The sequence below is a fragment of the Syngnathus acus genome, chromosome 3 (genome assembly GCF_901709675.1).
Source record: "Syngnathus acus chromosome 3, fSynAcu1.2, whole genome shotgun sequence".
Taxonomy (NCBI): Eukaryota; Metazoa; Chordata; class Actinopteri; order Syngnathiformes; family Syngnathidae; genus Syngnathus; species Syngnathus acus.
In genome coordinates this window covers 15372955-15474133 of record NC_051089.1, presented here as the reverse complement: position 1 = coordinate 15474133, position 101179 = coordinate 15372955, and the positions used below count along the sequence as shown (strand labels likewise).

Below are 101179 nucleotides of genomic sequence, written 5' to 3'. Positions count from 1 at the left end.
CTAGGATTGCAAACCACTATTATAAACTGTACTGGCAATGTTTTGCGTATCATGTTAACATCATCATATGGAAGAAGTTAACCAATCTAAAACCTGTTTAACGAACAAAAATGAAAAGAAGCACTCTTGAAACACCCTCTATACTTTAATGATGACTAAATAGAGGTCATAAAAGTGCTGCTGGTGTACCTCAGGGCTGGACTCTCGATTCCGGCCTTCTTGGGTCCTACATCTTCCCGCATTCCAAAAAGCATACAAGTTTACAGTTTAATGGAAGCGTAAATGACTCATAGGTGTAAATGTCATTGTGAATTATGTCTAAATTTAAAACCTCAACCAGACTAGGGTGTCCCACATTTCTCACCCAAGTCATCGAGCTGAGGTTTAGCACGAGGATAAAAATAATGAATAGGAAATAGAATAAAATAGAAATAAATAAAAACATAATGTCAACTATTGATACAAAATAAAATTTTAAAACACCTTACATGCATTAAACACTTAACGCTAGCTCCTTTTGGGAAATCTTACAATATGTGAGGACATCTCATGTTATGTCATACATGATGGTAAAATCGTTTGAGCTTTAGGGCTTTTATTTTATTTTATAAAAATATTCGCTAGTGCTTACAAGAATTGTAGACTCTTTAGATTTTGATTCCATGTAATCTGCTTCAGAACTAAAAGGCAACATCTTACATACACTTGAGACTGTGTCTTTGATTGAGTGAGGCTGGCCAGGCCACTGGTTTTAATGTGCCACTCTCTGACTCATGGTGTTGCCTACAGTGGGGGAGGCAAAGTCAGGAGGCAGAGTGAGTGAGAGAGGGAAAGAACACCAAGATCTTTGAGACCAAGAGTGAGATGCAGTGTTTTCTCCCCCTACTGACTGAAAGGTTGTGTGGTCTTGTCACAGCACATACAGTACACTGGACTAGTTCGTATCATGAATATGTTTCTAAGTCCAGTTTTAGTTTGTGTTGGTGTTGAGTTACAATGAATCTTATGGACCTGTTACTTCCATCGTCAAGCTGCTTCCATTGTACAGGACCTTCTACGGTCCCAATGCTGTCAAAAATGGAGTCAAAATAGTTTTCTTTATCTATGCTAATTTGACAAGTCTGATTTGTGGGCTTAATGATACAGTGCCCCCCCCATGAGTGAAAATACAACTGATGCTATTACTGTTTTTATGGGCACTCGAGTTTTTGTCTCACTTCAGTGCTAATAATTCCCACGCTGCTCACCTCGTCATCAGCCAGGCTCACATTAATGAAAATCCTACAATAGAATGCGACGGTTGAGAAGTGGCTGAAACGGAACTTCCGTCTTTAAACAGGCTGTTTATGCTGCATATCAGATATTTGGATGATTATGGTATCCATTTCATTAATTGTTTTTCTGTGCATTTTCTTAATATTTTTTTATATTTCTGTTATGACAAATATTGTATTGTGAAATGATAAATGTGTTGATCAATCCATTATGCAGTCAAAACTGAACCCACACTGCAGTTTTACAGATTAAATACATGTATGCACCAATGGTCTGTCACTGTGCAACTTAAAGTAGAGGACACACGCCTTAATTTGGTGCAGAAAAGCATTCATTCCTTTATAAGGAAATTGAAAAGAAAGGTTCACTCATGAGTGCAAGCAAATCTACTTTACTTCATTAACACGTGTGACAATGCATGTGACAAAATCGCACACGCACACTCGCATGCTACTGTGGTCGTATGTGTTTTGATTCTAACATGAAAAGGCACTTCCACACCCATATATTTGCCTTCTAAAAATAAAGTCTTGACGTCAAACATCCGTTATTTCAGTTGGTCAGATAACATTTGCCCCTCCCTGCCTCAAACGCACTCAATAACTGTAGCGTGAAAAAATTAGAACCATCCAAATGTTTCTCAGTAAACAAGTGCCATACATGGAGTAATATATGAATGTGTTCTAACTTTATTTTCCAATGATGTAGCCAGTCACTGAATGAAGCATACATTCTCCCCCTAAAGAGAAAACTCTGAATAGACACCCAAGATTTTTGCATATAACCCTTTATTCGTCTGTTTTGCAGCATGTATCTGCATCATTTCTGTTGCTATGGACTGAATCACATTTCTTCCAGAGTCGCATACTGTACATGAAAGCATAAAGATGTACATGATTGCCATTGAGTTACTCATTAAAGCCCAAAGTGAAGAAACACGTTTCAGATTATTGCCCTGATAAGTATTCACAGCGCATAAAATTCTCCGCAGTCAGGCTTAGATATGAGTCATAGTCTAGAGTGGTAGGAGGGCACATTAACAGACTGACTTTTTATTCCCGCTCTGCTGAAAACAAATATCTCCGACAACTTGATGAATTACTGAGGAACAATAATTAGGCAGTGACTAATGAAAGAAAATATTGCATAATGTGTATACAGTAAATATGGTCAGACAGTTAATATTTTATCGACCGTGACAACAATAACAGTATATGCTTTAAAAATCGATACAGGAATATATCGTTGGGGGCCTCTTTACGATACATGTATCGATTATGGAAGCGTCAGAATCGATACTTCACATTCATTCGTAAGGTTTCCTAATAATAAGTCCCTGCTGTGCAGTGTGCACACATTTTGACTAGTAATTGCACTGGCAGGTAAACTGGAAGCGCTGCTAACAGTAGAATACTTTTGCAATCAAGCATAGTCAAAATATCACTAGGGAATATGCACATATGACTATTGTCTGCAAAATGTTTGCAAAGTAATGTAAAATATCAGGATACGGATCTCCTTCAAGGCCATGTATTGGGATTTACGTGCGGTCAGTCACGCACAAGCTTTCACAACACCCGCAACAAAACCAACAAGTTGAACGTGACTTAATTCACTCTCACTCTGCATTGTAGCCAATTAAATCCAAGTCAGTTATTGCAATTGCAAAATATTATCCAGTGGCCATCCGCAGGCACCCTAAATCTGAGTTTGTTTGTTTTTGTTTTTGCCATGGGTTACGGAGTGAGAGAGAGGTTTCATAATTTGTAATAATAAAGATTCAAACCTCATTAGCTTGATAATTTACCATTCACATCCACTAAATTTACGAGCAATACTGACACCTACTTCTGGGTTAACATTCACATTCGATCTGAACGTCGTGTTTTTTTTTCCTCTCCTTTATTAATACTACTATGAATACTTATAGATAGAATATTAAGATGAAAACAAATAAGGTAAATGCAAAAAAAACAAAAAAAAACAAACGTAAAACGTAGTGTATTGGCAGATTACACAGGCAAGACAAAGGGGCTGTGTATTTTCAGTTTCTGTCAGAAACATTCTGAATGGGGCGGCTCGGTGGAGCACTGGTTAGCACGTCTGCCTCACAGTTAGGAGGGTGTGGGTTCGATTCCACCTCCGTCCCTCCCTGTGTGGAGTTTGCATGTTCTCCCCATGCCCGCGTGGGTTTTCTCCGGGCACTCCGGTTTCCTCCCACATCCCAAAAACATGCTTGGTAGGCCAATTGGGCACTCCAAATTGCCCCGAGGTGTGAGTGCGAGTTCGGATGGTTGTTCGTCTCTGTGTGCCCTGCGATCGGCTGGTAACCGGTTCAGATGACTGCTGGGCACATGCAGCACGCCCGCGACCCCCGTGGGGACAAAGCGGTAGAGAAAATGGATGGATGGATGGATGGATGGATGGATGGATGGATGGATGGATGGATGGATGGATGGATGGATGGATGGATGGATGGATGGATGGATGGATGGATGGATGGATGGATGGATGGATGGATGGATGGACATTCTGAATGTACGCATGTACACGAGAGACAAAGCGGAAACGGAAACCCCTATGTTTGACAGACTTCCAAGTAAGTGTACTGAAACGGTCCGTTGGACAGACTGAGAGGTTAGATGGCAAAATATGTTGTTAATGGTATTCAAATTAATGAACCTACCAAATTCATTCGAGACAGAATATTACATTTTTACTGCATAAAGAAGCTAAATCAGTCCACTATCCCTTTAAACTCAGTTTCTCCCACAAAGATTTCTCTGAGTTGAGATGTATCACTTCAACACACCTTCGCCGGTAGTCAGGGCTTCACTATTGATTTTTTTTTAATAATGTCATATTGTCCACATAGTCATACAATAGCTTTCTGATGTTGCACAATTATTTCTTCTCCTTGTAAGTTTGCATGCGCACACACTTACCTGTAGAAAGCAAAGTAAGATGAACCATGGTATTTGGTCATAACGTCAGGACTTTTTTAGAAACATCTGAGGCACTGTATATTTTTCCTGTAAAATTTTTGGAAGTCCAAACAAAATGACTTTAGAAGTATTACTTATCCTTATCCTATTAAAGTGTCACAATAGAATCCAGCCAAGGCCAGTAAGGCTGCATAGGCACGAGCGGTGTCCACCGTGCAATGGCTCTCAGTTGAACTGAGGGGCCACTGATTCCCCCAAAATTGCCACCATAACTCGTGTTCCACAGGCACTTTTTGGGACATGACTCCTTGCAGTGCTCACATCCATAAAGCAAGGCCAGGAACAGCAGGACTCGAAAGCGTTGGATTTTCATCAGTGATACCCGGAATGCCAAACACCGCAGTTTTATTACTCCCCATGTTTGGCTTAGACGTCTGTTGACTTAAGAGCACAGTTGCCAGAACCCAACCATTGACCTAAATATATCTGACAATCGTAAATGTTCAAAAGGTCAATATTTACGATCAAACGTCCTCGTGTGTGGTCAACACCAACGATGGCAGAGCAACGAACTGTGATTGTTACGAGAAACAGGAGCGACCTGAAACTTGTGCTGTTGCCAGACTTCATAAATTGAGAAGCAACTGCCCGAGTTAAATGTTTGTAAAGTGCATCCCCAAAGTCATTAACCACAATAAAAATGACCAGCAGAAGAATTTTTAACCGCATTGTCATGAACAGATAAGCGGCGATTATTGCTTTGTCTTCTTCTAATCTTTCATGTTATGTATTTCCTGCCTCTCACGCATCAATCTGAGTGTCTTTTGGAGAACAAAAAATTCAAATAAGATATCACGAGTGGAAACATTGCGTTGTCTCCGTCGGCTATTCTCCTTTGTTGTTATTACTATCTTGGCTCTGTGCTTAACGTATATCGGCGGCACTGGTTGGAGATGATGTGTACGTGCGAAAAACGAATTAAAGTTCCAACTTGAACAAAAAATAAAAAGGCAACAGCAATTGTGCATCTACAATGACCTCATTAATTGTATTGATTTAATCCATCGATATAACCTATAAAATGATTGAAAATTGTGTCTGTGTGGCTGGTTCTCTAAATAAGTTCTCATCGATGTAGCAGACACATCGTTACGACCCTAGGGTACGTTAGGACTCAACGACAGTACTATTTTTTTGTTGTTGTTGTATGTATGACTAAATGGCCCTCAATTTTATCACTGAGCACAGTGACAGTTATAAAATAGAGGCTGTAAATAGAACTTCACATTCCATGGAGGGACTCCCAATGATAAAAGTCCAGATATTTTAGGAATGAAACATTGCTTCCGTTTACACAACAAAGCCAGGACTGGGCTGCATATAGTCATCCTTTGTTAAGTCTGCTGCATTTTTGACGACATACAAAAATGTAAATATTGAAATTCATCCCAATCCGCTGAGGGACTAAATACAGAGTCCAGCTCGTGGATGTTAGTTTACATATTTGACATCTGAGAAACATTTTGTGAATGAGTTTAACATAAATATCTTACACCAGCTGGTTGAAGGAAAGCGCAGAAGGAGAATTTAGCAAACCCAAATAAAGAAGTCCAGCAGAGTGCTTTCGGTAAATCTTCAATCTGTAAGAGACATTTGACCTTTTTGGGGAAGAAGTGGTCACTGGTAAGAGTTAGGTAAACCCAGACAGCAGCAGCATGAGCAATTGTTTATAGGATGTTGTGTAGTGTTTACTAAGCTCACACATAACTCTTCAGTCATGATTTGCTGAAGGCAAAATAACTTGCACATTGATTTTAAAGGAGCCATATCATGAATCAACTTTTGGAGCTTTTACGCATGTTAAAATGTTAATCCCAAAAGAAAAACATCTCCAAAGTGGTGTTTTCCTCCAGTCACTTGTTTTGGAGCATTCCCGTTCATTCCTCCCCTCTAAGCATCTGATTGAAGCAAACAAATAGATCCTCACATTGTGATGTCACAATGTGAGTAGCCACCCCCGTACCGCCCGTGCAGACTTAATAAATGCAACACAAGTTTCTCAGAGCAAGTGTCCCTGCAACTATACGGCCGTTCTGATTTTGGTTGTTTACCCATACGCCCTGCCATGTGTTCAAGTGCTAGTCATTGCTATTTGGTGCATTATATGAGTTCTTTTCAGATGTCCTACTTTGTAAGCGGTCATTGAATGCACCTCAAGTCTACCAACAAATGTGTGAGTACAGTTTTAATGAACCATGTGTCTTACTTTTGGTTTCGAGAAATAGCCACCAAAATAACTCATATTTCAGAAGAAATTTCAATGCCAAATGTAATATATAAGCATATATATGCCTACAATTAACTGTGGAAAGCATAAAAAAACATGATACAGTGCCTTTAATATGATTGACAGAATCATCAGTTGAGACGCTCCCACACGCCTGGGACACCGTCATCTAACGCCAGCAGGGGGGACGGAGGGCAGTCTTGAACGGATCGGGGAGCCTTAATTTGAAGGTTTTTTCCCGACCCGGTGAGCTGCTTTAGACACGTCACACAAGAATGTGGAACAGCTCTGACGAAGGCTAAAGTGACACCTGAAATTGTCAGCAAGGTAAGAGAAACCTTGTCTGGAACAAATAAACTTCAAACCTATTTTAAAAAAGAAGACAAGATGAATGCTTTACGCAAACGTGTCATTATTACTGCACTTTCTACTTTAGCATTGGGTGTTACACATATCACCTAAATTGTTGAATTAACAATAATGGCATATTTTCAAGGCAGCAGTGCCTTGGAATTGAAATACAAGTTACCAGACTTTTTTTCTTTAGGTATAAGGCGTTGCGCAGCCAGTTTTTTTTTTTCATCGACGTTGAAGCAGAATTTCAAGATGCAAGTACTACACTAAGCCCTCGTTTATCGCGGATAATTGGTTCCAAAAACCACCCGTGATAAGTGAAATCCGCAAAGTGCGGTCACCAACAAGAAGTACCGGGCAGGCTAACGAGTTGGCGGAAAGATGCTAATTTGGGATCATGCTAACACGCGAAAACGGACTTCTAAAGGAATGTAAACGAACATTTGGAGCAATACTACATTGTCCTAAAGGTTAGACATGTTTCCTCAATTTAGAAGTTTTATTTCGACTTCCTTGCTGGCATGTCAGTTTTCTGCTGCCATCTATGGTGTTTCGGGTCATTTTGGACTACATGTTTTCCTTGTTTTTTTTCAGGGATGCCGCTTGCAGATTTGCCTGTGTAAATCTGTAGGTTCCACGCATAGCTTGTTTTAGCATCACAGGCTGCCATATTTGCCTGGCTTGGTGGGCATGTATTGCCGGAATGGGCATTTTCCTCGGAAAGGGAGAAAACGTTCATCCACTGTCACCCTGGGTTGAACATCAGTGGAAGGAGTTGCACCCATCTCTCCCAAACATCCCTGATGGGAGCAAGCTTGTCAGATTTTGCTCTGGTGTCTCGATTGTCAAATCTGAGGACTCTTGAGATCATGTGAAAGGTCTGAAGAGACATTGTTGCCCGGAAAATATTTCTGCCCGTTGATTTATCCCAGAGACTCTCAGTTGCCTCATTGCTGTATCTGTAAACTCCAGCAAGGAGTAGAACACCATAGTAGGCATCCAGGAACGTCTCATCAATGTCTTTCCACGTGTTGCCATAGACTTTTTTCCCCTCAAGGTTTGTCGTAGCAATTATGACTTTTTTTAGTGACAATGGCAAAAAAAGATCAAAGCACGTCTTGATGTCACTTACGCTTGTCACAGCAAACCTCGTGACCCCTGGGGTCATTTTGATGATGTTTGCAGCAGCTGTCCTTCCATGCACATCAGGAGGAACAAAAATGACCCGAATACCACAAAAGTAACTTTTTTCACCAGAGCACTTTATAATTTAGTAAAAAAAAATATATATATATATTTTGTTTAAATGGAAGTCCCTGACAAAGTCAAAAAGTTTCAACGCAAAAAACAAATGTATGAAGTACTTTATGCATGCTAAAACTCAAAACGTGCAGTAATGACCCTAACAAGCGAACAAGGTATGTTTTTTTAATTTGAAAAAAAAAATCCGCGATGTAGTGAAGCCGCGATAAACGAAACGCGAAATAGCGAGGATCACTGTACATCAGCAGTATATTCAAGTCAAATAAACAACAACAAACAGCAATTTGGAAGAGGGTGAATAATTCTTCGGATAAAAGAGGTTTCAAACTGTTTTATGTCACAACCATAATCGTATCGTCAACGTAAACATAACCACTGTGCATCATTAGCCATAATTGTTGGGCCTAGAGATTTGGAGCTGTGAATAAAACAAGGTCCTTGTAGCTAGCACATGAGCAGACGTAATATGTCTTAATGCTTGGAACTTCACAGGTGCACGAGGCCTCATTAAGTCCCTGAATGCCTCAGGCTTTCCAATGTTCTCACCTACTCACCGCCGACCTATGACTCACCAACCCCTTTAGACTAAAGCATTATTAAATTACTTTAAACACAAAGCCTCACGTCGGAAGGTTGAATGCTGTTTGTCATTCCATTCGTTTCTTGTAACTGAAGTAGACTTGGAACATGTCTGTCTGGCCGGCCAAATACTTTACATACTTCACATTTCTCCTGCATGATGCATGAAAAGACAACGTCACTGTTAAGTGAGATTTGCCAGCCTGGTTGCAATCTTGGCGGATATCCCCCTATGACAGAAAACAGTGGGTTTTTTTTTTGCACACTGGAGCAGTGACTCCATTCAGATTCGTAACTATGGAACAAGGCTTACATCCTTAATGTGTTGGAGGAATGAAATTGGATTACCGTATTTTCCGCACTATAAGGCGCACCTGAAAACCTCCAATTTTCTCAAAACGCCTTATAATCAGGTGCGCCTTATATATGGACCAATATTGAGCCACTACAGCAGGCGTGTCCAAAGTCCGGCCCGCGGGCCAAATGTATATATCTTATATATGGGCAAAGTTTTAAAATGGGCCATTCATTGAAGGTGCGCCTTATAATCCGGTGCGCCTTATATATGGACAACATTTTAAAATGGGCCATTCATTGAAGGTGCGCTTTATAATCCGGTGTGCCTTATAGTGCGGAAAATACGATATTTCTTTATGCAGTCCAGGTACATTTACCTCAGGTATGGTTCAGTGTCGTTTATTGTACACTTAATGACCTCCATGGTACATTGTAATCAGTGATTCCTTTTTCAATTGTTCATTTAAAAATCAAATTGAAATGTCATACCTGTGAGTGTTCTTTAAACAAAAACGAATCACTGGGTTAGGAGGAATGAAGACGACTGATTTACTGTTACAGAGCTGAGTCTGATGAAACAAGGGAAATAGAGATTTGCAAGTCACTTTGGTTTCGTCAGTTTCCAGAGGTTTTCATCTCAACCACACTCACTGCACTTACTTATATCCAAGCCTCACCTCAGCTGATGACTCATCTCCCTGCCTTATTAGCGCGAGCAGCACTCGCTCTCCTTTGTTGGACTAGAGGATTGCTGTGTGCGCTGCACACACCTTATAATGAAATGGAGCTGTGAAAGATATAGAGGGCAGCAGATTGATTGTAAACTGCCTTAACGTATCTATCAATGTGGCGTGTTAACAAAATGGGTTTAAATTGTTCTCATGAAAAGGAGTTGAGTTAGCAGTGAAAGAGTTTCGATTAGAGATTAAAATCAATATGTGGGAAATAGCAATATTATTGTCTATCAGTTGGGTAAAATATGGTCTGGCACAATGGTCATAATTCTGCCACGAGTGTATTGTCAGTAGTTAGTGCTATTTTATGACTCACGTCGATCACCACATAATCTTGACACTATGCAAACACAAAGGTAAAACTTGAATTTGTTCTGGGAATAGATGAAATGAATAGAAAGGTAATCAAGCCCCAAAACACTAACACTCCAATTTGTGACCAGACAAAAGTTTTGTACACCTTTGTAAAATATCAAATTCATAACGTAATTTTAAATCAACAAACTATAAGCTGAAAGTCCCAAACTGCAGTGAGTACATTCTTGTGTTGATCCGTACCTTTAAGGGGTGTGGCCTAGCAAGTGACGCCGCAGCCGTAAGGTGTTTTTATTTAGTATTTGTGCGTTTTTGTGTTGTTCCTTTCAATAAAGTGCTGAAAGGGCATCAGAGACTGAAGCTATCCTTTATTATTATTTTGTAAAATAATTAACCAAAAGTCCCAAGTCAGAGCACTTCATATCCCCAGTGGAATGCCGTCATACGCTGCTTGCATTGAATCTTTTTTCTTCAGAAATAATTGAGTAGTATTAAGTCATCCTCAATAGTCATCAATACTCAAGAGTCATTTCATATTAGGGTGAGAGGTGCGCTACACAGTGGACTGATCACAAGCCAATCACAAACCTGACGCGTACAGACAAACATTGCTTACATAGAACAAACATAAGTGCAGCAAAACATTTTGTCAGAACGACTTTTACATCATCTTCCACTCCTCCCAGCTCTTGCACAAAAATCTTTCCGGAACATACCTGTCGCCAGAGGTTGACAAAAAGACATTTTGCGAAATTTGATTAACAAGGTCCCGAAAGGAATAGTTGGTTGAGTTATGTGTGAAGAACTGCACCCAATGACCTCACCACCACTAAATGCGTGGGATGAACTAGAACAGGAATTGTAACCCCCCCCCACACTCCCACCCTCAACTTTAATCTATATGAAGTAATAATCATTTAGAGCTTCCCTGCCCTCTAGTGTCCCAAAGTGGATTAAAGTTCGTTGTCATGCTCAAAGCCTCTCTTGCTCTGTTGTAACGTTCCACGAGGACACTTTTCTAAATAGACATACAGTTGTTTGCTGAGGCCCTGTTTACTGTATTGTAGGTCCATCGCCACTTGCGTGTGGAGTCAAGCCAGTATGTTAACATGTGCTTTTTCTCTGCTCCTTTATGATTTAATCAGCAAGTGTTGGCAGGAACCTAATGGTCAGGCCAGAGATGAGTCAGCCAGGCTGCAGTTTGGTGAGCTGAGGTGAGAATAAGTTTTAGCTTGTAGGAAGGCAGACCTGTGGCCAAATCCCAAACATTGAGGTGGGAGGATGAGAGATTCCATTGTGAGCAACAGTATTTTGGAAAATTGCTTTTTTCTTTCCTTTCCCAAGAGCCATAAAGTTAAAGAATGCTTGGAATGCAAAAGTGCTCCTACCTCCAGAAACACACCATTAATTGTCCTCTTTGAAATGTTTAACATTAGGAAAGCCACTGACCTTTTAAATGAGCAATTTTGTTCCATATAAAGACAAATCCAGAACTACCAATGCATTTCTCTAATCAGGAATTCTGGGTCTGACTTTAATCTTGCCTGCATGATATTACAGCAAAATGCATGTAAATTTGTTTCAGCCTACATAACCATGACATGCACACATCCTATCAACCTGAGTGATGGTGTAACACTAACTCTTGCATTCCTTCCGCTTCGTCCAAATACAATCTTGACAGGAACGTTTTCCATGTCTGTGTTTAGTCTTTGCCCACATACTTTTATTTTCAAATAGGCCACAAAAGGTCATCTAAATTATAAACTCATTTAATAGCTGACTGTAGACTGCAGTGTGCCTCCTGTCTGGTGACATTGACTGGTGATGCGCCACAGAACAACAAAGCTATTTTCATCCATTGACATGCCAAATTTAGTTTGAATGATCCAGATCTTGTGTCTAATTGATAGTTAATAGCCCTCGTTTTTTATTATTTGCTGGAGCCATCATGCATCAGGTACTTTTTTCTCAAGGTCCTGTAGTCCAAGTGATCCAGTTTTAATGCTTAATGAATGAAAATGTCCAACTCATGGTGGCACACTGGTTAGCACGTCCGCCTCACATTTCAGAGGTGCAGGGTTTGATTCCGGTTTCGACCTTCTTGCGTGGAGTTTGCATGTTCTCCCCGTGCCTGCGTGGGTTTTCTCTGTACTATGAGTGAACTGTGCTCTGTGAGCTGCGGCCGAGAGACATAGAGATGTTGTGCCGAGAATATATCATTTTTTTTGTATTGGAAAAAATATCAAATTACTATGACGCTAAAGTATGGAACTGGACCAAATGATGACTTTTGTGTATTATTGCTTCCCCGATATCATAATAATAATAATAATAATAATAATGATAATTTTGGGTGTAACAATATCACGTCTATTTGAAACATGTATAGGCTAACATCTGAACCTGAAATTATTCATACCATTTATACCATTTATCATTCATACCAATTATTCAGGGGTATGGATAATTTCAGACTATACTATATATTTGATATGAACATAAGTACCTATCTATTTAGGCATTGCCAGAATGTTACTTTGTAATGAGAAATCTGACACAGTACATATATTTCCCATACAATCCCATGAAAGTGTGAATATAGTTGAAAAAAGTGAGATCTAATTAAGTATTTCAAGTATTTCAAGATGGTGAAATGTTATCATGACATGGACGGCTAGCAAGATGACAACTGAAGAAAAAGATGATGACACATGAGGCACATGTTGAATGATGGACAGAAGTACAAGGAAATTAGGGTGAGAGGAAATGTTGTGCATGTGTGAAGCAACCATACATGATATGACCGTTAAGGAAAGATGTGATATTGACCATTCCCAATGTTCTTTTACTTTGTAACAGCCTTTAAAACAGACTTCACAGTGGGTTGTTTGTTTGTTCGTTGCTCAACAGTAGCTCTTTTGTAAACCGGTGCCTCTGTTCACAGCCATTACAGTGTAAACAGTGCACATCAGCGATGTGTCCTGAAATACCTTTCCCCCCTTCTATTTCTGAAAAAAAGTCATTCTGGCCCAAAAACTAGATTCCTTGATGAAATCAATTTATTGTCCGGCTCTTGCTTTTATGTTCCCTTCAGTGCTTATAGACATTACAGAGAGACGTATACATGTTTAAAGGGAGAGGGAGGAAGTACAAACAATCATGTAGTCCCATCCCCTTGTTTTCGATATATTATACGTAAAAAATATGCCATGTATACCGCCCCTTGTTATGTCCAAATAACTAAATTTTAGTTTCATCAGTCCACAGCACCTTATTTCAAAATGAAGCTGACTTGTCCAAATGTGCTTTAGCATAGTTGAACGATGCACAGTGTCAACATCTGCATGGAGATCATGTTGTAGGTCTTTGGAGATGCTCTGTGGGTTGACTTTGACTGTTCTCACTATCCTTCGCCTCTGCTTATTTGAGATTTTCCTTGGCTTGCCACTCCGGGCCTTAACTAGAACTGTGCCTGTGGTCTTCCATTTTCTCACTATGTTCCTCACAGTGCAAACTGACAGCTGAAATCTCTGAGCTTCCCCGAAACTATGACATTGAACAATCTTTGTTTTCAGGTCATTTCTCAGTTGTTTTGAGGCTCCCATGTTGCCACTCTTCCGAGAAGATGCAAATAGGAGAACAACTTGCAACTGGCCACCTTAAATACCTGTAACTGGAGATGTTTTGTAAAGAAGAATGGTCAAAATACCTTCAACCAGAATCCAGACTCTCATTGGAAGCTATAGGAAGCGTTTAGAGGCTGTTATTTCTGCAAAAGGAGGATTTTTCTGTTGGGGTGCCCAAATTTATGCACCTACCTACTTCAAGTAATGATTGCACACTTTCTGTAAATCCTATAAACTTCATTTCACTTCTCAAATATCACTATTTTTGTCTGCTATATGATATATTTAACTGAAATTGCTTACAACAATGAACAACCAATGATTTATAAAGGAAACTCTTGAAAATTATCAGGGGTTCCCAAACTTTTGCATACGACTGTATATAATATATATGATAATCAACCGTGTATATATGTAATTTTTATATATTTTTTAACAAGTTTTTTTTAACTTCACAACTAGAGATTCATACTTTTTTCAATGTATTATAGTTATTCCATGAATTAATACCTATAACAGTGACACTCTTGAACAAGAAGAAACTTGAACTCCTCCATTTGGTGCAGAATGATCAGGATCTCATCCCTGACCTAGAGAGGGCATTCCACCATTTTATGACTGACGATCACGGTCTCCAATTTGGAGTTGCTGATTTTCATCCCAACTGCTTCCCATTAAAAAAAAAAAGGTAAAATGTCTGGTATGTCAGGAAGAAGGTATGTTTCCAGACAGTCTATTACACAATGTTAGTGCTCCTTCAATGTTCATCCCAATGTCTCATCATACACTTACTTCTCTTGCTCTGTTTCTTTGCCTCATGATTCCTTTATTAAGAGCATCTCATTAAACACACAAGTGCCTCAAGGTCTTTAGGAAAGCCTTGCTTAATTCTACTGGCAGAAATATGTGCACTGGAGACACCCGGTGATGCGATTCAACTCTCTGATGTCTCTCAGTGAGGACATTGGCTTAGAAATTATTAATTGTTTTTTCACAAGACTTGTAGGAAAGAAATACTAGAAGCCATGATCAACTGTCCTTCTTCTTCACTGGTGGGGCACGTTTATTATAGATTTAAAATTTTGATTGAGTGGGAACACAATTTCTCATTTTAGCGCTATAGTAGTGTATTGTTGTGTATACAAGTGCATTCATTGTCGGCAGGGCCTGCTCATATTTTCTTTAATCTTTAGTCTTTAATTATTTTTCACAGAAGTTTGTAAGTGAATCATGAGAAAAAAAAATTGATTCCCACAAAAACACCTGTCCAAGAATTAAGGTCATGTTGAAGTTCTGCCATTGTAACTTTTAATTCATAGGTATGCTTTAAATGTTGTGCTGTTTTTTTTTTTTATCAGAATGCCGCGTTTAGACTTGTAGGGGCACATAAAACATATTACGAGAACATTTTTGACTTGACTTCATCGTTAATAAGAAGTCATGTATGCCTTATTGATTATTTCTGGATTCTTGTTTCATTTTTTTGCTGCATACCGTACTTTACTAATTACTACTTTATCATAATGCGTAACTTGGTTGCAGGGACTGTTTGGTGAAGACAGGAGGCAAGAATTATTTGTCAACCATAAATCATAGTACGTATACTCTATTTCCTAGAAATTTAAGCGAAATCCAGGATTATTATTTACTATGTCGCAGTCCCTTTGGAACATTGTTTTAGACCATGGGTGTCAAACTCTGGCCTGCGGGCCAAATTTGGCCTGCAGTGTAATTTAGGCAGACAAATTCTGCATCGACTTTGTCCATCCACCCATTTTCTGTACCGCTTTGTCCCCACGGGGGTCGCGGGCGTACTGGAGCCTATCCCAGCCGTCATCGGGCAGTAGGCGGGGGACACCCTGAACTGGTTGCCAGCCAATCGCAGGACACACAGAGACAAACAACCATCCGCACTTGCACTCACACCTAGGGGCAATTTGGAGTGCTCAATCGGCCTACCAAGCATGTTTTTGGGATGTGGGAGGAAACCGGAGTGCCCGGAGAAAACCCACGCAGACACGGGAAGAACATGCAAACTCCACACAGGGAGTGCCGGAGATGGAATCGAACCCGCACCCTCCTAACTGTGAGGCGGACGTGCTAGCCAGTGCCCCACCGAGCCGCCCGCATCGACTTTGTGTCAATCCTAAAATTACAAATTGTCTTCACTAATAGAGATGTCGCTAGCAAGTTCTATTACCATTCATCATTTTAAAAAATTGAACAGCTTTTACTAGTCTCTGATTAGTCATTCATCAGTTTGTTGTGTAGACGTTCAAACCTTATTCATAATGGCTCTCCAAAGGAAACTATGACTATGTTGCGGCCCGCGATAAAAAGGACTTTGACACCCCTGGTTTAGACTATGTGGCTTTTAGGCTTTAATTTCCAACTTGAAGGCTTTGGGGGAGGTGGTGGGTGGGGGTATCCTTTTAGCTTCACCTGGTCACAGTCAATCCGTTCCTCCCCAGGAATTGTGTGTCTCTAATTCACGCTTTTCTGCTATCTATTCAGTGGCCAGGTTTTGCTCCGTTCTTTGTCGTCCTGCTCTTTACTTTTCCTCTGTCTTGTATTTTATTTTTTCCCCATGTCTGACTAATGTACACCTTGGTCCTCCCATCGTTTGCAATCCCTGACAGACTATGGGTTGATGTGTAACTTGGAAAGGTCACGGCAGCCCCGGCTGGCTCATTCCTGATGAATATCTTTGCTGTTTCAGTTCAGTGTGAAGTCAACCATGTCTGTTAGTGAATTCATGGCAATTATTTATGACTTTCTAATTTAACAACGTGAACATTGTGAAAGACAAATAAAAATAGCAAAGTCTTACGCCAGACTAAAGCATGTTTAAAATTTTATGATGTGTTCCATAAAAATGCTCTCTTGGTACTCGTGCAGAAACAGTTTTACCAACTGACCTTGCTCACCTCAAGATCCAAATAGTTGTCTGGGACATTTACAATGCCTCTTATAGATCAGTACAAGATTCATTCCAGCTCACAGATCGACACCATATTCAAAATGGAGAAGCTTGACAAAATACCACAGTCAACATTACTAACACATTCTGCTAAATGTCTTAGCTATACTACCTTCAGCGGCGCTCCCTTCAACATCCATCGCTGTGCGCTGTACTCCCTTGTTAATTGGTCCTCTCTTCGCTCATGCAGACAAATTCACTGGTTCATGTTAACCTATAAAACACTCATTGGCAAAACTGGACCCTATCTTTGCTCTCTGCTCACCGTGCTTACCACCACCTGCAATCTCCATTCCAACAGTTTTATTAACCTATCCCACAAAGCAGATGGCTGAACAGCAGGGCACCACTGCCTTCATGATAAAAACCATAATGTGTCTTTGAAAAGAGGGAGTTTGGTCGCTGATGTACTAGAGAGATTGTCTACCTGTCTTTAAATCTGTGCCGATGATGAGCAAGGCCAATTATCTACATCTCGGTTTTATCAGTGTTAAGAAATTGAAAGACATCCATTGTTTAATCTCAGGCACGCCTCTACATTACACTACACAGATTTGTTATTTCCAACAGCATATATAATTGGGTATCGTCTGCATAACAATGAAAACAAGTTATATTTACATATAATGTGGAAGCAAGTAGATAGTGAACAATATAGGTCCAAGTACCCATACCAGCGGGACACCACATGCACTCAGAATTCAGATTGCCAAGATTACCTGAACTAAACCAGGACAGTGCTACGCCCAATATACCAACGCACGTTTCAAGGCGATATAATAATATTTTGTGATCGACAATGTCAAAAGCTGCACTAAGATCGAGTACGTAGAACTGATGAAGTCCATAGCTAGGAGAAGATCATTAGTCAATTTAGCAAGGGTTGTCTCAGTAGTGTGGTCAGCTCTGGAACCTGACTGAAAAGTTAAAATCGATTGTTAGCCCCTGTATAATCATTAAGATGTTGCGCGATGACTTTTTCAAGAATTTTTGCACTCAACGAGAAATTTGAAACCGGCCTGTAATTACTGAGACGCTCAAGGTTTGGTTGCTTAAGTAGTGGTTGAATAATAGCCGTCACAGACCGAGAGGAGAGTGATATATTACTTTTGGGTGGAAGGTCCGAGTTTGCCAGGAAGTGGTTCGTGCAAGCAAGTTGTCTGTTTTGCCGCACTGAACAGTTGTGTCGGGCTTTCAAGTGATACTTTATTTAAAATAGGAGAGAGCCTTACGTATAATATGAACATCAGTATTCATAGGTTTTGACAAGGTTCGCTGAATGTGGGGGCTGTCAGAGGTCAGCTGCTTTTGCGTAAGCTTTGCCACAATATGTATCAAATAAGTATTTAGGAGTTGTTTTTACTGAGACTGAGAATTCTAGAGAAATAATTAGATTTAGCTAACACAAGCACTGCTTTGTATTTCAGCAGGCTGTTGTACCATGCATGGCGAAAGACCTCAAGTTTATTTGCATTTACGCTCAAGCTTCCTACATAATTGTTTAAGTGTGTGAGTTTCATCTTTAAACCACGGAGTAAGTCTCTTAGGATGAGTTTCATGTCTTAAAGGCGCTTCGGAGTCGAGGGCGTTTAACAGAGCAGCATCGAAATCATTTGTGAGATTGTCAAGAAGGAATGGAAGTAGTTGCCAGAGGCAGTAACTCAGAGTGCAGTAGTGGTTCAGGCACTTATATTACAACTGCCAAAGCTTTGATTGGGGTCTTACGGATGACAATTACTTCAAATTTTATGAAGAAGTGGTCAGACCTAACATGGGAATACATTAGAGATTGCTAAACCTCGCGATAGAAATAAAGCTAAATTATTAGCGTTTATGTGTTACTTTCATTTATTTTCTCTGTGAAACCAAATGTAACAATTATTCTTTGAAATGCCACACCCAGTGGTTCCAACGGAAGATTCATATAATTATTACAGCCACCCATAATTAGTGTATTATCTTGTGTAAATTCTGAAAATTCACACCAAAAGCCAGAATAAGCGCCAGGTGGACGGTAAATGACATCACGGCACGATAAGAAGTTTTAAAGACGTTATTTGAGCGAGGACTATGTCTGAGATCAGATTCGGAAATAATGGCAACTCTTTCAACCACATTGAAGATCAATACTGCAAAGAGCCGTCTTTGTGGTAAACACTGTGTTGTGTAATAAAGAGTCCTAGTCTTTTCAATGCCAAAGGCAAACACTGATTGGCATGGTTAAGTCCTTCATATAATTTTAAAAATATGCAAATTAATACAAATTGTTCTGCAAGTGAGTTTCTGTTGGTTGGCAGCTCTGTAATTGGTGGTTCATGATTAAGGGGCGGCATGGCTCAGGTGGTGGAGTGGCTGTCTCCCTACCCGAAAGTTGTGGTTTTGATTCTCAGCCCTTGTGACCATTATGAAGTGTTCTTGAGCAAGATACTGAACCCCAAGTTGCTCCTGCTGCTTCATCTGTCGATAAATGAGAAGACGGTGTTAAAGCGCCTTGATTTGTAAATTTGAAAAGATCGATTTCTTCCAGCTTTTTTGATCAAATTTGACAAACCGCACCTAATTTGTCTGATTGTGTTGAAATTTGAAAAGTGGTCAGACTCGGCCAATTTTGTTTGCTGAAAGTTTGAAATCGTGACCTGTGAAACTAGGCTCGAAGGAGTCAGAATCCCTAATCAGCCAAGAAGTTGCATACAGTGCAAGGCTTTGTTCACTCAATCAGTCCAACAGTTTGAACTGAGGATGACTGATGCACAGCAATGGCTTAGCTGTTACTGAATCGGTTGATTGATTTATTGATAGTAACATGTTTTGGTGGTTGTGCCCACGCGTTGGGAGGGTGTAGTGACTCATATCTTGTTGACATGGAGACCAAAATAGCAGCCAAATGGAAGAGGACATTCAGTTTACCCCTGAGACTTTACACGATGGTAAAGAAAATGGGGAGAGAAAGACAGACTGAGAGGAACGACACAAAGAGAACCAATTGGAGAGGAGAGCTTAGAAAACTATGACGGTTTGTGTTACATGAGCCGGCAGTGAATCATGACAACTGATAGAAAATCGGTTTTTTGTTCCTTCTTTTCTTCCTATAAGAGTGTGTTAACTCTTCAAGGTCAGAAAATGAAATAGAACTATTTAGAAATAAGAAAGACCTACCTTATGCAGTACATGTCAAGGTCATTAGACACTGGCAGCGATGCACCAATGACATTACATATACTCTCAAAATGTCACGCAATGTGTAGAAATGAACACTACATTGTCCAAAATGCTGCAACTGCAGTGTGTACACTTCTACAGATTTTTTTTTCCGATTTCACAGTTATGTTGATTCTTCTTCTTTTTTTTTTTTTTTTTAGTTGTTCAAAACAACGTTTCTACACATGCAAATCAGTTTAGTTTTCTTGTAAGCCCCTCTATTGGAAATGTAGTTTCAGAATCAGCAGCTATGGATAAGTTGAAATTCTCCACTAAAAAAATTATCCGACAGCATGGAGTCTAAGACAGTGTGTGGCTCCAGCACACTTAAATGATTCATTATGTTTTGGAACTTTTTGCGCACAGTTCCACACTGCATACAAATAAATAGCGCCCATGGAGTAACCATATTAACGTACCATATTTTTTTGGTCATTAAGAGCACCGCATTATTAGGCACAATATCAATGAAGGATCTATTTTTGTATATTTGCATGCATAAGGCATGCCGGAGTATAATATTTGTGAAGTTTTTTTAACTTTTAATTTTTATTGTACTTTAGGTTTATTTGATAGATTTATCACTTCTATGCTATTTTTGCTGTACAAGGGTTGCTATGGGCGCAGACGAGGAGGTGCTCACCTGACAATAAAAAAAGTCACTTGTCAATCTGGTGACCATTGTTTGTGTTATTACTTGGGCTGCGAAATGCTACCTTGGTTGACAGTTCAAAAGTTGTAAACAAGTAATTCCACTCATCGGATAAGCCAACTTTCTCGCTCGCCATTATCCAAGCCTTGTCCTTTTTTACTTGGTCACTGCCAGGAAGCTGGGGGTGTTGTTTACCTCCTGGGCCCAAGGACTCCACTGAAATTATGCCGTTCTGTAACATTGGAAGAAACTCTAAGCTCACATTTGCATTATCATACACACAAGTGACATTTGTTTCCATATATTTAGTGGTAAAACACCTTTTTTGCCCACTGAGGTATATTCACATATAAATATATAGTTCGACATTACAAATATTTAGTAAACTTCCAACTTAAAGTTATAGTCTGATAAGTAAACTCATTTGCATATAGACCTTTTGGCGCCTTCCATGGAGGGAAGCCATAGGGTTGCATGCCCCACCAGTTTATCGGTTTCTGGCTGGAAATGAAGGTAATTGCACCTTAGACCATTTGCCTCAGGGGGAACAGAGTCTACAGAGACATTTGCACTTAGTGAATTTGCATATTCACGATGTGCCCTTAAAGAGAGGGACACACGAAGAATGTTTGCACGGTCACAGAGACGTGCGGAGAGAGACTTCTTGACATCAGCATGTGAGCAGGAATAAAATCTTTCTCTAACCAAGAACGGCTGCATCAGAGAAGTCTTTTTCCATCACCACCCGCTATGCCTGGTGGTGACTCCGGAGGGCCTTTATAGTAAATACAGTAATCCCTCGTTTATCACGGATAATTAGTTCCAGAAACCACCCGCGATAAGTGAAATCCGCGAAGTACGGTCACCAACAAGAAGTACTGGGCAGGCTAACGAGTTAGCGGAAAGATGTTAATTCGTGATTGTGCTAACGCGCATAAACGGACTTCTAAAGGAATGTAAACGAACATTTGAAGCAATACTACATTGTCCTAAAGGTTAGACACGTTTCCTCAATTTAGAAGTTTTATTTTGACTTTTAAATGTTTTTTTAATTTGGAAAAAAAATCTGCGATGTGGTGAAGCCGCGATAAACGAAACGCGAAGTAGCGAGGGATCACTGTACACCACGCCACAAATCAACAGAGATGTCAAATCAAGGTCCAGAAACTTGGAACCCTGCCACAATTTGGCTTTAGCCAGAGGTGGATCTTATCAACCGCCAGGTAAACAAGCTAGGTCCCAGAAGCTTGTTTACCTGCTGGTTTGGTTGTTTAGATGCATATAGGTCGGTGGTTTTACCATTTTTGCCAAACAGAGCAGACGCAGAACAGCTCAACACAACAGTGATTGCATCCAACCATTTTCAACGCCGGTCATCTTGTTCAGGCTCAGGCCGGGTGCAGAAGCCTATCCCAGCTGACATGGGGCGAAAGGCAGACCACATTCTGAACTGATGGCTAGCCAGTTGCAGGGCACACAGAGATGAACAACCAGCCACACCAAGACCAATTGACTTGAGAACAATCATTAAGTCCTGGGGGAACTCAACTACCTCCTGCTTGCCAAGGCTGAAGAAAGAAGTGCCATCAGAATCACGACTGAATGATGTCGCAGCAGTGAGACCAATTGGCTGATTAATGCAGCGGTATCAGTTATCCTAGATATGTTTGGCTTTGATACAAAAAAAACAGAAAGAGCATGGGCCACTTCCATGGAAGAGAAGGCCAGAGGCAAAATTAAGAGCGGTCCAGATTGAAGTTAGCCTCCGATCAGAGCAAAAGTGTGAAGCTTGACAAAAAACTGCCCAAGAAGTACTGCAAAATGTCCCCAGATGCGACACTTGTGGCTGCCAAGAAAAGACTCACAGCTTTGGCTATTTGACTGAAGAGGTACACAAGAGAGGTAGAGGTTAGAAGCTGGAAGCCTCAGGCAACAGAAGCCCAGTCAGAAGAAGGAGCTGGATGGACTGTCATCAAAAGATAAGCCGCTGCATGGTCTGTACTATCACCGTCATATTAAAGAAGTGGCTGACATTGAGAAAACATACCAGCCTAAACGTGTTTTGCCTGCGCAAAGAAGCCCCAGAGCATATTACACAAGCAAGGATGGTGACGGGCAATGTATAGATATCCAGGTAGTAGGAATGCACCGGATTATTTGTACCAAATATGGATTGGAGATCAGAGAATCAAGATGGCAGACACCTCCAAAGGTGGTTGAGAACAGCTAGGCTAAGATCCTGTGGGACTTCCACATCCAAAATGATAAACTGGTGATCGTTAACCAGCCTGACTTGGTGGTGGTGGATAAACATCTGAAGACTGCAGTCGTGATAGATGGAGCAATCCCGAATGATAGTAACATCCGCAGGAAGGATTACGAAACGCTGAAGAAATGAACGAGGAACAAGGGAAAATGTGTATTGTAAAGGCAGTGGTACCACTAGTGATTGGATTAAGAAATTAAATCCCCATTATGCCAAAGGTTACCTATAATTTGCTCCTAGTGTGGACCTGGCAGCGTCTTGCATGGCAACAGCCTCCCATTGGTGTATGAATGTGTGTGTGAATGGGTGAATGTGAGGCATTGTAAAGCACTTTGGGCACCATGTGTGGTAAATAAAGCGTTATATACATGCAGTCCATTTACCATTTATAATCATATACATTCCTACAATTAACTGTGGAAATCTTAAAGTAGCATGATACAGCTTCTTTAAAATTATAACTCACCCTATGCTTAAAGATTCTCTCTACAAGTTTACTTTACCAGCTACAGTTTGTTTGCAAATCCTAATCACTAATGTGTAATATATTACATTTTGGAATTAACTTGCCCAACACTGTCATCACGAACTCCCGAGGTTTCAACATTGTCCAGTGTAGAAAGTATTTTTGAGATAAAATGTACTCCAAAGGCAGATGGTCTCAGTCAGGCACTTGATGTTCATCGAGAAGACATCAGACATGTCGCCGAATAGTAAGAAAGAACAAGGGGCACTCTGCTGATGGATTCACCAATACAAGAATATAGCTTGAGGGCACAATATCACAATGTGCATTTATACAGGCAGAAAGGATGAATGGCAGGGCCAAAGGAGAGTCATGCAAGACCGTACTGACTAATTTGTGACTCAAATTTCTGATCTTTTGTCTGAAGGCAATTGAAATGCATAGCATCTTCTGTGTCTTGAGGACATTATTGCTAACCATACTTGTAATTTAAATACACGGAATAATCTTTCCTCGTTTCCTGCTCGTGCGTCATCGCTGTAAGTGACTTTTAACAAGCACAGTAGCTTTTAGCTTTAGGAATGGGATGAAATTCGTCCTCTATTGCTACCAAGGAATTAAAATATATCCATGAGCAATCTTTAATATTATAAAGTTAGCCGACGGCCTTCATAGTTTCAATTTCTGGGTCACCATGTTCACAAGCATTATGAGTCAGTACAACCCGATCTATTTTCTATTAAGTTCTGTTTAGTTTTGAACCAGAGGCTCTCATTTTGGAGATATGAAATTGCTCTAAATGACACCTATGAGCAATAACAGCATATCGAGACTGAATTCCAACGTGGCGTCCATTTTATGTCCTCAAAGGCTCTTTTACTAGCTCAATATCACAGCATTATCCAAAAGGTTATATTCATTCATTCACTCATTCAGTCATCTTTCAGACCGGTTATCCTCATGAGGGTATGCTGGAATCTATCCCAGTAATACAAAAGAAAAATGCAATATATTTTTATTGTAGTCATTTCACTAGAGATGCAGAAGCGGAAGAAAGACTGATTTTGAAACCAAGCTTTTTTAAAGGCAGAATGGATCAGTCGGCAGTTCCTGTGGTGGGAGTGCAGATACTATAGTCCTACCAAAGTATGACAAGATAACTCCAGAAATGAAAAAAAACGGTGTTATTGACGTGTGATCTCAAAAGCAATTACACATGATGCTGGGGCGGCAATATGAAAAAAAAATAAAAAAAACACATACGCAGAGTGTGCACCAATACATTATTTTGTGGTAAGATAATGATAAGCACACACATTAATTTGTGTCCATTAAAAATAATAATCACCTGTAGCTAAAGAATAGTTTGGCTTATATAACTCACAAAGCAGTGTTCCATTTTCATACAATCTTCTCCAAGAGTGGGTCTAATCATGGTACATTTCCCTTGAGGACTGTGAAATAGTCACAACCCCCTTGAGGATTTGTCAACTGCTCATTTTGGATGCAAGTGTTTTTGTCTGCCACTTGGCTGATTTATGTTTAGGTTTTAGCATGTCTTTCTATTTGAATAATGACAGTCTATAATGGACTACTTCATTCTCGAACTCATGAGCTCTAATATTAGCTAATACTCAATGGAAGATTACTTCGTCACAAGAATTTTAAATGTGATGGAAATTGCCTGGTGAGGACTATATTGTAGTTCATAAGAGAGATTTTAAAAGTTGATTTAATGTTTAATTACGCTGCACTTGGGAACAGGAGCAAAAGGCAAATACAGTACTCAAGGTAGATTTAAGCCGAATGAGCATGACAGAAGGAAAGAGTGTGAAGCACTGAGAAACTCTAACCACTGTGGGGTAGTGTTTCCCTTCATACAAATCCAGCTACATCTGCAACTGTGCCAAGGAACTGCAATACAAAAACTAATAATTAAAGAGGCAATTTCTACATGAATCGCGTATTACAGTGCAGTATACCTGTTTGCATTCGTTCAACCTGCTTGCTGGCATTCTACCTTTCAGAACGTCCATTAATAAAAATGATGTTTTTTTATTGGTTCATACTAACCATATTACCTGTCATAAATCTAAAGGTAGCGATCATACCAACCGATTATTTATTTTAATTTTATTTTTTTCTTCTATTTTGTCCTTAAAGTGCAGACACCAAAGACCATATTAGAGTCACATGTACTTTATAAGTACAGCAGCTGGTACTAAGTTTCGTCGAAAATTATACTCCTTATACTTTGTGCAAGTGCTCTGTCATAGAAATACCATTATATTTATTAAATACAAATTGGTCACTAAAATTAAGCTTCAACAAATGTCTACTAAATTAATTTCATGGCAGTAAATGAACAAAAGCTTTGGTGTTCACCATATCTATGATTTTGCTCGTTCTCCCTGCACCTATGTGGGTTGTCTCCGGGTGCTCAGCTCTCCTCCCATATTCTCAAAACATGGTTCCAAGGTTAATTGAAGACTTTCAATTGTCCTTTAATGTGAATGGTTGTTCTATATAAGTTGGCGACCAGTTCAGTGTGTCCCTTGCCACTTGCCCAGGTCAGCTGGGATAGGCTCAAGTTCATCTCCATCCGTCTATCGGTCCGTCCGTCCATCCTTCCTTCCATCCATCCATCCATCATCCATCCATCCATCCATCCATCCATCCATCCATCCATCCATGAACCGCTTATCATCACAAGGGTCGCGGATGTGCTGGAGCCTATCCCAGCGGCCTTTGGGTAATAGGCGGGGTACACTCTGAACATTCTCTCTCTCTCTCTCTCTCTCTCTCTCTCTCTCTCTCTCTCTCTCTCTCTCTCTCTCTCTCTCTCTCTCTCTCTCTCTCTCTCTCTCGCTCTCTTTCTCTCTCTCGCTCTTATGTGGTCTTTGACCAGCTCCATGTGTAAAGAGACCTGAGATAACTTATTTTATTTGCTGCTATATTGAATCGGAGTGAATTGAATTATTGAAGGGCGGTACGGTGGTTGACTGGTGCACCTCACAGTGCAAAGGTTGCGGGTTCTATTCTGGCTCCGGGCTCCCCGTGTGGAGTTTGCATGTTTTCTCGGAGCCTGCATGGGTTTCCTCCAGGTGCCTCGGTTTCCTCCCACAATTCGGAAAAAAATGAATGGTAGGCCATGATAGGTGTTAGTGTGATTGTCTACGTTTATGTGCCTTGCGATTGGCTGTCAGAAAGTGCATTTCCTTCATGTCCATAATTCTGTTTACTTGACTCTTTGGGATAAATCGGAATTTCATGTTCTCAAAATGTTCTTTCTTGTTGTTTCTGGACAGATGAAGTTAGATCGAGAACGTGCTACTTCCAACCAACTGAAAGCAGTAAGAATTGAGAGCCCTCAGCACTTCCAAGATTCTATTCTTAAAGCATTACGAGATCCAGTGCTGCCTCAAGGCCCTTCAAGGCTGATCACTCAATTCAACTTCCATGCTTGTTGTCACAGATTATTCTTTCCGGTTAATGTGCAGAAAGAAATTATAATATAAGCAGGCAACCTTTGGAAAAGTAGTGCTATTGGCTCAGAGAGAAGTATAAGCCATTTATTTTCCGGACAGATTGCATAGCTAGACCTGCCAAGAAGCTTGTAAGGTTATTTGTCAATGTTTTTCTCACATTTCAACCTCATACAGAGCAGACTTTGAGAACCTCAAGTCAGTTACACCTTCTCCCTGCTTCTCAAAAGAAGACAAATATTTGACTGATTCAGCATGCCTTGGTATTTGTTTTGGGCAATCTTTTGGTATGGTCAAAAGAATGTAAACATAGCTATTTTAGATAAATCAGTTGACGCCACAGACTGGTGTAAAGTGACAAATACTATGCATTCATATTTTAATAAGTTCTTCTTTTGTACAGGTTTGTATATATTGAGGCTGTTCCTTTTCAAATTTGACCCATGCCAACTAAAATGGATGTTTTCGAGTCACTAGTGTGTTAGATCCAAGGAACATTTGGATTGTGCCGCGGATCTGCAAATTATGTAACTGTATATGCCATAAGTGTTTGTGCGGGTTTTTTTGGACAATGATAACAAATTTCAAGAGAGAGCTTGAAGCTGTCTCTGTTTCCAACACATTTGCACAGGCTCCTGTAGAAACACGCAACTGTTAGTTGAAGATTCATGTGGGGGGGCGGATACAGTAGAAGTAGAAGACACACGGTCACCATTACATGCCAGGAAAGAAAATCAAAATGCATGCCTTCCTTCTTTATCAATGCATGATTCATTTGATTAAACTTGACTTGAGTGGCGACGCACATACTTTGTGATGCAAATAGACATCATTTCATTTACATTTCCCCGTCAATCAGGCATTTTTATGTCACTCACCACAAGAATGAAGCAGTCGCGTTTTTTGCACGCATGCGTTTACATAGCCTTCATAAACCGAATACTGCCAATATTCGAATTTTAAAAGGCTCATTGACTGCATGTGGACATAGTTAATATTTGGGTTAGAAAAGGGGTAACCCTGAGGTTTTACTTGGATTTTGAAAAAACACTCTTAAAACTCCTGGGCTATAAACAAAAGAATTTGGGTTGGTCAAATTGATCCAACTTCCCAGGTCAGTCCAATTTTTAACCCAGCAGTTTTAGACCCTTATAACCGATAAAAACCCGAACCCTTAACTCACAGGTGTCAAACTCAAGGCCCGGGGGCCAGATACGGCCCGCCACATCATTTTATGTGGCCTGCGAAGACAAATCGTGCATCAAATCCGTGTGTCATTACTAGAATTGCAAATTGTCTTCACTTTTAATAATATCTCTTCTTTAAAATATTTGACTCATCTGATTTTAAAACGAGTTATTTGTCAGTTTGTTTTGTAGCTTTTACTGTATATAATATGAGGTGCTCATACATTTATTTGGGTTGACAGTCATAACGGCCCTCCGAAAGAAGCTATGACTACAATGTGAAAAAAAATGAGTTTGACTTAACTTATTCACGTCAAAAAATTCAGATCAATCACCAAAATGAATATGGACATATGCACTTATTCCCACTTCAGCCTCTGAAACTGTTACAAGAACAGCCCAAATATTTTGTATTTGAGACTTATTTTCAAGACTGTCCACCTGATGTGGCATATGTTGTGAGTGTTTTCTAATAATGTACTTGCACGGGCATTGAAGGAGCGTGCAAGCATTGCTCGTGCAAGAACACAGGGCAGCTTTCAGTGTGACACAAGCAAGCAGGCAGGCAGGCAGGGAGGCAGGCAGGCAAGTAGGCGGACAGACAGACAGTCAGGCAGGCCCCAGTGCTCCAGGTTGTCCGGCAGGGTGCCTGCAGAGCTTCACGCGTGCTGTTGATATCAGGATTCAGGAGCGTGAGGAAGCTGATCGGCGGGCGAGCGGTGCAAAGCAAAGCAAACCAAAGCAGGGCGGCAAATGATTGTTTGCACCGCGAAACGAAAGCTTCCAGAATCACTTGAGCGAGGCTTTTACCATTTGACACGAACAAGCTGCCGCTGGCTTTGTGGTTATTTAATGGGGCGGTAAGGTAGGCTCGACCGCGGCTGTCGCCAGCACTACAACTTTATCTTCACCGACTAATGCGACGCACAGGCAGTGTGTAATTGTCTTTCGGCAAGGCATATCGCACGTCTTCGAGGACCATGTTGTTTTTTTTGACTGTACCTACCCATTGAACGTGCGTTTTTTTTTTTTTTTTTTTTTACTACCAAGTGCGCGGACGCTTAACTTCGATCAGGCTTCCTCTCCCTATGCTGAACTACCACATGAGGGGTCGACGTCGATAAGACTACAAAGCCCCCCCCCCCTCTCTAATATTATTATTACTAATATTTTTGCATCAAAGTCACCTGAACCTACGTGGGGGAAATGCCTTTGGGTTTGCTCTGGATTTGTTTGTGGTGCTTTCTGCGTCCCGGAGCCACCGGCCAAGGACAGTCGACTCCGGCCGTTTGCTCCCCCTCATGCAGCTGCGATGAAGATAGAGGTGCTGACTGCTCCGGGAGAGGACTGACCACCGTCCCGTCCGGCCTCAGTGCCTTCACCTACTACCTGTAAGCTTTCTCCCAAATCCACACATGCATTCATGCCGCGTATGGTTGACACCGCGATCAACAACCGTGGGCAACATTTTGGATAAAGTGGACAGAAACCAGTGATGTGTTTTTGTGGTTGCGTATTGATTTCTTTCATGGTTCACTGTGTCAAGTTGGTGAACTGGCAACTTTATATTGCATAACTACAGACTCATTTTACAATAATTGTGCTTAGGGATGGTTTGTAAGGAATATTACCATTTAAAATTGATTATCCAAATTAATGATGCTAATAGTGTTAGTTATTTAACATATTAATGTGATTTACATCTACTAGAAATGCACTGTGACACACTGAGCGATGCTGCTAATATTTTGATGACTTTATTAGCTGTCAGATTGGCAAAACAGGTCCCACAGTTAAATGCGGTCCAGTCCATGCTGTAGTAACGGTATAAATAACCATTTGGTTATTGAGAAGCTTTCTCATTACTTTATTCTTCCTAGCAAATAAAATGTAATTAATCCTTTTTTTTATTGTGGTATTTGCAGTAATAATTGGAACTATTTGGTTCAATGTAATTGTTTGATGACCTAGATTCAGCAAATGCAGTGTTCAGCAATGCCTTGTTTCAATTTGTTATATGTGCATTTAATTACTAAAATTCAAGTTTGTTTATAACTTGAAAAACAATTAACAAATTAAACAACTGGCAGGTATGTTTTACTTAACACCGGAGCTGCTGTTCATGATTGCTCCAGGAAGGAAGTATTCTAGTTTATTTCACAACGTCTTGGTGTTATTCATTAACTTGTTTAACTACTTTGTTACGTGCATCAAGAAGACATTGCTGCATTAGAAACGTAACTAGTAAATCCTAGAATGCTGGCGCATTCATTTGATGCAATCGTTTGTATTTATGTTTCAATAATAATACAAATATCATAATAATAATTACAGTACTTAAGTACTTAATGAATACAGTAAGAAAAGCAACTTTCGTTCCTCTTAAGCGCAATCAACACTAATTGAAGTCGCCATTGTTAGGAATGTTTTCGGGAAAGTAAACAGAGGAAGTCATATACTAATCCATCAAGACATGATGTCACCCAAGGCTTACCTTTAGAGTTTAAGTTCTTCTCAACAGGTTTTTGCTTTTTGAAAACGCTCCTATTCAGTCTTGCATTGCAATCTTAACCAGAAGTAGAGTTTTCACATAATATCACAGTGTTCGCAAGCACTCCGCTGTTTGTTTTGTCTTGCTGATGTTGTTTGCATGATTATATGAACTTCTTATGTGCATACTCATAGCTATTTCACACCACTTTGGTAGATTTAACACTAAGCTACTTAAATATGCAGTAGAAACTCTTAGTCCACTGTGAAAGGTTGTTTGTCTCTTCTTGCTGTCTTTCTTCATTTGTTCTCCTAGTGTCTTGAACTTTAGTTGTCCTCTACCACTCCCTCTGCCTTTTGTAAGTGGAGTGCTGGGGTTTTTGGATCGTGATGGATTAGTGAGATGTATTGCAGCTGCAAGATCTCATTCTCTCTGGGTTAATGCCTCCATCAATTATTTGCTCATACGTGATGGCTCTGTTGTGTATTTTTTTGTCATCTCTGATTCTGCTGATATAATTTTCTTGTCTTGGGGCCTATTCACACTTGAAGCTTTTTGTCTTTGTTAAAGTTTTGCCTTCGCTCGCATTGTCAGCATTTGACAGATTCAAGCAATTCAATTCAGGGAGATACCCAATGTGTCAAATGATCTGCTCAACAATATGCATAAAGAGTGCATACATATAAGTTTGTGTCTGCATCGGTTTTGTGGCTGTGGTTACACCATCATTCAAAGTTACGCTGTTGTCCACCATGAGCCCATATAACTAAAAGTCTGCATTCAGCTCTCACAGTTTGAATTTCTTCTCTATCCAAGAGATTGGCAGTTTATTTAGCTGATTTCACAATGTGTAACTTAGAATTCAACTCTGTAAATGATTAACTTGTACTGCAGCTTGATGTGAGCACGAATGGAATCTGTCATATGGAGTAGGATCATAAATAGTTAGCTTTAACGATTTGGATTATTTTTTTCAATAAATCTCCACACCAGCACAATGGCTCAGTAAATAAGAATGGTTTTGGTTGTTTCCCTTGAGTAGCCCTGTAACTCATTCCTGAAAGATTCTCAGCACATAGACCAATGCAAATGTGGTTTTCATTCCTTCCATTTGCCAGATATGCTCCACCTAAATTTTGAATAATTCTGAATATCATCATATTTTGCAGCTGTGCTTAAGGAACTAATATAGAGTCAAACAATGAAACATTTGGGCACTCTGCAGGAAGAGTCCGACAACAAATACTTCTGTTGTTGCATAAAAATGTTACAATTACAGCACAGTTACAGTATAATGCGGGTGTATTACTTTTTCAATTAATATCCAGTTTTTTAATGTTGATTGATGCCAGTAAATTTGAATGAAAAAAGAAACTGCACTTGTCACGTTCTTTTGGAATAATATTTATTTTGGTTCTTTTTTTACTGAACCCATATTTATATCGTCATACTTATCGAGATATTTGGCAAAGCAAAAATATCGATATATATTTTCTTTTGCGTATCGCACAGCTCTATTTCCAGGCGAAAATAAGTAGAAGTGTGATTATCAATGCAATCTGATGGTGACGTTGTTTATCTTGACTAATCATTGTTGCCGTTCTGACATAGCCTCTTACACTGTTGACCGTCTGTAAATTAGAGACGCCCATCCAAGTCAGCTATTTTGCTATCTTGTAGTTGTCTGTTAAAATGGCCAATACAGGATGGGACTTCAAGTTGAAAAATTTGCTGGCTTCCATCATATCAGGTGTAGCAGGCCATGACCCAGGTGAAGTCAAGTCAGACAGACGTCACCACTCATCTAATTATGTTCGTGCAGTGATTGTCAACCACATCCGCATCACATTAGTTGCGGCAAGAGATTGTCAGATGTGCCGCGGGAAATGATCCAATTTTCCTTGACGGGTACAATGATTAAATACTGCAGACCTGTCTAAGAAAGTAGGTGTAATGTATGTTTGTTTTCTGACATGTTTGGGTGCTGGTGTGTATGGATGTTCTGATCTCTTTTTTATTTTTTTGCATCAGTCCGTGTCTTTGGTTTTAAGTATCTGTTTTGGGGTTAGGGGGTAAAGCACAGGTGTCAAACTCAAGGCCCGGGGGCCATATACGGCCCGCCACATCATTTTATGTGGCCCGTGAAGACAAATTGTGCATCAAATTCGTGTCATTAATAGAATAGCAAATTGTCTTCACTTTTAATAATATCTTTTATTTCTAAATATTTGACCAGTTTTTACTCGCCTGATTTGAAAACGAGTTATTTGTCAGTTTGTTTTGTAGCTTTTACTGTATTTAATATGAGGTGCTCATACATTTATTTGGGTTGACTGTCATAATGGCCGAAAGAAGTTATGACGACAATGCGGCCCGTGAAAAAAATGAGTTTGACACCCCTGGGGTAAAGGGTGTTTCCCAAGCACCCACAATAAAGTCTTAACGTACAAAGAGAGCAATACTGTAAAGATTTGATAAATATATGGTGTTTCCATTTTGTGTCTAGTCTTGTATATTCCAAAATAATCCCCCCCGGTTTATTTTAATGCAGAGCGCCAAGTTGGGAACAAATGTGACGTCACGTCCCTTACGCCCGCCACTTGCTATTGAGTTCATATGCCAGATCACATGCCTATGGATGGAGATTTGTCTTTTCTCATGCTTTTCTGATTGTGAGGTGACCCCCAATAAGCCAGAGGAGGAAAACATACAATATGGCTACGCCAAGGGTGTTTCGACAAACAAGTTTGGTGAGCTATTATAGGTTGCTTTAATACAACCGGTGCAACCAAAGATGCATTCAGATAGTTTTTCTTGATAAACGATCATAGTATCTTTTCTTCTGAGCACCACAGGTACACATTAATAGAGTAATTGAGTAATGATGGAGCCACGTGAACTGCAATATCTCCTCTTTTGGATGCATGTGACATGGACTGCATTGCACCACCCAGTGCGTCTGTGTTTGACACCCCCACCACGCCACCCCGCGCAGTAGTGACGGGATATAAGGGCGTTTTAAAAATATTTTGAAGATAATAATGATTAGAATTCATTCAATGAACTCTACAATGAGTCAGAGGGATTGTCCCACTTAGGTCATATTTATGAATGAAATCCAATGACGTCTTTGTACATACTACATCTGCAGAGCGCTAAATCTGCTTCTAATTCAAATAAATCAAACTGTCGTTAGACCACTCCTCCTTTTCCCCAGTCTTAAATTGAGTCTACTTTTTGTTATCTACAGCAGATGTTTTTGTTGTGTGCATGTGTGTTTGTGTGAAATTTTGAAATTTTCAATGTTCATTTTCAAAACAGGAAGAAACAGAAAGGCGAGACTCACTCCTATACTCCCAACCAATTGAATGGCGGCACGGAGTGCGCAGACATTTTTATAATAAGCTCCAGTATTTTGTACACTGGTAATTTTGAAATTTTAAATATCGCCATAGAAAGCTCTAAAGCACAATGTATATGTACAGTATATAGTTCACATGGCTGTGTCTGCCAACTCTTACTGACGCGGAAGTAAATTTCTTTTGTGTGCTGTCTCGCTGCATATGTGTGACACCTCGCTCCCTCCCTCACGCTCCTCGCTCACTCCTCAAGATGATTGTCATTGACTGGGTTGATTTAGCCATCAACGTCAAATTTGAAAGGAGCAATGTGGGTGCTTGGACTGACCTTTATCCATGTAACATGGTAAGGGTACGTGACGGATATCGTCCTTGTTTCCATTTTTGATACGATAACAATGTATTGTACTGCCGTACAGTGAGCCATGTTAATAAACCTTTAGTTTCCCAGAGTAGTAATTAATATGAACCAAGGATGTACCCAAATTTTACAATACATATAGCGTGTGCTAAAAACTTACAACTTAGCTAAAGTCTCTTTAATTCTAAAAACAAAGTTTATCATAAATAGTGACACTTGAAGTGAAGATTTTTGACAGCACACATGCTGAATACTTGAATGAGAGCTGCAGTCAATCTGTCAATCGGTCTAACTGTTGTGGCCCGGCTTTGAGGGCGGCCTGCTTCGGTCAGCCGCCGAAGGACTTGTACGGCAAAGAATGGTGACGATGAGCTGTGCCTTTTAATATTAATTTGAATTTAGTACTAATCGCTGAGTTCTATGGACACTCTTTCATCCCAGACGAGACCTTCATACATTGCTGTGTGTTCTGGCAGGCGCCTTAGGTGACGGAGGAAACGTAGCTGACCCAAGCTATGGCTAAGATAATCGATAGCCGCTCAAACCTCCACTGATGAGCCTCTCTCTCCCTTCACCGCCATATTCAGAATCACACAAAACAGGTGATCTGGAACTATAACCAACTGTGTTCGGGAATGTTGCGTTTGATTAATCACGGAAACCTGGCGACACGCTCAAATTCAAACCCGATGCGTCAGTGCAATAAGAAACAAAGGCTTCAGCACAGCGAAAAGTTTCACCACCAGATTATTATGTCGGATATGAGTAGGCAGCTCAAGACAACTTCATTGCACGCTCATAGTGAGAATAAGTGGTTGAGACCAGTGGTCCCCGGGCCGCGGACCAGTACCGGTCTGTGGATCATTTGGCACTGGGCCGCACGAGAAAGAATCAGTAACTTGCATTATTACCGTTTTATTTATCCAAGTGTGGATGATCTTTTATTTTGAAAAATGGACAGGATTCTCTCCCACACCTTGGTGACGTGAACATAACATTACTCATGTTATGTTGTTGGCATGATGTTATGAGGATGCTGCTAGTAAAGTTGCATGGGATTCACGTTTATTATTATTATAGTTTACTGTGGCGTTGGCATACAAAATTCCCCCATGGAAGTAAGGGTTGAAGGGTGTGTTGGGAACATGGTGTTCATGTGGTAACGCACTTCCGTTGTTGTTCTTCCTATTCCTCGTTTTACGAGTAGTATGTTCAGTAAAGTCTTTTGCGACACACCTGCTGCACCTGCTTTCCTTTCGGCACCACAGTATCATTGTTTTTATGCCGGTCGTATCGTTTATTTTGTTGTATTTACCCGCCTCACCATAAAAGCTGTGTGAAAGTGAAAATATTGTCTGACGATATTCCTGTCCTTGGTGCTAAAAAGGTTGGGGGTCGCTGGATTAGACAATGGATAGGTAGCAAATACGTACCGTGACACTGAATGCACTGTGCCCTACTGTAATAATAGTAATTACTACTTGCCTGAATGCTAAGTCAGTGAGTGATTTATTCTTTGACACAATAATTTTAACACTGTGCGACTGGCTGGCGACCAGTTCAGGGTGCAGTCTGAGTTTCGTCCGATGTGAGCTCCCATTGGCTCCAGCAACTCCAATGACCCTGAACAGGATAAGAGGTGTTGAAAAAGCAATATTAACACGAGTGGGGGTGATAACAAAATGCAACCACCTTTACTCATAGGTACTTTTGCATCAAAGCTTTTGGGATTGTTGATCACCTCACTGTCTGAAGTGGCAGGAGTTCAGAAAGTAGCCAAACATACTTTTTCATTGACCACTGTTTTGTCATTCTCTAATCCCGCTACCCTCATAGGAAGCGGAATACAAATGTTTCTCAAATTAGGTCTGCTAATTGTTTCAGCTTTTTGCCTTCCTCTCGACATGAAGAAACAGCACATGGGACTGATATTTAGCAATACCAGATTGTATAATCATTTAGTAGGCTTGTCATCATTAATCACAGCTGCATTTTGAGTGTCCTCTTCAATCTATGTTAGCAGGGGCAGACCGAGGACCTTGATGAGTAAAGCAGCCATAAAATGGGGGAGGGAGGAAGCAGGATAGTCATGCAGCTCTCTCATACGCTGCTTTGTTTGTGTGTGATTACAACAATCTGTAAGATTAAGTCGCTGAACATTCTACAATTTGCTTAGGAATGTGTCTGGACGATTACAAGTGGTGGCAGATCCACAGTACCGATTGCACTGCCTGAGTGGGGAAAAGCAATAACAATCAGGCTGTTGTCTATAAAGTAACTGGATCACTCGGTAAATGTGGACACTGGACAGGACATGGAACGTAGGGAGCCTGAGCGTTCTGGCATGGATACGCCATGTAATGCTGCCGTGAGTGTTGCTGGAAATGCAGAGGAAGGGCAATATGATCCTTGTTGTATTTGAGGGGCCCGCACAGGTCCTAAAGAGATCTGGCAATGAAATTCAAGATGACCAATTTTAGAGTTAGAATTTAGGTGAGGTGCAGGCTGCTGCTTTATTTCTAAATTTTGGATTTTTTTTTTCGGGCTGCATAATTCATGTTATGTTTGGTGACTTTTCATTCAAATAATCATTTTTGCTCTCTCAGTAGTCTGCACCAGTCAATGTGAAATATGGCACTTTGTTGTTCTGTCTTTTGCATTGAGTGCATGCGATGCACATGACCTGATATTAGCGTTTGTGGGGAAGCAAATCAAGGCCTGAGTGCATATTTGTCATGCTGCCACATGCTTATCTTGAAGGTGGATTGAAAAGTGTAGCTGCCTGGGGCTGAAGTATAGTTAATTTTTTTTTCAACAGCTTTTAAGCTTTTGATGATTTCCTTCATCAAAAATGAAAACTAGAATACTCAAATAGTCAAGAGTTTTTTTTGTGATGGCAGAAATGATCGACTCTCCTGCGTTCTAAATGATTACCTATATAATGTTTGTGTTCATCGTCTTAAGTTTATGTTTACGCTTCTGTTTTGCCTGAAGTCGACCACACATTTCCTACGAGTGCCAGTGCGCAGTTGTGAAATCCTGAGCTTTCGCTTGCCTGCAGTTAGACTGAAATACATTTCTCTTTTCCGTGGCTGTGTGAAGGATGAATGCGCGATGAGATGACGAATCTAATTGTGTGTAAGAAAATATAATAATGTTGAAAGTAAACCGTTAATTTTGGTTTTGTACGATTTATAGAGTCAAGGAGAATTCAGCTGGTACAAGCTTCAATTGCGACATCGCCTCCCCTGCTAGTGACCTTAAAATCACCTTCTTTTAACATGTACTTTTAACACTGATGAGCCATGTCATTTTGTGTCAACAGTCATCACAAATATGAGATAAAATTGCAAACTGATATTGTTTTCATTTTTTCTCCACAGAGATCTGAGCATGAATAACATCACTGAGCTTCCAGCAAATGTTTTCAAGAACTTTCCTTATCTGGAAGAGCTGTGAGTGCATGCATTCTTTTCTTTCATTAGTGCTATATTGACACAGTACAATGTTGACATGAGGGTTGGGCCTTATGGTATGGACCTGTTTTTTTGAGTTAACACTGCAACATGGTGCAGCAGGCCTATAATGTGTTCCTTGCTAAGGTTAAAAATGAATTAACGAATGAATTTATGAATGAATGAGTGAGTGAGTGAATGGCAATAAATAAATCAATGAATGCAAGTTCAAAATATACACGTGACATCACAGTGCAAAGATAAGCAGGTAAAACACAATTAAAAAGATTAGGTGAGGGCTTGAATCCATAATAGTCATGTTCTCCTTTGTGGATTCTTGGGCGTTTTTAAGTGTCAAACATCTAATCTCTGTTTGTTAAATGCTTCTTGTTCTGGCTCGGTGCTGGAGGAAGTTGGCGATAATATCAGTCGACCTGATATCAGGTATCATGTTGCCCAAAGGATGCTAAATGACTCGTACGTAAATGAACTCATGTGATTCCAACTCCGCTTGGACTTTCCGTCTATGCTTTTTTAACTTTTGGATCTTTCAGTATTTAGAGTCCTCACCCTCTGTTTTCTTCCACCACTTCAATCTGCTTTTTCAAAAGTCAATTTACTTTTCATCATGCTGTCTAGAGGAATGCACGGTTAGTAGACTTGAAACAATTCCTTGCCCTGTTACGCTTTTATTTTGAAGTTGTTCCCTAGCAGCGCCCAACCCTTTTTTTGCCTGTGTCACCAGCATAGTTTGTGGTTGTTATGTTGACTGACATATATATCCATCCATCCATCCATCTTCTACCGCTTATCCGGGGTCAGGTCACGAGGTCAGCAGCTTTAGGAGGGCCAGACTTCCCTCTCTCCAGCCACTTTGTCCAGCTCATCCCTGGGGATCCCAAGACACTCTCAGGCCAGCCGAGAAACATAGTCTCTCCAGCTCGTCCTGGGTCGTCTCTATGCCCGAGCCACCTCACCTGGCTCCTCTCAACGGGGAGGAGCAGCGGCTCGACTCAGAGTCCCTCACGGATGACCGAGCTTCTCACCCTATCTCTAAGGGAGAGCCTGGACACCCTGCGGAGGGAACTCATTTTAGCCGCTTTTATTCGGTCATGACCCATAGCTCGTGAGTCGTAACCATAGGTTAGAAGTAGGTAGAAGCAAGAGGGTAGAAGCGTCGATCGACCGGTAAATCTCTTCACCACGACGGACATGTACAGAGTCCGCATCACAGCAGACCGCACCGATCCGCCTGTCGATCTCACGCTCCATCCTGCCCTCGCTCGTGAACAAAACCCCAAGACACTTGAACCACTCCACTTGAGGCAGGATCTCAACTCTGACTCAGGGCATTCCTCCCTTTTCCCACCAAGGACCATGGTCTCAGATTTGGTGGTGCTGACCGCTTCACACTTGGCTGCGAACCGCTCCAGTCAAAGTCCAACCCTTGCTGGAAACGAATCTGACTTACTGCCAAAAATGTGGACCAAACTCTAGCATCGATGATACATATATACAATTTGTATAATTGGGTAATTTTCTATAGGTTAACAGAAAAGGTTAGAGCAGCTCAATCCCATTATTAGGCTTTCGTAATTTACGGTCAAGTTCTCCGAAACCACATACCTGGTTTTGGCCTGATTTCTAGAATAAACACAAACAATACAAATTATATTTTGCACGTGATGTAATTTGCAGTTTCATTCATTAAAGCTTCTGCATTCTGCAAGATTTTGAGTTTCTAATCGCTACTGCCACCTGCGGCCTAGAAGTGAAATTGCACACTCCTTTGTTTGCGTGCATTGCCTTCATTTTTTTACCCCTCCTCGCTTGGAGAAACTGTGGGTTTTTGGGGGCAAGCTAGATGGCAGTCTCTTCTCAGCAGATGTAGAATCCATTACAGCAAAATAATACCGTTTGGTCACGGCGCAGTAAGGCAACAAGCTACCATGAGAGCACGCATGACGTCACTTCTGCAAAAACAGTGCAGAAAACTCAAACCCAATTCCAGTTTGAACATTTTTCCAGAGGGTTGCAAGAATACCCATCGTGAACAGCAAAAGTGTTAATCTGCTTGTACTGTCCTCGCTAAGACGCATGTTAGCTTTGTCCAAGCTAGACAGCGAACTAACTCTTAACTGATGACGCAAGGCGTCCTTCGGTCGTTGTGTAGCTTTATTTGGATATCTTGCTACCAATAACAGAGTGAAACTAGAAAAGACAAAACAAGTGTCAGTTCCATTTACATGAAAACAAGAAAATATAGCACGAAACATACAAAGAGTTGCCTCTGTTGGAGTTTCTTTCGAATTTTTCTCGGTGGGCATGTAATAATGTGGTCTCTAGCTTCTCCTTCCTCAACTACACAACTCCCTCCCCTCGCGCACATCAAATGAGGCACAGACACTTCCTGATTTACATCTCTTCTACCAAAATAAAGCATCATTTACAAAATAAGAGTGTGAACAGTGAACAAATTACGGACGACTTGCCTGAAAGGCAGAACACTGCTATTTTAGGATGTGTGAGTCAGAAATGGTCAAATGAAAAGGCTGGTGTAAAGATATTTCGGGGCAAGATTTTATGGTGTGCAGGTTTAAGTACGTTATCAATTATTTCACCTCATCAATTCTGCTTTGCCGTAAACCTTGAAAAAAAAGCGTAGTTCTTGAAACTAAGGCTGAGTGAGCACTGATACCAGGTATCATCGTCAGTTGCAGTTCCAATTATTCCACAGGCCTAGAGCGCCCTCATGCGGTTTAAAATGAAAATAACATGTGAAGTGATAAATGACTAGTAAGTAAGTAATGTGTTAATGATCAAGTAATAATGTGTTAATACTTTCACATTTAAGTCGCTCCTGATTATAAGTCACCCCCCCGACCAAACTATGAAAAAAACTGCGATTTTAAGTCCGGAAAATACGGTAGTACCATTGTATAACACTCAGCAATGTCTAGGAAAAGATCTTATTCTGACAATTCTCTCCTCTGGGACCTGAAAGGCATGTGGTTGTCTAACTTAACACACTCGTCCTTGATTCTCCGGCTCACACACCCAGCAGCTCTTGTTTCAGGGTTTTAGTCTGGTCAGACTCATATTGCAGGGTGATAAATCTGTCGCTAATCTCTCAGGCCCGATGGTATACTTGGACTGGGTGTCCCAGTCAACCTTGTCCATGCACAAACACTTTCTGAACAACTTCTCTTGGCAACAAGAAAGGGAGGTGTCCCAACACACTTTTATGGGTACACTGCGGATTATAAGAAAATATGATAAAATAAATAATCCCTTCCAGAGAAATAAATGGCTATGTTCACCTACGAGCCCGCTCTCATAGGCGATAAGCACTTGTGTCCGTTTCAAAACCAATTGAAATACTCTTGGTGGGAGGACCAGAAAGCAATTTGGGGAGGGGATATGTGCAAGTAGTTCTAATCTTGTTTGGGTGACAGACAAAGTGACAACAGGCCATGACAGATGTGTCTTTGACACCCCTGGCCCCATTTCAGTGTGAGAGCTTGAGCCTCATTTGAGGTGCTAACATAGAGAACTTTTCAGTCTAAGGCCTCACTGTTTTTTTTTTCTTTCTCAAACAGACACTGCATGTGGCTACATTTGAACTGTTTTAAATGTTATTTCATATTAATGAAAATTTCTACTTATTTTTGTCTTGTTAGGAGACTTGCGGGCAATGACTTATCCTTTATCCACCCCGAAGCCCTGTCTGGACTACATCAGCTCAAAGTCCTGTAAGCATGCACTCTCCTTGCTACCACCACTGTCAACACTCTCATGTAGATACAAACACACACACTGTGACAGTGTGAAGTTTTCCACCCACGGAGTGGGGGGAAAGCAAATATTAAATAAGTTGTGTTGCAACTTTGTGGCTCTGTTGGTTAGTTTTGTATATACCCAAACATACTAATTCAGTCTTACTTGAAACGGACAAAATGTTCTTTTCTATCCCTGGCACACCAACTGTTTTTGTTAACAAATCTTGTGTAAACAGTGTAGTTTACTTTCAAAAGCTTACACTTTGAAAGGTACCCAATATTATATACACCTTTGCACAAAGTCCTCTGGGTATGCTAATGAGCTCTTTGCTCAAGACCCTAAAGTAATGAACCTGTGCTCAAAGTACAGGGCAATATATAATACATAAAAACAAATGATCACAACTACATGGTAGTGCAGTGCGATATGGACAAAATGATTAATTTTGTATTCCGTTACTATATGTTCCAATATACTAGGATATTTAAAATAAAAATAGAATAGGAAACAACAGGCTGAATGCTACGGTATTCTAACGTTACATAAACACATAAACAAGGAACTGAGAACTTGCCTTACGTAACATATTAAGAGTTATTCAAATAGCTATAGCATAAATAACATGCTGACAAGTGTATTGAGCCATCCGTGTCACTCCAAATCATCAAATCCAACGAAATCTTCATCCTCTGTGTCACTTATAAACAACTTCGGAAGTAGAAGATACGGCGCTTCCTCTCCCACGTCGCTTACATCAGACTCATCGTCAGTTGCAGTTCCACAGGCCTAGAGCGCCCTCTTGCGGAAGTGTGAAAATAACATGTGAAATGATATCGTGTGTTAATAATTTCACACATAAATCACTCCTGAGTATAAGTCGCAGCCCCTGCCAAACTAGGAAAAAATCCTGCGACTTATAGTCCAGAAAATAAGGTAATGTGAAATTTTTTTAGACATCTTGCGTCTATTTCTGTCTGCTAGTTTTTGAGCAAGTTTATAAAATATCACATTGAGTTAAGTTATTATACTTGTCTACAAATTGAAGAGCGCCTACACAGCTTACCAACGCGGTTTAAATTGTTCAATTTTTGTATTGTATCTGATGAACCAACTGGTTTAATTGTAAAACCACAGATATCCTTTTTGTCTTTAGGATGCTCCAGAATAATCAACTTAAGACAGTGCCTAGCGCTGCCTTGAAGAGTCTTCATTTCCTCCAGTCTCTGTGAGTTACTAAAATCTCTTTACTTGCATGCACACGCAAAGACAGTAGGGACAGTAGGGATCAGTTGAATGTATTAATTAAAGTAAATGTTCTAATAGATGTTAGTAGTTAGTCAGTCAGTCAGTCAGTCAGTTAGTTAGTTAGTTAGTTAGTTATCTATCCCGTTGTCCAGTGTTTCCCGTCTTCCTTTCGTCTCTTCACTGTGTCTCTTGCTGAAGTTATATGCTCTTGTGGAGCCAGGACTCACTTTGTATGAAGCCCCAGAGAGCTAAATGTCAATCAAGACTGTTTTTCCTTCCAGCTCAGACACTTGAGGAATTTTGAGGGAGGGCGAGACACACAGTGAGCGGGAGGATAATGGCAGAAAATGATTCGATGATTGTGTTAAAACACGTACATATTCTGGACAGATTTGCAAATGTCAAAATCCAAATTTGACCAAAACCACTGGGCTTCTCTGAGAAATCAGAATCTAAGCACAATACAACCACTAAAAAGAACTTCTGTTCACAAATGTAAGTAAATATTTCAAATTTCACATCCAAATAAAAATACAAAATCATTTTTTTAGCACTGGCATGAACCTTACATTTGGGTGGTCTAATAAACATGTGAAGCACGATACCAATATAAGATTCCAGGAATATTTCTAATGTATATTTATAATGGTTGTGTTTAATGAAAAACTGAATGGATGTTTCTTGTTTCTACCTATGCCATATATATATAGTTTAAGCTTCTGTTGGTCAAAATCAGCCCCTCAAGTATATTATTTTGTTGTATTCCTGTCTTTGTTTTTTCCCCCCGTCTCCTTTAGCCGACTGGATGCAAACCATATTACTACAGTTCCAGATGACAGTTTTGAGGATCTTCAGCAACTGCGGCATCTATGGTTGGACGACAACAACCTTACAGAGGTCCCAGTTGGTTCTCTTCAGCACCAGGCAAACCTACAAGCGCTAACATTGGCCCTCAACCGCATCTCGTACATACCGAACAACGCCTTTGCAAACCTCACCAGTCTAGTTGTCCTGTAAGTTTTATAATGCTACTGTTGTAATTGTCATGTTAAATTAAGGTACAAACAAAACGCATTTCAGGTTTTGACCATCATCATTTTACCTTCCCTGGGTTAAAGTATCACAATATTCTTTTCACTCATCCTCTATGCCGTTTGAAGCTGTACAGTCTTTCCTTGGACAGCCAAAATATCATGAACTATTTACTTTCAAATCTCACAAAAAGAAAACTGACAAAAATAATCAGCACTTTACACAACAGTCTAATTTATTTATTCAAAAATTCCAATGAAGGAATTCACAGTTAAATTATTTTAACCTGATGGAAATAGTAAGTTCTATATTAGAATCATCACAACTCTAAAGAGGACAAGCAGTATACAAACTGTATTATTGTAACGTGACACAGAACACTTAAGGAATCTTTTTTTTTTTTTTTTTTTTTTTTAAATTGTCCAAAGCAGAGTAAGGGAACTTTCCAGTCCTTATATGATAACAGAGATAGAACTGGATCAACCTGCTTGTTGTCTTTGTGAAACATTAGGGACACAGAGTGACTAAGAACACTTTCTGCTTTACTTAAATAACCCGCGACAGGTAAACGATGCAAGCCCGTGTTATGATGAAAAACAATATGACAACAAAGTTTGTATTGTAGTATTTTATTTTCATAACTTTGAGTTGAAAGCCAGCCTATTCAAATATAGTGATGCTCTTATAATGATGATTTTAAAAAATGTATGCCTACTTGTCTCAGTCACACTCGATCATTGGTGTCAAACTCAAGGCCCGAGGGCCAGATACGGCCCGCCACATCATTTTATGTGGGCTGCGAAGACAAATTTCGCATCGACTTTGTGTCATTACTAAAATAAAAGAAATTGTCTTCACTTTTTAAAAATATAAATATTGCTAGCAATTTTTATGACCATTCATCTTTTGAAACAATTTGAACAGTTTTGACTAGTCTCTGATTTCAAAACTGGTTATTCATCAGTTTGCCGTGTAGCCTATACTGTAAATAGTATTAGGCGTTGACAGTCATAATGATCCTTCGAGGGAAATTATGACTACAATGTGGCCCGCAACAAAAATGAGTTTGACACCCCTGCACATTCCGGTTGACCACCCTGTATTTAAATAAACTGAACAATAAACGACAGTGGGTGCAAAACCACAAAGGGAAGTCAAATAAACCACAAAGGGAAATCAAATAAACCTGGCTGGCAAAGCACATTAGTCCCATGTATTGCACGTCAAGGTTCTTTTGGGAGAGTCAACCTTTGTTGTTGTTTGTTTATTTCAGTCATCTTCACAACAACAGAATTACAGAGATTGGCAACAATTGCTTCACTGGTCTTGTGAACCTGGAAACACTGTAAGTTATGAGTTAATGGGCATGTGAGTGAATGGATGGCGTGTATACGTATGTATGTGTATGCGTGTGTTAACAACACCTCCCACTCCCACCCTTGCTCTGGTCCTCCAGACATCATTGTCTCCACTTCCTCCTGTAATTGCTGAGGATAAATAGAGCAAAGTACACGATTCTTATCAAAACTACCCTCCCACTGTTTGCCGCTTCCTGCCACACAGCCATAAAAATCCTTTAATGGGCAGAGTCCTTTACTGATTAACAAAGGAGTCACAGTGATTCTTTTGTGTGTCTACTGGCGTTAACTACTACATTTTCCTACATATCAATGCATCACCAAATTTTCTCTTGGGCTCGAATCAGCCTATATTCAATCTAATACATTTGCTTTATTGCGTGATTTGCTGATAATGGTCAGCAATGTATTTTACACGAGATTTGCCATCACAAAGCTTACGAATACTCACTGTACTGTACTGTTATACATTTGGGTGCTTTGGCAAATTGCAAATGTTTTAATCATCTTTTACCAACGGTTCAAGGGATGGTGGCTTGTGAACAAGTTGTATTTCTATATACAGTAATCCCTCGTTTATCGCGGATAATTGGTTCCAAAAACCACCCGCGATAAGTGAAATCCGCGAAGTACGGTCACCAACAAGAAGTACCGGGCAGGCTAACGAGTTAGCGGAAAGATGCTAATTCGCGATCGTGCTAACACGCGAAAACAGACTTCTAAAGGAATGTAAACGAACATTTGGAGCAATACTACATTGTCCTAAAGGTTAGTTAATTTGAAAAAAAAATCCGCGGTGTAGTGAAGCCGCGATAAACGAAACGCGAAGTAGCGAGGGATCACTAATGTGTTTCGGCTTATAGCTCAAGATTCTGTCGGTACAAAATGCTGGCAAACCGTGTGCTGACCTACATGTTTTCTCATTGAAGGGATCTCAACTTCAACAACCTGATTGTATTTCCCGAAGCAATAGATGACCTGCCCAAACTGAAAGAACTGTAAGTTTATCGCCTTTTTTTTTTTGTATTATCGCTCAAATTTGTGGTCATCTGATAACCTTACAGGTATTGTCAGACGTACCTCCAAACTCTGCTAAGTCCAATGTTTCTTTCACTGTATAGATGCTACCTTACTTATAAAAACTGAAACATACTAAAACACGTTAGGTAGAATTTCTGAATTATCCAGTTACAGCGTTTCTCCACAATCCACGGCAGGGAGCCGTGAAGTCATTTTTGCCAAATCTGCACCGCACCGTTCCCACGGCGTAAGTGTGGTTACGCGGATCCGCTTATGCTCTAGCAGTTCTTTTTAAAATTCCTTGGTGACTTTTTGTGATACAATTAGCCCATCTATCTGAGCTAATTACAGGTGTCGTACAAGTAATGATCGTGGCAGTGCTAAGAACTGGCGTGCTATCTCAAACAAAGGAAACAAAGGTTGCCATAATTGGGAAATTCGATTTGGTTGAAACAATGCCACCTTCCCGCAACACACCACAAAAGACACTTTCCTGATGGCGACTTTGTCTTTGGGGCGATGTGAAGAAAAAGTGTCTGTGGTTTTGGGCAGAGATGAAAGCCGGTAATAGTGGACACCACTTTTTGCTCCCTTCTCAACACGTCGTCCATCATGAATTAGTCAATGGCTACCTTTTTCTTCTTGTTTGTCGTACAGACAAAAACGCTGGGTTGAAACTTTGATTCACTATTACGTTGAATACCACAAGCTGTTTTAATGTCCTCCTCACTGAGGGCAACAATTTTTGACTTGCCTTGTCTTATTTACCTGACGGTGCCTGTATACTTTTTTTGCATTCTACATCTCTCAACACGTCCAATGGGCTTTTTCTTACAGAGGGTTCCATAGCAACGATATTGCTTCCATACCTGAAAGAGCTTTTCAGAACAACCCCCTGCTGAGAACCATGTAAGATCAAACACACGCACCCCGGTCCACCCCTTAAAAGACAAATCACACTATTTAGTTTTTGCATACACTGTCCAAAGGACGAAACCATTCATGTGAAAGAAACGGTTGTCCGTCGTTGCAGACATTTCTATGACAACCCGCTGTCCTTTGTGGGTGCTACAGCTTTCCAGAATTTGTCTGATCTCCACTCACTGTAAGTCACATATCTTCCTGACAAAGCTCAGTTTAATGTTAATGTGTGTAAAGGTTTTGTATGCGATATTGTGTATATGCAGCATGCAATTGATTGTTTCGGTACGATTTTCCTTGCTGTCCCATGCTTTGGTCTCATTATTTCTTACTACATTGTATATTTTCTTATGGCGTGTTTCCCAGGATGCTGCGTGGGGCCGGCATGATGCATGACTTCCCAATCCTCACGTGGACAAACAACATCGAGAGCCTGTGAGGGAACCTGAATGAATAATCACTGTGTGCGTCTCAGCGGTGGCTGATGAGGTTTTTGTATTCCCAGGACACTGTCAGGGACCAAGATATCTTCTGTCCCTGCTGATCTGTGTGACGATCTCAAGCTGCTAAGGACACTGTAAGGAACTTTCCCTTTCGGCTCCTTGTGTGTTGACTTGTCTATGTCGTCACGCCTTCGTTTCGGATGTTCCCACTGAGCTAATTAGCCGTCTATGTTCCCCTCTTTAGAGATTTGTCCTACAATGAGATTAAGGAGTTACCATCCTTTCAGGGTTGTGTCCAACTGCAGGAGATGTGAGTTTTGATATGTATAAGATGGCTGGGGCTTGGAGATGTCCTTAACATGACAAATGTCTTCATATCTTGTTTGAACGATGCAAGTCTTAATGCCGTTTTGTTTTCAATCAACAGAAGCCTTCAGCACAACCAAATTGAGCAAATAGGAAGGGAACATTTTCAAGGACTTACTGTTCTCCGTTTACTGTAAGTCACTGCAGTCTTTCTCTTGCTCTTTCCCTCTCGACACAGTTGGATCCATGAATTGTTGTATACCTTCATAGTTTTGGTTCATTGTTCTGGTTTTCCACAGAGACCTGAGTAGAAATAAAATCCAATTCATCCACGCTGATGCTTTTCTCACCCTTGCTGCTCTCACTAACCTGTAAGTATGAATGATTACTTGACCAGGGGTGAATATCCGCATGAGCGCATGAGCACTGGAAATTGAATATTGCGCTCCAGTTCATGTCCGTGACCGCGCTTTTGCACATTAAGAATAGTTCAGACCATCCTCAATTCAAAGTCAGCCACCATATCCATGTATCCTGTCAATTATTTTGTTTTAGGACAATAAGGTGCCATTTTGTAGCCCTGTTGTAATCGGGAAATAAAAAAATGACAAAAAGTTTATTTAGTGATGATAAAATGGCATATCTACATACAGATGCGCTGTTCATCCATGAGGTCGGTGGGTCGAGAATAAAAAATCAGCACCTCTTGTGCTCATTTGAGAATCATGCCAACATTTGTATGTGCTTCTCAGGTCATAACACCCAGACTGCAATTCTGTTTTAGCGAGAATAATATTAAATGTGCATTCCCTGCAGAGATCTGAGTATGAACTATCTGACTACGCTTCCGACGACTGGACTGAGCGCCCTCAGTCAACTGAAACTCTCAGGGAACCCACAGATGAAAAATGTGCTGACTGTGAACCAGTTACCCAAACTCAGGTGAGGTAACACTGAAGAATAAATGTGTCACTCAACTTGTTGTATTTACCACAGTAGCTTAAAAGTAAGGCAATTCGAAAAACCTATTGTTGTTTTCACCAAGTTGGTGAGAAATAGTTGTTCAAAAGGCCAAATATTATTTGCAAAGCAAATATTTCCCTGACCAAAAACCGTGTATGCTTGTAGATCCATTTCCGTTCCTTATGCCTACCAATGTTGCGCATTTGTCGGATGTGACTCGGTGACACGTTCTTGTGAGGAAAGTGACGTCAAGCGATCAGCAGGTGAGAATGCTGCAGTCAGTCACACCCTTCCCCTTCAAAATGTGTCGTGTAAACTGAAGATTTCCAATTCTATCTCGATGTAATCCACTCCACTTTACTTAATGATGTTGCTTTGAGCTCTAAATATGGCAAGTCTCCTCCCTAACATTTGTTACTTATCTTTCAGGCGAAGAGGAGGTGGAACGAATTTCAATGCTTATGCATTGCTCTCCCTCGCCAGGCAAGCCAGTTAGCCCCCACCCCCCACACACACACACCTTTGCCCTCAGTGTACCAGTGTTTAACTTGGTGTTTTGATTGCCATTTTCTTTTCTCTTTCTGTGTTTAGGTGCCTTTAAGCCTTGTCAGCATCTTCTCGGCAACTGGATGATTCGCCTGACTGTCTGGTTCATCTGCCTGGTCTCGCTGTTTTTTAACAGTCTAGTACTGGTTGCCACCTTCTCTCCCACCCACTGCAACCTGGGACACTCCCACTGGTGGGCTCCATCCATCCCGCCAGCCAGACTGTTGATGGGGCTTCTCGCCTTGGCAAACCTGCTCACGGGCCTGTATGTGGGCGTGTTGACTGTGCTGGACGCTGCTACTTGGGGATCCTTCGCCGAGTTCGGCGTGTGGTGGGAAATGGGACCTGGCTGCCAGTTTGCGGGCATTCTTGCAGTCTTCTCGTCAGAGTGGGCGGTTTTGTTGCTCTTACTGGCAGCAGTGGAGCGCAGCGTGGCCGTGCGGGATATTCTCAGCAAAGTGATGTCACCCAGGAGGAGCGGCCTCGGCCGAAGAGGATGCTGGAGACGAGAGCGACGCTTCGGCCTGGCCGCGGGGCTGTTAGCGCTGGTTGCCGCCGCTGCCGCTTGCCTGCCACTTGTGAGGTTCAGCCAGCAGTCCGCCTCTCCTCTCTGCCTGCCCTTCGCCGGGGCCGAGAGTCCGGCCCTGAGTGTCACAGTTATCCTGGTGCTGCTGAATGCACTGGCTTACCTGTTCACGGCAGCTGTATACACTCAGCTGTACTGCCATCTCGGAAGGGTGGAGCTGGTTGACCCGGAGCAGACGGGTGCCCTCCGCCATGTAGCTTGGCTCATCTTCACCAACTGCATCTTTTTTTGCCCCGTGGCTGCGTTCTCCTTCGCCCCCCTCCTAACGGGGTCCACCGCCGGAGGCCCCGAGATCGCCAAGTCCGTCACTCTCATTTTCTTCCCTCTGCCAGCGTGCCTCAACCCAGTTCTCTATGTTTTCTTTAGCCCGGCTTTCAGGGAGGACTGGCTGAGGTTACGCAGCTGTGGACAATTGAACAGGGAGACAAAACAAACGGGAGGCGAAAATCACAGAGACGATGGAGGCGAAGACTCCGAGCTCACGGGTGGCGGCTCCTCCGCTCAATTCAACTTTGACTGTGGCGTTTACTCTCAACTTTGCGGGGAGATGGTTGTGTGTGAAGAGTGTGAGGCAAAGCTGCATGCCAAGACCTGCTCTTCCTGCTCGTCCTCCACCGTCTGCAGACACTTGGTGAAGTCTCACAGCTGTCCCACCCTCTTGACAGGCGTAAGCACATGCCAGCGCGCTGAGGGTTTCTGGCCGGAGAGCGGTACGCCGTCCGCTCAGTCCGAGTATGCAGACGAGGAGGACTCGTTTGTATCTGACAGCTCAGACCAAGTTCAGGCATGCGGCAGAGCCTGCTTCTGCCAGAGCAGAGGCCTCCCTCTAGTACACTACTCATACAGCATACCTCGAGTCAAAGACTAAGGCGCATCTGTCTGCGCAAAGATCTACGTGACATTAGTTCACCAGGGGACAAAAACATTTGCCTTGGTCAAAGATCACAGCAAGCACTTAGGTCTGTTTTCAGTGTGTGAACAGACGCAAGCACTCATTTAAAGGGAACTCTGAATTTGGTGTATGTGGAAGAAAGAACTCTCAAAAGCTGGCCGATGGACATTGAGGAAGACATCTCGCCACCTGTGCCTGCTTCTTGTGTTTGACGAGGCTACTTTGTGCGCTCCTGAGCTTTTGAATTATTCTCAACCCTGTCAAATGTTAAAGCGCCTCTGCAGCCAATGATCATTTAATACTGTCATCTTATTTTATTTTATTTTTTACATAAGTGTAGCCAACAGGTTAGTGAATGTGTAAGTCTGGTGGTCTCCACCTCAAAGGTGAAATTGACGGAACTGTGTGATAATGGTTTGAGAGGTTGTCAGTCTCCTCTTAACGCTTGCTTGTATTAAGTCACCAAGACTAAGAATGTGATTAAGTAGCAGATATCACTGTTTTGAGCAACAGCTCTCCGCTTGCTTGTTTTGAGTGCTGAACTTATTTATTGTTTGAGCGGCAGCAATGTTTGGATGGAGGTTGTGTCATTTGTTGGAACGGTAACCTTGTTCAGTAACTAATAACCAGCTTTTGTCAGGTTCTTGCAAATAGTGTATTTTTAAAATACATTACCGGTACATGTAAATAAGGTCTTGTTTGCTCATCGGACACTTCCAAATGCCGTGTCCGTACTGAAGACCCTTGGTCGTCATGCCATAGATTATAATCAAACGCCATTCGTACTGATGTTTTCAAGATAAGAACAGGTTGCTTTAATGCGGGATCTTTCATTGCTTTGCTGACCAATGGGCACTTTTGTTTTGAAACTAGTCGGCATTAGCAAGACCGTTTTAGTGAAGTTAAATGTAATTGCGTTGCACGAATTGCAACCGGTCCCTGTTTAAATGCTTCCATCACACTGAGGAACATCTAATTAGATAATCCCTTAATTGAACAATAATTATAGTCCACATTTCTAACACATTAAATAACATATTTGTTTGGGGCGTGCAGAGTCTAAAATTAACACAGATAATATATTGTCAGATAAGGCTCTTCAAATCTACTCCAGTGTATCAGCAACATCATTATACTGCGGGACGTTATCTTTTTTCCCCCCAATCTGTCTTGTCTCTTACTGTACCGAACGACATTTCTCTAGTGTTCTGCATATTATTCTCATTGCCAAGCATCTTCAAATGTGACTGTGTGAGAGGGCAAAGTGGGTTCCACCCTTGGAGCATGTATCGACAAGTGCTCAGGAATGTAGCCAATGGAACGTTGTCTTCACCATCAAGACAATCTTGTGTCCTTGAGTGGATGTTTTTATTTTTTTGGGTACACGTCAGCATTGTCTAGAATGCCTTTGTTGTCTGTCGCACTTACCAAAATGTCCTTTGATTGTCTCCTATCCCAACTGGTGATAATCTACAGGTCTTTTTGTAGTTAAGTTGATGTTTATTAAGAATCTAGGTGTTAATGTCTATTTTGTAGCTATCTATAAATTATTTGAACAAATCGAAGACTGGGATGCTACTCTAGGAAGCTACCTCCACGGTTGTAGTTAGCAGCAGTACTTTACAAACAACCCCCTCTCTTTTTTTTCTTTTCTGTTCATTTTGTTGGCATCCCTGGCTTTATGTTGACCCATTTGTGCGAGCATAATGTCAAGTACTATTTGTGGGAGGAATCTATGCTGTATACTGTGATTTTTATTTTTTTTAACCAAACTATACAGTAAGAATTAGTTTTATAGATACATGTTCTGATGTTATTTTCTTGGTTCATTTCTTGTTCTTTTCATGAGATCTTCCCAGGCTGTATTGTTTAATCTGCTCATGTAGAAAAAAAATGTGAATAAATCTGTGAAAACTAAACAAATGTTTCTTAATGGTTGTTGCACCTCAATCAAGGAGAAGTCACAAATGTTCCGTTCAAGCAGTTTTATAGTGCATCTTGAATATGTGATTCGTCTGGTTCGGTTCAGTGGAAGTCTGGAAGCAGACTTGCATTTGCAAGTTGCAAGTTATAATTTATTATTTTCATTATTATTCAAGTTGCAAGTTATAATTTATTATTGCAAGTTGCAAGTTATAATTTATTATTTTTATCATTATTCAAGTTGCAAGTTATAATTTATTATTTCAAAGGCCGATTGGAACCGTGGCCCTGCGATGGCAAAGTCAATTATTTACTGAGACAATTTAATCACTTCACCACTACTCGAGTATGTAAACTTGGCGTGAGGTACTTTTAGCAAGTTAGAGCCTGTGACATTGAAAATGAAGAGTTTCATAAAGACAATTTATTTTATGGCTATTCAAAACATGGTACAGTATGTACTTTGATGTTGTTAAATCAATTGTATTGTCTATCGAAAAGCATGTGCATCGACTGGGTATTATTCTACATACAACTTGAACAGAGTTAAGTGATGGTAAAAGCAGTATGAAACTTTGAACAGATGAAATAATAGCAACTACTGTAGACAAGTATCAGAATCCGTAGGACCAATAGTTCCTCTGCAACACACGCATGGTTGTGGTGTTGGTTCTCATATGCTTTTTTTTTAAGAACACTATAGGCTACTACCGTAATTTTCGGACTATAAGTCGCACCGGAGTATAAGTCGCACCAGCCATAAAATGCCCAAAAAAGTGAAAAAAAACCATATATATGTATATAAATCGCTCCTGAGTATAAGTCGCCCCCCCACCCAAACTATGAAAAAAACCGCGACTTATAGTCCGAAAATTACGGTATTTTTAACCGATCAGGGCAAATAGCTCCAAAGTGCTTCACATAGCGGAATCCAACAGTTAAACGCTACTTTTAATGTGATTTCAAGTGATTTTATTTGGGTTGCAGAGGATTTGTCTTTTTTTAACCAAGTTATCATGTATCAGTAGAAAAAGATGACTTGCTTTTATTTATGTCATCAAGTTAAATATTTCTTTAAAACCATCAGCTCCGTTTAGCCTATCAAAGTTAACAGCTGCTTGCAGAACTCATCAAATCAAGTTTAAACATGTATTTAAGAGGCAGATCCAGTCATTCAGTTGTGAAGTCCTTGGCAAGGCAAGACTATAAAGAGAAGCAGTGTTGCCATTTGTCATGTTTTGCACCATAATTTTAAGAATGCAGGAAATAGTTATGAAGAAATGTGTCGTAAGACTCATTAGGACAGCACAACCCCTCTCTGTTAGAAACAAACCACCATGTGTTTACACTTTCTCTCACACATGTGCTCTGCGGTTAAAAAGACATGTCAGCTATTTTAGACACACACACATACTATGTCCCATTGGTGTACACATGAGACACATGCCTCACACCTTTTGGCTTTAGCGAAGCTATGCTGCAATAAAACCTGAGCCAACAGCAACTCAAATATCCCTTCCTGTGCATGTCTGAAAATTAACAGCACACTTCTTGCACTTTCTATAAATCACGACAAATAGCAACAAGACAGCTCAGTAACGTGCAAGGGGGAAATGTGTGATTGACAGACAAAAAATACTTTTATTGTTATATAGTTTGACATGTACTGTACATCTTTGGGATATACCACATGGGTGTGAGTTGATTGCAAAGGAAATTGCAACCAAGGTGGAAAGCTTCACATGTCCAAAAAAAGGTGACCACTCAGTGAGAGTAGTTTGGCAAACAATGAACTGTGCCAGCTTACTTCTTTTCTTCTTTTGCAATTTGAGCTGCAAGGAAGGCAAATAAAATACACAGCTATTAACACTCTAGATGTCAAATCACAAAAGTGGTAACATAATAGTAGTCCTACTCGAGGATATCAATATTAAAACATAGATTCTTGGAAATAACAATAATATAAATAAATATATACGTACATGCATGCATACATACATACGTACGTATATATACATACATACGTACATACATGCATGCATACATACGTACATACATAAAAAGGCTGGCCTTGTAAAGCAGCCGTTAAATAATCCCTCCCAATAAGAGCTAGAAGCACAATCGGCTTCCCCTTGCTTATAAATGATGGTACGAGTAAAATTATATTTAATAGCTTATAGTCATAGACCTTTTACTATGTACCGTATTTTCCAGACTATAAGTCGCCGTTTTTTTCATAGTTTGGCCGGGGGTGCGACTTATGCTCAGGAGCGATTTATGTGTGAAATTATTAACACATTATTATATTTCACATGTTATTTTCACACTAAACGCACTCTGGCCTGTGGAATAATTGGAACTGCGACTGACGATGAGTCTGACGTAAGCGACGTAGAAGAGGAAGCGCTGCATCTTCTACTTCCGGAGTTAGCGTAGTTGTTTAAAGTTGACAGAGAATAAACATTTCATTGGATTGAGTGATTTGAAGTGACACGGATGGTTTGGTAAACCTGTTAGCATGTTATTTATTCTATTGTTATTTAAATAACTTTATGTTTTGTCAACATACTAGGCACGTTCTCAGTTGGTTATGTGTCATCTTATTTTAGCATACCGTACAATTATTATAATCTGTTGTTGCCTCTATTCTATTTTTATTTTAAATTGTCTTTCAAGATGGCATGTCTGTTCTTGGTGTTGGATTTTATCAAATAAATTTCCCCTTAAAATGCGACTTGTACTCCAGTGCGACTTATATATGTATTTTTCGTCTTTATTATGCGTTTTATGGCTGGTGTGACTTGTACTCCGGAACAACTCATAGTCTGGAAAATATGGTACGTGTTTATGTATATAAATGAGAACGGCAAGCTGAGCATTTATACATTATCCGTGATATTCATCTTACGGTCCATGTACAGTATCGGTACGCTCTTTATTCACTAGTAAGAGGAATTTTTTAGTGAGGCAAAACTGACCACTCGTTAAAAACTGGGACATAAAATTCTACTCTGTAATGCTTCACTAGTATTATTGCCTAGAGTGAATCACTAAAAGTTTTTAAATGTCTTTAGAATAATAAATGAAAAAGGCTAATAAATTGTCATTGAAAGGGTTTTCATCTGTATACTTACGGCGAACCTCCAGCTTACACTCCACAATGTCTTCCCCGCTAGCATTGACTGCTTTGCACATATACGCCCCTCCATCGAATGGACAAGGCTTTCGAATTTCCAAGGTCAGCACTCCGTGCTTACTGAGCATCCTGTATTTGGCTTCATTTGTGATGTCCATCTTGTTTTTGTACCAGGTCACTTTTGGCTAACAACAAGAAAACATATCAGAAGATATTTCTATTACTATGTCTTATTATGCATTATTTCACAATTCAAAACAGTTCCCATGTGTTTAAAAAAGTCTCTGATATTCTTTAGTCAAAATACATAAAAGATAAAATATTAAATTTTAATATTACTGTATGTGTACAGTGGGCTTTTTGTTACAATGCTGATTCAGAGGTGGAGTTTTGTGTTGCAACTAGGGGAGTGCCTGCTACTACTACTAACGGTCATGAGAGTCTAAAGACAGAAAAATTCATTAGTGGCGGTAACCCTTCATCACCAGCAGCCAGACGACTTTTATCAGTCAGTGTGTAGATTCAATGCAGCAGACACAAACGTTGCAGCAGACACTGTATATAAGCAATGGAATTTCCCATTTATACACACGTGAGATTTTACAAATTCCCAATTTAAAATGTTAATCTGATCCCTAATAATCTTGCTTTAGCATAAATCACTAAATCCATGTTGCAACCCCAATTTGGTCTTTTCTTATTTTTCTTTTTTTTTTAATTTCATTTTGCCTTTACTGCCAACAGCAACACAATGAAATCAACTTATTAGATTGTTAAACCATTGGCTCATTCACAACGGAATTCATAAATCTCCTTAGGGCAGTGCAACTCACTGACCTTGGGGATGCCGCTGACGGAGCAGCTAAGAGTGGCATTGTACCCTGCTATGACCGAACGGTTCACTAATGGGTGCGTGAACTTAGGAGCCTGTGAGAAGTCAAGATCCTTGTAGGTGGCAGGCTTCCACTCCATCCCTACAGAATTAGTTTGAGTTTAGTGCAGGTTACATTTTGGCACAGTCTCTTTTACATTGGTGATGATCTCAATCAAAGCAATAACTCAGTGTCCTTGCATCTTTACGGTCCAACCTACCGGTTTTCTGGATGTAGATGCTGTCTTTTGTGTTGCAGGCATCTGGGCTATGACCCACCATGTTGATGGCAAAGACTCGAAAGACATATTCATTACCCATGATGAGTTCGGAAACAACACAGCTGGTTCTGCGGTACTGATCGAAAACTGTGAACCACTCCTTCAAAGTTGTTGAAAAAAAAAAAATGTTTTCATTAAAAGTGCTCAAACAGTTTAATAATTGTGTACAATATGTACCGTATTTTCCAGACTATAAGGCGCACCGGAATATAAGGCGCACCTTCAATGAATGGCCCATTTTAAAACTTTGTCCTTATAAAAAGCGCACCGGACCATTTTATCTTTTTTATTTCAACTTCAGACGCAACAAATTACTTTATGATCACAAAATAATGATCCATAGTCTTTTTGATTCATGATTCGTAGTCTTCAGCGGGCCACTTATGATTGATTTCATGACACAATGCTTCGGGCCAGTTTAAATTTAGGAATTTGGTCCATATATAAGGCGCACCGGACTATAAGGCGCACTGTCGGCTTTTGAGAAAATTTTAGGTTTTTAGATGCGCCTTATAGTCCGGAAAATACGGTAATTTAGTTAGGCTATCTTTACAGCTGAACCAACTGCAATTTCTGGATAAATCACGTGTGAATGGTGCAATTCTGAATGGCGGAATCATGGAACGGCTTTTAATGATATGTAATGATATTTAAAGATATGGAATGATGTAGAATGATATTGTTGAAAATTGTATCTATTTTTTGCCATGTAGCCACATCATGAATGATGCCCTTGACTTGACCTTCCGCAATACTAACCATGGTCTTTTTGTCAGCTTTCTGAATGCAGTAACCAGCTATTTCGCAGTTTCCATCGTCTCTAGGGGGCTTCCAGTCGAGGGCGACATTGAAGCCCCAGACATCCAAAACCTTCAGGGCCTCAGGAGGTCCTGGGACATCTACAAATAAAATGTCAAACATATTGAAGATGTTATTGTACTCTGGACCGTAAAGTCTTGGACTCTATCTGGTGGTATTGCTCACCAACTATTTGCAGCATGACTTTGGCCTTGTCTTCCACGTTCTCTATCTGCACGTGGAGATCATACTGCCCCGAATGATTCCTTTCAGACTTGCGGATGAATAGGATCGTGTCGGTGTCACTATTTCTTATGCTGACGTGTGCAGAGTTTAGCGGCTGCCCATCTTTACTCCATGTAACCTTAGGCCTGGGTTTACCCTGCGTGATGTGAAAAAACCCATCATCGATGACCTGCACACATCTCTTTATGTGCTGCTTTTAATTTTCTTTATCACCTCAAAAGTTCAAACTTAACAGAAAGTAGCACACAAGTTACAGTATGCATGAATCAAGCCTATTGCACCTGAAATGGAATCACAAGGTTGACAGTGTCTCCAACTTTCTTGATCAGAGTCTGACGGAGATTTCGAGGAAGCCAAATTTTAGGCCGTTCTATTCAAGAAATACACGTGAATTACAAATCATGACTAGAACACAGTATTTTCATTTTCCATGATTTCTCTCCCTCTTCACTTACGCATGATCTCTCTGATGGTAACGGGTTGAGCTAGGATGGCGGCTGCACTTGGGCCGGCCATGTTGTACGCCCTCACACGAAACTGCAGCTTGTCTCCCGTAGTAAGCTCTCTGATTGTCAGTGAGGTCCTCTCGGTCAAACCCTGAATGGCTGGTATCCACTCATCTGCTGTACTCAGAAAACACAAACTATATTGACACTCACCCAAAATGAAAATTAAAGCCAGGGGGGTTGATTCTGTTTGAGTACAATCATGGAATTCGTGAAAAATCATCAATTAGAAAGTGTGTTTTGATTCACAGATTGTTCTACGAGCTTTCTTTCCACATTGAATACAGTACCCCTGTAAAATAGAACTGCTGAACAGCACCAACACAAACACCCTTGTTGAAAAGGCATTTGTCGGTTTAGCTCCAGCACTTACTGCCCTCCTTGCAGTACTCGACCCCATAGCCCTCCAGGTCAGCTGAGCCGATCCTTTCAGGCGCTCGCCACTTGAGTGTGATGGAGGTGTCACTAATGTCGTCCACGCACAGTCCAATGGGCTCACTTGTCGGGGCTGAAAGGGGCACATAGGGCAGCTTGAAGGGCTCTATTGCCAGTTTGAACATTACAGTGATCATATTAGAGTGAATTAATCAATGGAGAGTACAACCTAATGAGTAGTTTACTGCCAGTGAGACGTGGTTGGAAATAATCCATGACCTCCTAACAGGTACCATTTGCTATCTTGCCAATTGTATACCACGGCGGCATAAAGAGATCAAGTCAACAATAGAAAGGTTTGAATCACAACAGGATATAGTTGAGGAATTAATGTTGGGAATTATGGGAAGATAGATAGATCGTAGGTAGGTAGGTAGGTAGGTAGGTAGGTAGGTAGGTAGGTAGGTAGGTAGGTAGGTAGGTAGGTAGATGATAGGTAGATAGATGGTAGGTAGATGATAGGTAGATAGATGGTAGGTAGATGATAGGTAGATAGATGGTAGATAGATGGATAACCTCCCATATATACATAGATTGTCAAGATCTGTCACAGTTCGTTTCCCTGTTTTAATGTTGTCATAGTTTCGGTTTGTGTGTCTGTGTGCTCACCCCTCCCCTCCTGTGCCCTGATCAGTCTGATCACCCTCACTTGCATCTCGTTAGCTTTCTTGTATTTAAGTCCTGTCTGCCCCTCACCCCCCTGTCGGATTGTTTGCGTCTCGTGTCTTCTTGTTTCTCTAGTTGCTTGTCCTCGTCTTGTTTTGTCTTTCTGTTCAGTTATTCTTGTCCCTAGTCGAGCATCTATAGTCTGTCTTTTGAGTTCGTTCAATAAACCCTGGTCCAATCTGCATTTGGTCGCCCAGCTCCATTCACTTCATGACATAGATAACCATATGAAGGTAACAATGATTCTGCTTAATTAAAAAAGATGAATTATAAAAGTCCGTGGAAGAATTTCTTTCGCTACCATGATCTTTTTTCTAGTGTGGGCAGACAGCTTGACATGTACATTTTATTTATCACATGTTAACAGCAATTTTAACTGGAAGGTGTTAAATTCAAATCATGGTCTGGTCACTGCTAAGGCCAAGACAAGCTTACAATAGAAAATATGATCCAGAAGCTGTGCGAGAAATGATGGGAATGCTTTCCAACAGTCAAAGGTTACAAAGTCACAGAAACCGGAAATGTCTACAGTTTAATTATGTGAGAGCAAGTAGACAAACATCCAAACCTTAACGCTAGCAAAATGTGTACCTCTGCGCAAAGGAATGAATAGTGACGTCTTTGATTACACCAGCATGAGGCCAGAAAGCTGAGAAGGAATCTTTATTGTCTCTCATTGTGTGACAGTACTTGCTTGCTCTGTCCTCTTTATTTAACCTGTGTTCACCTTTTCTTACAGATAAAATGTCTGCTCTGGAACTACGGCCCCAACGCAAGTATCAGTAAGTTTGTGAAATCCTTACCTCACTCAACAATTTCAAATGAAACTTCATGAAGTCAAAGGAAACTATAAATCACTTAACGTGGTCACACTGCGGAAATGACAGACTAAAACTTTACAATGACTTGCAAATCCTTTTCGGTCTATTGTAAATAATATATATTTAATGGTCTGTACTGTTGAGCAACTGAAGTTGTACATCAATGAAGAAAAGGAAAGAATTCCACCTACAAAGCTTCTACAATTTATGTTCTCAGTTCCCAAATGTTGTTAAAAGTAATAAAAAAAATAAAATTCCCAGCTTTTTGGGAATGTCATGCTAACATGGAATTCAAAAGGAAGTATCATTATGAGTTTATAATAGCATAACCGAGCATTTAAACTGCAGAGTTGAAATGTAAACTCCGCCTATGATGGTCAGAGCTTATACTTAAAATTCATTTTTTTTTCCCCACAGTTTTCTCATAATTTTGACAGCATCTAATTGACAGGTTCAGTTTTGTACATGCACATACCCTTAAATAAATCAGCATCCAAAGTTTTTGACTCACCAACAGGTACAAAAGGTTGTGAGGCCGGACTGTGACGAGACATGCCAATGCCATTGACAGCGTAGACTCGCATTTCATATTCCACTCCTTCAATCATCCTTTTTGCCTCGTAGGTTGTTTCAGTGTATGGGTCAAAGTTCAATCTCATCCACCGATAGCTCTTCTTTTTCTTTCGCTCCAATACGTATCCTGAGTAATACAAAGAACATCTTGTTTTGATTTGGGATCCATTCCTGATCACTGTTTTAATAAGGCTTGTCATTTTTAGCAGATTTTAAAAAAAGGCATTTCATTCTTCTTTCTTTACCAATAACCGGCTGTCCTCCATCAAAGAGAGGAGGATCCCACTGGACAACACAGGAGTCTTCTCCCACGCTGAGAATTTTGGGAGCTTGAGGAGGATCTGGAACATCTAATGGAAAAAAAGACATTTTTACATCTCTAATATTCAGTAACTGGCAAAAGTCCAATCAGAATTTCTGATCTGACTCCTCCTATTGATGTTTGCAATGTTGAACGGTGCTTGCTCATGTTCTTACCAACAACCTTCACATTGATATCTGCAGTATCTTCCCCAGCAGGGTTACGAACCACAACTGAATAGATTCCTTCATCCTGTCTCTCAGCCCCTTCAATAGTGAAAATACAATGGCCTTTGGTGGTTTCCACATGGACTCGGCCATCTCCCTCAGTGATGACCTACATTATGGAAACAGGATTTGGTGTATTTGGAGCAGATGATGACCAATGGATATGATTACCTTCCCTCCTTTGGTCCAAACAACAGTGGGAGCAGGGTCTCCAGTGATAGGGACATCCAGGCGAAGTTTATTGCCAGTCACCACTACGATGGTAGACTCAGCTGTGTGGCCTCTACAGTCCAGGTGGATCTTAGGAGGGTCTTATGAACACAAACATTTACACATTGTACCAGACAGTAAGTTCATGTAAGAAATGGACATGACTGAAATGTTGCGAGTCTGACAGGGGGGTGGGGCTCCTGATTGAGGCCCATTGTCCGTACTTAGCGTGAAATGTGGGAGGCACTTCCGGTTTAACAAAAACAAAAAACAAAAAAAATCAGCCAGCGATGACAAGTTACAGTCATGTCTAACTACATTCCGAACTCTGTCGTTTCAGACGAGAGAAATGTAAAAAATTCCTTCCTCGTCTGGCACAGCCAGTAATGTTCTTGTCCCAGATTCAACTTCTTCTGCTTGTTAGTAAAACCGACAGTGGCGCAATAAGCTCCCAATTCAATGATCGCTTGGAAAAGGGGGTGGAGAGAATCACTCAAATACACCGCTCCGCCAAGTGAAATCATTGTAACCAATGAGAGCATTTGACCAGAAGTCTCTTATCGGCGGTTCCTCCCACATTTGTTCCTACAGGACAGACCTCAGGAATAAGGTGGATCATTTCTGCTAAGTCCAAAATAAAGGCTATTATTTCACTCCTAAGTGAAAATCAATTTAGAACTTGGCAAAAGGGATTAATTCGATAGTTCAACAATGTTCATGAATATATTTTTCAGTGATGTGGAGTGGAAGTTAATGACACTGAGAAGTGTCTCATCATTTTGTTATGGTAATAAATGGTAATAAAAATATTGTATATCTCATTAGCTAGTGCAAATAGGTTAATATAATTACCTTGACGGGGCACAAAGTCAATCTTCACCTCTGGAAAAGGACAAAACATATCATATGAGCTAGTGATAGAACATGGAAGATTCTGGGGGTTAATTAGTTGTGACAGATTAGCAGTTTCAACCAAATAAAAGGGATCAATCGTACCCATGAAATTGAGTTTTGCTGAGAGGTTGAAAGCGTAGCCATCTGGTTCAAATGTGTAGTCTGCCTCATCCTCAGGTTTGACATTGTCAATTGTCAATTTGTGAATCCTGAATGGGTCAAAGGTTGAGCCCTCCTGGCAATACATTTGGCAAACGATACAAGAACGGTAGTAACGTTACCTGCCAATATGTGTGATGTTTACTCTGGCATCTGGCTTGACTTCCACTCCATTCTTGTACCAAGTTCCCCTCACGTTCTCATCCGACACCTCACACTTGAATACCGCCTGATCCTTCGCCTTCACTGTGAGGTCAGCGATGCTCTGGTAGACCTCCAGCTCTTTCTCTAAACAGTAAAAAAAACCACCCTATGTATGAACATAATAGAGAGCCTGAGAGCCTTCAGCAAGGTGGAAACAAACGAGACAACCACAATAAATAACAATACAATAAATTTGCATATCTGTCTGTGCCTGGCTTAAATTCAACAAAATCGCATCTAGTCTATGTTCTGTCACCAGATTGTCAGGCGTGTGACAACTTCAGTCCATGGAACGTGGCGCAATGCAGTCTACCAAATTTACAAATACAGAAAACTCGACTTCCCCCCCCTCCACAAAAATTAAGATGCGCTAGATTTTTTGCTGAGCGCCTAATTGAGTTTCCACACGCTTCAAACTAATGGAGCAAGGTTGTTAACAAAAAACACTTAAATATCCAAAACAAAAATCGGAAAAAAAAAACATTTGCAGAAATTATAAAAATATTGTTTTTTGAATACTCAGTAAAATTACATAATTCACAAAAATTACAGAATTCATAAAACTAACAAAAACTAACTACCATAATAGTGAAAAGATCCTTGTCTTCTTCTTTTCTTCTTGTCTTTCTTGTCTTTGTCAATTAGTGTTAATCATGAGACTTGGAACTGAGACATGGAATTATTGTTATTGCTGTACACAAGACAGGAAAGTCCAAAGGTTGTTTGGAGATTTAGTTTACAGTACTTTATTATTCAATTGTGACCTTTTTGTTATCTTGCTAATGCCAAAAGAAAATATAAAAAAAATCAAGCTTTATCTAGAACATAGTCATATTTAATATTAACATTAATACAACAACAACTACTGCTACCACTACTACTACTACTACTATTAGTACTAGTACTAGTAGTAGTACTAGTACTACTAGTACTAATAGTAGTACACCTGAAAATAAAAACTGTAAATCATGTGTTTGTACGGTTTCATTTTAAGGGGTGCATTTGAAAAGGTATTTTCCAAAATGTCATAAATTTATTTGATCCAATGCATTTATTTACACCTCTCTCTAAATTCCCTCTTCCCTAAGAACAGAATGGTAGATATAATGGAACAGCAATACTTGTGGATGTGATTTTTTTTTTTTTAAAGGTTCACTACTGCTGTAGTTCTCAAGGACTCAAGACTACTTTTTAAGGGTTTTGGTTTCTTTTTGCAATCCAATGAATTTTTACTTGGCCTTGGATAGGGCATACTCTGGATTTTTGAGCAAAATTGTATGAGACCAGCCAGTACAACTGTGACCAGTAAGAAACACAGAATGCTTGCACACACAGAGTAGATGAAGACAGGAAAAAATGTTGACAAACTCCTCAGTAAAATTAAGTTTGGTTTCCAAAACCTTAAGCAGTTCATTTGCCAAGTGGAATGTAAGCGGAAACACTCTGCAACATGAAAATTTTGCGGCGCACTTCTGATAAAAATCATTGGCTGAACATCTAACTTTTATTGCCACTCTGAGGGGAAGCCTAAAGACAAGTAACTGTCAAAAGCTCTATAACACTATAAACAATGAAGATGTCAGTCAAGCCCTAAGGCATCACTTGGGAGGTTCATATGCAATGGAAATGTTATTCATTCCACCAGTAAATCAAGACTGAATAAATTGGGTTAATCTAATTGGGTTAGTAAAAAAACGTTAGGGACACTAGCAACACAGTTAGGGTAATGTTCAAGAAAGAGTCTTTAAAAGCAGTCAATTCAAAGTGACATTGGATTTTTTCATCAAAAAAAAAAAAGAAGATTCTGTACATGTATGGACTATGGAGTGAAGATGACGTGTTTCTATAAGTCGAGTTATTCGTCGATACAGGAACGTTTGAAAACCTTTAGATAAGACTTTATTCTGAAAGTCATTTTTAATACTGTGAAAGGCAACCAAGGTGATTCCAAACGAAGCCATAGATATTCTACGAAGATGTATTGTCACAGATTAATATGCAAATAACACTCACCCTGCACCATGAGCTCAGCCACAGACTCGCCGCCATTAGTTTTGACCTTGTAATGGCCGCAGTCTTCTTTTGTGGCCTCATTTATGATCAGAATATGCTTGCAGCCATCTTTCTTGAAGCGATACTTGAATGATTCATCTCGAGTTAGTTCCACACCGTCCTTCTCCCTGTTGGATATGCAGTGCCTCCATCAGCATTACAAGGTTGGATTGAAGTGAGTGTAGTATTTTGTTATCGTTCAGCATACACACAAACGAGTTCCATAAAAATATCTTTAGAAAGATAATGTTCCGTTTGGATTGATACATTTTAGTGCTGCAACTTTTCATTAAAACAATTATACTTGGTTTCCTCTTTGATCAATAGAAAGACGATTATGAATACAAATGTGAAATTTGATTTTGATTTAATTGGGATTTTTTTTATGCCTTGGGGTCCGCCCTCTAAGTAGTGCAATTCACTTAAAAATGAATTATATTACTGTACAGTAGTTTCCTCCTGTATCGAACTTAAAGGATTCATACCTGTTACTAATATTTTCCCCCTCACTATTAAATTGCGCATCTGTATTGGATGCATCAACACATTAGAGAAAAAAAATTGGAATGAAAAGAAAGTCCAACCATTTCACATTTGCGCCCTCCTCCGAGACCTCACACTGTAACTCCACTCGTTCACCCTTCATGACCATCTGATCCTCTAGGTTCTTCGCAATCACAACAGGAGGCTCTGGAGCAAACAGGTCAAAATGTTTAGAACCCAAGTGAATCCACCCCCAATATCAAGCATGCTTAATGGCCCATCAAATACACACAGACCTTTAACAAAAAGCTCTGTGGTGCATTTCTCCTCTCCCACTACACAGCAGTAGGCCGCATCGTCAGCCAATGAGCAGTGGTTGATGGTGAGGTAGCGCATGTTTCCCACACTCTCAAAAATGTACCTGTACAAATAGCAACAACGTTTTATTCTACAACAATGTACGCTAGATTAAATATACAATAGTCTACCATACTTACTTGCTGGTGATGTGGAAGAATGACAAGCAAAGAGAGAAATTCACATACAAGAGTTAATCAATTTTCCAAAAATGATGTTGCATTGATGAAATGTTTACACATTCACACCTTCCAGTTAGATGTATTTCTTGTCCATTCTTCAGCCATTTGACATCAACATCTGGATTAGCTACCTCAATTGCTAATTTTATTTTATGTCCCTTTGTCACTTGGTAGGCGGGATCTAGCTTCTTCAGGAAAGCTGCATACAGACATGTTGCCTTTTGTTAGATTGGACCATTTGAAGTACAGTTTCATGTTGACTTTGCACCAACCTGCACTTTTTTTCTCCTCCTTCTTCATCTTCTTTAGTCTTTTGAGCATGCCCCTCAAATCAGTGATGCCATGCTGAAAAGCAATCTTTTCATATTCTGAGGCAGGAGCATGGCTGAGAATATCCCAAATATCCACATCAGGCTCTGTGCTCATCTGCACGGCTCTGAGAAAGGAAAATCATTTTCAATACACGTTCCACACGAGTACATGAAGAAATCCTGTTGTGCCAATCTTATTTTTAACAGGACAGAATAATCTTTGGAAAATGTGCAGCCTTCAGTGAATTATAAAACAAACAAACAAATAAATAACACTGCTCAACAGGAAATATGTATATTTTTGACGTTGATTTAAAAAAACAAAAGTCCACTTTCTTTCGAGCAGATTGTTTTTTGTTGCATTTAATTTGACCTATGAGAGCTTGCGCAACGCGGATTCTTACCATGCGTTGTAATCTATAGCTGCCATTTAAAAAGATTCCACCTGTTGCTCAAACTGTTGATAAATAAATATGACTAAATGCAGGTTATTAATATTATCCATCCATTTTCTGAACTGCTTCTTCTCATGAGGCTCACGGGCATACTGGAGCCTATCCCAGCTGACTTTAGGGAGTACGCCCTAACCCTGAACTGATTGTCAATTGAAGGGCAGAAAGAGACCAACAACCATCCGCACTCACACCTACAGACAATTTGGAGTGCTCAATCAGCCTACCATGCAGGCTTTTGGAATGTGGGAGGAAACAGGAGGAAAGCCACACAGGCACAGGGATAACATGCAAACTCCACACAGGAAGCAGTTAAAATTGAGTCTAACCCAACATACTTACACCCTGGACTGACTGCCAGTCAATCACAAGGCATGGAGACAAACAAGCATTCTTGCTCATTTTCCCAGGAAAGGACTATGAGTCTTCAATTAATCTACCATGCGAGTTTTCGGAATGTGGGAGGAAGCCGGAATAGCTTGGAAAGCCCATCTGTGCAAGCTACTTTTACTTTACTTTTACTTTATTAATAATAATAATAAAAAGAATGAGAGTAAAGGTATGAATAGCTCTGGCCTTGGAAAATATTGCCAAATGCACAAAATAACAAAAAGAAAACCATTTAAAAATAAGGCGTTTCACTCAAGTCATCCAACCCAGTCAATTATTACATTTTGTTTTTTTTATTTACATTTTTTTCATAATAAAGTTTTGAAATCAGGATTTTCCTGACACTCATTGTGCCAGCAGTTCCTTACCGATTTTTTAAGAAACTGCTGCTGATTCAGAGGTAGAGCCCAAGCAGCAAAACAAACCAGATAGGTTAAAACATACGTAGCATGTCAAAAACAATTTAAACAGAATTAATCAGCATTTTAGGAAAAAAAAGAAAGGAGCCTAAAATGTAACAATCAAATGAACCAAAAAACGAGTATTTTATTAGTATTAGTGGCTATTAGATTCCAACGTATTATTATTATTGAGAACGTCAAGGGGAATAAATTGTTACAGTGGTGGAATGCGTTGGGTCACGCAACTAAAATGGCCTTAACAGTGAGATGAAGAGGTGAGTGATGTCAACCATCGATCAGCCTTGTTAATCAGTGAGTTCATGCATTGCATGCAGCTGCATGGCAAATTATTTTTGGATGCTGACAGTGTGATTTTGGCATGGCAACGATTTTGCTTACTCTCTTTAGATGTAAAATGGTCCAGAATGACAGAGAAAATAGCATTGATTAAAAGAATATGTAATTTTCTAACTGTCTTTATGAATATTTTCGACTCTTACCTCTTCTTTAACAATGTGCTGAAGTCCAGTTCTCCCGAGTCTTCTTTTCCTTCAGTGCTACTGCACACATGTGAGTCACATTCATACAGGATATGTATGAACTACAATACGAACCCTTCACCATGCTGAATGTACAGTCGTATGTGAAAGTTCGGGCACCCCTGATCATTTTCAAGATTTTCCTTTATAAATCATTGGTTGTTCGGATCAGCGATTTCAGTTAAATATATCATATAGCAGAGAAAAACAGTGATATTTGAGAAGTGAAATGAAGTTTATAGGATTTACAGAAAGTGTGCTATCATTACCTAAACAAAAGTAGGTAGGTGCATAAATTTGGGACCCCAACAGAAAAATGACATCAATATTTAGTAGATCCTCCTTTTGCAGAAATAACAGCCTTTAAACACTTCCTATAGCTTCCAATGAGAATCTGGATTCTGGTTGAAGGTATTTTTGACCATTCTTCTTGACAAAATATCTCCAGTTCAGACAGGTTTGATGGTTTCTGAGCATGGACAGCCTGCATTAAATCAAAATACCTTTAACCAGAATCCAAACTCTCATTGGAAACTATAGGAAGTGTTTAGAAGCTATTATTTCTGCAAAAGGAAGATTTTTCTGTTGGGGTGCCCGAATTTATGCACCTACCTACTTCAAGTAATGATTGCACACTTTCTGTAAATCCTATAAACTTCATTTCACTTCTCAAATATCACTGTGTTTGTCTGCTATATGATATATTTAAATGAAATTGCTTATCCGAACAACCAATAATTTATAAAGGAAAATCGTGAAAATGATCAGGGGTGCCCAAACTTTAGCATACAACTGTATATACCAAAATCATGTTAAGCCAGCAATCTACCTTGCACCAATATAGAGATATGGTCATAGCAGGCATAAATTTAGCAAAACCTTCTGCCACTAAAATGTCACTTCATCAGATATGTCTCCAGGGACACTCCTTTGCTGCACCGGAATGTTTGTCTTAGTGCAGACATGTCTGCCAAATTGGAAAATGCGCAGTGAGCCACGTGCTTGTACGCAAATCAGCACATACTGGCATTTACGCCGCCGCCTCAGATGGCTGTCTCCAAAAAAAGAGCCCTGGACTCAGTCTTAAACTGAAAAGTAAAAGTTGCGGTCACTTCTTTTTGGAGTTACGACTATCGAGTCCATGAGTTGATCTTCTCATGTTGGACCAAAGGCAAACATTCTTTTATGCAACAAGAAGCCTCATGATGCATCCAACAGAGCACTCCTGCACTTAAATAAGGAGCATGAAATATAAAACAAGAAGAACCAGTATTGTGCATGCCTCCTTTCTAAAAGGTGAGTGCCTGGTTTGTGCGGTGCAGTTACAACACTCCTTAACTGTGCTTCCTCTATGTGCTAAACCAGTGAAGGAACTCGGATACTGAAAAGCCCATGTGTCTTAACACATCCAGCACTTTCAGTAGGGCCAAAGCTCCTGTTAAAGCTCACTCTGTTGGATCGCTGTTTGTGCAGCTGTCACTGCTGTTTTTGACTGAGACCCAGAAGCAGATCAACGAGAGCTTGTCTCGTAATAAAGTGTAATACAATGGTGGATGGCCGAGCCAGCAAGGCCTTCTCTGCTGGCCTAAGCACTATCAGATGCACTGACTTGCTAATCACAAACAATCAATTTTGTTTCATAATTGCTCCATAAAATTGCATTATTTTATTCTAATAGTCTAGACCAGGGTTTTCAAACTTATTTTTGTCGCGGGCCGCATCATAGTCATAGTTTCCTTCGGAGGGCCATTGAAATCCAAATATGTGTGGATGTCTCATATTATATATAGTGTAGACTGCACAACAAACTGGTAACTAGATGAATAACTAGTTTTCAAAACAGAGACTAAAAAATATGAATGATAATAAAAATTGCTAGCAATATCACTATTTTTTACAAGCGAAAACAATTTGTAATTTTAGCATTGACATGAATTTGATGCACAATTTGTCTTTGCGGGCCACATAAAATGATGTGGCGGGCCGTATCTAGCCCCGGGGCCTTGAGTTTGACACCTGTGGTCTAGACAATTGTCTTCTTTCCTCACCATTTCTTTTCACTGCAATGCTTGTGTTTTAATGACTAAATATTATGATTTGGAGTGCAATGGTCGCCTTCTACCTTCTCAGTGAGCTCTCACAACTTCTGAGTTCCGTCAAAATTTAGCAGTTTTCACATTGCACGATTCACAATGCTGCTTCTGTTTCATTTGAAAGGAGAAATGAAAGTGACCACTTTGTTGAAGAAGTTCTTCAATGTTGGCCCTTGTTTCTCTTCCATAGAGCGCTCCGTAAAGTGTGACGTTGTGCCTCAATGGATGCAACATTAAACCTTTACTACCTTGTTGATGTTCCACTTCTCTTCATTGCGGCGTCACTCCTAATAGGTTAGTATTTCCACAGTTATTCCACACATAATGACCGTCCAGTTTGTCCTGTGATTGCTATCACATAGGTTGTAGTACAATGTGTTCTGGCATAGAGGTATGATGCAAAGATATCAACCAGACTGCCAAAATATGTTGTATTGGGACGTAATGGGACATAATCAGGGGTCAAGGAGGAAACGCTCTCAGTTTGGGAAGGCTAAATGATAGTGAAAGGGAAATAAATCTTCAAATTTGCTTCATGAAGCAGTTGAATTTTTTGGCATTGGGTGGAAAGCTTAAATCAAGAGGAGTAAAAACAAAAATCCAACAACTGGTTCATGAAGCAAATATAAAGCTTCATTTTCCCATCACTAGTAAATGTAAAATATAAATGGAGGAGTCACATAAACATATCAACCAGTGCTCAATCATCTTTAGAACGTTGAAGAATGTTGTCAGGATACGAGAGGTAACAAATCCCAGGCTTGAACAGCAAGGGCATACAAACACCACACAGAAAAAATTCCAACGGAAAGGCGTTAACTTAAAAAGTAAGGCAACTTACGTGCGTCGAAAAGCTGCTCTTATGTCAAAACCTTCGGTAGTACAAGCCTCTGGTATGTAGAAAAGGAAAGTAAAATATAGTTCAACACCAAAATTGTGTGTGTGTGTGTGGGAGGGGGGGGGGTGATTGATAATTAAAAAAACACGAGGAGAAGATAACTAGTAGAATATAACAATTTTGATTCACTTACCATGTACAGTGAGTTGAAAATTACAACTGTCAAACTTGTCTCTGGACAAAACTTCACATCTGTAAGCTCCTGCAAAGTTAGCCTTGGCTTCCATGATGTGCATCTCAAATGTGTAAACCTGTTTGAGGGTTGATTCAGAACTATGGTGAGCATTCTTTTCTGGTCCTTCATGTACGAAACAGCGTAAGCATAAAGGCATTTACTATTTGCAATTCTATATTTTCATCAGCTTTTGCTTTTTAAAACATATGAATAAAATTTGCCTTATCAAAAAAAGTGAACAGTGTGAGTTAGTCTACTTTGGTGTTACGGTCATAGAACTCCTTCAGCTGCAGGTGTTTTCCAGATTTACTGGCCAGGTCCATCCACTTCCCTTTAAACCATTTGATGGTTGGTTTCTTCAGCAGCGATTCAGCATTGACTTTAGCCACAAATGTGATGTGTCCACCTAAAACGGGGAGCAGAATATATATATACTAGACAGGTAGGATCGATATCTATCTATCTATCTATCTATCTATCTATCTATCTATCTATCTATCTATCTATCTATCTATCTATCTATCTATCTATCTATCTATCTATCTATCTATCTATCTATCTATCTATCTATCTATCTGTATGTATTGAGAACCCCCATTCCAAATCACACAAACAGGAACTGTACAAGTACCGTATTTTCCGGACTACAAGGCGCACCTAAAAACCTAAAATTTTCTCAATAGCCGACAGTGTGCCTTATAGTCTGGTGCGCCTTATATATGGACCAAATTCCTAAATTTAAACTGGCCCGAAGCATTGTGTCATGAAATCAATCATAAGTGGCCCGCTGAAGACTATGAATCATGAATCAAAAAGACTATGGATTATTATTTTGTGATTATAAAGTAATTTGTTGCATCTGAAGTTGAAATAAAAAGGATAAAATGGAGAATGATTTGATTTGGATTAAAAATCTGACATGATGCATTAATAGTGCGCCTTATAGTCCGGTGCGCCTTATATAAGGACGGAGTTTTAAATGGGCCATTCATTGAAGGTGCGCCTTATAGTCCGGTGCGCCTTATAGTCCGGAAAATACGGTATGTACTTGATCAGAATAGGATAATATGTTGTGTTGCCCATTCAAAATATGACAAAGGGGAAATTCTTGATGTATTCTCACTGTATTTTAATATTTTGGATCAGAACTTTATCACTACATTAGTATGTACATATGCACTCCCACAGTTTTGAGTTATATGGAGACCACAGTAGTGATCCTTCTTAGATAGAACCATTAGCGATTAAACATTTGAGTCACAAAATGCTCACCGACAGTGACCTCTCCACTTTTGGGTTTCTCTGTGAAGAGGCCAGTGAGGTCCTGTCTGGTGTCTGGAGGCTGTCCATCTATAGTACATAATCCAGTGATAGACAATAGTCAGATAGTTATTCATTGACTAAAATGAGAATGAATTGATTGTCAATAAATGTGATGTTCCAAGTTACAATGGAAAGACAAATGACAACTACTCAAGTTCCGCCATAAACGGATACTATGTATCTTTAAAATAGCTCTCATCATCAAAATAGCATCAATCAATATGTGCAAATTTCACAATATAATTGTAATATAATTGTAATCAATAGGGGTGTAACGATTCATCGATACACATCGATTCATCGATATAAGGCTCTACGATTTATTGGCATCGATGCTAAACGTAAACATCGATTTATATCGCCGTGTTTGACCTCGGACATTAGACGCGACTTTATTTTGAAATCCAGTTCATTGTTGCTTGCTTCCTCTTTCCGGGAGCAGTGAGCGGCGTGTTGTGTTGTGAGCAGAGCAGGCACGTGAAAGGGGAGTCGACAACTAGTACGCGGCTCCTGGGCTGGTGCTATGGCTAGTGTCCAAAAAGATGAGGAAATTGGCTCCCCTTTAGGCTTCAAGTCATTCTTTGGAAGCACTTTGGATTCCAAAGAAAAGATGACTCAACGGACAAGACACGTGCAGTTTGTAAATCCTGCCATGCGGTGATCAAATATTCAGGGAGCACAAATCTCGCCGCACAATCTAAAGAAAAAACACGACATCAAAGTTCAGTGTTAAAATAAGCACTTTGTATACTACAATACTCTTGTAATTTCCTAAATAAAGAGTTTGCAGTACCTTGTTGATTTTGCGTATGAATTGTTATAAATCAGGATATTGTTCTATATTTTTTATTTAAAAAATATATATATATGTATCGATCGTAGAGCACTATATCGTGATGTATCGTGAATGAATCACAGCAGGGTTTAAGATATCGGCAAATATCGTATCGTGGTTCTTTGTATCGATATGATATCGTATCGTGACAAAACCCGCGATTTACACCCCTAGTAATCAACCATGTCTCGCCACCAAGCACACATTTCCATAAAAATCTGGAAGCACTTTAACCAGGAGTGGTACTGTTGGCTCACCCTCTGATGGAGGGGCATCATGTGTTGGGGCAGTGGCCTCATCTTCTGTTGGTGCGGCCGCAGGTGTAGCGTTCTGCTGCTTTTGTGTTACACTCGACTCTTCCGATGGAGTAACAGGAGCCTCAGCTGGAGTTTCTGTGTTGGTGTTACCATAGAAACGAGCGCATATCAGACACATTGTAGACTTACTGGCCACTTCATTATATTTCAGGTACTTCTTTTACTGACCCTCTTCTGGCAAAATAAGATACAAACCGTTTGATAGGATGCAATAAAACAATACACACGTCAGAACATTTATTCCCTCGTCGTGCTTTTTCTTTGGGCGGTCTACTACTGCTGTAACCAGCCCTAATCTTTGTTGTGACTGTTTATACCACCTGTTGAGGAATATTGGTTTGTACTGTTGTATATTCTGTGTCCTTTCTATCCCCGAGTCCAAATACTGCTGCCAAAATAGAGGAATCGATTGTGTTGCAATGACTGTTAGATAATGATAAAAATAATAATAGATCGGTTTTATATAGTGCTTTTCTTAGTACTCTAAGCCGCTTACATTTCATTGAATAAGGAATGATGGAAGTCCTGTGAAAAGAGAGGGTTGGGAAAATTGTGCAAAAAGGAATTTAGATCCCACTAAAGCAAGACAGCCTTGAGTTGCACGACCCTCAGTGGGGGCAAAATGTCAGCACATTTCATGTGTGTGGCCGTCATGAAAACCAGAATAAGGAAGTCTGCGCATACACTTGCACCCAACGTTTTACAATCATAATGAGCAAAGTAGGATGACATTTTCAAAGGTAAAAATATTTTTTGTTTTAACCATGTCTTTTCAAATGCTGTTAGTAATAAGTAGACGAGGCCTCATGAAGCGTTGCGATACATTGGACAAACTGTTTTGCTACTACGTAGGTCACTCTGTTGCTCAGTACGGACACCTGCTGGATCTTGCATATCATTGCATTTCAGACAACTCATTCAAGATTCAAGAGTTTTTTATTCGCCATGTTTGAGCGTGCCAAACAAGGAATCTGACTTCGGTAAAACACACCCTCTGTTCAACATTTAGGTGAGTAACAACACTCAGGACATGTGAAAAATGGCAAAAACAGTGTAGACAAATTCAAAAAAGGTGTGAAGAGCAGGATGTTATTGCACAGTAATGACTCTGAGACTCTAAGAGTGGTGTGAGTTCATCAGAGCAACAGCCTGGGGGAAGAAGCTGTCTCTGTGTCTGCTGGTTTTGGCGTACCGAGCTCTATAACGCCGTCATACACAGTATTTAATTATCACACTGTCACTCAATGTTTGACGCTGATTTTGATTATGTTCAATAGCATCACTTGAAGGTGTTCATATGGCAAAACCAACCGAATGTGTATTGTAAGGACTATGATGAATTTATTCCTCCGTCATTCTCATTTGAGTAAAAAACATAATCACAATTTAAACCATATCGGTAGATATACTCTCTCTTGGTACTGAAAGCATTCTTCATCAGTTATTTTTCACTTTGGCCTTATATGTTATCATCCTTGGTTGGGTGACTGTTTTTCCGTGTGCTATCAGCCGTCTCTCAGGCCTATCCTGAGAGCCAGTGAAGTACTGCTTACTCATGACCAAATAATGTGCCAGTGAAAGGTCAATGTCACTGCACAGGAGTGTTACAACACACAACTGTGGATGTCTTTGAAAGTTGTTTCCATCTTATCTGATCCAAGCAACAGACAAGCATTGCTCATGTATTTATTTAAAGGGGGGTATTTTAATGTCTGTATTTTTCACATGCCAAAATGTAGCATGTTCATAACCAAAACAATACCATTTCAAATAATAATGTTAGCCGTGTAAAACTAATCCATGTTTAAATCTTTAGCTCCCAAATTTGGGGGTAAATGCACTTGCCTTCTGCTTGCTTCTGGACAACGACCAATTACAGAAAGACAGTCAGGAAAGTTGTTCTTAAAGACAAGCAAACGAGGGACTGGGGGACAAAAGGGTTTATAGAATATCTTACAAAAAGGAAATCCCTGATGATATTTATGCAATCAGTTTCAAATAATGAGTAAAATGTGGTTCGAAAAGAAGGCAAATAGAGTAAATGAACCTTTCATTTGACTTTCAGGGTGATTTTTACTGCTTTACAGAGACCACCGCCAAAGTTTCCTACCTTTCTTTGATGGTACTTTCAGATCAAACTTGATCTTTGAACTTCCTGCAATCACAGCATAGGTATTGACATCTTCCTGGGTAACGGCTTTTATCGTGAGGGAATGCTTGTTTCCATTGGCTGCGATCTCGTATTTTTTGCTGCTGGCAAGGTCCTTTGTGTTGCACTGCCATCTAACTTTAACGTCAGACTTCTCGGTTTCTGCTTCAAAGACCACGGAGGACCCTTCTTCTGCTTCCTGTGTCTTTGGCTTCTTGGTAAAAGCTGAAACTGACCCAAGAACATTGACATTAGGACCTTTTTAATGTATAGTCTTTTTCATACCATGGACCTATGTTGCTGGAACAAATAAGAAACCCAATATAACAATGTAAATATAACATAAAATAAAACAGGGTGGAGGGGCATCACTGCTGTTGTCTTCATATTTAGACAACACGTGATATTTTAGGGCGGTTTATGAACGAGGTGAATGGGTTCCATTCTTTTCCACAGTCTGTGTTCGTATGTTAACTTGTGGCAGCCCCAATGAGTTTAAATATAGGATGAATGTAGTGGACTAATGAATGAGTGTGACAGGTTTAGATTGCCCCACAGTAACAGGTATCATCACAGTAGGATTATCTTGAATCTATTTTTGCACCTTTCGACTCATTGAAATACTTGTGGACCCTTGTGCCTCCGAAGCCAGGGGGTTGATTTCAATCTGGTATGACTCTACACGAACCCTAACAATCTGAATTTAAAATTCCAACTCAAGAGCAGCCTAAATACATATTCAACATAATCACTTCAAGGCAGCCAATGTGGAAATGCACTGCATACTACATGAAAAGGTCATGATTACAGATAATTAAAAAGAAATACAGTGGTGCGTTGAGTGACAAGCAGCACTTTAGCAAATATTGAAAAATTGGCTTGAAGAGGCTTGAGCCTGTTTATTGCCGCTCCCTGTTTAGTTTCCCGTCAAACTAAACATAAGATATAGAGAATTGCAATTTGTATGTTTGAAACAACCTTATTTCAGTCCACCAATTTAATGGTAAAGCTAACCCGCATCTATGTTGCAGTGCTATGACCCTTTAAGCAGCAGACTGAAAACAAACGGTGCAGCAAAACATGTAGACAGACAATAGAACAGTATTCACTGTCATATATTCTTTATCCTATGTGTGTGTGTGTGTGTGCGCGCACACGCGCGCGTTATATAGGGTGTTTCATAAAGTACGCAGTTTTTAAAAATGCAATAAATCAGCCAAAATCGATGCAAAATTCAAAATTTTTATTTAATTTCATTCAACATATACTTCAATTTAATAATGGAAAAATGATATCGAGCATATGTCCACCTCCACTTTCTCTGCAGGCAGTCATCCGATCGTTGAAATTAACGATAACTCTTTTGCAGACGTCCCTGTCGATTTCGCCGATTACCCGTTGAATTTCCATCTTCAGTTCGGTAATCGTTTGAGGTTTGTTCACGTAAACTTGTGACTTCACATATCCCCATAAAAAGAAGTCACAAGGTGTGAGGTCACATGACCTCGGAGGCCATTCTTGGTCGCCGCCGCAAAGTGAGATCAGACGCTCAGGGAATTACGGTTTCGACCGGGCGATTTTCTGGTTGCAACTGACCCAGATTCTTCGAATTTCTGTACCAACCTCGAAACTGTTGTTGCGGTCGGGGCATTGTCACGTCCAAAGATCGCGCGAAGTTTACGGACAGTCTCTGCGTAGCACTCCCCGTTTTTGTAATGAGTTTTCACAATAAGAATGCGTTGCTCGATACTGAACCGCTCCATGGCTACAAAATGGAAAAACGACAAATGGTCTTCTAATCGGAGTGATAATAGATAACGAAAATGATAGGAACAGTGCTGACAATCTTCAAACAAAAAAATCCCGCGCAAAAAAAACTGCGTGCTTTACGAAACACCCTATATTTCAAGGCACCACTACCGTAATTTTCGGACTATAAGTCGCGGTTTTTTTTCATAGTTTGGGTGGGGGGGCGACTTATACTCAGGAGCGATTTATATACATATATGGGTTTTTTTTCACTTTTTTGGGCATTTTATGGCTGGTGCGACTTATACTCCGGTGCGACTTATAGTCCGAAAATTACGGTATATATTGAACTTTTTCTTTATTTTCACAAATGTAGTGGTAACATATCTAAGTTGGGAGGGGGTCTTGTAAGCTTACTCGAGGAGTTTTGGGGTTTGGGGATACATTTTCTCACTCAGTGTCTCAGAAAGGGTAAAGCCACCCAAAATGTTGTAGCAATTTATCGTTTAGGAAAGTAAGTGGTTTTTTTTTTAGGTTTATTCAGTTTTCTTGCAAGACAAGTACAAGAAATACCTTAAAAGTAAACGTTACAACATCTAATGATAAACGCTTATCTGTTAAAGCCTGTTACAGCGGTTTGACTGTGGTTAATATTGCTTAAGACACCTATGAGACAGCACACAGTCAGGCTATTTGTTCTTGCATCTCAAAAGGTTTGCGTTTAGTCAGACAGGAAATGTTCAAGTTCAGGAGTCAAGCGAACAGTTTTTACATGCAACAATTGTGTGTTCTTGACTGGGCTACACCCAATTGAAAAAAACAACAGTAACAATATTTAGAGGGGAAAAACTCACTCGGTTTTTTGACTGGCTCTGGCATCTTCCTAAAGGATGTGCTCTTCTCCGCAAGGTGACTTATTCTGCTGTCTATCTCCCTCTTTTGCCTTTAATAGCAATGGCCCCTCCAACGAGCACCACCTCTCCAGACGCCTTAATTCCAAGTCCAGTATGATGGCCAAAGAACAACAGCTGCCCCCACACGTCCCATCAAAGCTCATCCTATTCCAGTGTCACAACAGCACGTATGCAACACACATACTTGTGTACACGCACGCAGAGGCTATATTTCAACCATCATTTCCTCCAACACCTCCCCTGATTGACAGGCCTTGAGAGCAGGGGGACATGGATGCTAGGCAGCAGTTAAATTTAGAACTTCAAAAAAAAAAGGATGCCGCTCCGTCTGTGTTGCCCATTTAAAAGTGAATACACAGAAAACTATTTACCTGTAGCACCCATTGTCTAGTTTTATTCTACTATATTCTTTTATTCTGTTCTGTTTACAGTTTGTCTCTGCGTTTATATTTTATATTTATATTATACAAATACATTTATAGTTATATGAACTAAACTGAAAATTCAAGAAAATAAACTGATAAACTGTACACCTAACTCTCTCTCTCTGTCTCTCTTTATCTCTCTCTGTCTCTCTCTGTCTCTCTCTCTCTTTCTCTCTCTGTCTCTCTCTTTCTCTCTCTGTCTCTCTCTCTCTCTGTCTGTCTGTCTGTCTGTCTGTCTCTTTTTCTCTCTCTCTCGCTCTCTCTCTCTCTCTCTCTCTCTCTCTCTCTCTCTCTCTCTCTCTCTCTCTCTCTCTCTCTCTCGATGTTTGTGACTCTTGGACAGCCAATCAAGTCAAATCTACGCATACAATCCATATTTGCAAATGCATGGTACATATCTGTGACTGCGGACTACTGATATGGATTCTTTTTCCATATTTGTTGATTGAAATATGCATTTGTAAAAGGTTTTGCTAAAATACTAGCTGCTTGTATTTGTCCTATGATAGTAAGTAGATATTCCTAATTGTTGGTTCAGTTTTTTTCATTATATTTATTTGAGGACCTCAGGTTACATATAACCTGCATGTAATGAAACCATTGTAAGATTCCATTTACGCGGCTTACTTTGATCACCCACCTACACTTTTATACCGCACATTGGTTCACAACTGTGATCAAGGATGAGAAACAGCCACCACAGATCATGGTTCTTACTCTTCTTGACAAAAAAATAGTACAACCAAAAGGGGAATACATCAAGCCAAGTGGTCAGTGCGTCTGCCTCATAGTTCTTTCTGGTTTTGAATCTCAGGTTCAGCCTCCCTGTGTGGAGTTTGTATGTTCTTGCCACACCTGAGCATTCTGTCTCCCTCCCACATTCCCAAAACATGCATATTATATTAATTGACAACTCTAAATTATAGGCGTGAATCAGAGTGGTTGGTTGTTAGCATACACCCTGCAGTTGATTGCCAGCCATTTCAAGGTGTACCATGTTGCAGCCATCCAAAGTCACCTGGACTAGGCCTGAGCTCACACATGACTAATGAAGACAAGCAATAAACCAAATGCCTGAACAGACAGCTAACACGGAAAAATCTCAATTTTGTGTTCTAACAAAATGTCTGCCGATTGCAGACCTGTTTTGCTGTGTCAGTCATTGTGATGACATGCATTCTACTTGCAATGATATCTAATTTACGACACAATTCGACACAAAGGATTTTACATGCATAGGTCGGATGTCGAATTGGTAGTTATATAACACAATGACATGCAACTGCTAGACTTACGCACATAATTTCTGTTCTCGTTCTTCCCTTTTAACACGAATACAAATCACATTGCACAACGTGAACTACACAGCATTGCAGTGCTTAGAATGGCGATAAAGTAAAAAACAAAAAACTTTGTGAACAAATAGAGGTTCTATACTTTTGGCCTCTGTTTCTCATTCATCTTCTTTGTGTTTAGTGTGGATGATATAGTGACTATGCCGATGCTGTTATATTCAAATTCATAAAGGATATGGTGGTGGACTTCAGTTGGTCCTGAGCCAACGGAGACTGTGTGCAGACCAGTAAACATCTTGGAGTGTTGTTGGACGACAAACTCACACCTACGGGCAAATTACTCATACCTAAGCACTCACGCCTACGGGCAAATTAGAGTGCTTAATCAGTCTACCGAGCAGGTTTTTGACGTGTGGTCGGAAACCAGAGTGCCTGGAGAAAACCCACGCAGGCACGGGGAGAACATACAAACTTCACACAGGGAGGGAGGGAGGTAGAATCCACCCGCACCCTCTAAACTTTGAGGTGGACGTGCTAACCACTGCGTTACCGTGCTGCCCTAACTAAAAGTGTGTTGAAAAAAAAATGTAACTCATAAAAACAAAGTGAAAACCAATTGAAACAAAATTCAAACAACAAAACTCAAAATGAAATAAAAACTACTCTTATTAAACTATAATAGGCCTGCTACTCGTGCTTGCTAATAATTATGTTTTTTTATGTCTACATAGATTCTCATGCTAGTCAACAAATGTTAAATCCATGCAACTGGACTTTTGTTTTTTGTTTTTTCTTTTCAAAACTTTAGAAAATGACACGCGGTTATGTAATTAGGCTAATGATATTTAATCGCTGCTCCTGTTTTAATGTGGCGCGCAAGCATCGCTTTGATCTAAAAGCACAACCACTTTAGGCAGCTTGAAAAGATCATTTAAATGAAATGTATGCTCCATTCATGCACCGTTCTTTTTAACAAGTATGTTCACAGGTTTTCAAAAATAATTTGGCACTCCCAGTCTCATAACTGAATAAATTTTTATTGCATTTTCAGTGATTCTACAGTTTCATAATATTGTACAAAAATTTTACTTTGAACAAACTTATCGGTAAATCAAGCCTGTAATCTATAGTCTTTAAATAACAGGTTACATAGAAAGGCATGGCCTTGTTTCCACACGGAAACTTTGCTGTACACATACTTTACCAGCTTCAGCTTTCCCATGCATGTCCATGCACCCTAAAAATTGCTGGGTTAAAAAGTGGATCGACCCATGAAGTTTGGCCAATTTGACCCAACTTATAGAAATAAAGGGATTTGACCCAACCTTATTTTGACCCAGTAGTTTTTAGAGCGTGAATAGCAAAAGCAATGTAAATGGATGGCCGACATTGGCTAATATTTTCATTGCATTTCAATGCTGTGAGAAATAAATGTGCTGCAAAATAACAGTGAAATCTATTAAAGTTCGTCTGGACAGCTTTCATGCACCCTTAAAAATACTGGGTTAAAAAACAACCCACCTTTCTGGGTCACAACAATTTTTTTTTGGCTTGGGTCAAATTGATCCAACTTCCTTGGTCGGTCCATTGTTTAAACCAGCAGTTTTAAGGGTGTGATGCTTTTAATACTCTTTACAAGGAATGCTAATGTGCGAGTTACATCAGAGATCAACTATTAAAAGTGAACACTGCTGTTGCATCAGTCTTCTGCCTACATGTATGGCTTTCTCTCCAAATGAGTCTTCCCGAGGACCTCATCACTGAACTGGTATGTCAGTTTCTTCTTGATCTTTTTTACCTCCCCAGTTTTGCCATAGTTGCGCAAAGCACGCGCCATCTTTTGATAGGTCATTTTTTTGCGGTTTCCCTTTTGGATTCCCCAGCGATGTGCGAGAGCCTCCTTGTGTTTGGACGAAAATTGGAACATTCCTTTGTCTCTGTCCACCCACCAGATACTGTCCTTCATATCGCCGTTCCTTAAAAGGTCCAACAGGAACTGATACAACCGAATCTTCTTTTTGTTGCCTTTGGGAAACATCAAAAAGTGGTACAATTATTAATTCTGTATGATGCAAAACTTTGTTGCGTTGACCAACTGTGTAATTTTGGAGAGAACAATAATGAGCACAAAATTCCAAGGAATACTAACAGAAACAACTTTTTGTTGTGTGTTGTTGTGACTTTTGAAGCAGTTGACTCGTTGGCATTAAATTGAAATATATGAAAACATACATCGCGTGTATTTCCCAAACTCTTTGTATGAAGTCAATTAAAAAGCTTCCAATACTTTGATGTGCGTTGACATATAATTAGGTTGTAATTGGTAGCCTTATTACTGAGCAGACAAGCCCTAAAACATGCCGAATTATTTTTTAATTAAAGCCTCAACCAAGTAATTGCAATGATTTTGTTTTCCGAATTTTTTTTTTTTTAAAAGGTCTCTGGTGTTTGACCTTTATTTTAAACTGTGCTGTTGTCGGCAGCCTTTTGTTTCATCATCGTCTGGTTGGGTATTTATGAGTGGTGTTGCCCAAAGGATCAACCAAGTAATTGAAATGTTTTGTTTTTTTCTCAAATGTTTTTAATAGGTCACAGGTGTTTGATCTTTATTTTAAACTGTACGGTTGTCGGCAGCCTTTTGTTTCATCTTCGTCTGGTTGAGTATTTATGAGTGGCGTTGCCCAAAGCATCAACCAAGTAATTGAAATGTTTTTGTTTTTTTCTCGAAAATGTTTTTAAAAGGTCACAGGTGTTTGATCTTTATTTTAAACCGTGCGGTTGTCGGCAGCCTTTTTTTCATCTTCGTTTGGTTGAGTAATTATGAGTGGTGTTCTCCAACCTTTACCAGCAACTTATGTAATTTGCTGTCTACATTCCGACAAGTGACGACGCACTTTTATTGTGCATTCTGCCCTCTAATGGAAGAGCATTTAATTGTTCTGCCTGTCACTTTACATCACTGGCATATAAAAGATGAACAAATATTTCTAAGTATTACATATTAGTTTCTGACAAAACAATACTGGATAATTTCCCCGAGGTGTTGCGATAGACCATCTCAGGGATGCCACAGCATGGATAAATAGAGAAGATAAAGAAAACAAAGCTCAGTAGTGAGTACTTACAAAAGCACTAGATAAATATTGAAATATGACATCAAATAGTAAAATGTAAATTGGGTAAAACATTACATTACAATAATGAGTAGTGCAGTTTTAAAAAACCATCAGGTTCGTCTTCTCGATTAGAAAATAGTATTGTTCTGACACCATTTTCAAAGTTTGATTGTAAGGAAAAGATTTTGGGAAATTGTGAAATGCCTACTGAGGTCAGAAGAAGCACTCGTGCTGTAGTCTGTAAAATGCAGTTTGTCACAGAGAGAGAGCAAAAATACAATTTTGCCATTGGCAAACTCTTTTAAACTAAACAGCTAATACACAACATCTAACTGCATTGTGTAACTATTCAAACGATGATGAATGCTGATGAGCTGGAAGATCATCTCCATGAGGTGTGCCGATGACGTGTGAAGAACACGCACACACATTTTACGCAAATGTGTTTGTCATCTCAGCTCTAATACTGAATAATAGTATCTCAACAGATAATCCTGATGTATTTTGAATGGGATTTCTTACCCATCTCTCCCGGCATGACGTAAGGGACTTGTTCTCGAAGACACTCCTCATCAGACACCTCCAGGGGGGGACTTTGGCGTCCATGCTCTTCATCATCAGTGCTGTGTTGTGACACATGTGTAGGATACGCAGTCCGTGGGAAGAACGTTACCTTCAAAACAGGAGGCAGTCCCTTTGGTTACCAGTCGAATAAGTCTCTAAATTCAATATTATTGTGGCATGAAAGGATCTGTTGCTTATAAGTATTGTCCATAGTGAAATGGAAATTGACTCGGGGTGGCATTCATTCCTACGAACAAACATTGAGTCCTTAACCAAGCGAACATGCATGTTTCTGGAAGGTGTGAGCTGGAAAACCCAAATAATAGACTCAGCACAGAAAGGCCAAAGCCAAGCTCTGAGTCACGTCTAGTCATATAGCCCTAACTCCCCAAAGCATCTCAATGGGCTTGACGAGCTCACTGTTCACAACATCCCTTGGTCTAAACCCTGACCACACACACGCAGACAAAAAAGCCGTTCGGAAAATATATTCATTTTTAACATAGATGATTTTACAGGCGTGTTGACCCATTCTGCACAGTGCCTCCTCGATTATTGCAAAGCTGTTTTGTCAGAAGGCTGTAGGTTTTATCAGTGGTGTGTAAAGAACCATTTATGTTGATTCTGCAAGTTGTGTTCTCATATTTGGTAGGATTAGTTCATCAACATTTAGCATCCAAGTCTGGCTACTTTGCCTGTTCATATCAAATAATTGCCAGAACATTACGTTCTACCCACTTTTTGTTTTTTTGTTTTGTTCAAGGGACCACCATTATGATCAAGAAGCAACTCGGGGACCACTGTTTTGGCAGAATGTTTCATTTTGTACCGAAGGAGGCTTGACCTATACAGGCTACTTATTTGCATCTGTATGTCTAATTTGGGAATCTCAGCTACATTTGACATAATTTGGATGCATAAATGATTCTCGAAATAGCCGGAAAATGAATAAAGTCTAAATAATAAATATATTTTCTTTTTAAAAATGTTACAATTATTTTACATTTCCAATTTCACGGACCACGTGCAATACCGCCCCGGACCACTAGAGAGCCGCGGACCACCGGTTGACAATCCCTGATTTAAAACATTTTAAGACTTGCATTATGCATTATTAACATAAAAAAACTACTTGTTTATAAAGTGGAAGAAAATTAAATAATTGGTGCCACAAAATCAAAATTCCTTGACACATTAAATGATTTTTCTACATTTAATTATATTTACCAGATTGAGAAGCGATTAACAAGTGAAGGCTTTAGACATAATTTTTTTTATCTGATATTTTGTTTGCTAATTTGCAAAAAGAAAAAACTTCAACATTCACACAAAAATTGAGTGTTTATTATTTTCTTCTAACTTGATACAATTTGTTAATTGACAAAAAAATCTAGTAAAAGTTGAATGTGTTGCATTCATAATGTAACACAGGTTAATGGACAAAATTAAATTTGACTCAATTCCGGAATGTCCTTTCAGAATGAAGTCAAATTGGGAATTTTTAGGGGGTTTATTGTGCAATCCTATTCTTTCCGGCTTTTGTTATTTAGCAATAGCCGTCTAAAGAATTTACCGATGGCTTTGTGCAACCAGTATTAATGAGCATGAATGTATACAAATAATCTATCTTCATGAATGACTACATAAAACAGATGAATGATGAATTTCCAGCAACTTGTTTTTCAAGCTCTCTCATTCAGAGAATCCATTTCTTGTTTTTATTGAGAGTATACTTTTACTGATTCGGGACCAGAGGGACTTACTGGTTGCTGCAACATGTGAGAATGTGCCCCAAGGTTTGGATCCAGTAGATTTTCTGGATCATAGCGCATGACCTCGTGTCGGATCAGACCGGGCGGGTGCAGAGACTGTACACTTTGCAACTCTGTGAAGTTTGTCTCTTGAAGATTTTCAAACTCAATTGGGTATACGTGAGTATGAGAGACAAAATCCCAGTGCTCTAATGAGAGAACACAAGGAAACATTAGATTACAACAGACAGAGTGAAAACAACACAATGCTTTATTCAGTCAGTGAGATTTTAGTCGGAATAAGGACAGTTATATATATATATTGGGAAACTATTACCTATTGCAGTTGTAGAAATGTTTTTCTTAATTAATGTAACCAGTTTCAAGTTATTCCTCCTATTATTTTTCTTGACTGGATTTTGATACACAGCCACTAATGTAATTATGAAATATCAAAGCTTTAAAAACTAAGAAAAAAAGTATTGTCAGGAAAATGTATTGTTTACGTCATTAGTACTCCCTTGCTTTAAATCTATGCAAAATTAATTGTATCAAATTATATTTATGCAGAAATATTTTTCCACCAACACATCGACAAGGGTCTCTACGCTTTATTTTCTCCTGTTTTGGTGGAATATTCAAAACTGTTGCTACCAAGAGAATGTCAACGAAACCCCATGGGGCAAAATGTGTTCCATGTCTGTAGTTAGAGCGGCCCAAAAAATAGCATCTGTTTCCTGTGCGCTTCAGCTGCACACATTGTATTTGCCTTAAGTACACCCCAAAATAAAAAAATAAAAAAGAACAATTACTCCTCAGGTCTCAATGTTTTATTTCTAATTCATTCATTCAAATTTATTCAAAATATTTTAGATCGTATAATATTGTATATTTGTCCAAGCCTTATTGGTTAACTTTCAGAATAACGTAACATATCACATCCAACCGTTAAAAAGAAAGAAAGACATGAAATGCTCGAGTAAAACTGACCTGCCTGCATCTCTGTATCCAGAACATATGGACTATAATAATCTGGAATTTGATGTCTGTAGATCTCTGGATCATACGTTTCTTCAGAGGACTACAAGAGCACATTAAAATATAACAATCATCAATGAAACAAATTGTTGAAACATCACAGACAACAAAGCAAATTTGTAGACAATAAATTTTAAATAAATGTATTAATCACACATTCACAAACTATATTTAAATATTTTGATTGGGTAAAATGTTAACTATATGTATGTACATATATTTACTTAAATAAAATACAAATGAGGATTTTTTTTGGGCCACTGCCATTCTGAAACTTCCAAGAACCTTAAAGTTTCGTTTTCGTCTGTAGTTTGAAAGGGCTGTTAGAGTTGGCATCCTGTCTACTAATGAACTCAAACTCATAGTAATTCATCAAATATGACATGAGAGGCCAAAGCCTTTTCTCTTACATTGGTGGATAAGAAAATTCAGTGTTTTAGAAAAAAATGAAAATGTGTACATATTGTATTCTAAAAATGTCTTGACGCTTTAGAAGATAATAATAATGATAATACTTACAGGTGCAATGAGATAACTCTCCATTCTGTAGGGATGCAACATGGGGGCTTCTTCTCCAACGAGTGGGCTCAAAGACACCTTGCGGACTAAAAGCTCTCACAACCTTTCAAAACCTTTGCAGCACCATTGCACAATGTTTCAAAATTTCCTCTCATTTAACGATAACCAAAACATGTCCCTCTGTTGCTCTTATTTTATAGTTAACGCTACTGAGCTGAATCAGTCCAAGAGACCATCAGTGGGATCAAATACAAATAGAAAATAAGCATAGGCTCACTGTTTGCCTGTGAAAAAGGAACTTTTAACTTCTGTAAATTGGTGTGGGTGGGAGCAACAGAGTGTGTCTACTGCTTCAGGGTAGCCCGCAAAACTTCACATTTATCAACAGCACGATATTGTCGCCTCCCTTGGTGGCCAATCATCAGTGACCGTGTCGACTAAAAGCATCGCCCATTCATGGGCCACTTCGCCGCTCCAATGATTGAAGTCAAATGTCAAGTCAAAAGTGTAGTTTTGTTAATTTGGAAATGAAATAGCTTTGCTCTTTGCCATGTTGAATATTATTGGTGTAAAAGTGTACCTGCTGTATCATCCATATTGTTTTGGTCATTTATCAAATGGCACCTGCGTTGAAAATGAGATTTATTGAATGCGTTTGGACTAGGTTGACAATGTCATTGCATCCAAGTCTGATTTGTGTAGCAACATAGCAAACAATAGCGCAAAATGTCTGACTGAGAGTGTGCCTTGTGTAAGACTGGCCAATGTTGTGAAAATCTCTATCAGACGACTTTTCCAGTTTTCGCAAATTGATAAAAAAATTGAGCAAACATAAAAAAGAAAGCAACAACTGCTACATCTTATTCCACACTTAAACTTTATTGCCTTTCTTTGACCTTAATTTTCCTCCCTATACGATGTCTTGCTAATTAGAATTACACCCATAGGATCACACACATACCCGCACGTGACTGGAAGATAAGATGAAGCAACAGTATCAGTTTTGGAGGTTCTGATTATCACAAAGGAGATACAGGGGTTTAAAAAAAAAATGCCAAAGGAGGATATAGCCCCTGCTCGCTACCTCCTTTTCACAAAGAAACATGCATAATTTGACTTGTGAGGATGTCACACCAAAAGACTGATAACCACTTTCTCAGCCATCAACAATTAGACCTTCCATTTATTCCCTCAAGCAATGAATGGAGGTCTGCTGACCTGGACTCTATTTTAATAAGCTCAATATTTGTTTTTCATTGTCTGTTTTGTATAGTTTTTGTCCTGCTTGTTGTCTGTGATATTATTGTGCTCCAACAAATGTGCTTGTATGGTTGCTGGGTTTTCTCATTTAATGTCCCTTACATTACACAAGGATGTCGGTGCGATATTAATTTGTGCTAAAAAGAAATGCTCATCATTGGTGCAGTCTCTAAAGAATGTCATCTAGTTTGTGGAAATCAAATTTATTAAGTACGCATTGTGACAAAGCAAAATGCTGAATGTAATATTTTATACTAATATTTAAAACTATTACTGAGTGCTTCATCTCTAACTAAAATAATTCAGAATGAAATACTTTTTGGGTCTTTCTGGAAATCTTAGGTCTTATTTACCTGATGACAATGAAAACGAGGGAAACTTTTGCACTACTTCGGGTGACCGAATTGTTTTGATAACTGAACTTTATAGAGCCTAACTTTTTCGAACTTTACGCTATGCCGCCCTCCAAAAAAAATGAGGGTTACGATGAACTTAAATCATCCATTGACCTGATACGGCAAGACATTACCACACTTTTAGAGCAGCAAGCCACCCTGCTCCAGCTAACGTCTGAGCTAACGGAGCTTAAGAACTTATCGAAGGAGAAAGACGAGAAAATCCTGTCGCTTGAACGGAGAGTAGATGCACTGGAGCAGTACTCCCGACAAGAAGACCTCATAATCACGGGTCTAAAAACATCTCACCGCTCCTACGCCAGGGCGGCGGGTCCTTCGGATCCCTCGACAGATGACTCTCCATCGGACGAGCTGTCAACGCTCGAAGATCAGGTAGTACAGTTTTTCGAGAGTAAGCACATGGAACTCCAGAAAGGAAACATTGCCGCTTGTCACACACTCCCAAGAAACCGAAAACGACCACTGGATCCTCCGAAAATTATCATTCGGTTCGCAAATAGGAAACATAAAGTGGATCTTTTGAAGCAAGGGAGGAAGCTACAAGGAACGGGTGTTTACCTAAATGAGCACCTCACTAAGAAGAATGCTGAGATAGCCTGGAACGCACGCAAACTGAAGAAGGAAAACAAGATTCTCGCAACGTGGGTCAGGAACTGTAAAATATGGATTAAAACAAACGGAGCAACACCAGAAGATGTCAAAACTCTCGTTGTGAGTGAACTGGAGGAACTGAAGAAATGTGGCCTGGTGGTGGGGGAACCAAACATTTACAATGGCTGAACTAATGACCATTAACTGGTACCTATGGACCCTCCGGACGAAAATAATGGATTACAGCGAAGTACAACAAGGCAAACAGAGACTGGCAGGGAGGACATCCATCTCAGGTAGACAGTTCCCCTACACTTTTCATGCCATCCAGTGACATTCTCACAAATGCAGGAATTTCTGTCCCACCGAATCTTGACTCTTTACTATTTAATTCATTTGACCTAGAGAATGCTAATGCTGGTATCTATGAGTCCTTCCTTAACCCAGATACAAATTACACTCCCTTAAAATCTGTTGAAATGTCATGTGAATATTTTTCTGAAGATATGTTTAACAAACTGTGCAATACTCCTCCTGGCCACTGCCAAACAAATGTATTCTCCACTGTCCACTTCAATGTACGGAGTATCTCTAAAAATTATGATGGTCTAAAAACCTATTTATCAACCTTAACACATTCTTTTTCAGTAATAGCTCTTACTGAAACTTGGATGGTTGATAATACATCTAGCTATCCTCTCTCTCACTACACTCCTATACATTCCTGTAGACCAAACAAGCAAGGTGGAGGAGTCTCACTGTATGTGATTGATAACTTAAATTTCTCTCCCAGAAAGGATTTAAGTGTCAATTTTGACATGACTGTAGTAGAATCTGTGTTTATAGAACTCTCCTCTTGCTCACTTATAAACAACAAAAATGTGATAATTGGATGTATATATAGACCACCAGACTCTGATAAAATCACCTTCAATGAAGCCCTCGACTCTACTCTAGAAATTATAAACAAAGAAAACAAATTATGTGTCTTACTTGGTGACTATAATATTAATTTGCTTGAATCTAAGCAGTCACATACAGCAGACTTCCTTAATACATTATATTCCAGAAACTTTTTCCCTCTTATCAACAAACCCTCCAGGATCACAAGCTCAACGGCCACTCTCATAGACAATATCCTATTTAATTCTCTAGACTACAAGATAACATCTGGCCTTTTGATCTGTGATGTATCCGACCATCTACCTGTCTTCCATCTCATCCACAATGATAGTAGTCCTGAAATCAAAGATCATATTGGAGATCAAATGAAATTCCGCAAATTTACTGAGAAAAACATGGTATCTTTTATATCTATCATCAGCTCTGTGTCATGGGATGAGGTTATCCTGTTGCAAGATGTCAACAAAGCCTATCACTCCCTTCTAACAATACTCACAAATGCATTAGAGTTCTCCTTTCCTTTAACTTCTAGTCGTAAAAATAACTCTAAGGGGAAACCATGGATAACGGATGAACTAAAAAAATCTTCACGTAAAAAAAATAAACTATATAGAAAATCTATTGCAAATCCCATCCCTATAAATATAGAAACATACAAGAAATATAAAAACAGATTTACAGCTTTACTAAGGAAAACCAAACAAACTTACTATGCTGATAAATTTACACAAGCCTCCGGTGACATCAAAACAACGTGGAATCTTATCAACCATTTATTACATCGCAAGAAATCAAAAACATCGACCCCAAATGAGATGCTGGGGAAGAATAGAGCTCATTCAAACCCAATAGATATTTCTAATGGTTTCAATGATTTCTTTGTAAATGTTGGCGCTACCTTGGCATCTAGCTTCTCAACCTCTGATACAAGCCCCTGTTGCCTTATTAAAGGGCAGTTTCCTTCACTCTCCATTCTTGACCCTCCTAGTGTTGAGGAAGTTTACAACATCGTCATGAGCTTGAAAAACTCGGCCCCTGGCCATGATGAGATCAGAAGCATACTTATTAAGAAAATTATTCATTCAATAATAATTCCACTAACACACATTTTCTCCTTATCTTTAAAATTTGGCATTGTACCCCAAGAATTAAAAATTGCTAAAGTCATTCCTATCTTCAAAGCTGGTGAGACTAATGAATATGGTAATTATCGACCTATATCCGTACTTCCTTGCTTCTCCAAGATTCTAGAAAAACTGGTTTACTCAAGATTGGCAAAGCACCTAGAAACAAACAATATTCTCTATAAACATCAATACGGTTTCCGCAAAAAGTTTTCTACTGAGCATGCACTGCTTCAGCTTGCCAACCACATCTCAACGGCTCTTGACAATAAGAAATTCGCTCTTGGTGTCTTTCTAGATTTAAGCAAAGCATTTGATACTGTCGACCATAAGATCCTCATCGCTAAGCTAGAGAGATATGGAGTGAACGATTCTGCCCTGAAATGGTTCACAAACTATCTCGCCAACAGAGAACAATATGTATATATAAACGGTTGTTCTTCCAACAGATCTAAAATACTATTTGGGGTCCCGCAGGGCTCAATATTGGGTCCTCTATTATTTTTGGTGTACATAAATGATTTTTCCATGTCTTGTTCAAATTTTCTTCCTTTGTTATTTGCGGATGATACCAATCTCATTGCCACCCACGAGGATTTTAATTTCCTCATTGCACGTGTGAATACTGAGTTGCACGCTGTTACAAAATGGTTCAAAATAAATAAGTTGTCACTCAATATAAACAAATGTAACTTCATGATCTTCTGCAATATAAATAAATCTTACCCCAAAGAACAGGCCAAAATTTACATAAATAATAACGAAATCCATCAAGTTACTAGCACTAAATTCCTAGGAGTTATAGTAGATAAACACTTAAACTGGTCTGAACACATTGATTTGGTTTGCAAAAGATCCATGAAAACGCTAGGTATCTTACGAAAAGTTTGTCCCTTGCTCCATCCGTCTGCTCATCTCACTCTGTATTATAGTTTCCTCTTTCCTTTACTCAATTACTGCAACATAGTCTGGGCAGCTACATATCCAACATACCTCAGCAAATTACTCATCATACAAAAGAAGTTCCTAAAAATGATCTCTTTTTCAAATAGATATGAACCATCGGCACCATTGTTTAGAAACTATTCATTACTGCCAATTGATAAAGTAAATATTCATCAAACCTGTCTACTCACCCATAAATATATATACAGGAAACACTGTCTTCCAGCCACTTTTCATAATTTCTTCGCATTTGTATCGGAATTACATTCTTATCCTACAAGACAGGGGGACAATCTCCACCCACCGTCCTGTCGAACATCACGCCATCAATACAATATCCATTTTAGAGGGCCCTCACTCTGGAATGAGCTACCAATCCATATTCGATCCATATCTTCACAGGTTGCTTTTAGAAAGCACCTGAAACACCACCTTCTCCACTCATGATCCTACCAGTCCAAAATTACTCCACCGCACTCAGCTGATCCATACTAAGAACATCAACTTAAACCACTATTTATACCCTGATTCTTCCTTGTTTTGTTATTTTCTGTTTGCAGTTCTTCTGCTTCCGCTCAGCTATTTTCTTACCTGGTGTTTTTTGATTGTTTCAACATCACTAAAGTGTCAAATTTTGTTTCTCTTGTTTCTCATTTTGTATAGTGTATTTGTTTATGTATGTATACGTTCACTTTCGTATATATGCATATATAAATATGACGATTTAATATTTAGCTAGTTATGCTTGTGTTTATTCATTGATGTTTATTCATTTATATATATATATATATATATTATTATTATTTTTTTTCTTTCTTAAACACTTGAATAATATTTGATGTCACAGCACTTTGTTTGTTGTGCACTTTGATTATACAGGAGTGGAGCTCCTTACAAGCCCTAGGCTTCGTCTCCCTCCCTGCACTGTTATTTGTTATAATAATATGTGCTAAACAATAAACTAAACTAAACTAAACTAAACAATCGGAACAGAAGACGTAAAAGTGGCGTCTTACCTTCACTTTGCATTTCGCGTTTATCAGAGAAAATATGTGTGCATACGATCATGCAAGTGTGTGGAATTTTATTGAGTATTCATGGGAGTTATGGAAGTCCATCATGTATGCAAGTGTGCATGCGTAAAATCTCACTTCGTTTCTGCATTTTACACTGATGACCTGCACCGCGAAAACCGAAAAAATTAAAAAACTGTCTGTAAAATTGTTGGAAAGACTCCCGTTGCGTTATTAGAACAGCCAGAGCTCCTTGAAGGGCCGACGAATGGGTATAATCAAACAAGTTTGTCTACTACCCTGTATTGGCACATGTTTGTCACGTGCCCTATGTGCCTTGAGCTGGTCTAATTGGAGTTTTAAGTTTAATAACCTTTCCACTTTGGAGGGTGGTTTCAAATTTGTTTGTATTCATTCCCTCAAAATGCCATCTCCGTCCAAACAAAAAGCAGGTTCTAAGAGGTTTTCTTTAGTAGATTTTACTCACCAGTGTCATTTTATAAATGGGCCTTTATTTGTATTACCATTAATATGTGTGACATGTACTACAATTGTATCCAAAGGGCAATATACATTTCATCTTTCCAGGGTGCTTGATGTACTTCAACCTCCAAAGTATGGGAGAATATGCAGTATTGGCCAGATTTTACAGGGAATTGCTATATTATAGGCTTGCTCCTCCCTCAACACATCTGGTAGTAAGGTGTATGAAAGATTTACATTTTACACAACACCCTGTCGTCATTGGAATTGTGGTTTGAATAATTTATTCTGACAAAACACCTTTATGGTTATGGACATGCTGGCCTCCATAAAAAAAAATTTCTTGCAGCTTCCAGGAATTATGTATAGACCCTTGCCAAGTCAATGCCACACCTGCTGTCTGCCATCTGTCCGGTACGGGGTAAATTGGGATTCATCTGTGAAGAGACCATGACTCCAAAATAACAGGCGAGTGGGGGCAATGTCCACGTGATTAAGTGACATACTACAATCAGGTTAGACCAAGATATAGCCATCCCCGATGAAGGTTTCTGACTGTAGAAAATAAAGTATTACTGTTTATTCAATTGTTTGGTGTGGCGAACCTGGGATGTCTTGGTTGAATGTCGTCTAAGTTTGTGAAACCTCTCAAATGTACCGACAGCCTCACTAAAATGATGTCTTGCACACCAAGGAACACTACTGCTATAGTCACACTTTTAGCAGCATCTAGACATGACTCAGATGTCAGCTGAATGGATTATTTTAGCATGTGCTCACTTGTACAATTTTTATCACCTTTATGAAGAAATTTCATATATGAAGCATGGAGAAGCAGTTTGGCTTTTAAAGGGAAATCTTTTTGCAATCATAAATTTGGAACAAATTTATTGGTACATACAGTTACATACTTGATATTGTGCGGACCTTCGGTTGCATAATTTGGGAATTATGATGGCCTCACTATAACAGCAACCTCGTGGAAGATTTCTGTTGGTGCTCCATATGTGAGTCATCATGGCTTCTGACATACTTTGCAGCACAAAACTGCTGATAAGTCCCTCTAAAGAAACAACTGAAAAGTCCAACATTATAGTTTAGAGAATTGGAAACATTCTATAAAGCATACAGGTTACATTTTTTCAAGTACCACAAGATCATTTCAGGCAAAAAAAATAAATAATCCACAGTGCTTTACAGGGTTCAATAAACACATACAGTTTTCCAATAAAAAATATGTCACTGATAATAAGTAGTAACCGGTAATAAGAAAACACACAAACACATTAAATAGTCAAATTTTAACTAAATGTAAAATCATACAAGTTTATCCATAGCAATATCTTAAATGTAATGTTCCCTAGTAATGTGTTTTCTGCAGTGCACAACCACAGCGGCATAAAAGCAAAATGAGGAACTGGAAACTTTTCTTTCGGATTTGGTTCTATGAATGTCTTACAATAAATCGATGTACATGTCACAGTGGTAGGATGATCCTGACTTCAAATAAGAGTTGGATGTCTCGTTAGTTTTTTTCTCTGTTGTAGAAGGGAGGAAGCAAAAACAAATAAAACATTGGGTTTTACAGAAAGCACGTTTTGTATAATTAGAATAGAAAATAAAAAGCATCCAACAGAGTGTGACAATAATCAAAATTATATGTACAAAGAATAGGACAAAAGAAAAATCAAATTGTAGTTACACATTTGGTGCTCAGTTCTACCAATCTGAAAGAAATGTACATTAAGAAAACAAAACTGCTAGTACTACTACTACGACTACTACTACTATTACTACCACTACTACTACTTCTACTACTACTACTACTACTAACTACTAATATGTCTACTAATGTGCGAATGTACAAAAGCGAGGTGTGCTACAAACTATTCATTGTATGCTGTTGTACTGTAAATTAAAAAAATATTAATACAAAGCTATAATGTGAAAAGCATTATTATTCAGTGTGACTATAATAATGGCTTGGAACAATATATTACCTAAGTATCTAAGTATAGTATAGTATCTAAGGCATAGGTGTCAAACTCAAGGCTCGGGGACCGGATATGGCCGATCACATCATTTTATGTGGCCCGCGAAGACAAATTGTCAATTGACTTCATGTGTCAGTACTGAAATTGTCTTCACTTTTAAAAAAACAGAAATATTGCTAGCAATTTTTATTACATTCATATTTTTAAAATATTCGAAGAGTTTTTACTAGTCTGTGATTTCAAAACTAGTTATTCATCAGTTTGTTGTGTAGCCTATACTGTTCATGAATTTATTAGGGAGGACAGTCATGCTGGCCCTCTGAAGGACATTACTACGATGCGGCCTGTGACAAAAATGAGCTTGACACCCCTGATTGAAGGCAAAGCACTTTGTTACCTTCCACAAAGCTCAGTGACATCAAAACATTTCATTTACATTACAATCTGTGCAAGTGTCACGATTTGTTGACAAGATGTTCAACATAGGCCTAATATATGCTCAAAGCGTTTTTTTCATAATCCAAGGTTATTGAACCTTCAGCTTCTTCCTCGACTTTAACTTCAACACAAAATGTGGCATTTAAAGTTTGCATAATGGATTACAGTTTTTCAAACACACTGTAACTTACTCACGGACATGATTGTAACTCTGCAGCAGTAGCTGTGACCAAGCATTATTTTCTGGTTTGTTCTGTAAAATACGTACTTCTCCGTTTTCAAGTATCAAGATTAAACTCTCTGATTGTTGCGCCATACAAACAGTTAAAATAGCTTGTGTGTTACCACAAGAGTGGGGGCCAGTGTGGAGGTGTCAAGGTTATCACACGTTTAGCATGTACTTCATTGTGATGATGATATGCAGCGAGCAAATTCCAGATACGAACATTTGGTCCGTCACAGCAAGTGACAGGAATGCCTATCTATTATCTAGTGACAGGAATGTCTATCTATTCATCCATCCGTCTGTATTGTCTTTTCTTAAGTTTTTTGTTTTGTTTTCAACTCTCAGCCAACAAATGTAGACTCAAATGTCTTACTTTTAATGGTGGGGTCTAACAGTTTGGCCCTCTTACCAGAAGTGGCTTGTCGGATTGTTTGCTGCTTGAACATGACACAACATATTCTAACTCAATAGATTGTGTTTGATTAGTTTCCATCAAGGTTCAGGCAGCTGCTACTGTTGGCACAAAAATGTTAGTATTTGACTTCAGAAGGACTGTGTTGGCGTTTTTACATTTCACCGCAACAAATTCAAACAAAGTCAGATTGTCAAAATAAAAAAGACGTCAGTTTTGCAAGCGTAAGCGACATTGCATTGAGAAATGAAGACAGCCTATCATTCTTAGTCATAGTCAGTATTAGGGTGGCTTAGCTTGTCAAAGAAACTCTTGCAGTACAATGTTCCTATGATTGCAAATAATTTGCTGACAGGGGTATTGCTAATTACTTGTGAATACGTTTTAACCAACCGTGGTTTAAATAGGTTACTATTATCACCATTTTCATCTGAAAATGTCAAAACATTTGACCTTTAGTAGTAATAACAACAATTGCAATTATAATTGCAATGTGATGACAACACAGAGTTAAAAATTAAACAGGAAAGAAATCCTATACTGATATAGATATATATGTCTACTGTTTCTATTGGTATTTCTTTGGTGTGTCAAACTTATAAGATGTTTTTATTTTCATTTTGCAAGGACTCTAATTTACATCCCCAATATTCATGGATTTTAAGAAAATCTCAAAATGGATAATCTAGTTCGAGTACACAAGGAATTTGAGGCCTTTTATGCAGTAATGGCTCTTAAAAGTGTCACTTTGTAATTGTCAACTGACTGCAAAATTGCAAAACCCATGTAGCTGACATCAACAGTTTCTATCACGGACATTCGGAGTCTCCCGTGTTGGAGTTTCAGAAGCTTGCTGCACAGGATCACGAGATTGTGCCCACACAAGTTTGCATAGGGGAATGACACGCATGACCACTGACTGTGGAAAACAGGATACAGGCAACGTCGCAACAGGAAGTGTTGCGCTCCTCCTCTGCAGAACATCAGTTTAGCCAGACTGAGATCTGGTTGATGTCTAAACTCTGAAAATTCTGTGGTAGTGCTAATATTTCGTAATCACCTTCGCTCAACATTGTGTCTTGAGAAATGCAGTTGAAAAGTAACCTCTTTGTTTGTTGAAAGCATATAAAAGCCAGATTTAACATCACATTAGCATTAGATTTTATTCATAGAAATATTTATACTTTTGTCACTGCTTGCCCAGCAACATCAAACCTGCAGTTAAACCCACTTGAAAATTGTCTCAATGTGACACTAATGATTGAATGACTCCATGGTGCTTTGTGAATTAAATAAAATGCCCTTTAATTTTTAATTATGATACAGTGTTTGACTTCTAAGGTAACCCATTTTTTTCTGTCAAATTTAACAATGCATTCTACATAGCAACTTTAAATTTAATCTACCTGCATTTGTCATTTATATTATCTCAAATTGGGTGTTAATAATCATTAAAAGTACGATGATATGCAAGTGAAACAAGAATAAGAACTAAAAATAGCTCGGAGGTAGTAGTGTAAATGATCATAAAGTGATTAAGCTGCGGGTTAAACACAGCTCAGGAGATGTGGTCTTTGGTAAATAGTATTTCAAATATATAGTGGTCACCACTTGTATAGAGATATGTCACCACTTTGTGATATTCGACCATAGAATAGACAGTAATACTAAATCATCAGCATGTCCCTCAAAGGCAACGCCCACGGTCGCCCTTAAAAGCAAAACTTATTTGGTCTTACCAGTTTGCTGTGTAAATCATCCAGTGGTCAGTGAATACGCTCCCATAAAAGTCACTTGGTTAACTACGAGAAGCAAATTGCCAAAGGTGGTTGAAAAATGCAGCTTTCTATATATCTCTGAATTAGCAGGGGAACTAAAAACTTCCTTAATTCTGCCAATTTATGTTGAGTACCATAAGGCTTCTTCTCCTATTTCTTCTTCTTCCTTATTAAAACAAGAAGGTGACAAACTTCCTACAGAACATGTTGTTTTAGTCCACAGTGATCCGAGACTCTACCAGTTAACTGTATTGAACAAAATATTTATTGTATACGTATATATTCTTTTTTTAAATTGTGGCATACACTTTTAAAAGATGAAAGAAAGAAATGAAACACAACTGTGAATTTACTGAAAGCACCATATATGTTTGGATAAAAGAACTTAAAAAATATGTAGTTTTATGATATTCTACATCTTTTCCAGTTCATGATAAAATTAACTCGGAATGAATAATACAGAAGAAAGAAATTACATGTAAAAAAAAATAAAAAATCCGTATTAAATAGTAGCATACCTTCTTCATCAAATGAAATTGAATTGCCATAAAGATGACACTTTGTCCTTGACTTGGTTTATGGACTAAAATAGCGTCGAGTTCAACTATGGTTATTTTTACAAATGTAAATGTATTTCATTTCTGTGGGAGGACAGCACACAAGGAAGACCGTTGTTGTTGACTGACACTCAGCAGCAGGGGTTTCAGTGGCCATTATTTGTTTCACAATGAAATGGAACAGTTGCCTGACATGCGTTGTCGGGGACATCCAGCTCTCTCACTTCTTATTCCTGATTCCTCATTTTCTTTGGACTCCTCGACATCAACCCTCAGCCAAGGCCGTGGGATATTATTAGACGAGTGTGAATCACAAGGCACATGGACAAACACAATCACTCATACACACGAGACTAAAAAAGATTAAGATAAGAGTGTATGAAGAGGCAAGCATAGACTGCTGTTCCAATACATTATTGACTTTATTTCAACACACTCTTCACTGTTTACTTAACTTGTACAAATAGAAAATGCACATATTGATATGTATACCATATAGTAGGACAGTCACCCCCATCCATCCGCACAATCAAGTTCCTCTTTTTTTCATGTTGCTTAAGCCAGACAAGGATGATTCAGTGCAGATATGAATCGTGTTATTTCTGCTGGTTTTATCTTCATATCTCAGTACTGCACACCAAATCATGAACAGTTATCTACTTTTAAAATGAGCAAAAACATTACAAGTAAACATCAATAAATGTGCCATCATACTGACTCTGAATGAAACAGGGATATATTGTTTTCAGTTTTGTTGTATTAGATTGTACTGTTTTGTGGTATGTGTGATGGTAAATTAACAGTTAGTTGTATCCTATGTTGTACAAAATTTACAATCTTGTCTTTTGTGTTTTGTTTTGCTTTTTAAAATCATGCAAATGGTACGTTTTGATGTTTTCTTGCCTGCTCTCAGTACAGGGAATTGATTTTAGATACACCTCCTAGTGGCCAGACACTGAGACACAAAGAAACGAGAAGAGAAGTTAACTTTTTTTCTCCATCATGATCTGCTATCTTGGCTCGTTTGTGGTGTGAATAAGAAGGCTGTTTTATCTGCTTACTTGCTCACATAGCCAATTATTTCTATTAGAAATCCATACAAAATAATAAATCAGCTGCTTGTGCTTCCGCCGGAAACAAACCTAAACTAGTTCAAATCTATTCAAAACTTTTATTTTTCATGTACGTATATATAAATGGGAATAATATAGTGTTCAAGAAAGGACACATTTAATGAATGATTACAGAGCAGGTGAGCCCCCCATTACACCGTACATCCAATATATAGATAGCCTCACAATGCAGTCATTTTCAACACACTGTAAAAAACAAAATACCAATGTGCTTGCTGAAAAGTGTCTTGTCTTGTTTTGGGAAAACATTTTAACTTGTGATTGTTTGGATAATGATGAAGAAGGATATAATAATTTGACTCTACTTCACAATAAGAAAAAGCATTTTTAAATAAGTTGTGCGGTTGTGTGGCTTGACTTTATCATTTTAACAATTATGGTTTATTTAACCCCTTAGGGAACAACCCCTTAGGGAACAAGTAGAGTCTGGAGTGTGGAGCGTGTAGAAACTGACACATGAACCTCAAAGAGCAAATTGTCTGTCAGATACAGGGTGTCGCAAAATACTTGACATTAATTTCTAAGTCTAATAATAAAGAAAACTGTCTGATAAATATTAAAGGAGACATAAATCATTATTTCCCCACAATTTAGTCTCTTAAAAATGTGTCTATTAAATGCTTAGGTAAAAAAAGATAAAAACTGTAGTAGTACAAC

At 39.4% G+C, this 101179-nt stretch overlaps 3 protein-coding genes and 1 long non-coding RNA gene across 5 annotated transcripts; 1 reads left to right on the top strand and 3 right to left on the bottom strand.

Annotated features, from left to right (window-relative positions):
* The first annotated feature begins 28466 nt into the window (after positions 1–28466).
* Positions 28467–52589, top strand: lgr4 (leucine-rich repeat containing G protein-coupled receptor 4). The gene is made up of 18 exons (XM_037247345.1): positions 28467–29303; positions 37507–37578; positions 41259–41330; positions 42512–42583; positions 43401–43616; positions 44909–44980; positions 45923–45991; positions 46851–46922; positions 47047–47118; positions 47301–47369; positions 47440–47511; positions 47622–47687; positions 47805–47876; positions 47983–48054; positions 48500–48625; positions 48812–48909; positions 49076–49129; positions 49238–52589. The coding sequence occupies exons 1-18, from the start codon at positions 29119–29121 to the stop codon at positions 50644–50646; spliced, it is 2940 nt and encodes a 979-aa protein (XP_037103240.1). The 5' UTR covers positions 28467–29118; the 3' UTR covers positions 50647–52589.
* LOC119120456 lies at positions 39248–40080 on the bottom strand. The gene is made up of 2 exons (XR_005097523.1): positions 39857–40080; positions 39248–39789 (listed from the first exon to the last, which is right to left on the bottom strand). It is a non-coding gene; the product is annotated as an uncharacterized LOC119120456 (long non-coding RNA).
* Positions 52590–53614: 1025 nt separating the features above from the next.
* Positions 53615–99006, bottom strand: mybpc3 (myosin binding protein C3). Its single transcript, XM_037247162.1, has 35 exons — positions 98794–99006; positions 97016–97155; positions 95444–95522; positions 94896–95059; positions 75840–76109; positions 73670–73804; positions 72527–72604; positions 71512–71660; positions 71213–71330; positions 71023–71071; positions 70430–70468; positions 68050–68109; positions 67517–67534; positions 66268–66431; positions 66062–66194; positions 65954–65956; positions 65753–65877; positions 65558–65663; positions 64935–65101; positions 62840–63005; positions 62661–62767; positions 62517–62546; positions 61626–61765; positions 61404–61563; positions 61172–61276; positions 60865–61053; positions 58805–58939; positions 58381–58548; positions 58207–58295; positions 57866–58061; positions 57641–57780; positions 56822–56981; positions 56567–56703; positions 55728–55914; positions 53615–54425 (listed from the first exon to the last, which is right to left on the bottom strand). The coding sequence occupies exons 4-35, from the start codon at positions 94921–94923 to the stop codon at positions 54397–54399; spliced, it is 3780 nt and encodes a 1259-aa protein (XP_037103057.1). The 5' UTR covers positions 94924–95059; positions 95444–95522; positions 97016–97155; positions 98794–99006; the 3' UTR covers positions 53615–54396.
* spi1b (Spi-1 proto-oncogene b) lies at positions 81278–88766 on the bottom strand. 2 transcript variants are annotated; one of them, XR_005097498.1, is made up of 6 exons: positions 87250–88765; positions 86683–86773; positions 85705–85901; positions 83900–84050; positions 81893–82286; positions 81278–81835 (listed from the first exon to the last, which is right to left on the bottom strand). XR_005097498.1 is itself a non-coding variant. In XM_037247163.1 (5 exons), the coding sequence occupies exons 1-5, from the start codon at positions 87289–87291 to the stop codon at positions 81973–81975; spliced, it is 795 nt and encodes a 264-aa protein (XP_037103058.1). In that variant the 5' UTR covers positions 87292–88766; the 3' UTR covers positions 81278–81972. The 2 variants fall into 2 exon arrangements, 1 of the variants encoding a protein (XP_037103058.1); XM_037247163.1 differs by having other exon boundaries at positions 81278–82286; positions 87250–88766.
* Positions 99007–101179: the final 2173 nt, after the last annotated feature.

What these genes read in the sequence shown, in the direction of transcription:
- mybpc3 (XM_037247162.1), bottom strand. Translation starts at nt 94,923, where the DNA reads ATGCAACCGAAGGTCCGCACAATATCAA. An exon ending in GAGGGCGCAAATGTGAAATG is followed by an intron (nt 65,102 to 65,557) that starts GTTGGACTTTCT and finishes CATATCCAACAG; the next exon opens with GGAGAAGGACGGTGTGGAAC. An exon ending in AACATCACACATATTGGCAG is followed by an intron (nt 62,768 to 62,839) that starts GTAACGTTACTA and finishes TGACCCATTCAG; the next exon opens with GATTCACAAATTGACAATTG.
- lgr4 (XM_037247345.1), top strand. Translation starts at nt 29,119, where the DNA reads ATGCCTTTGGGTTTGCTCTGGATTTGTTTGTGGTGCTTTCTGCGTCCC. An exon ending in CTACATCAGCTCAAAGTCCT is followed by an intron (nt 41,331 to 42,511) that starts GTAAGCATGCAC and finishes TTTTGTCTTTAG; the next exon opens with GATGCTCCAGAATAATCAAC. An exon ending in GCATTGCTCTCCCTCGCCAG is followed by an intron (nt 49,130 to 49,237) that starts GCAAGCCAGTTA and finishes TTCTGTGTTTAG; the next exon opens with GTGCCTTTAAGCCTTGTCAG.
- spi1b (XM_037247163.1), bottom strand. Translation starts at nt 87,291, where the DNA reads ATGTTGCATCCCTACAGAATGGAGAGTTATCTCATTGCACCT. An exon ending in GGATACAGAGATGCAGGCAG is followed by an intron (nt 85,902 to 86,682) that starts GTCAGTTTTACT and finishes TTCTCTCATTAG; the next exon opens with AGCACTGGGATTTTGTCTCT. An exon ending in CTCACATGTTGCAGCAACCA is followed by an intron (nt 84,051 to 85,704) that starts GTAAGTCCCTCT and finishes CCTGTTTTGAAG; the next exon opens with GTAACGTTCTTCCCACGGAC.